This window comes from Ipomoea nil, unplaced genomic scaffold (genome assembly GCF_001879475.1).
Source record: "Ipomoea nil cultivar Tokyo-kokei standard unplaced genomic scaffold, Asagao_1.1 scaffold0804, whole genome shotgun sequence".
NCBI classification, from domain to species: Eukaryota; Viridiplantae; Streptophyta; class Magnoliopsida; order Solanales; family Convolvulaceae; genus Ipomoea; species Ipomoea nil.
Genome location: NW_017617232.1, coordinates 1,518,770 through 1,662,948, shown reverse-complemented (window position 1 = coordinate 1,662,948; position 144,179 = coordinate 1,518,770). Strand labels below are relative to the sequence as shown.

The window sequence follows — 144,179 nt, the reverse complement described above, 5'->3', positions numbered from 1 at the left end:
GAGGTTGGAGCCATCAGGCCCGATACGAACAGGATTAGTCTCGTCTCCTTTCGTGTACAATAACGCACCATTGGAGAAAAACCAGTTTACCGAGGAGGGATGGTAGGTATCTAGAGGGTGCAGGTATAAAATCGGAGAATATTCCCTAAACAACGCTTCGATTTGGCTAAGGTTTGGCATGGCCGACGAGGAGAATGCTACGTTGTTGTTTTTCAGACATGCAAATGTTCCCACGTTTCCACTGAAACTCCCAAGAAATGTTCCTACCTTGAATCCGGCCAGAAATCTTATCAGAGAAAACTAGATATCTTACCATCTAAATTAATAGTTAAATTTATGTAAATTTAATATTTATAAGTTAAATATGTGACCTGTACATATAATATATAGGAATAAGGGTCAAATAGGCCATTCAACTGCACGAGATAATGCAATTAGGCTACTGAACTTAAAAAATCAACAATTAGGTCCCTAAACTAACCAATTTCAAACAATTCTTTCAATTTCAAAGGTTTCCAACAGGTCAACATGTCATCTTTTGGAAGATTGTTTAAAATTGGTTAGTTTAGGGACCCAATTGTTAATTTTTTAAGTTCAGTAGCCTAATTAAATTATTGTGTACAATTGAATGGCCTATTTGATCCTTATTCTTAATATATATAAATAAAATGGAGTGAGGGGTGGGGGCAAACTTCCCTCACTGTTCCCACTGTGACTCCGTCAATGCCTACCTTTACACCTTTTGCCTGTGTGCCTCTATTGATAGGCCTCAGAGTGTAGAGATTGAAACCATTTGGGTCATTATTTGATGTGCCTCGTCCCCAGACCCAATCTTCAGGCTCACACGGGTCGGTGAAGGCGGAGAACACGCACCGGATTCTATCGCCGGAGGGTTTTTCCGGCGAGGTGGTGACGACATGGCCAACGGCACTGTAACCCTGCGGTGGAACTGGTAGCCAAACGTAGGCAGGGCCGGATTGGGTGATGGGCAAAGAGTCACTGCTCCATACAAGAGTGTAATCGGTTGGGGGCTTTAGGATTTGGCCATTGTTGTCTTTTCCGACGAGAACCCAACCGGAGAGGGGTTGGTTGTTGGGTTGGGCATAAGAACCGAGCATGCAAAATCCATCTGGGATTGAAGAAGGCTCAAAAATGGTTGCCCCAACATTGTTAGGCCCTCCTTCATAGCTCCTCCATATTTTCTTCAAATTTGAAATTTGGCACACTTGTAGTCCACCTAGATCAATATAACCACTCCCAAAGCCACCACCTATATATATGTATATGTGCTTCAAGTTTTTAATATAATAATAATATATATTTGACCAAAACAAATTATATATATAATAACTAAAAGGCTAAAATAACATTGTACTCCTTATCATATGTTGACCATGATCTATGCGGTTGTATGAATGAACCATGATCTAATATAGCGGCGTTACTGTGAACCAATGATGTAACACGTTATAAATATGTATATTGTCAAATAAATCATAATAAAATTAAAATGATACTTTAATATCGTTATAATGAACCTATTGTACGTATAAAATGAATTCAAATTGAATAGAGTATATATATTAATGTATATTGTCAAAAACTGATGGGTCAAAATTCAATTGTTATATACATATCGTAAACCTTGTCCAAATTATATACATATATATATATATATATATATATATATATATATATATATATATATATATATATATGTATATTTATTTATTTATTTATTTATTTATATTTATTAACTGCATGTACATAATTTGAAAATTATTTTGGACTAAAATTCACAATGTCAGGTGGACCCTGGCCCATGATATAACCTATTAAGTGTTTGTAGTTAACCTATTATGTGCATTCAGTTAATAAATTATAGAAAAATACTTGGTGGATTTTTATTTTATACTCCCAACTTTTATTCACATATTATTGATGTAGACACTTTTTCTGTGGATCCACATGATGAAAATAACAAATTCTTGTTTGCCACCTCAGGGAGTAAAAGTAAGGGAGTAATTTGGGAGTACATATGCATAGTAGAACTCTAAAATTATATGCATATAAATAAATTGGAGGCTTATAATTTGTTAACTACAAATATATAATATGTTAATGACATATTATGTACTTGTAGTTAACATAATCTGTTAATTACAGACACATAATCTGTTAATTACAAACACGTAATCTAAATGTCATTTTATATTAAAATACACAATGTAAGGTGGACCTTCATTTTATATTAAAATACACTAAATTGACATCCCTACCTGCACCTGCGAATGCGCTATCAGATGTTATCAGGAGGTTGGAGAATTTCAGCAGCTTAGGTGAAGATCCCACTCTTCCTGCTCATATTCGAGCAGTTCTGTTAGAGAAAGGCATGGCAGCAGCGGTGGATAATGCAATGGTTAGGCATACTGTGAGGGGGCGTCTGATTGCTAAGCTGAAGAAGATGAATGCAGTAATTTGAATCTCGTATTCTATATGTCTCATCTGATCTGCTAGTAGTAAGTAGTAAGAATGAATAATATCAATAGCACTATGTCCAGATGATCATATATGTCTGTCTATATGGGTGCACAAGCCTTATGTAGTACTGGCTTGTTTTTTGATTTTGCAATCTCAACTTTTGTTTGTCTAAGTATCTCTTCGTTTAAATCTACTATACCATTATATATGTGGCTTTATATCTACTTGAATTTTTTTTTTTGAGTGGCTATTTTCAACCTTTTCCATTTTCTATTTAATTCTACTACATAAATCATGACTCACTACGGGTAAAGGAGCACTTACCTTAAATTATTTATAAAAAAAAAAAAATTGTTTAATTGTTAAGTAAAAAAAAAAGGGCTTTGGTGCAGCTGCCCCCGCCTCAACAGTTGCTCTGTCCCTACACAGAAGTGTATAATTTGGTGTTGAGTCTAGATCTAAGATGGATTTATGGGGTGTAGGATCTAGTCTAAATGTGTAAATGAGCAGAGCAGCTCACGAGCCAATTTGTCAAAGCTTGGCTCAAGTTTGATCAACTTTGAGTTCGGCTCAAACTCGAACCGAGCTCGAGCTTAAATGTTTTAGGCTCGTGGCTCGTTGAGCTGCTCACGAGCTATATATATATATATATATATATATATATATCGGCTCAAACTCGAACCGAGCTCGAGCTCAAATGTTTTAGGCTCGTGGCTTGTTGAGCTGCTCACGAGCTATATATATATATATATATATATATATATATATATATATATATATATATATATATATATATATATATATATATATATATATATATATATATATATATTTATTTATTTATTTATTTATTTATTTATAGTCAAGCAACTCGATCAAAGCTTAGCTCGAGCTCAAGCCGAACTCGAACCTACTTATTGTTTATTGAGTTCGAGCTTGGCTTGACTCCTTTACACTTCTAATCTAATCCGATTAATAAGAAAATCTTGAATTATTAAAAAGAAATAAAACATAAAAAAAAAAAAAAATGACTTACCCCACTCCTTCCCCCGCCCTAACATGTTGCAGTGCGTGTAGTGTACTAATTTACGCTTACATACAAAGTTGTGCTCATAGTCAAATTATACCGTGAACCTGGATGTACAATGCAATTATGCGCCCTAAGAGTTTATGTGTATTAAGTATTATATTAAGAGTTTATGTGTATTATATATTATATTAAGTTACATGTATTATGTTAAAAATTTATATGTATTCCACTATACAATTATGTACATATATATAAAATAGAAGAATTTTAAGGTGCACAATGCATTGTGCACCCTAGTGTACGATATAGCAATGGGCGCTCACATCCTTTGCATGATATATACACGTTATCATGCCAACACTTCAAAGCTACTATGCGTCTTTGATGATGTCACCAAACCAAACACCGCTGCTACATTATGTCACGATTCATGGAAATGGATTGGAATTATATTGATTTTTTTAAAAACTATTTATTTAGGTACTTTTCGTATCCAAATATCCTTGTATTTAACAAAATTAAAATTGTTTTTTTTTTTGGGTGATACAAGACCCGTTGACAACAGGAAAAGACGTGTTACCAAACTCTAGCGGCGCTAGTCCCAAAAGCGTCTGCCGCGAGCAAAGAATGAATCTAAGTTGGAGGGCGATAACAAGTCCGGTCCAAATATTTTATAGGCTCGGGACGAAATTTTTAAAAAGGGCCCCATATGAAAAACTAATCTTAAAATTTAAATTTAATAATACTAAAAAAAAAATGATAATATTAAATAACATGAAATAAGATTAGAAAATTTTCAACAATTTTTTAAATACAAAAATAATCATGACAATAAATTTCTACGTGTTTTACTTGATATAAAATCATCTTAATTGCATCAAAGATTAATATTCTTTTAGCATATCCTTCTCAATACATAAAATAAATTAAAATAAAACAAATCTTCATATAATAAAACTAATAAACTCACAATTTCATTATACATATGAATCCTAATAAATATAATTAAAAGACAAACAAAATTTCTAATTCTCTTAAACAACAATACGGGTATAATTAGAAATTTAAGATCCCTAAACAACAACACAACAATTAACCCAATAAATTTACAATTTCATTATACATATGAATCCTAATAAATATCTTATGGCTTATGGGCCCCTCTCTAGAGATGGGCCTGGGCAGGTGCCTAGCCTGCCCACCCCTCTGGCCCGGCCCGGGGCGGCAAGTCCAACCAAGTAGTACCACATTCTGCAATCTGTCCCATGTTGGCCAGGTGATCAGCACACCTGTTCCCCCTCATGCAGAGTATGTTGGAAAACTATCAACATCTTTTTCTCCTCTCATCACAGCCACAACCGATTCGAAGTCAAGCTCAAAGATCACCCTTCTTAAACCCCTATCTTTTGTCAGTCGTAGACCCTCCCTTAGACCCCATAGTTCAACGACAAAGCTGTTAGAAACCCCAATATTCGTAATAAATCCAAAAAACCGCTCATAAATTTTGTGTTAATAGATGACAAAAAATGATCATGCTACAATTCTATTAAGATTAAAAGTGAATGTTTTGAAAAAAAAAAATGAACTAAAAATGAACTGACAGTTATAAATTTAAAACTAAAAATAGATCGAATTAATACTCTTCTTTTATTGGTCCACCCATCAGGATTCAAGAGTGAAAAAAAATCACTTAAATATCTATCTACTATACTAATAAGAGCCCAAGAGAGTTAGGCCTATAATAGGTAGAAAAAATGGCGGTCAAATTTTTTAATCAAATGTCCTTGTTTAGCAATCATCAGTTAGCTCTTCAATATTAATATATATTTAATATTTTATGCCCCAATTTTTATTTGCTCTCTCTTTTATGTCCCGTATTTGGTTTCAACCATACCTATACAATTATTTTATTGACAATTATAATCAATCTTGACTATATTATCTTGCATTTGTAAACTTAGAATTGCCCAATTAAATAGGCAAATTTAACATTCAATTATCTATGCTGAACAATTCCAATATAATCTTGCCTTGATATACTTTAAAGTACTTATTTAAAAAAAAAAATTATTGAGTATTATCTCAATCACGTAATGCGCGTAAAAAACTAGTCATTCAATAACAAGGTAAATATTCCGGGATAAATTTATAAATTTAGAAGTGTTGCTATGCATTTTAAATAGTAGACTGCGTGTAATCCAAATATTATTTAATATATGTTTAGAGCTCGTATATTATTTAGTATTATGTAGACAGTTTAGAGCTCGTATACTAACGAGAAAACATTTCTATATTCTAATTTTTCAATTTTTATTACCTGTTTTGTTTATTTTTTTTTTTTGGTGAATTACCTGTTTTGTTTATAAAACTTGTTTACTAACACTTATTTTTTAAAATTTATTTCTTTAGATTAATGTTATAAAATAAGCACAAGTTTAATTTTGAGTGATTATTAGATTTTATATTTTAAGATTTGTTTGGTTTAAATTGAATAAATATAATTTTTACTTTTAAGTCTAATATATGTAAGATTTATATATTTAATATCATATATGTATATAACATAACTAAAAATATGGAAAAGATAGTTGATCTTGAATGCAAGTGATTACCTAAAGGTTCATACTTAATTTTAGTTAAATAAACAATCTGGATTAGCAAGTGTATCTGGGTCAGAAGGATTAACAAAACAAAAGCGAGATAAAGAGAGAGAACCAGACACGCAGAATTGTTTGTGCAGTTCAGAGCTAAACTCTTACGTCTATAGGACAACTCACGTCAGCCCAATCTACTAGATGATCACCAATGACTTACAAGGAGTATTACACAACCATACACACTACGGTTCCACTCAACTACTCCAGTACAACCTTCATCACCTATAAACTGGGTACGTGCATGCCAGAATCAACAAGCAACCAATTTGCAGAGATGCATCCAACACCTTCGAGTCACACTGACAAGATAAGCCAAGAGTTATAGAAAACCAGGAAGAGAACTTGATAACCAAACTATACGAATTAATACTTTATTTTCTTTACCATAGTAGGAAACCCAAGAACCATTTATATAGATAGAAAATGTAACTTCAATGTATGAAGAAGTGCAGCTTGAAAGTCCTCGAAATAAGCAGCTCCATACGATTTAAAATCGCCTGAAAAGTGTGTCTGAAAAACCAAACTCTGTTAGAAGAATTTTCGCTCACTCTGGATTGCGTCCTGACTGTGATCCAGAGTACCTTGAGGTAGAACCTGACTTACGTCCAGAACCTAATATAGTCTAATAAAAATAAACTATGTTTTGACGAATAATTAAGCCAATATAAGCGAGTCAAATGTGTATCATTTGTACACTTACAAAATATATCTGAATTAATGACCTATTAAATTCACCTAAAATTTAGTTTAGATAATATTGATATTTTTTTAGTTAATATTTAAAATATTTTTCGATATATTCATTTGAATGACATGTAAATAAATATATAATTTTTACTTTGAATTTTAATATATACAAAATTTCAATATCTGATATTCGGATAAAACTTATATTACGATATAATATAAAAAAAATATTTATCTGAACCAATAATCAATTGAGGTCAATCAAAATCTAAAACTTGGTATAGTGTTCAATTTTTAATTTTGATAATGTAAATAATGTCTAACTCTAAGCATAAGCAAATAAGTTATGTTTAAATAAGTAATGTAAAGTAGAAAAGATAGAAGATGATGATAATAGATAAGTAAAATAAGATGATAATAAATGTAATCATAGTAATAAATATATATGAACAGATACTACAATATAATAGAACTAGTAGCATTCAAAAAAAAATAGTAATAAATATATAAGTAGAGCTAGATAAGGGTGAGAATGAGGTTATAGTGACATATAGTTAAATAAATGATAGATGATTCTGTTTTGTATTCAAAATGAAAAATTGTACTAGTAAACATATTTTTTGTTTCCTTTCTCCAATTCTCCAGAAAATTGAAACAGTTTTTCAGAAAATTAGATAATTTTCCAATTAGTAAACACGGTAAACGAGCTCTAAACCTTTAATTTTCAAGCCATGAAAACTAATGAAGGCCGCCATTACAGACAACTTGGGGTAAAATTCCCTCACATTCATTGCTCCACACCCTTGACTTATAAATCACAGTAGTCAACAACCCATTAAGTTAGAAGACTATGCCCACAAGCGGGATATTATGCTAGGTGCGCACGGTTCCAATTCATAATTTCTATACTGTAGATTCATAATTAAAAACTATATATTCATAAAATCTATACTGTAGATTCATAATTTCTAAACCGTAGATTCATAATTTAAATACAGTAGATTCATAATTTCTATACTGCATATTCATAATATATGTACTGTAGATTCATAATTTCTGTACTGTAGATTCATAATTTCTAAATTGTATAGTTATCAAATTATGAACATATAGTTATGTGATTTGTGAATACAGAGTTCAACAATTAGGAATATGAACATCGAAAATTATGAACATAGAGTTCTGTAATTGTGAATATAGAGTTCAATAATTATGAATGTGAAGTTCAAAAATTATGAATATATAACTTTATAATTATGAACATATAGTTCAGTAATTATGAACATAGAACAATGTGCATCATGCATGGCGCACCCACTTGCACAACATAATTTGTGCCCACAAAGAACTCACCACATGGGTGTAATAATTCCCATACTGCGATGTCATTGCCCAATCTTATGTCCTTGCCATTGCAAACAACTTAACATTATTAGACCTTGAATACCAGATTAGTGGTTGCACTAAATATCAGCCAACACAACAACATATTGCCATTAACATAAGCATGTACAAGGTTTCATTAATGATACCAAATATTTTTGGTCACCACAATCTTTGCAGTTAAGTGAAGCTAGCTATTTACCACTTGATGATCATGGAGTCCATGGAGAATTCACCAACGAACGATTCTTGACGACGAAAGTTAATTAGCGTATCACTATTGAACAAAAGGGTACCTAGATATGTAATAGTCCCTAGCACGCGAAACGCCATCTCTAGCTAGGACGCCTTCGAGATCTCCCATAATTCTCGCCAACCATATTTCTAAGTTTCTCTGGATTTCCCTGAAGTTGTTTCTAATTGAGTCGAAGGACCGCTTTGTAGATAGTTTAGCTTGGCTGTCAATTTCATCTCCATAACAACCCTTCCCGGTTTCAGTTTGTAGCATCAACAGCATCTGACCTGTTTCCGATGCACACTTCTTCAGCCTTAATGCTTCAAGCAAAAACTCCGTTTGTCTTTGTGATCGAAATTCTGAACTCAATGTCGGTTCAGAAGGATCACTAGCCTGCTGTGAAACCGAACAACCTAGTCAAAAACATCATACCTAGAAGCCTAGCACGCATAACATTAAGTGCGAGATTTGGGTATGGAACCCTTACCATTCTTCTGCACAGATCATCAATTTGCCCCGAAAGTGCTTGATATCTCTTAGCCTGTTTTCGCATCAAAGACGGTACCTTCGATAGATCTGTCTTACCAATTCTTTCGAGAATTAGCAACTCCTGTTCAAGAAGTTTCAGTTTTGACGAAACTCCAGTTGATTCCCCGTCTACTTTCCAAGGCGCCTCCCTTCTGCACAAGAAATATTAGCGGCCATTGCATCAGTTCATCACAAAAGACAACTTTAGTTTTATGCAGACCGTTAACAAGAGACGTAATTTACCTCGCTACAAAATGTTTTAAATGATACAACGATTCATGAGAATCGTACTTCATATCCTGCAAAAAACATATTGGGGCAATATAAGTTAGATGTACTCTGTATTAGGGATAGAAGACGACTAATTAACGCCAAACCCAAAGCTAATTTAAAAGGGAACAAAGTGGGATATGCTTTTAGTTCAAGACAAAAATATGATTTACTCTATACATCAGAAAAGGCTAAAAAAAGAAGATAAGACTAAGACAACATGTAGCTAAGTTCTAAAAACACGAAGGGTATGAAAAATACTATACCTATCCACTATAGAGTAATGACTATTAAAACAGATCAACCCGAGATCTTACGTGGATGTCAATTAAAACAGCTTATCTTGACGGAGCCATGACGTAAATAGATACGTAGTACATTACATCTACACGTGATCCCCGAAGTTAGAATAAACCAGATTATATGCTCAACTGCAAATACCCATTGTCACTAGTCCTCGAGAATTCATTTCCTTAGCTTAGGCTTATAGATAGATATGGTACCACAGATGTTTAAGGAGGCGCAGGAAGAAAGTTGCTTAACAACAACATTTGTTTCGAGGCTGTGGTCCAGGCAAGAGTACAAGAATTATGTGTTTTTTTCAGATAAAAGTAGAATCACTCCATCAGTATCCACCAAGAAGATCACCAATACTTTTAAATCTCGGATAATGTGGACAAAGATTGAAGCAAGATGACACAGAACAAGACAAATAGATGATTATCTCTATGCACTAAATCACAGGTTTCATTAATAATTACTGAACTAAAAATTCAATCAGTGAAAAAAAAAGCATAAAGTATAATATGTTCCACTGAAAATCACAGGTGCAGAAGGGCATCCTTTTACTGCTCACAAAAGCATGACTTTTGACAGAATCAGAAAAATTCTTAATTTTAATCTTTGCCTTTAACTTGAACAGTAAACCTTAAACACCCAACCAAAAAAAGAAAATGGAAACAAAAGCAAGTGAAAGAAAACCTTAAAATTTGAAAAAAGAGAACATAGGATAAGAAAGAACAGTAAGGGACAAGCTCAACAGTAGTAAGAAGACCAATTTAGCATAATTGAACATATGTCAACCATAACTCCAAGTAGTTAACACCAAATTGCAAATAAAGATGAAATTTTTATACCTGCCAAGGACTAGCTCTTTCAGGCCAAAACTTGGAAGCAGAATTCAAGAACTCAGGATTGAACCCAATGCTTTCCAATCCTTCAGAAACCCCTCCAAGTTTCCCAAACCTCAACCCCATCTCAGAATGGGGATCCCCATCCCCATTCTCACAAGAAGCAAAAGAGGAGGGAGGGCTCCTTCCACTGCAGCTACTCATGAAATTGAGCATCTCATCTCTCTCACTGATCTCCCTCTTCATCTCCTCCAAATTCTCCTTCAACTCAGCCTCAGATTTCTCCAGCTCCTCCACTCTCCCTCTCAGCCTGGCAATCTCCTCATCCCCCTCTTCAATCTGCTGCAGAAGCCTCCTCTCCTCTTGCTGCCAAGCGTGGCGGTGGCTGGCGAAGATCTCCACCACCCGGGCATTAGCCTTGGAGTCCTCTTTCCTCCTCCAGAGCAGCTGTTTCAGCTCCTCCTCTGTGTCTATGAGCTGGAAGGTGAGCTCCTTGTTGTGGGTCTGGAGTCTTGAGACCAGAGAGATTGCCTGTCTGGGTAAGTGCCCAAGAAAGAGTGTGAAGCTTAGGCCTAAGTATGATGAGAAGAGCTTCTCAAAGAGTGGTTGAGGGTGTTGGTGTTCTTGATCTTGAACCGCCATTACCGAGGCCATCTTGAGGTGGATGGGTTTTGTGGTCGCCTTTTCTGTGATTTTGGGGTTTGGAGAAGTTCGATAAAGTTCACTTCTTAATTCAGCTTTGCCGCTGTGCAACAGTAACAGTAAGGAAGCACATGTTCTGGGCCTCTGCCTTCTGCCCACTAACATGTACAACAATTCTTATATGAGTTAATACCTAATATAGTCATTCACGAAAAATTATATTGTGCACGTAGTGCATAATTGATTATGCACCGCATATCGAAACGATATCATTTTATTTAATAAAATTGTTTTGTGCCATTTTGCACCGTCCACAAAAAATAACTATATTCTTCAGTTTCATTTTGTATACACTGCAATTTTAGTTCAACACAACTACAGTTTTATTTCGATATAACTACATTTTCATTCAATATTTATACACTCAAATATGTGAAAATGTTATTTAATTTTATTTTATAGTTTCATTAAAATAGAAATCATTTTGATAATATAAAAAAATACATGAGACACTATCAAGTGTCATTTCTTTATGAATGAGGCTCAAACCTTAGACGTTTCACATAAGGAAGCAACCAAATACCAGTGAACCACAAGCCACTTAGTATGTTTAATTTAATCTTTAACTTTGATGTTTTACACAATTTAGTCTTTTATTAAAAAAATTTTAGTTAACCGTTAGAAAGTGAATCCTAATCGTAATTTTTCATCCTTCATCCCAGGATGATTCCTTCTTTTTCCCCTTAATATCCACGCAGAAATCCAAATGATTCATCTTCTTCCTCTTATTTATTTATTTATTTATATATTTAGGGTTGAATTGAAGTTGATTTGGGACGAAGATCTTCATTTCTGCGTGGAGCTTAATAAGAAGGAGAAGGAATCATGGGATGAAGGATGAGAAATTACCATTAGGACCATGTTTCTAACAGTCAACTAACATAATTTTTAACAAAATGATTAAATTGTGTAAAATCATCAAAGTCGATGACTAAATTGAGCACAAAAAGTCATTTAGGACTAAATTGAGTAAAACCACTATAATTGATGACTATATCGTGTATTAACTCATTGTTATATTATGGACCAGAGTTAAACCTTAATTAAAAAATTACATTTTTATAATTAACACATTTGGAACATAAGTCAATATTTTTATCCTAAACAAATTGAAAACACATAATATAATAATTACATACATTAACATGATAATTACATAGTACAATCACATAAATTGTTAATTGATGGTATAAAATATGTTAACTGTAGGCACATGAGATACTAGTTAACATGTTATGTGTCCGCAATTAACATATTCTGTAACTGTAATTGACAATTTATTTGTTACTAATTATCATATTTTGTTTATAGATACACAAACAATTATCTGCAATTACAAAATGTATCAACTATAAGTACACAAATTATAAATACACAATTTGAAAATTATTTTTTGACTAGGTTCTATAGTATAGGGTAAACCTTAGTCAATCGTATAATCTGCCCATGTACTGTACAATTTTTTTGACAGTTATCGTTCTTGAATTATACCCGTACTGGCCAATATAAGTACATCCATTTTTTTACCCTTTAATTATTTTGAAGTTTTTTTTTTTTTTTTTTTTTTGAGGAATAATTATTTTGAAGTTATAATTTTAATTTATACCTTACCTTACCAAAGATATCATATTTAATTGTGCAATTTGAATACCAAATATCTCAAGGGTAGCAAACATAGAGACTAATCCAAATTGATCTCGTGCACACCTTTATAATTTATTTATTACTTGCTGTTGGGCGGTAGCCGGTAAGGGACAAACTAAGTCCAACACCATATAATCAATTGATCAAGGGATTGCTGGATCGAGGCCGGTAAGGGGCAAGTTCAGTACTAATGTACTATATAATTAAGGGATTGTTGAGTAGAGGTCGATAAAGGGCCAGGTCCAACACCATGTAACCTTTTGAAAATGTAATGACGGTCTATAAGAAAATAAAATTATAGTTTTTGGTGTAGTAGCAAATATTTGATCCTAACATACACTTGGAAACATAATTGAACATTTGCCATTACAATTATATTAATCGTAGGAGAATTGTTGGACAGAGGCCTAAACGATTAAATCCAGTATCTTGTCTTTTAAAAATGTGACAATATAATAAAATTAAATTTCATTTTTATTACGAGTTATAATTTTTGATGTAATGATAAACACTTAAGTAAATAAGATGTACTATTTGGATCTATCTTCTGATGAGAGTGGCAAGTAAGCCAATTATCAAACCTGACATGGTGACACTTCCCAACCATGTGCCATACTAACTTCAAGTGAGCTGGCCACTCAGTCCAACCCACCATACATGCTCTTCTACATGGTTATGTTATAGCTATTTGTAATTAACTAGTAATTCACCTGCGCGATGCACGGGAAAAATTTATGTTATTATAAATATAAATAAAAAAATAGATAAAATAAAAATATTTTAAATTGTTTAATATAATAATATTTTTGAGCTTCCATTGGTCAAGTATTTATTTTTTTTATAGAATATAAAATTATAATTAAAATTTTGTATGGTTAATATAATCTCTATTCTCTAATTATGTACATATTCAAATAAATTTATAGAGAGAATTTACATAATTACATTGATTTATTCTTAATTGTATTTCATCTATATTATAATTTTCACAATACGAATAATAACTAAGATAATTACATTTAGAAAGCAAATTTCAAATTTTGTATGAGTAAATTTAAACTCTAATTGAACACATTTTTTTATATGGTTATATAATATATTCTTTATGCACATGGCATTCCATAAACTCAAATGTAATTTTATAAGTCCAAGACCACTTTTTGTACGTGGAGATAATTCAAATATATTTTTTTTCTTTTAAAAGTCCTAAGTTTAGACATCCAGAAAAACATTAAAGACCCATACGATATATACATTTATATATATTTAAATTTTTATTTATGGCTTAAATGATTTTTTTTTTATTCTGAAGTCCAATAATTGACTCACGGTCCACAACATTTGCTTTCTTCATCCCTTCTCGCTTCTGCCATTTCTTTGAAGTATTTGAGATGGAGAAAAATTATATGTAGAGGCTTGCATTAATTGCATTGTTTCAGATATCGAATAGGCTTTCATCGAAAATTTAATTAATATTGTAATCCCAAGAACCACCATAAATAACAAAAGCATATCAAATAGACTTTCATTGTAAAGCCAGAGATTTAATTAATATTGCATCGTTTCATATTTTCTATTAATCGGGAATCGGAATCCTTAATCCTAATATCATAACATTTAATAACTCCATTAATTCAATAAATGTAATCATTTGTTATGGGCGAGAAAAAAAAATAGCTATTTTATTTTTCAAATGTTGTGCTTTTTTTTTTCTTTTTTTTTTTTTTTTTTTTAGTAAAAGATGTTGTGGCTAATTTAATTTATAGCTAGTAATAATAATAATGTTGGTAATTAATTGTAAAATTAATTACTTCCCAACCATATAGCTTTATTATATGTAAGATAAATTTTGATATATAATGTGATTAAGATGTGGTAGGGAATTAGATTTTTAAAATTAATTAATGTAAATTTTTCGCTTGTCATAACGAATATTTAGAAATATATATAAGGTCGTTAAAGTCAAAAGTTCTTAAAAGACAAAAATATATGAGATTTATATAGGAATGACTACTTAAGATTTCAAACATGGCTACTATAAAATTTAATTAATATTTGGTGGTGTGGAGTTGTAAATATTATTTTAAGTTTTATCAGAATTTTATTAAATTTATTAATCAAGAATGTTGTTTTCTAAAGAATTAATCTTTTAGGTTTTGTTGTTTTTTCAAAAGAACTAATTTTTCGGATTCTATTGTTTAGGTTAATATTTTGAGGTTAGTGTTTCAGAATATATCAAAGTATCATTCGATATCTTAGCATATATCAATGCAAGATTATCAATTTTTTCATAAAAGTAAATATTTCAAGAATGCATAACTATGACATGTGACATAATTTTTCATAAAATTAACTAGTGCAATAGTAGTTTTAAAGGGAAACACCCTCATTGAATAGTATCCAAACATAAATTTTTTTTGCAACACAAAACTCTATTAATTGGCGTGATCCATGCTTCCTCTTGTTGACACTTCCACCAGAAATGAATTCTTGATTTAATCTAGTCCCCCGGTGTGCTTCACTGCAATTTTAGTGTCTTGTCGCAGTACATCCTCAAAAACAGAACCAAATTAATCCTCCTTCCCCAAAAAGACAATGATAATAGGCATAGTTTCTCATATGTGTTGAATATATACTGTAAATTAGGTATACCGTTTCATCAATGCCCAATGCGTGATTCTAATTAATTGACCAAAGTTAATGTTTAAAATTAACTAGTGCAATAGCAGTTTCAAAGGGAAACACCCTGGCCTCACTGAATAGTATCCAAACATAATTTTTTTTGCAACACAAAACTCTATTAATTGGCGTGATCCATGCTTCCTCTTGTTGACACTTCCACCAGAAATGAATTCTTGATTTAGTCTAGTCCCCTGGTGTGCTTCACTGCAATTTTAGTGTCTTGTCGCAGTACATCCTCAAAAACAGAACCAAATTAATCCTCCTTCCCCAAAAAGACAATGGTAATAGGCATAGTTTCTCATATGTGTTGAATATATACTGTAAATTAGGTATACCGTTTCATCAATGCCCAATGCGTGATTCTAATTAATTGACCAAAGTTCATGTTTAAAATTAACTAGTGCAATAGCAGTTTCAAAGGGAAACACCCTGGCCTCACTGAATAGTATCCAAACATAATTTTTTTTGCAACACAAAACTCTATTAATTGGCGTGATCCATGCTTCCTCTTGTTGACACTTCCACCAGAAATGAATTCTTGATTTAATCTAGTCCCCTGGTGTGCTTCACTGCAATTTTAGTGTCTTGTCGCAGTACATCCTCAAAAACGGAACCAAATTAATCCTCCTTCCCCAAAAAGGCAATGATAATAGGCATAGTTTCTCATCTGTGTTGAATATATACTGTAAATTAGGTATACTGTTTCATCAATGCCCAATGCGTGATTCTAATTAATTGATCAAAGTTCATGTTTAAAATTTATATTGTATTTTTTTAATACACTCTAACATATTCATAGTATATGTTTAACAATTATTATCACAGTTTCTCATCATATGTGTTAAATATATACTGTAAATTAGGTGTACCGTTTCATCAATGTCAATGCGTGATTCTAATTAATTGACCAAAGTTCGTGTTAAATTTTATATTGTATTTAGTATATGTTTAACAATTATTAAAAAAAAAAAAACAATTATAACAATTTTGATTAGGATGGGGTTCGAACCTCAGACATTCCTTATGAAAATCAATGAATAAGTTAAGAATAATAAATAGTTAACAGAATATTTTATTAATACAGTTTAAAATAATGGAGTGCAATGACATTTAAGAAAAGTAAATGACATATACAAAAAGATAATAGAGGGTACGTAAAGTAAGAAAAATAATATCAACCATTCATTTCAACAAACAATTACACCAACATTTTTTAGTTCCCCTTAGACGTATAACCTTTTTAGCTCTTATTAGGTTTGTAAATAATAAAACAAGAGATATTTACTAGTTGCCCAGCTGGGAACTCATATGAGTTCAGTGTAGTGTAGTTGAAAATTAGAGGAGTTTAATTACTCTTCTAATTGACTAGAGAGAATATTGTTTTCTTATGATTGAGCATAGAAGTTGATATCTCTTTTGGTTAATCAGAGAAGTTGATATCTCTTATTAACTCAAGAAGTCAAATATCTTCTGATACTAGTTTTATTATATTTATCTAATATAATAAATTTATTTTCCTGATCAATAATACAAATATCATAGTTGTGAATAATTTAAATATTTCATTTAAAGTATGATATAATTATGGGAGTATTGGTAACAAAAAATAATCCAAATGATCTTCAACGAGAATAGCCCTTCAGTGGGCTTGGGAGAGAAATGCCAGGAAGATTTTGATCCGAAGTGACGCTAAGGACGTGGTCGAATGAATTAATGGTGAGGACACCCTTCTAGGCCCCACCAAGGACATTGTGAGTGCTTGCAAGGAGTGGATTGGCAAAGACTAAGAGGTGAAGATCTCTCATCGCCCCCGTGAGGAAAATTGTGTGGCTGACACCCTGGCCAATGAGGCAGTTAAACGGGGTTGCGAGTGGATTGAGTTCGAGAGACCTCCGGGATGTATTCTAGAGAGTTTGGAGTTTGATCGGAGAGTTACTAAGTGTTTCACTCCGTTGTAAGAACTGGGGCTACCTGGTTCTGGTCCCCCACCCCCCACCGCACCCTTCCCCTTTTTTCTAAAAAAAAAATAAAAAATTGATCTTCAACGAAATACAATACAAAAGAATGATCATGAGTGAAGCCTTTCAAGTAGCATTTATTATCCACTTGTTGCCTCCAGCATGGAAAGACTTCAAGAACTACCTGGAGGCTAGAGCACAAGCAGAAAGAGATGAATCTATAGTAGTTGATCCTCCGGCTCAGAATTGAGGAGGACAATAGGAAAAGTGATGGGAAAATTCCCATCTCTAATGGTGCTGAGGCCTACATTGTGGGATAAGGTAAAAGCTCTATGAAGGACAAGTAAAAACATGTGTGCCAAAAGCAATTCCATGAAAAATGCTTTAATCGTAGGCCACAAGCTGTTAATTGATTGCAGGGCACCAAGATGAAAAAAAATAATTCTCAAGCTATAATGTGGTGGAAGGCAATTAGAAAGAGTCTAAAATCATCCTCTTAGTTGTGATTTCCAAGGTAAGAATGATTGGGTCCAGCCCGAAGGAGTGGTTCATCAACACTGGTGTAACTCGACACATATGTTCTAACTGTGATATGTTTACTATCTTTAACTCCTTTAAGACGACTAATGGTGATAAGGTATGGATAAGGAATTAATGTGTGGGCAAAGTGATTATCAAGATGACCTCTAAGAAAGACTTGACTCTGAATAATTTTTTGTATGTGCCAAAAGTGTCGAAGAACTTGGTTTTTGATTTGTTGCTAAACAGCCTTCTCAATAGTTTTTAAGTAAGACAAATTAGTTTTGTCTAAGAGTGGAATGTATGTAGGCATAGGATATATATAAGCCCTATTTGGTAACATAGTTAGCTTATCAGTCAAATTTGACTTGTTTGGCCATTATTAACTGTTTGACTTGGAGAAACAGTCAATATGCGTGTTTGAGTAATTAGTTTTTTTGTAACAACTTATTGCTCCAAAATGCTAAAATTCAAAAAGTTGCTCAAATCAGCTTTTTTCGATTAACTTTTTAAGAAAATCATTTTGCATGTAATCATCTATCAACTAACAACTAATTTATCAAACATCTTTCTACAATTAGCTAATGTTCAACTAGTCAAACCCACTAACCCAATAAGCTAACAGTTATTTACCAAACACCCCATAATTGATGGGTTTTTCAAGCTCAATGTATCAAGTATTAATAAAGTTTCTTATGCTTACTTGCTTTAGTCTTCCAATTTGTGACATGGTAGATTGTATCATGTTAATTTTAATTCTATACGTAGATTAATTAACTTGGATGATGCATATTCATATATACATTCCAAATTGATTTTAATCACAAATGTGAGATCTATGTTGAGGCAAAACTAACGAGATTTCCTTTATCAATTGAAAGGAAAATGGGACCACTAGAATAAATCCATAGTGTTGTATGTGATTCTAAATCAATACAAATGGTAATAAATATTTTATTACATTTATCAATGATAACACATATATTACTGTATATTTGCTTAAGAGCAAATACGAAGCCATTGACCTTATAACATTATTCTTCATAAGAAAACGAGATTACTTGAATTAATCCATAGCATTGCATACGATTTTAAATCAATACAAATGTAATAAATATTTTATTATCTTTATCGATGATAACACATGATATTATTGTGTGTATTTGCTTAATAAAAAAGTTGAAGCCTTTGTTAAATTCATTCCGAATAAAGTAAAAACTAACTTAATTGTAAACTTTAACATGTCAACTAGTTAATGACACATTAAAATTAAACACTAAACCTGCTATTTTTATATTCAATTTCATGTTGTGTTAATGGATCATATAAAACTTGTTAATTAGGTCTAATCACGATAGTAAGTAAAATTAAAAGTAATTCTAAATATAATAAAACAAATGGACTAAATAGACAAACTTATTAGAAAATGTAATAGCAACCCCAACATTAAAAAACTTGCTTGGGGTTTTTTGTTAGCAAAGGGGCCGGGAAAAATTGAAGAAGAAAAAAAAGAGAAGAAATTAAAGGATGAGCGCTAGTTGGTGACCACCCTCAACGTACTCACTGGATAACGTTAGCGCTGGGTTTATTTTTTATTTTTTTTAAAAGAGTTTTAAAAGCGATAATTTAAAAAAATGCAAAAGCTCCTCCACCTTTTTCTCTCATACACCTTCTCTTTTATATATTATAAAACATAGGAAAATGGCACTTTTTACCCCTGAGTTATATACTTATAGCACTTTTTCCCCCTCAATTATTTAGGTAAGCACATTAGCCCCCTTAATTATTCTAAAAGTGGTGCTTTTTCCCCCTGATATATTAAATTGACATTTATACCCTTAAAGTAAACATTTTATTTATTTTACTACAACAAATTATTGCGTATACATAGGGATGACCACAATTCGATTTGAATTGAACGGATACTAAAGCAATCGAATTAATAGTTTACGGTTATAATTCAGATCTAGAACCCAATATTTAAATGTCAATTTATTAAAATTATGTATCAAAAAAATTGAATCTTGAACCGTGAACCGGCGGTTCCGGATCTGATTCGCGGTTTTGAACCGTCTTTATTTTAAAATTTTATTTTTTATTTTAAAATAGTCTAAATTCAACAATAAATGTATTTTATTTTTTCAGTTCGGAACATGAACCGTCCGTTCCGGTTCACGATTTTAATAAACTCTAAATATCGAATTTCGATTCTAAATTGTAATTGGAATATTTCGGTTTGGTTGCTATAGTGTTTGTTTAGTTTGAACCAAATTAAGGTCATAATTTGTTGGAGAAAAAAATAAATTAAATATTTAGTTTAAGGGTAAATATGTCCATTTAACATTTCAGGGGGGAAAACAGCCACTTCAATAGTTTAGGGGGAAAAAATGCTATAGGTATATAACTCAGGGGGAAAAAGTGTCATTTTCCCTAAAAAATATGACAAAAACTTTGAAATAACTCAGGGTGTGTTTGGTTGGTGGGTTTTGTCCATAGGAATGGGTATAAAAGTGATTGTTGTTGTTTGGTTGATAGGTTTTTAGAACACTACTATGGGTTTCAAATATCCCATCAATTGAAAAACCCATACCCAAATACAATAAGGGTTTCATTCTCTTATTCATTTTCAAGCACTACTATTAGTAACCATTCCCTTTCCACCCTATTACCAAACATGTTAAATACTTTGACCAAAACCCATTACCATTACCAAGTATTTGATACCCATTCCGATTCCGATTCCTATGTGCGAACCAAACACACCCTCAATGGTTATGATTGTTCTAATAAGTAAAGTGAAAAGAGAGATATTACAATGTAATAGAACAGTAACATTCAAAAAAAGTAAAGTGAAAAGAGGTGTTATATTGAGATTTTTTTTTTAAAGGTGTTATATTGAGATTTTGACTAGACATTGTGAATATAATCGTCTAGTCAAATGAAAAGACCCTAAAACTTGATCAAACATTAATGCTGCATTAATACACTCCCAAAAGTTGGTAGCGATAGATACCTCTTCCCTAGATTAATTGTTTGTGTCAACTAGCCAGCTTGATTGGTGTGATTGGTTATGCACTTTTATCCCTTAAAAGAGATTGTAAATTCAAATTCACTCTCATATAAAAAAACCAATCTCACTAATACTTTATTCCTTAATTGGATTCATCCAGTCGAACAAAAATTAATTTGAATATAGTACTAACTTAATTGAGTCAATTTAGGATACCTTATGATCTGACAAAAAAATTTGTTTGTAACGGGGGAGATAATAATTTGGAACAAGGATCTATGGACGACATAAGAACACTACGTCGTACCCCACTTGGTCTGTGTAATAACATTCATTGAGGAGAGAACCACTTTGACAATTTGGGTGTGTGGGACTCTTTAATTTGTAGTTTGCAATAAATGTGAATATTGGTCGCAGATACCACCTAATATTTACACCATCCAAGAATGCGGATAAGCTCGGTCTTATTGGGTGCATTGATATACAAACATTTGACAAATTTGTAGGTCACATTCATCACATCTTTCAATTAAACTTTTCTGTTAACCACTTTGGTTAACGTGAGTAGCCGTGTACTCTCATCCTTTAAGAAAGATTGGGAGTTTAAATTCCTTCAATTCTCGTATGGAAAAATCAATCTGGCCAACACTATACTCCTTAATTAGGCCAGCTCGGTGAGAACGGAATTAGCCTAAGTATGGTACATGCGGTGTCTCCTACAGTTAGGGTTTGCTCGAGACATCTCGTGGTTTGACCAACAATTAAACTTTTCTATTAAATCTTTTCGACAAGAACAATAAGGAGAAGAGACTAGATCTCTTGTAAAAATTGTCACATAATAATATTTGATATTAAATCTTCAAATTTTAAAAATTTAAATATAATTATTACAGTGTATAAATGTTTGAATTTTTTTAAATTAACCTATTAATTAATGCAGAAGGACAATAATTTTTCAGATTGCTGAAATTTTTATTATGACCAATAAATTGTTTAATATTGGTTAAGTATACCCATCTCGCACTCTGCTTTCAGTGGTACACTGCTACATATATATACACGAGAGAATTTAATGTAAGCACATGCATGCCACGCAACTGACAATAATGCTTATTTCCATTTTTCGATTTGGACCACTCTGGTTTTGATCCTTACACTTTCAACTCCATCTGCTCCAACTAAAGGAAAATGCTATTTGTTGAGCTATTCAGTTATCGTGATTTATATTCTCTCAAATACTCTATCGGGTCGAGGTGTGGGGGACTGGTGCCCTTGGAATTACATACAAGCGTTGAATATATTGGACATAATAATGGGCTCACCGAAAGCATCATCATCTCCACCAATGCCAATAATTGTTGCAGTTCTGGAATGCAGATTAACAACTAACAGAAGGCTAATTGCTTGAAGAGAGATGCGAAGAAAAATGGAATGTATTCATCATCTTTCAATAAGAGGAAGATGGAAGGTTTATATACAGAAGGGGAGGAGATGAGAAACAACTAAACTGCTTGTAACAAACTTTAACTAATATAACAGAATGGGAAAATAACTGTTGCTTGTACTGCTATGCTGACTGCTTGTACTGCCTTTGATGTGTGTAAGTGACTCCTGATAGCCCTCCTCAAGCTGGATTGTATAGATTAAACAATCCTAGTTTGGAGACATAGTTGAAGAAGGAATTAGGACAGTGAGCTTTGGTGAGAACATCTGCCAACTGATTCTCAGAAGCTATGTGAAACAATTTGATCACCCCATTGTGTAGTTTCTCTCTCACAAGATGGCAGTCAATCTCTATATGCTTTGTTCTTTCATGGTAGACAGGGTTCTCAGCAATAGCCATGGCAGATTTGCTGTCACAGTAAATGGCAGCTGGAACACTGAAGTGGAGACCAAACTCTGCTAACAGGTAGATCAGCCATTGCACTTCACAAGTAGTTGCTGCCAAGGCCCTATATTCTGCTTCTGAAGATGATCTAGATATGGTGAGCTGCTTCTTGGACTTCCAAGATATCAAGGCTTCACCAAGAAAGACACAGAAACCAGTGACAGACTTCCTGGAATCAACACAAGCACCCCAGTCTAAGTCAGAAAAGGCCTTCAACTGAAGATCTGAGGAGGCTGGGAAGAACAAGCCTTGACCTGGAGCATTTTTAAGATATCTCAAGACCCTGTGGGCTGCTTGCAAGTGTAGGTGTGTAGGTTTATCCAAGAACTGGGATAATTGTTGTGTAGCAAAGCTGATGTCAGGCCTTGTAATGTTTAAGTATAGAAGTTTCCCAATCAGTCTTCTATACTGAGTATTGTCTTCAAGGGGATCACCCTCATACATACTTAGCTTGTTTGATGGAATTGTGGGGCTATGAACAGGTTTGGAGTCCAGAAAACCTGTTTCCTCCAATAATTCTAATGCATACTTTCTCTGAGACACTGTAATTCCCTTCCTTTGCCTAGCAATCTCAAGGCCTAAGAAGTATCTTAAGGGACCAAGGTCCTTGATCTGAAATTGGTCATTAAGCTGTGTTTTGATCTGCATGATTAAGCTCATGGCAAGACTGGCCACTACTATATCATCAACATAAACTAGTAAGGCCACAAAAGATGATCCCTCTCCTCTAGTAAAAAGGGAATTGTCAGGAATGGACTGCTTAAACCCCATACTTAATAAGGCATGACACAGCTTGATGTTCCACTGCCTACTTGCCTGTTTAAGACCATATAAGGATTTAATCAACCTGCAAACTTGACCATCCTTGCCTTTTTCATATCCAGGAAGAGGTATCATGTATACTTCTTCTTCTAGATCTCCATCAAGAAAAGCATTGTTCACATCCATTTGGTGAAGATGCCAATTCTTAGATGCTGCAACAACCAATAAAGTCCTAATGGTGGTCATCTTGGCCACTGGACTAAAGGTATCAAAGTAGTCAATACCAGGGGTTTGTGTGTAACCTTTTGCCACAAGTCTTGCTTTGTACCTCTCAATGGTCCCATCTGCTTTGTGTTTGATTTTATATACCCATCTGTACCCAATAGGTTTCTTGGATGATGGTAGGTCCACCATCTGCCAGGTATTGTTGCTTTGCAGAGCAGTAATTTCACTTCCCATAGCCTTTCTCCAACATTCATGCTTGACTGCTTCCTTATAGGTTTTTGGTTCTGTGTGACAATCAATATTCATAATAAAGGATTGAAAAGATGTTGAAAGTTTGGTGTAGTTTACCACTGTAGAGATGTGATGAGGAGAGGTCCTTATTATGGAGCTGTGACACACATAATCTCCCAAGTAGGTGGGAAGATGTTTCTGCCTGGTGGACCTCCTAATTATTGGTTGTGGAGGACCTTCTGATGGAGGATTAGCTGTCTGATCAGGTTCATCTGGATCAGGTGATTGTTCAATGGCATCATGGAGAGAGGAGTCATGAATTGGTTCATGACTGTTGTCTATAGGAGGGTGGCTCTGTGGCTCATCAGAGGAGCTTGTTGAAATGTCAGTAGGAAGAATGATCTGAGAAAATTGTTGTTCTGAGTTAGCAGTATGTTGAAAAGGAAATGTGTCTTCATAAAATATCACATCCCTAGATAGGAGGAACATCTTTGAGTGTCGATCATATAGCTTATAACCCTTTGTACCATTAACATAACCAAGAAATATGCATTTCTTAGCCCTAGCATCAAACTTTGATTTGGGACCAACTGTAGCAGCATAGGCCAAACAACCAAACACCTTTAAGTGTTGATAATTTGGAGTTTTGCTAAGCAGAATCTGATAAGGAATTTGATGACTGATGGCAGCAGATGGTATCCTATTTATGATATAAGCTGCATGCAATATACATTCTCCCCAAAAATATTCAGGCAGGTTTGCTTAAAACCTTAGTGCTCTAGCCATGGATAGAAGATGTCCATGTTTTCTTTCCACCCTACTATTCTGTTGAGGGGTATGGGTGCAGGATGTTTGGTGCATTATCCCTTGTTGGTTGAAGAAATCAGACATATTAAACTCAAGACCATTGTCTGATCTTATGCATTTGACATGACTTCCAAACCGAGTCTCAACCATTTTGCAGAATGGTATAATAAGACTTCTTACTTCAGATTTCTTCTTCATTAGGTGAATCCATATTGCCCTACTGTGGTCATCCACTATAGTTAGAAAATAGTTATGACCATAGATGGTAGCAGTTTTATAGGGACCTCAAATGTCCATGTGCAATAGATCAAAGCAAGCTTTTGAGACAGAATTACTGGGCTGAAAGGAAAGTCTCTTCTGTTTTGCAAAATGACAACAGTCACAAATCAAATTCTTATTCACTTGGATTGATGAATCCAACTCATGCAACATTTGAAGTTTAGAATATGAGGCATTCCCTAACCTAGCATGCCACAAAGTACATTTATTCAACTTGGAAACAAAGCTATTTACAAAACTAGAACCAACAGGAGAAATCAAATTATATAGCCCATTCTTGAGTTCAGCCAATCCAATCATCTTGCCATGGATAGAACCCTGTATTATACACTGATTAGTGTGTAACTTCATGGTGCAGTTGGAACTTTTAATAAGAGCTCCCACAGAAATTAGGTTGTATTGAAATCCAGGCACATAAAGGGCATCATACAGAATAAATTCATCAGACAGGTACACAGATCCAATATAGGTAATGGCTACTTGATGTCCATTTGGTAGGCTAACATGCATATCTTGCACCCTTCTTTGATTTGTCAATAGACTCAAACTACACACAACATGATGAGTTGCACCACTATCTAATATCCAATCATTACTCCTGAAATCTGTTGAATTAGGAGAAGGATCTGTACCTTCAGTTTGAGTTCCTGGCATCAAGTTTGCAGAGTTGATGTTGGCATGTGCCTCATGAGGATATTGATCAAGAGGTGTATTCAAGGACCCCTTTTCTCCACATGCTTTCTGTACCTGAATGAACTCCAAAAACCTTTTAAAATCATTTTGTGTGAAAGATATACCTTCATCAGACTGCTGAGCTGCTAAGGGCCTTTGAGTATTGGTTCACAGACCCTTGGCTTCTTGACTTTGGTTTCCAACCGGGTGGATACCCATGTTTTTTTATAACATTTATCCTCTGTGTGTCCTGTGAAACCACAAAAGGTACATATGGGCTTCTTGTTGCCTCCTATAAACTTCTTGAAGTTTTGCTGATTACCAGTGCCTGCCCTAGTCATCAGAACATTTCCAGTAGTACCAAAATCTCCTGTTTGATATAGTTGGCTGGCAATTCCAGAGGTGCCAATGTGAAATTGCCTCTCCTGCTGTGCTATCATGGAGTATGCATCACACACATCCGGCAAAGGCCTCATCAACATGATCTGATTTCTTGCACCGGTATACCTATCATGTAATCCAATGAGAAAGATGGACAACTTATCCTTTTCAGTTTTCTCATTCAATTCATCAATTTTCTTTCCACAATTGCATTTAGTAATGCATTCACATCTTACAGATGGCCTGAGAATCTGAAGTTCATCCCACAATAGTTTCTGTTGAGTAAAATACTCGTTCAGGGAATTGTCACCTTGCTTTGTCTGATATATTTCACATTTGATTTCTGTGATTCTAAAAGGATCTTGTTGGCTGAATCTGCGTTTGAGATCTCTCCATATCCCATATGCAGTGTCAATCCAGAGGACACTGCGTCCAATTGTTGGTGAAAGAGATCGAACGATCCACGAGACCACCATATCATTACAACGCTCCCATACATCAAACTTCTGGTTATCTTTTGGAGGCTTGATGATGGATCCATCCACAAACTTGAGTTTGTTCTTACACGATAATGCCATTGTCATGGCCCTTGCCCAGGGGTGGTAATTAGGACCATCCAATGGCGTAGAAACCAGAACTAATGCTGGATTCTCGTTTGTATGTAGGAAATAGGGGTTCGACTGAGATTGAGGGTCGAAGGTTACCTCTGCTGCATTCAGTCCAGTTAATGGAGTGGATTGAGCCGGGACTTCCACTTGCCGGAGCCCCTGCCGTACTGTCAGCCGGAGTCGTCCTTGCCCCAATCGAAGGCCTTGTTGTTGTCATTTCAGATATGCTTCAAGACTGCCTTCCTAGAGCTCTGATACCATGTTGCAGTTCTGGAATGCAGATTAACAACTAACAGAAGGCTAATTGCTTGAAGAGAGATGCGAAGAAAAATGGAATGTATTCATCATCTTTCAATAGAGGAAGATGGAAGGTTTATATACAGAAGGGGAGGAGATGAGAAACAACTAAACTGCTTGTAACAAACTTTAACTAATATAACAGAATGAGAAAATAACTGTTGCTTGTACTGCCTTTGATGTGTGTAAGTGACTCCTGATAATAAAATTCATAATTCATGGACTATTCATATATATAGTCAACTAGCTCCTTATTGTTTAAAACAAAATTATGGGGTGTTTGGAGTAAAAAGCTCTCAATTCAAACGTTGTTATTTAACATTTTTGGGTCTAGTGAAAAAAATTGATTTAAAGTGCTTAAAGTTGCGAGATAGTTAAATAGGAGTATTTTTGCTAAGTTGCCTATTGAGAAAAAAAGAGATCGATAGCAAATAATAAAAACAAAACTGTAAAAATGCCCCTCTATAATATGCCAATTATCAATGTCACCCCTGAATTATGAGTGGTGTAAATGTTGCCCTTCAATTATCAAAACGGTGCACATATAGCCTCCCCGTAACGGACATGTGGTTCCCCGTTAGTGTACGACACCGTTAAGTCGGAGTAAATATGTAATTTAGTTGTTTTTTCCCTCCCTCGATTCAAAGTACCAGCGATGGACAGCGGAGGGGAACCACAGGTCCGTTACGGGAGGGGCTTTATGTGCACCATTTTGATAATTGAGGGGCAACATTTACACCACTCATAATTTAGTGGTGACATTGATAATTGGCATATTATAGAGGGGCATTTTTTACAATTTTTCCAAACAAAGAAGAAGAGTTTCTGTTGTTCGACCAAGAGCTTACGTAGAAGGAAAGAGATTTTTTTTTTATTTTTTTTAATTGTAATGATAAAACCCTAATAGTACCGTATAGCGGGTCGCCCCTGCCCTACCAACCCACTCAAAGAACTTGGTTTGAGTTTGAACTATTGAGGCAAATGTTGTTGTTTTGCTCGAACACCTGTCAAATTCTAGTAACATATGAGACATACACAATATATATTACCTAATAATTATTTTGAAGGTGCTTAGGACGGTGGAATGCCCTAAACATGCACCCTCCCAAGGGAGGTAAGTTTATATATAACGGATGAATTTGATCATATTTATGAAGTATATTGCAATGGCCCTAGCTTTGTTCTTGAAATAAAAGAAGAAAAGCAATTGTAAGGTTGGCTTATATAACTAAATATAGTATACACTACATACTCCTTTAGATCAGAGTTGAAATGATTAACATATATGGTGTATGTTGGCATTATTTTTCCGTTAGGGTCAGGTTGTGAGAAGTGAGAGAGAATTGCATGAAAGGGGAGATGTTGTCATGCAAAAGAGGATAAAACGTAGCAATAATAGGGAAAGGAAAAGAGGGCACAATTCCCCATAGATTGGAATTATAAGAGAAGATATATATATAGGACGACAGGATTTGGTATCTCAAAATCTTCAAAATTTTGGAATGGCACTACCTGGCCGGGAATTGCTGCAGGTAAGGTAAGAAGCTAAGGTCAGATCAGTGCTTTTCACAATTAACAACCCGTTTGGTTGGATGTAATTTCGTTGTAGTTGCATTGTAATTCGTTTCTTTCCTCAATTACGTTGTTTGGTTGGTCTCTCCATTCACCGAATTGCAATTCATGACACCCCCTATGAGTTGTAATTCAGTGGTGGAATGAGAGAATATATTGTTGTGAAGACAATTTTACCCTTTTATTATTCTCATCCATTCCCTCATTTATTATTACATAAGGGCACATTTCAGTCATTATATCACTTATTTCCTTTTAATTAATTTCCTGTAATCCTATTCATGCATACCAAACACTGTAATTTGAATTCCTACTTTATTCCCACCTTATTTTTTCCTCATCGAATTGCAATTTCTTTCTCCCTTAATTCATTCCTTCCAACCAAACGCTCCGTTAGGGAATGGACTCGTGGCCGGGGATTTCTGGAATTGTTTTATACACAATTAATTAAGTTGAAGATTGAGTATGAAAAAGAAATCCCCTATTATGTATACTTTATTGCTTAATGAGCACATCCAAATAAAATGTATGGAATGGAATATAATTTAAGCTCAAATAAGTCGTGCATTATTACTGAAACAATAATTAAAGGGTGTGAGACGGATCAATATGAAAATGTCATACTTATACTAAAAAATATAATACTAATTAGGAATAAAGTGTTTGTTACTTATAATAAAGGAAAATGTAATATTTTGTTAAAAAAATGTAATACAATGTAAAAGTATTACATTTTTCCTTATAAGTATTGTTGGTAAATGTTTGTTACCTAGCTAGGGAAAATGTAATACTTTTGAGTAAAAATATAATACTTTTAAATAAAAATGTAAAAGTATTACAATTTTCTTCAAAAGTATTACATTTTTTCATATAAGTAATGAATATTTTATTCCTTTAGAGGTGGCCACTGCACGGGCCAGTTTAGAACCGAACCAGCCCCAAATTAGCCTAGAAAAAGCGGGGTCTAGGTTTCGTCGGGCCTAGCTCAGATCGGAACCGGCTAGTAAAGGGCCGCTTCAAGTCCTATTAAAAGAAGCCTGGGGTCCAGCTCGAAATTGGCCCAGGACTGAGTCCAGGCATAGTAAAGGTCCGTAATCGGCCCATGTACGAATTAACACGGACTTTGGCACGAATGTGTTTGAATTAATAATTAAAGTGTTTTTTTTTTTTATTAGATAATGCTTTTTTCTATACAAGATCTATATATCATTTACTTGAAACCTTACATTTACTTGTTAATGCTCAATATTGCACTCATATTCAAAATTTATGTGTTCAATACAGAGATCAAACTGATCAAAATTTGAGTGATTTTGTTGAACCAATTAGAAAAATGTATTAAATGACTTAAATACAATAAAAAAAAAATTGATTTTAAAATATTGTGTGCACATGGTTTAAAGATTTTTTTTTTTTTTATATACACCTACTCAATGAAATTTTATATGTAAATTGCTCTATATCATGAGGTAATAACTACTTTGTATAATAGCAATCAAATTAGTGACACTAGCATAATTACAATTATGTGGTTTTGATTCTTCTAAATTATTGATGATGATATGTATAAATCTTATGGTCCGTTTACTAACAGAAAACTGTTCTCTGTTTTCTATTTTATAATTTTTTTTTTTTAGTTTTCATTCTCCGTTTTCCATTTAGAAAACTTGTTTGCTAACACTTATTTTTTTTAGATTAACATTATAAAATTAACATAAGTTTAATTTCAAGTGATTTTTAGATCTTATATTTAAAATATTTTTAAATATGTTTGGTTTAAATGGAATATTTTTTTTTTAACTTTTAAGTCTAATATATGTAAGATTTTTACATTTGATAACTGAACAAAATATATATATCTGTATATAGCATAATAACTAAAAAATATATCTGAACCAATAACCTATTAAGTTCACCTAAAATTTAGTTTAGATAATATTATTATTTTTTTGAGCTAATATTTAAAATATTTTTTGGATATATTCATTTGAATGACATGTATATGAATATATAACTTTTACTTTGAATTCTAATATATGTGAGATTTCAATATCCGATATCTGGACCGAACTTGTATTACGATGTAACATAATTAAAATTATTCGAACTAATAATCTATTGACTTCAATCAAAATCTAAAACATTATATAGAGTTTAATTCTTAATTTTGATATATAAATCATGTCTAACTTTAAAGTGTAAGCAAATAAGTTATGTTTAAACAAGTAAAGTAAGTAGAAAAGATAGAAGATAGTGATAAGTGAAATAAGATGATAATGAATGTAATCATAGTAAGGAGGTTATAGTGACATATAACTAAATAGATGATAGATGATTCTGTTTTCCATTTAGAAAACAGTTTTTATGAGTGTTCCAGTTTTCTAGAAAATTGGAAAATTATTTTCAATTTTCAAAATGAAATATTGTGCTAGTAAACATGTTTTCTGTTTTCTATTTTCTAATTTCTAGAAATTTCCAGTTAGTAAATAACCCCTTAATGATTATATATATATAAATAAATAAATAAATAAATAAATATATATATATATATATATATATATATATATATATATATATATATATATATATATATATATATATATATTTGCATTATTTGAATCAAAAAGTTGAAGTACCCTCAATTAGATATAACTTTGATTTTTAACTATTATGTTAGTGGATCAATTCTTTTTTTTTTTAAAGTATAGTTATTTTATATCAAAATAATAACAATAAAAATTTCGAGCATAGTCCAAGATTGGCTCACGAGAGACACAGGCCCAGGCCTGGGACCAGCCCGAGGTAAACCCGGCACTAAACCAGCCCATGTAATTCAAGGCCTGTACCTCAGTCCGTGCTAGTCTAGGCCCAGAATCGGCTCAAGCCTGGACTTTGGCCACCTCTATATATTCCTTGTTATTATTACATTTTCCCGTATAAGTATTACATTTTTATGTTGACCTGACCCTTCTCATGGACAAGGATCCGTGAGACAGTCCCATACAAGTTTTTGATATAATTAAATACTCACACTTTAAAAAGTTTTAAAAATGAGTGACTCTCCTGTGAGACGGGTTGGGTCAAGATGGAAATGTGATACTCATATTGAAAAATGTAATACAGTACTAATCAAGAATAAAGTGTTTGTTACTTATAAAGAAAAGTGTAATACTTTTGAGAAAAAAATGTAATAATTTTAAATTAAAATGTAAAAGTATTGCATTTTTCCTCAAAAATATTACACTACTTCCTCTTATAAGTAACAAGCACTTTGTTTTTTATTAGTACGTATTACATTTTCTGATTGTGTTAGCTGTTTGACTTGTCAAACAAGTTAAAGTTGTTCAATCAAGTTAGACTTTGATTGATAAGTTAAGTCATTTTCCAAACACCCCATGATGGTGGTGGTGGTGATTGATGAGGATTATTCCCTATCCGTCTATACGTATGTATTCCGGTCGGATCTGGACCCATTCCTTGATTGGGGCCTGACCCGATCATTGCCGACTTGGTACGCTTACCTTCCCGACCATCTTCCTTGCCGAGCTTTACTTTAGGCGACCATTCGCAGGCACTATAGTATTCCATGTGTCCCGACTTAATCAGGTCGGGACCGACCTACTTACCTAATACTATTGGCAGAACGCAGTGGCGGTGCACCCAATAAACCAAAGAATATTAGGAGACGTGGTCAAGCCACCTTGGACCCCAGACTGAGCCCGTGCATGGGTACCACAGGCTGTACATGCTGTGAGACTGGAGCTTGTTCCCTCTTCTTCCCTATATAAATACCGCATTAATTGCTATAGGGGAGGACTTTTGGCTATTCCTACACGCTAACTATTGGCTCAAGAATCTCTGATCCACTATCAAGTATTCTGAGCTTCATAATTTAAACCATCAAGCAAACTAGGCGAAGAGACCGTAGCCGAAACCAACCCTAGCACCATATTACGTAATATACGCCAATATTTAGTACTTCAATGATGTGATGATTATAAAAACTATATTTACCAAATCGTGTGCCACATTATCTCTCAGCAATTTTAATTAGAAAATTATGTTCTAAATGCACTTCATCTTCTTCTTTAAAAAAAAAAAAAAAAAAAAATTATTGAGTGTGAGTAAGTATTTGAAGGTTTTTAAAATTTGATAAATTGTTGTTTTGACACAGTTTGATACGGAGTAGTTTATTTGAGGCAAATTATTTTTTGGACCCGAGTTCAAAATACACAATTTACATACTAAATGTTCACAATTTTGTAAATTGTGAACATCTAGTGTGTAAATTGTGAACATTATAAATGTAAAATTATGTATTTTGAACACGGGTACACCTTGCAATGTGGACCCTGGTCCATTGTATAACAACTCATTTTTTGATCTTTGTATCAAAATTTATTTAGCATATTATGATAGAAAAATTTTATATAAAAGGAAACTAAGCTTTTAATATGTTGTCATATTTAATTACACTTTTTGTTGATATAGGGAAATGATCAAATGAGAATAGGGTCCTCCTGTAAAAAGTGATGATTGATCTTAGTCATTCATCAGGGTTTATCAATGGTAGAAGGTTTTAGTAAAAAAAAAAATACAAGGTCAATTTTATAATTATTGAAAAATTTTAAGAGCGCGATTCATTTTATAATTATTACAAACTTGAACATTTAGTAATGGTGTGATCTTAACCTTTGATTTATCAAGATGAAAGGAGTGGATGTGTCAATATTTTTTACAGAGAGAAGTGTTCTCGTAAATTAATTAATTAATAATTAATATAATTTGTCATTGACCTTGTGGTCTAGTGGCACGAAGTGGCTCTACTAAGTGGAAGGTCATGTATTTGGTATTAACTCTGTGTGCTTCATACTACATTGTAATTTATAACCGAGTCAGTACTATACTAAAAAAAAAAAAATAATTAATATAATTAATTACGCGTTATTCCTTTTAATCAAGAGTAAATATCCAAAATGGTCCCTCGACTATAGCTAAATTCACAAATTGGTCCTCGACTTTCAATTTCAACCAATTAAGTCCTTAACTTTGTAATTTTGACACGATTTGGTCCTCCATCTATTTGACCGTTTGTTGACCGTGATCGACGATCTACAGAAGAACCTTCAGCTCTCATCGGAGCACGTGGAGGCCTCCAGGATGACGTTGCACTGGTTCGGAAACACGTCGTCTTCTTCGCTCTAGTACGAACTCAACTACATTGAATCCAAAGGGAGGATGAAGAAAGGCGATCGGATTTGGTAGATTGCTTTCAACAGTGGATTCAAATGTAACAGTGCGGTCTGGAAATACAATCAGAACCTTAAAAAATTGACGATGGACCATGAAATTTCATAATATCCTCAAAAATCACAGTCAACAAATGGTCAAATAGACAGAGGATCAAATTGTGTTAAAATTACAAAGTTAAAGACTTAATTGGTTGAAATTGAAAGTTGAGGACCAATTTGTGAATTTAGTTATAGTCGAAGGACCATTTTGAGTATTTACTCTTTAATCAATTATGACCCGCAAAGTATGTTGTCTCCTCTTCTTTCCGACAAAGGATTGAAGTTCCAGAACATAAAACACAACACAATTACGCAATGTCTAGGCTGTCTGTTCACATGTGTTAAGTGATGGAATAATATCCATATATTATTATTATCATTATTATTATTATTATTATTATTATTATTATTATTATTATTATGATATTAGTCAAAGAAGAAGTCCAGTAAAAAAGTAAGAAAAATTACGGGAAGTTACAAATTTGCATGCAACTGCACAGAAAGAAACTTATATAAAAGCTCCGGAATCAGACAAAGGATCCCAAGTTCATTTTCAGTTCTATACAATCTTTCTTCTATCTAGTTTTCTTACCCTTTCACTCCATAGCATGATTGCCTTTGTACATATACCTCCAATATATATAATGGATTTTGGTTTGGCTTAACTTAAAAGGCTCGTGATTTTTATCGTTATGATTTTCATGTTAAATATTTTTGTGTCCTGATTACTTATTTATTGCTTGCAAACATCATAAATCACTATCTTTTACTTAAATGAAAAAATCTATTTTCTCCATCAGTTAATGTGAGGTTAAAATTAATCAACTTAAATATCTCACATTATTGCAAGATTGGAATTGCCAACTTGACAATTCTTTGGTTTGATGGATACATCTCAATAATTCCATTAACAACTAAACCATACCAAATACAATTCATTAATAATTACCAATGCTAAAAAAAAAAAAAAAATCATTATCGAAAGTTTTGTTTTATGTACAAGATACGTCATTCATGCCAATATTTTCTTTTTAAAAAATAAAAGTGACAGTTTCATGTATTATGTAAACGCTTAAAGTATAGGATTTATTTTACTAGTGTTTGCATTCTAATTTTGTACGAAACCTTGATGACCAAACTATCGAAATAAAAACAAAAAACAAAAAAACAAAAAATCATTTGGGCATTGACTCGTTCTATGTTTATAATTACTGAACTATATGTTCATAATTATAAAACTATATATATATATATATATATATATATATATATATATATATATATATATATATATATATACTTTTTGAACTTCATATTCATAATTATTGAACTCTATGTTCATAATTAATGAATTGTATGTTCATAATTATAAAGCTATATATTCATAATTTTTGAACTTCATATTTACAATTATTGAATCTCTATATTCATAATTACAGAACTATATGTTCATAATTATGTTCACAAATCTATGTTCACAATTATAAAACTATATGCTCATAATTTTTGAACTATATATTCATAATTATGAACCGTTTTAACACAGTTCCACAGCATAATTTGCGGTCATTCTATATATTCCAAATCTTCTTGAAGAAACCTTCTATTGTCGCTAGCTCTCTCCTTTTGAAAAATCAAACACATAATTTACATATTTTTAAAAAAAAAAAAAAAAAGATGTTATAGAAAAAGACAAAATTTCTTATAAGATCGTCTCACGAATCTTCAACCCTGAAATTAGTTGAGTTTTTCATAAATATTACAATTCTCTCCATAAATAACTTTCAACATATAATATTACAATTTGATTCAAATGTATTACAATTTTAATCAAAAGTATCACATTTTTCCTCATAAGTATTGCACTTTCTCTCATAAGTAACAATTGTTAATTCATCCCTGATTAGTATTATACTTTTTTCTCATAAGTATTAAGTAACTGTTGAACATATAAATATTACATTTTAATCTTAAGTATTACATTTTTTCCTCAAAAATATTACATTTTCTCTTCTAAGTAACAATCAATTTATTCCTGATTAGTATTACATTTTATAGCATAAGTATTATATTTTCATCTTGACCTGACCCTCTCACGAATCCTAAGTCCATCTACCTCCAACCCAAAACACCAAATAATTTTACACCAAAAGAATATTTTCAGTATATTCTTACACAAGATTTTATTCCAACACTAAAATAATTTATATTATTATAAATTAAAAATTTATATTAATACTTTACTTATTTTAATGTAAAATATAATTTTAATGCAAATAATATTTTTATTCTACAAATTTAATTTTGTTAAAATTAGATTTTATATAGTTTAATTTTTATTAATCTATATCTAATATTAGATTTGTTTTGATCGTCTTAATCAATGAGATTTTCAAATGATATAAATTATTTTTAATAATATAAAATTTATGTTTTAAGTATTTAATAAAATATATAAATACATGAAAATAAAATAAATGATACAAAAAGAATTAACAAATAAAAGCAAAACATGAATAAATAGTATTGCGTCATGTTTGGCGCACCACTGTTGAGTGTTGAACACAAAAAAAAAAAAAAAAAAAAAAAAAAAAAAAAAAAAAAAAAAAAACAATTTTGGTGTTCCGTTAAAGTCAAAATGCGCCAATTTTTTTGGCAAAATAGTCTTTTGCCGTCTCTTTGGAGATGAGCTAATGAGATTCAACCACCAAAAAAAAATCATGCAATATTATTCCTTTCTCTATCCATTGGAAAATTCAAATATGTATAACTATTAAACAAAAAATCCAAATCAAACACTATATATAAACCACTTTTGAGAAGTAGTGTTTATGCCCCACAAAACTATACAATTCAACAACATATATACATCAAAGTGTTCTTCAACTTCCCCTTTAATTTCTTCCAATCCTCAACAACAAACCAACGTAACCTCCATTCATAGCATTTCTGTGTTTTCCAGTTGTTGTCTTGTTGATCACGTTAATGAGTCATAACGGGGCGGTTAAACTGTCCGGGACGCTGCTAAGGCAGCTCCGACCGTCGATTTTCTCCATGTCATCGTCCTACGGGATCGGCGCCGGCAGAGGAATCGGAGTCCTGAGGGTTCCGACGCCGGAGATTCGGTACTGGAGCACGGTGGCAAGCGAAGAGAAGAAATCAACACAGCCGCCGGCGGGTGACGGTGAGGGAAAGGCCGTTGATAATAATAAGGTTGTGGTTAGCAGTTACTGGGGGTTGACTCCACCTAAGGTTTCTAAGGCAGATGGGTCTCCATGGAGGTGGAATTGCTTTAGGGTATGTAATTAAACTTTTTTTTTTTGGTCACTTTCATAGTTTACTAATAATTAAGCTTTAATTTATGCTTAATTTGTGGATGTGAAATTGAAATTTGAATGTGGACATGCAGCCATGGGAGACGTACACGGCAGATGTTTCAATAGATGTGAAGAAGCACCATGTAGCTTCCACTTTCATGGACAAATTTGCTTATTGGACAGTCCAAACTCTCAAGTACCCCACCTACCTCTTCTTCCAGGTAATATTAATATTCCGCAAATGCCCAATCATTGCATTAATAAAAAAAATATATAACTAAGGAGAGTAACACAACCAAAATAACTAATTAAGATATAGTTTGAATCTCAATTTTTTTAGTTTGCTCATCAACTATGAGTAATTTAGACTAGTTTATCACTTTGTGAAGTTGTGATCCTTTACTGGTTAGGGTCATAAGGCAGGTTTCTTCCGCAGACACCCTCAGTCGGATACGTTTTTAGTTTGAGCTGATCAACTATGAGTAATCTAGACTAATTTTACCACCTTGCAGTCTTTTGTTGGTTAGAGTCACAAGGCAAGGTTTACCTAGTGCACAACCTAGGATACTATGCCTTTTTTGGCTTGAGTTGCTCAAGCAATCTGGTGAGCTGTCGTAGGCTTCCAAATTAAAACCTTACAAACGTAGTAGCGGGAGTAAGGATCGATCCCACGAGGAGTAACTAGTTTAACTTCTGTGCTCAAATTAAAGGTGGGGGGTTTGCAATATATCGAGAGTAAAGATAAAACAAAAGAGAATTTAAATAAACAAGAAATTTAATTGAACGAATAAAGCAATGAAAATAATATATCGAAAACACTTATAATAGGAGACCTTGGTTAGTAAAGATCCACCACCGGAATTTAACACTGATCATTGATTAATAAAGTAATTAATATGCAATTGAATATTTGTCGTGAAATTATTTCATTTCCGTTTTCCCTTAGTTGTAGGTAACTAAAGCACACGCGGTTTAATTACCCCTAACTACTAAATAACCTAAGACAAGCGCTATAGATTTAATTTAATAGCAGCAATAGGAATTAGGAAAACCGACAAACTAAATAGCACAAGCACAAGCGGTTGCATTTAATTTAGGAAAATATTCTCCCCGAGTCCAATTATCACTAAGCCGTCAATAATTAACCTCAGTTGCTACTGAATATTAGAATAATTTGTAGCACAACATTATCTAATATAGCAAATAATTATATCAAATAAATAACTAGTAGGCCTCCCTAGCAATTAAATGATACAACTATTCAAATAACTTAGAAGAATATTTAATACTCAAAATGCATAAAAACATATATATAATAAAGTTAAATAAATAACCTTACAGCGTTATGAACTCCGGGGCTTCAATTCACTAAACCAACTAGAAATTAGCCATAAATGGACATTGATAACAACTTCAACGAATACTATATAGGAGGGAAGAATGAACATTTTACAATAGGAAACTTCTTCTATTTATAGTATTCTAAAAATAACCTAAGCTATTCTCTACCACACAATTACTAATTTTCCTCCGCACCAAAGTCAGCTTCCACCATTTGCTTCGCATGAATTGAATATTTCTTCCAAAACAATATTTACCATCATTTTGCATGCATCTCCGTTGGACCAAACTACATTTGACATTAATATATATATTAAAATGCATATATGTACGTACGTAGTCTATATATTAGTGCATTCTATATTATATATATTAAATATATATATATGTTTAGTTTGTGCGCAATATATATATATATATATATATATATATATATATATATATATATATATATATATTAGTATGTATTATATATATACTATATATTATATATATTATATATTATATTATATATTATATATAAAAAGAACTAATTATTAGATAATATTAAATAACCAATGCAAAATTATTATAAAGATGTACCTAAAATATGAGTGTAAAATGTGCATATCACAATCTAGGTTGGTTAAGGTCACAAGGTCGGATTTACCAATTGCACACTCTCGTATACTTTTTTGGTTTGAACTGACCAGCTATGAGTAATCTAGACAGGTTTACTGCCTTGTGGTCCTTTGCTAGTTACAGTCACAAGCAAGGTTTATTCCATACACATTCTCGAATAGTAACTACAAGTTTCCCTTGTCACCCTGGGAAAATAAATACCTAAAGCAACTCCAATATAATCATGCTATTAACTTGATTAGTAATGTTAATTTGATTGAACAGAGACGACACATGTGCCACGCCCTGTTGCTGGAGACGGTGGCGGCGGTGCCGGGGATGGTAGGCGGAATGCTGCTGCACTGCAAGTCGCTGCGGCGGTTCGAGCACAGCGGCGGGTGGATCAAAGCCCTCCTGGAAGAAGCGGAGAACGAGCGGATGCACCTCATGACATTCATCGAGCTTTCTAATCCCCAATGGTACGAGCGCGCCCTCGTCTTCACCGTGCAGGGCCTCTTCTTCAACGCCTATTTCTTCACCTACTTGGCCTCCCCCAAGCTCGCCCACCGCATCACCGGATACCTCGAAGAGGAGGCCGTCAACTCCTACACTGAGTTTCTCAACGACATAGAGAACGGCAAGTTCGACAACTCTCCGGCGCCGGCGATCGCCATCGATTATTGGAGGTTGCCGCCGGATGCTAGGCTCAAAGACGTCATCACTGTGATTAGGGCGGATGAAGCACATCACCGTGACCTTAATCACTTTGCCTCGGTAAGTAATTTAGGATCATTTCATTTAATTTATTAGTTTTTCTAATCATGTTTCTTCATTATTTAATTATCTTTTTATAGCTAAATAATATAGCACACTGCCGGTTTTTGGAACCGGAAATTAACTGTTGAGTGTTGATCGGATTGGGTGAGTTCAGCCCATGCTCGATTCGAGACTTGGCGTTATGGCTTACCATGGAGGGATGTGGTTAAATGGTTAATGTTAACCTACTTATCACCAATTGATTTTAAGTGGGATAAAACAACTAGATACCCAAAGAATGTGATTAATTAAGCGTGAATGACTTTTGGACGGGTGACCCCCCGAAGTAGTGTTGCATTTAGCTAAATGAATCATAATATATTTTTTTATAGAGAAAATTACATTTTTTTTTATCTTCAGTTATAACTGTGGTACTTACTTAGTCTCTGAGTTAAATGTGCTATCTTTAACCTCAAAGTTTTTTGTAAAGTGATGATTTTAGTCCCTCGAAAACTATTACTGACCAATACGTCACTTAATAAAGTGACGCGTTTGACCCTTTTAATTTAAAGACTAAACTCCCACTTTATGCATAACTTAAGAGTTAAAATGATCATGCATGTAACATAGAGATAAAGCGTGTACCACATGTGTATAACTAGAGCACTAAAAATGTAATTTTTTCTATTTTTTAAATCAAAATTCAATTTATTTCAAGTAAATAATTTTGATGCATATTATGTGCCACATTATTACTAAAACATTGGTAATGTTTTTTTCTTTTCAATAATTAATTGATATATTTTGTCTTCATATTTACAGGATATACAATGCCAAGGGCATGAGCTGAAGGAGTACCCTGCTCCAATTGGGTATCATTAGATTAACCTTCGGAAAGGGTTATTAACATAATTAAATTATTAAAATGTTATCTGTCATGTATGTTATTCATTGTAAATGTTGGCCTTTAATTATTATTATTTTTTTTTGAAAGTTACTGGCTCTATTACATTGTAGTATCTGTTCATAAACTTTCTCAACCTATTGAAACACAAAGAACCAATAACGCCTCCACTGAAACTTGAACTCGTAATCTTCCAAATGGAAGTCCAACCCGGGTACCATTAGACCACATAGTACGAAATAAATTATATATGCAGTTGAATATTGTGCATTATGTAGTTGAATATTGAATATTTATTTTGTCTCATTGTATTTATTTTATTTATTATATTTATTATTTATCAAATCAACTCTTTTTTATTCACTTATTTTCTTTAATATTATCTTATCATTTTTTAGTGTTTAATAATAATTTAAATATAATTTCTAAATATATAAATTTTTAGTCCTCTAATTATGATGACATAGTTGACTTAGTTCCTCAATTAGTGAGGTCATCACATCTAATTCTTTAATTATCATCTTGCCTTTTTAATCCCTTTTTAGGGTTCTAGGAAATTGGCAGTTGTAGAGAAAGTAACTAAGGCTCTGTTTCGCAGAGCTTATTTAAGAGCTTATAGCTTATTTTAAGCTACTAATAAGCTATAAGCTCTGTTTGGCGGAGCTTATTTAAGAGCTTATAGCTTATTTTAAGCTACTAATAAGCTATAAGTTCTGTTTGGTAATGTTCCCAAAATAAGCTCCTAATTTAAAATAAGAGCTTATTTTAGAACGCTACTTTAGGTAGCGTTTCAAAATAAGCTCCTAGCTTCCTAACTTTTTTCCCATCTTTATCCTTATTACTAGTTTTTTTACGCGCTTTGCGCGAATGAGATAATGCCCAATAATTATTTTTAAATAAGTATTTCAAAGTATATCAATGCAATATTATATAGGAGATGTTCATGCAAAGGTAAATAAATGTTGAATTTATTTATTTAAATCGGTAATTTAAAGTATATAAATGCAAGATAATATATGAGAAGTTATAATTGTCACTAAAATAAATGTTTGCAACTTTGTAATAATGTTAGTCTAAATACTTATTCTTGAAGCGATAGTCTAAATAAATACTACTTTTGATTTAAATTTCTATAACTCTTCTTAATTCTCTTTTGGGTAGCATTGTTATTGTTTTCATCTTCAGTACATGTCCTTTTTTTTTATTGATAGTGTGTCATGTGCAATTAGGTTACTGGTAGCAGCATAGAGAGATTCATCATGCAATGAGATTATAGTGTGGGAAGTTTTAGATTTGTCTTGCTGTGTATATGACTGTGATTTTAGTTGTAATATGAACTCTTTAGCGTACAAACACCTATTGATATTTAGTAGTGGTAGTTTTTTCCCTACATGTTTCATGTGTTGTGAGATGTGTGTCGTAGGTTATCATGTGAAAGTATTGAACAAAATATTAAGAATTTGTATTATAACTTTGATATTTAATTACAAGATAATGTAAACAAGAAGACAATGAACAATGTAGTGAATATAATAAATTAATAAATTTGAAGGTAAGGAATCTTTGTATTGTAGAAAATAAAGATAATATAACTAATGAAATTATATTTCTTTTAAATTTTTTTATAATGAATAATTTTTTTTTTTAAAATACAACATTATAAACATCTAATTCTAAATTAATTAAATGCATATGTATTATTTTTTATTGTAGCTACTAATTTATTTAATTAATAAGAGTAATAAAGTGTAGTACATACTTTTCTTCAATAATAATAAAATCAATGATTTTTTTAAAAAAATTTCCATTCCTTGTTGAGACAAATTGTTTTGAGAGTTTGTCCATGAAAATTGATACAATTGCTATCAATAGAGGATGATAATAAATAATTCAAAATATATGGTTACAATAGATATTAATATAATGATATAGTAAAAATTAACTTACAAATTTATTTAGAAGTTTTCATGCATTGATAAAATTTTGATGTGTAAACTTGTTCAATTGGTGCTAGTAGGATGTTAACATTGTCAATTATTTGAAAAATGATCCTACCATTTTAGAGTTCATGTGTAATTGTATTTATGATCAACAACTTTGTAGTTAGGCCGTGTAGGTATGACAATGATGTAAAAACAATTTTGTCTGATAAAAAAAATAATAGTATAATATTTGTAAAGTAAGTACAATTGTACCATTATAAAAAAATACAAAAAATATTAATACCATAATGACCTAAATCATTCTAATAATGCAAAAGCATAATTCAAATATTAAATTTTGTTCTAAATAATCAGAAGAAGATTAATTAAACCAAAAAAAAAAAAAAAAAAAACTTAACCTAAATTTTTTTTTTATATAAAAAAATCAAGAAAACCAAATGATTTTAAAGTAGTTCCTGATTTATAATCTTTGATGCTCAACTTTGAATGCTATGTATTTAGTCTTGCGAATTATTTGACCAAAGTTTATGTTAAATTTTATATTATATATTTTGTTAATACATTTTAACATATTCATAATATATGTTTAACAATTATGCCAACTATACTTGGGATGAGGTTCGAACCTAAGACCTTATATAAATTAAGAGTATGTTAAGAATAATAAATAGCTAACGGAATATCCGTTACTAAAGTTTAAATTAACGGAATTTAGGGTTATTTAAGGGAAGAAAATAATATAACAGAGGGTAAATAAGGAAAATCATTAAAAGATACTAAAATCAAAATACTATGAACCATTCATTTTAAGAAACAATTAGTACCGACATTTTTTTTGTTCCAGTTAAGGGCCTAACATTATTCGTTCTTATTAGAATTGTAGATTTTAAAGAAATAACTTAATTTACCCTTCCCAATTAAAACCCTTTTCTCTTCTCCTTTTATCCGCAACTTTCACGGCAAAAATTATTATTATTATTATTATTATTATTATTATTATTATTATTATTATTATTATTATTATTATTATGAGATTTGCAACAATATTGCTACTTCATTATGAGATGCTAGATCATGATTATGCTTAGCTTTATTTCAAAATGTTATTTTTTTAAAAGACAAAATGTTAAATTTTAATATGTAAACAAACTAATTTAAATTTTATGAAGATGTCCTTTTTAGTCTTTTTACATTTATCAGCTTATCAAAAAGCTAATTTTACCAAACATTTTCAATCATAACAGCTAGCTTAACAGCTCTTCAGTTTTCAGCTCCGAGCTTAAAGCTTTTCGGCTTTCAGCCCCTTTTCAACTTTCAGCTCCTAGATTATAGCTTTTCAGCTATGTTTGCCAAACAGAGCCTAGCTTATTTAGGAGCTTATAGCTTATTTTAAGCTACTAATAAGCTATAAGCTCTGTTTGGTAATGTTCCCAAAATAAGCTCCTAGCTTAAAATAAGGCTCTGTTTGGCAGAGCTTATTTAGGAGCTTATAGCTTATTTTAAGCTACTAATAAGCTATAAGCTCTGTTTGATAATGTTCCCAAAATAAGCTCCTAGCTTAAAATAAGGCTCTGTTTGGCAACGCTAAGCTAGGAGCTTATAGCTTATTTTAAGCTACTAATAAACTATAAGCTCTGTTTGGTAATGTTCCCAAAATAAGCTCCTAGCTTAAAATAAGAGCTTATTTTGAAACGCTACTTTAGATAGCGTTTCAAAATAAGCTACTAGCTTCCTAACTTTTTTTCCATCTTTACCCTTATTATTTTAAAGTAATAACATATTTTAACCTTATGAATTAAAACCCTTTCTCTTCCCCTATCACAACTTTCACGTCAATCCCTTCATCTTTAGCTTATTATTATTATTATTATTATTATTATTATTATTATTATTAAATTAGCAATATGGCTTCAACCAATGACAATATTGCTACTTCATTATGGAATGCTAGATCATGATCATGCTAATAGTTTTATTTTAAAAAATGTTTACTTTTTTTGAAAGACGAAATGTTAAATTTTAATATGTAAACAAACTAATTTAAATTTTATAAAAATGTCATTTTTAGTCTTTTTACATTTATCAGCTTATCAAAAAGCTAATTTTACCAAACACTTTCAATCATAACAGCTAGCTTAACAGCTCTTCAATTTTCAGCTCCGAGCTTATAGCTTTTCAGCTTTCAGCTCCTTTTCAGCTATCAGCTCCTAGCTTATAGCTTTTCAGCTAGGTTTGCCAAACAGAGCCAAGAGCTTATTTTGGAACGCTACTTTAGGTAGCGTTTCAAAATAAGCTCCTAGCTTCCTAACTTTTTTTTCATCTTTATCCTTATTATTTTAAAGAAATGACAGCATTTACTCTTCCCAATTAAAACTTTTTTCTCTTCTCATTTAAATTATCCGCAACTTTCACCACAATTATTATTATTATTATTATTATTATTATTATTATTATTATTATTATTATTATTATTATTATTATTATTATTATTATTATTATTATTATTATTAGATTTGTAACAATATTGCTACTTCATTATGAGATGCTAGATCATGATTATGCTAATAGTTTTATTTCAAAATGTTAATTTTTTTTAAAGACAAAATGTTAAATTTTAATATGTAAACAAACTAATTTAAATTTTATGAAGATGTCCTTTTTAGTCTTTTTACATTTATCAACTTATCAAAAAAGTTAATTTTACCAAACTCTATCAATCATAACAGCTAGCTTAACAGCTCTTTAGTTTTCAGCTCCGAGCTTATAGCTTTTCAGCTTTCAGCTCCTTTTCAGCTTTCAGCTCCTAGCTTATAGCTTTTCAGCTAGGTTTGCCAAACAGAGCCTGAGTCTAAAGGAAAAAGTTTCAAAGTCAAGAATCCAAAAGTCCCCCCTAATAGAATTCAATTTCTTCTATTTATATTTTTTGAAATATGTTGTGTCATAAGGTCCTCTCATGTTGTGATGACGCCTTGTAATAGCCTTGATCATATCGCAGGAACTTCATATCACGAGCTCCCTCACGTCGTGATGGACAGTTGTGACAGTAGAATACTTTTTTCAGAATATTGCATCACGTCTTTTTGTCACGCCGTGATGAAGCCTCGTGATAGCAGACAATGCCTCACATATGATTCCCACACAAGACCATGATAGCAGAGAATGAATTTCTAAATTTGTTCATCATGAACTACATTATGCATGTGACACTCCAATGTGACGACGTTATTTTGACTTCCATCATATTTACTCCTTTTTTTCTCCAATTTAATTTGCATTTGAAATTGTCCTTTTTACCTTCAAAATACAATATTGTTCTCAATTAGCTCCTTCCACATATTTTATTCAATAATTGGTCACTTAACACATTTAAAACAATACAAAGCCAAAATGACCAAGTAATACACTAGACAAGTAGTACAATTAAGTACCTATTACGATGACAGATTTAAAATCAAATTTAAGTTATCATATGTGTTTCAAAAATCTTTGTGTTTTTTGCATCTTGCCTGCATCAAGATTCAATCTTTATCATCTTCTTGACTAAGCCAAGTATTCTTGGTTGAAAATCTTATTTATTTTCTTGATTCTTTGTTAAGAGTCCTACATTAAAAATATAAGAAAGAACATATGGGTTTACAAAGTCATGAGTTAGACTATTTAACTTGATTGAGTTCAATATTTTAGGGTGGTTTGGCCCATGTGCATTATAGCTTTTTGACCCAATTTTAGAATGACGTTGTCATCTATGCTACCAACAGTAACCCAATTGCAAATAACATAGTACCAACAAAAAGGAAGAGGATAAATAGTGAAGATGAAGACAATGCCAAGGTTACTCAAAAGAGAATTAAGAATACTTACAAAAATTAAATTCAAAAGTAATATTTATTTAGACTATCATTTTTCTTTTTGAAGAAGTAAACTTAATTCATTCGATCATTCTCAAGAATAGAAACAAAATAATGGGGTGGTGAATCCAACCACTCCCCAGGACTTGACACATAAACGACATCCCGTGCTATAGCGTGGGCCGCACGATTCGCAGATCGTTTGACACAACTGAAGTTAACCCCGTTAATCATAGAGGCAACTTGTTTCACATCATCTACTAAAAAGCCAAAAGCAGGAAAAAAAAAAAAAAAAAAAAAAAACTCCGAGCACAAAGCAAAATAACATAACTGTGAGTCTGTCTCAACATCTACCTCACCCATGCCAGTGTTTTGCATCCATACCAGTGCTTCCCGAATACAATAAATCTCAGCTTCTGCAACAGAAAACTGCCCTTGCACCGGATAGTTATGCTGTGCATCCGGATGCCAAAACGACGTCGTTTTATAAAAAATTCAGGTTCGATTCCCAGCAACAACATTATATTGTTCATTCATTCTGGAATTTTAGTTCATAGATTATGGAATTATAGTTCATTGATTATGAAATTATAGTTCATCGATTATGGAATTGTAGTTCATCGATTTTGAAATTTTAGTTTATAGATTATGAAATTTTAGTTCATTCATTCTGGAATTTTTAGTTCATAGATTAGATTATGGAATTATAGTTCATCGATTATGGAATTATAGTTCATCGATTATGGAATTTTAATTCATATGTTGTTGCTGGGAATCGAACCTGATTTTTTTTTTTTTAAGGGGAGACACGTGTTTTATTAAAACGACGTCGTTTTTGCATCCGTATGCACCATGTATGGTGCATATGGATGCACAGCATAATTTGCCCCTTGCACCCGTAGACTCTTAGCAGCCATAAAAAGCCCCTCATCATCACGCAACACCCAGCCTAACCCCATGATATTATGGCCAGAATCCATTGCAGCATCTGTATTTAACTTCAATCTTCCCGTAACCGGCCGTAACCACATGTTCGCCCCCAACTGCTATTCCTGCCCCTGCACACCATCGTCCCTCACAGCCAACCAATTCCCCCAGAATGCTAATGTATTGCGCAAAACAGCCCCTTTATTAAACTGCACACCACGCCAAACAGCATCATTCCTACTCCCCCAAAGCCCCCAACAAAGCATCACATATTTACATTGTAATTCACCCGTTAGAGTAGATAGATGTGCAAAGAACCAATCTTGAAAATTACCTTGATCAGTATCCAAAGCCGGCAGATTAATTTCATCCCATATTGCACGGGCAAACAAACAATCACGGAACAAGTGCGCAGCCGTCTCCTCGACCGCACCACACATATGGCACTAAACTGTACACGCTACTCGCTTAGTTAGCAAAGCATCCCGAGTTGGCAAGATCGCCATTGCTAACTGCCATGCAAAGACACGGACCTTCGGTGGAACCTGTAGATTCCAAATCAAACGCCAAGGTTTATCAGCTGGTAGCTCACCCGCAAGCATCCTATAACAAGATTTAACAGTATACAGGCCCTTAGAATCCCCTTTCCATACCCATGCATCACTAGGACTACGAGAACTTACCGGCAAATTGAGGATACATTCAGACTCCCTCCCATCAAACAAGTCCATAAAACATTCACGATCCCACCCAGTTCCTGCTCCATTCATCAACGAACTGACCGGTGCATTAGATATTGACTCATGCAACGGTCTTCTTACATAAGGATCCTCAGCCGTGACTAGCCATGGATAACCCCCTATGGTGGTTGTTCGGCCATTGCCTATACTCCGCCTAGCCCACTGTTTTATTGCATCCTTCGCCTCAACAATTCCACGCCAAACATATGATGGATTGTGGCCTACCACAGCATCCCAAAAGGACGTAGTGGGATAGTACCTACACTTATAAACATATGATGGATTGTGGCCTATCATTTTTAGATCAAGTATTTATACTATCAATTTTACAAAATTGCGAACATTTATTTTAGTGACAATTATAATGAATTTCCTATATTATCTTGCATTCATATACTTTGAGTTGCATATTTAAATAAACAAATTCTACATTCAATTACCTATGTATGAACTTCTCATATATAATCTTGCATTGATATACCTTTAAATATTTATTTAAATATGAACATTGGGCATTAACTCATTCGCGCAATGCGCGTGTAAATCTAGTACTCTTATAATGGACCTACTTTGCTCAAGAGTTGCAGGAAGGGGTACATAACGGCAAATTATGCCCTGGAAACGTGTTCACCATGAATGGTGAACACGGGTTCAAACGGCGCCGTTTTTACGTAAAAAAAAAAAAAAAAAAAAAAAAAAAAAAAATCGCTAATGTGGTGTTAACGGCGCGCGTTTGGTCAGATTATGAATTTTCTGTTATGAGATTATGAATGTACTGTAAATTCATAATCTCATAACAGAAAATTTATAATCTCATAACAGAAATTTCATAATCTCATAACAGAAAATTCATAATTTATGAATGTTGAAGAAGCTTGCGCTACAGAGGAGCAGCCATAGTTTCGGACGGGAATGTGTAGGCATGGTTCCAAAGTGAATGTGCAACCATGGATTCATAATTTATGAATGTCCGAAATCATTGCTCACCTCAAATTAAAGTGAAACCGCGAAATGTGAAAATGAAGAAGAAAAGTCACGCGATTAATTAAGAAAAAAAATAAAATAAAATAACGGTTCACTAACACCGTTGGGACCGTGTTCACCATGGATGGTGAACACGGTTCCATTGCATAACGATTGGTACATAACTCTTTGCACAATGAATCCATCCGTATTCGGTATACTTGGGAGCTAGCTCTAGCTCCAAGATGATGTTGCTAGTGCCTAGTAGAGTCAAACTCTCACCTTCCACTTGAAGTGGTGACTTAAGAGTTAAGATCATGTGATCTACCACTTGAGTTAGTCCCGAGGTGCTACATTTAATTTTTATACATGTTACAATTCAATTTATTGACAAGAACATAATATGTTAATTGAAAATATATATCTAAATGTTATTTTGTACCAGAGTCCACAATGCAAGATGTAACATAATCCATGATATAATTTATCGGTATGATTAGCTATGGTGTTAATGATCAACCATTATTGTGTGGACTATACTATCAAATAATGTATATTTACACAAATAATATATTTTTATTATATTAAAAATGTACATTATATTTTTTTAAAAAAAGTACATTATTTGATAATTGAAAGTACATTATTTTATATAATGTACATTCAATACACGAATAATGTACTTTTAGGATATTAAAAATATATTTTTTGTTATGATTCGTGCAGCATTATGTGAACCATGATCCACACAATAATTTGCCGACAATGATTCGCAACAACATTAGGGCTTTAGCTTGGACAAACTTTGTTCTTTGTATATGGTTTGGAATTTGAGGACAATTTATATCGTAAACCAAGTTTATATAATATTGTGAAATCTAGATCAAAACGATGTCGTTTTGATCTTTAAATTTGAATAAATTTTTAATTTTTCCCCGTTTTTCATGTTTCTACACAATTAATAATATATTCCAGGTACAGAATTCATATTCTTAAGGTACAGAATTTCACAACACATGACACATACACATGTTATATATTTACTTATTTTCAAATCTGATTTAGATAGATAATTTATTTTCCATATGCTCGAATTCAAAACACAAGACATAAATGCATAATATAAGACACAATATGTTGTGTGTTACACAACCAGTAATATATTCTAGGTAGAGAATTCATACTCTTAAAGTATAAAAATTCATAACACAAAACACAAAAACTTATAACACAAGACATATACACATGTTATGTATTTACTTATTTTCAAATCTAATTTAAGTAGAGAACTTATGTTTTATAGACCCCAAATTTCACAATACAAGATATAAATTCATAATATAATTGATACTTTTAATGTACAAAATTTCATAACATATGACACTGCTTTATAGAAGAAGGAAAAAAAACAAAAAGAAAAACTATAACATGAATGAAACAATCAATCCGTCACCATCAAAAGTAAATCAAAAATGACGTCCGGTAAAACTAGGATCTATAGTGCGTTATGGTCCCTTATCCACAATATAAGGATGCAAATTTGAGTTTATCATATTTTCTTCATAGTTTCAAGCACAAAAAAAACAAAAACAAAAAAAAAAAACAAAAAAAAACAAAAAACAAAAAACAAAAAACAAAAAAACAAAAAAAAAAAAAACAAAAAAATAGTACAATTTGTTCTCCTCCTTTCTCCTCCCATTAGAGATGCAAGTGATACTAAAAGAAAGTGTAATAAAGATTTTAAGATGAAAGGGCAACATCAAGTAGGTGAGTAATTTGAGTAAAATGGCAGGAAAACATGAAGAATCTACGCTAACTTTTCAATGTTTGTTGTACCAATAAACTTGCATAAATCCTTTGGTGCATAGCACCCTAAAAAATATTACATTTCCAGTTTCCCTTCCCCCCGATGCATTTGAATCAAATAACCCAAGTTTTTTAGCATAAATTGTTCAAGAAATAAACTGGGAATTATTCATCAGAATCCAAATTCAAACCAATTCAATTCCTTCTCCCCTGATGGAATCAATCACAGCTTTGACCTTTCCATGATATCTCTGATCCTTTTTGAAGAAAACAGAAACAGCAGGAATGCCTTTGACCCGCAGTCGCTCCCCCAGCAGCTTGCCTATTTTTGCAGCAGCAGCAACATCCCGGGTGTTTTCTTTCGCTTCTATCATCCCCAACCTCAAGCTCTTCTCTTGTGTGCTGGCAGCTGTGGCAACTGTTGCACTTGGTGTGTGGACTACTTGAGCATTCACATACTTGTTCGTGAAGTGCATCCTCAAGACATAAGGTTTGAGGAACTTTGTGACTCTTTCTGGTCTAACTGGTGGAGGAATAACCATTTCTGATTTACACGACACACACAAAAAAACATTAAATTCAGCTTGCGCATAACTATAATGAAGAAGAAGACTTATTATTGGGTGACAATCATGCCAAGACTTCAAGGTTTAGCTCAGTGTATATAGTTTTACTTGGTTTTCAATTTTGGGCTCAATATAAGCATTAAGAACTAGAGTGAATTTCATACATCCAATTCTGATGCATAAAATGGTATACAGCATCAGAATTCAGAAGGAACAGGAACATCATGTAAGACAACAATCCTTTCAAATAGCAATCTCTAGCACGTAGTAAACCACAAAAAATGCATTAAAAATATGAAGAATTGAAGATCCTTTAGGAAGAATAAAGCATCACAAAGATCTATTCTTCCAAGAAGACAAAGTGAACATTTCAAGGTTTGGGAGTGGGGGTTGAAATAAAGCTTCAGTATTATGTCGAGTAAATTTCAGATTTGGCCCTAGAACTCTAGAAGCTTTAAGCTTAGTTTGGTTTTGGTCCAAGTCTCAATTTAGTAAATAATGATGAATAGTTTTGGTTTCAATTTGGACATCAGACAAATCTCTTTGGCCAAATTGGATATAATTCCATCGACATGCACATGGGCAAGGATATTATAGGAATAATCAGCAGAGGGAAATAATGGTGCAAAATATCAGACATAAGAAAATGAGACTGTTCTATAAATAATGGGGGGGAAGAAAAGCAACAATAAATTCAAACCAAACTTAACTAGTAAGGATGAAATAAGAGAATGAACTACAAAGACTATCAGTATGAGTAAATTAAACTCTAAAAGACTGAAATTGAGAGGTTAGAGAGGACTCACCGAGTGGCCGAGAGCCCTGAGCGAAGGCGAGACTCAAGAGGACCGGAGTCAGAGTCGTATTCCGGCGGAGAGGCGGAGCCGCGGAGAGAGTGCGAGAGGTGAGAGGCGGAGATTGGAGAAGGCGAGAGAGTGATGGGTGATATACTGAGATGAGTGAGATCTGAGAGACAAAGAATGGAGAAGAGAAGGGAATCGCGAGAGAGAAAGGGGCAGAGGGGAAGTAGCGACTACTCCGACTAGCGAGAGAGAAAGGAGGCGGAAGGATACACAACACTCTATGGACCATAAAAATATATTTTCTCTGAATACAAAATACATTTATTATGATAATAGCCCGAAATGGATGATGATTATTATACTAGTAATTGAATAAAAATATTTTAAATTAGGTAATATAAATTCTAATTATAAGTATGTAGTTTTGGATAATTTAAAAGGACTTAATTGAATAAAAAATATTAAGATTATTAAATAACTAATTATGCTAATAGATATTGTAAAAGAATATGGTGGTAGAATATAGACTAATTAATTTTGAAAATTGATATACGCTAATATTACACGGAATTTATTTATCCAATTCATAAATGCGTCAATTCAATAAAAAATATTTTTAAATATGATAATAACTATTTTAATTATAAGTATGTAGTACCAAATAATTTTAAATGAGTCAATTGAATAAAAGATAATTACAAAATAAAATTAAAAAAAAAAAAAAAAAAAAAAAAGCCACGGGCTGCACAGCAGAAAATGTTTAAATTCCAAAACTAATAATGTTATAAAGAACAAAGATAATAAAATTTTAAAATAACTATTTATTAAATAAAATTTTAATAGAGTTTAATAGTGTTGTTACTTTAGGGGTTATAAATACAACTTTATTGAAAAGTTATGAGTGTATATTGTAATGATAAAAAATTACGGACTAAAATCGCTAGTAAGAAACAATTGAGAGATTAAAATTACATTAATCATAGCAAAATTATGATGGTTCGATTCAGTTAGAAAATAGGCTATTGACATATTTAGTTACAAGAGAATTTTCTCAACAGGAATTAGTCATTGTCACTAACAGTGGAAATCTGAGTACACCCAAAAAAATTAATAACCCAAAGAGGATCTTTAGCAGGAGAATTCACTGGCAGGAGGGTAATCATCAAATCGGGAGATGTAAATATAAATCAAAAGTCCAATACATGTGACACCGGGACATACCCCTGATTACACCGGGGCAGGAGGGTAATCATACCATAGCACAAGCTTTCCCTGTATTTGACATTAGTATACTCATATCCATCTACATCATCTTTATAGAGAGAACATTATATTCAGCTTTACCTGCAGCATAGACAACCAATTTTATTACATTGATTTGTTTTTCCTTAGTAAATAAATGATGAATTCCTAACATATTTATGCTGAATATAAAATTTCTTAAATTAAAATCTTACCTTGTTCATCCAGAGCCACATACAAGCAGTGATAAATCATCCGCAAGGCTTCACCAACATGTTGATATGGAAGACCTATTCAAATAATTGATGACATATCCAGATTTAGAGAAAACATAAAACAAGATAGGAAAATATACAGATAAAAGGATCATAAGACAGCCCGGCTTGGTTTCGCTTAACCACGGAGTTTTTTGGTTATCTGGTTACCATATCCTTCGTAAACATCCCCCCGTGGTAAGCCAAGCGCCATGTCTTGAATCGAGCTGAACTTGACCGACGCCCAACACTAGGAATACCTACCGGATGTGAATCTTCAAAATCAAAGCTTAACCATATGCCTTTAGGCAAGTTTTTTCTTAACTTGATCAACCTCGTTGCCATCCCGGCTACTGCTTAAACTCAGCACAACCCGTGATTGTGGATACAAACTATAGACAAGATGGAGTAGAGTACTCATTCAGATTCTGAAGGAAAAGATTCCAGTATTTTTTGGAGCAGGCTAGACCCCGCTGCCTTCTGTACTCCCTTCTCAGCCATCATCTTTCTCACATTCTCTACGTCATCCCATCTTCCCTCGGTGGCATATATATTCGATAAGAGTACATAAGGCCCGACGTCATCTGGCATCAATTTTATCATCTGCCTAGCTATGATCTCCCCCAGCTCGGTATTTGAGTGGGTCCTGCAAGCGGATAGTAAAGCTCCCCAGAGTGCAGGGCCTGACTCCATAGGCATCTTCCCGATAAGCTCCTCAGAATCATTCATCAACCCAGCCCGCCCAAGGAGATCAACCATGCAACCGTAATGTTCAACCTTAGGTTCAATCTTGTAGACTCTCTGCATTAACCCGAAGAACCACCAGCCCTCCAGTATCATCCCGGAATGAGTACATGCACTCAAAACACACACAAAAGTAGCATCATTTGGCATCACTCCGTTCCTTTCCATCTCTAAGAATATTTCAACAGCTCTCTCGCCCTTCCCATGTGCCCCGTAACCCATTATCATAGAATTCCATGATACAACACTTTTCTCTGGCATCTCATCAAAGACACGTTTAGCCAAATCCACCGCTCCACATTTTGCATACATTGTTAACACAGCGGTTGAGAGCAAAACATCAGGTTTTATTCTCTCGGTGTATTCGATATAGGAATGAACCCATTCACCTCTGTCTAGCCTCCCCAAGTGTGCACATGCCGTCAAGACACTCATTAAGGTAGCCTCATTTGGTTTAACATCTCCTTCTTGCATCATTCTATCGAACAATCTCAAACACTCATTACAATCTTTTGTCCGCACATAAAGTGCCATCATACTATTCCAAGAAACAACATTACGGTAATCCATTTGATCAAACAGTGCCTGAGCAGCAATGACATCTCCAAATTGAGAATACCCATCGATCAAACAATTCCAAGAAACAATATCTCTGGAAGGCATCTTCTCGAACAACTGCTTTGCGGTCTCCATATCCCCAATCCCCGCGTAGGCGGAAATCATTGTATTCCAACTAAAAACATCTCTTGCAGGCATACTATCAAACACCCGGTGGGCAAATTTCACTTCCCCATTTTTAACATAACCGTCAACCATAGTATTCCAAGTCACTAAATCTGATTCGGGACTCATATCAAACACCTTCCTTGCGTCCCCAATCCTACCACAAACCGCATACATGTGAATCATAGTATTCCTAACATATAAATCCAATTCAAACCCACATTTTACAACATTGGCGTGAACCTTCTGGCCCTCTCTCAGCAAACCCATATCGGCGCAAGCCTTTACTAACGTCGGAAACGTATAATTATTCTGAACGATTCCCTTTTCAACCATTTGATGATAATAAAACGCTAAAGCCTTTTCGGGCTCATCAAAATTCACGTAACCTCTCATAATCGTATTACATAGGAAAGCATCAGGCTCTTCAAGATAGGAAAAGAGCTTCACAGCGTGAGGGAGTGTGAGTTTCGAAGAGCAAAGCTTTTTCACCAACCGGCCGGAGGCCATTGGGTGCTGAAAGTTTCCAGAAACAACGAGCTGGGCATGAACTTGGTCGACCTGTTGCAGCGTGGGGTTGATTTTGTCCAATGTGAGCAAGATGGGGTGACTACGCCGTAACGTGTGAACGCCTTGGTCGTTTGGGTCAGAAACCTCGCCGCCATTATCAGACCAGAGCTTCGGAGTTGGCTTTGAGAGGTTTTTCTGAATTTGGATGAATTTGGTGATGTTGAGAGAATTTAGGGTAGCTTTGAGTCTAACGTTCATGTTTTCAGTTTCAGTGACTGTGTAACTTCTTGTGTATCAAAATGATTATGGAATACAGTCATGTTGGTTTTCATAATCATCAATAAACACTTTATTCTTGATTAATATTACATTTTTAGTATCTGTATTACATTTTCATTTGACTCAACCTGTTTCACTGATAAGGGCCCATAAGACGATTTCACACAAAATTTTGTCATATATAAATTAGTTCTTCCACCTTATTTTATGTCCTAACTTTAAATGCTATCCGATTTAGTTTTGTTTTTTGAAACAAGAGTCAAATTGGCTACTGAACGTAACGCATAAGTGTAATCAGGCCACCTAACCTAAAAAACGTTCAATTAGCCCACTTAACAATGCAAATGTCTCCAATTTCACCGCATAGCCGGTTTTCCCTTCTTGTTTCCGGTGGAGCGATGACATGGCAGTTGACATGGCATTAGTACCCCAATTTTATTTTGTTTCTTTCAGCGTGTAAACAAAACGACAGTCTGCCCTTCCTTGTCCGAAAGCAACCCCTAATTCTCTCGTAAGCCATCCCTAATTCATTCGTAAGCAGTCCCCAAATTGACAACAATACCCAAATCGAAGAGGTTGAAGTGTAGAAGTTGGTTCGTTGTTTGAAGAGATTGAAGGTTGTCACTGCGCTTTTTCAATTTCTGGAGTTGAGGTATGTTTTTCTGAGTTATTTTATAGTTGGGTGTTGGATTTTTCGTTGTTTTTTTTTTTTTTTTTGTGTTTTTGTTTGAAGAGAAAGAGTTCTTTTATAGTTTTTGTGAAAAACATGCGACTTTATACTGTTTGTATAGTGAAATCCCGACATGTTTGCTTTGATTTAGTTTTGTTGTTGTACTATGTGGTCCATCCTTGTCATTGTCTGCAATCTTTAATGGAGTCTAAAGACTAAAAGGCATTTGTGTGGTCCCTAAATTCTAAGAATACAGTACAATAATGTTATTGTTTTTCAATGGATATTGAGTCAGACTTGTGTCCCTAAATTCTTAGAATACAGTAGATGCTTTGATAATGTTTTTAATAGAATATTGAGTTAGACTTGTGGTCCCTAAACCCTAAGAATATTGTAGATAATTGCTTGCATTGTTGCTTTCAATATTGAGTCATAATGTGGTTTCTAAACCCTAAAAAAATATGAGGAAGTGGCTGCATTCTGTAATTGAGTCAGACTTGTAATGAATAAATAGTTTCATTCAATTGCTCTTTGAAATGCTGAGAATGGATTGCTTGTTGTTAGGTTCCCTAGTGATGGGCACTGTTGAACTAATAATACACCATGGGGGGAAAGGATTCAAAAGTGCAGTACATGAATGGGGATGTTTGGCATGTTGATATAGACCCTGATTTTCTTTCATACCCACACTTAGTGAAATTCATAAAGGAAGGGCAGTATGGAAAAATAGAGACACTATACTATAAAGCAGTGCATGAGCCAATGGAGAAACTAAGAGTTTTGTGGAATGATGCAACTGTGTTAGATCTCAATGCATTAGCAATTAGATTTAAGTCATGTGATATATATGTGGATCATGGAATAGATGATGCTGATTTAATTCCAAGTTACTTGTTACCTGGTGTGATGGGAATGATGAGGTTAATGAGGGATTATGAGGGAAACTACAATGATGGTGAAGGGAATGGTAAAGATGAAGGGGAAGAATATGATACTAATGAAGGAGGCAATGAAGGTGATGAAGAAGATAATGATTTTGGGGGTGAAGATAATGATTCTGAGTGTGAATATACAGATTCTCAGGGTGAGGACAATGAATATTCTGATGTTGAGAATGATATTGGAGGAGTTACACAAGAGGATGTTGCTGACATTAATGTGAACTTGCGGTATGAAGGGGAAGATGAGCCTACTGTTAAGGGAAAGGGAAAGGAGGTTAAGGGCAAGGTTAAGACTACCAAGGCTAAGGATAATGAAGCTAAGAAAACTGAGAAAGATGCATGCAGTGATGACTACTATTATGACTCAGCAGACCCACCCACTCAAGAGTCAGAAGAAGAAGTAGTTACACAACATATGACCCCTCCATCTAAGAAATTTAGCCCCTAAACCAAGACCAATGACTGGTAGGCCCAAGAAGAAAAGAACCAGAGAACCTACAGAACCCCGAGTTGGGAAAATTTCAAGGCAAGGACGAGTAATGACATGTTCTATTTGTAAACAAAAGGGACATCAAAAGAAAGTTTGTCCTGCAAATAATTCTATGCCATCCACTACTTCAGCCACAGTCACTGCCACTACCACTGCCTCTATTGCTTCCTCATAGTATATGCCAGCCACAGCCACTGCTTCAGCCACAGCCACTGCCTCTGTTGCTACAACTTCTGCTTATGCATCATCTACTAGGAGAAGTAAATTGCCTGTGAGGAGATCTGGTGGCTTTGGTGTATACATCAACCCAAATACTGGAACACAAATCTTAAATGTAAGTTAATGCATGGTTCTTAAATTCATGGTTATAAATAGCATGATTAATGTATTCACCTTTTTTTCATTTTGTAGCCTGGAAGAAAAGGACAACAAGTGCTATCAGTTGGAGGGAAAACAAGTGCGAAAGCTGCCAAGAAGAAACAGTAGTGGAAACTTGGAGTGAAACATGAATTTTTTTGTCTATGAAGTGTGGAAACTTGTATTGACTAACTTGTGAATGGCCTAATTTTTTGTAACTGGCTTATGGCATAGTATTTTGCAAACTGCCTGGGAATATTATGGCTTAATGGTTTTAACTCTGTAGACTGCCAGTGGCTTATTATGGCTTCTGTTTAACTCTTTAGGATTTAACACTATAAAATCAGTATTTAACTCTATAAAATCAGTATGGTTTATGCTGACATATTATGGCTTCTATTTAACATTTGAGTTGATGGCTTATGGTTAATGCTTTCACATTTCAGTTGATTATAGTTTCAGATTATGTCTTGATGTTTATCATTTGAGTTGATGGCTTTTTTGTAACTGGCTTGTGGCCTATGGTTAATGCTTTCACATTTGAGTTGATTATAGTTTCAGATTATGTCTTGATGTTTATCATTTGAGTTGATGGCTTTTATGAGTTGAGTTGATGTTTATCACTGGTTTCAGTTGTAAGCATTCATAAAGCATTGAACACAACCATTCAAAAACAAGTGAATAATATTGTAAGCATTCAAATACACTTGGAACACACCCATTCATAAACTAGTGAACCATTCATATCCATCTACAGAATACAACTAAGTCCAGAATTGCAGCTAAAATAACTACAACTCCAACACTACATAAACCTAACATTAAACCATACAATTGCAACTAAAACAACTAAAACTCCAACACATACAACTTTAACCATTTTTACAGTACCACTTTTCTTCGTGGCTTCTTCAATCCTCCCTAATCTGCTTTGGACCACCACAACTTCATCTCTTACACTTTCAACAATCCTTTTTAACTCCATTAAATCCATTTTGGTAGATTCATACTCCATAGCTCCCATTCCTTGCATCAAATCCTCAACATAAAGGAAAAATCCACATCCATTGCCCTGAAAACACACGCAACACCCTAATGCAAACTGAAAAAAGAATTAACAAACAACAAATATAAGAAATCTAACCTTCCAATTTTGACAGCCAAAAAATTTTCTTCCACTATCCCGAGCTGTGCATAATGGGGCTTTCAATCCACATTTACAGTACAAACATGGCTCATATTGAAAAGTATAATTGCGAGAAGGTATTTTTGGAGAACTTGAAGAAGACCTAGAATTCGAATAAGCCATTATAGACCTGGCATGCGACTAGGGTTTCTTCTTCATTGAGCTATTGCTGCCTCACCCTCTGGAGATTTCAAACACTGGATTTGGGTTATATACACGCTGGATAGGTAAGAAATACAAGGAGGAGTGATGTTAATGCCATGTCAACTGCCTTGTCATCGCTCCACCGGAAACAAGAAGGGAAAACCGGCTATGCAGTGAAATTGGAGACATTTGCGTTGTTAAGTGGGCTAATTGAACGTTTTTTAGGTTGGGTGGCCTGATTGCACTTATGCGTTACGTTCAATGGTCAATTTGACCCTTATTCCTTGTTTTTTTAATACTATTGACTCTATTACATTACAATTAGTATTTGTTCTATACTTTCTTTATATGTTGACTATTGCAGTCTAAATAGTCAATACCCCACCACTAGAGTTCGATCCTGTGACATTCCCTCAATAAGAGCCATTTAAAGTCTAAAGACAAAATTGAGTATTAGCTCATTTGAATATGTATTACTCATACAGTTAAATGTGCTTTTAATTTGGTATCCCGAGCATACCCTAACTTTAGGAGAAATTTCTAAGCTCGTACCATACTTAGACTAAGCCCCATCGCATCGGGTCAGCCTAATTAAAAGGCAAAGTGCTGGTCAGAATGTTATGCTGTGTAACCGTGTGCACCATGCAAGGTGCGCACGGTTTCAATTCATAATTTCTATATTGTAGATTCATAATTTCCATACTGTAGGTTCATAAAATCTATACTGTAGATTCATAATTTCTAAACTGTAGATTCATAATTTAAATATAGTAGATTCATAATTTAAATACAGTAGATTCATAATTTCTATACAGTAGATTCATAATTTCTATACTGCAGATTCATAATTTCTGTATTGTAGATTCATAATTTCTGTATTGTAGATTCATAATTTCTAAACTGTATAGTTATCAAATTATGAACATATAGTTCTGTGATTTGTGAATACAGTAGTTATCAAATTATGAACATATAGTTCTGTGATTTGTGAATACAGAGTTCAACAATTGAGAATATGAACATCGAAAATTATGAACATATAGTTCTGTGATTTGTGAATACAAAGTTCAACAATTGAGAATATGAACATAGAAAATTATGAACATATAGCTCTATAATTATGAACAGATATTTATAAAATTATGAACATATAGCTCTATCACATGTTCACAAATCTAATCACTACAAGAAATTTCACATTTAGTGACAACAGAAGTTGTCACCGAAACTATCAATTTTGGTCACTATTGAAATTAGTGACCAATTTTTGAAGTCGTCACCTGTCGTCACTATATCTTCCGTCACTATTGTAGTAGTAACGACTTTTGAAAAGTTGTCACAATTACTTAGTACTTTTGTGACAATATTTACTTACACTGAAAGTAGTATTTGAGTGATAACGATAGTTGTCACAATAAATGTATAATTTAAGACCAAATATGTTATTACAAAAAATTGATTTAGTGACAATTAAATTTGTTGCAATTAAATATTTTATTGTGACAACACTTTAGTCACAATAGCTGTACTTATTTGTGAGAATTGTTCTTGACGCAAAAATGATTATCAGTGACCAAAAGAGTTGTATCAATAATTACTTTGTTGTGACCATTACTTGGTCACAATTCTTTTTCCAAATAATACTAGCCAAATACACAAAATATAAAATTATTTATTTCAAAATCTTGTCATAATTAAATGTTTTAATTTAATTATTATTTGGAATAAAATAATTCATTCAACAAATGTTACTCATCAAATTAAAATATATATATATATATATATATATATATATATATATATATATATATATAAAGACATCAATGTCTAACAAATATACTTTGTAAGAAATGAATTCAAATAAAAATGTTTTAAAATAAAATGTCTTGATTATTCTTCAATTGAGGTAGTTTATGGAGATGCATTGCTTAGCATATTTTGAAGCCCTTGATTGCTTGCTAAGTGTGCAAAAAATTGTTTGATTTCAGCACCTTGTTTCTCTAAAGCTGCTTGTGCGATTTCTTTAAATTTTGCAATTTCTTCTTCTAAATTATTTTCACGCTTCTTTGAAGCTTCTATTTCTGCTTGAAAAGAATTTCTCTTCGACTTTTGAAGTTACCCCCTTAAAACATAAATCACGTGCATTGCTTAACTTTTTTTTTTTAAACCAAATCAAAATGCTCAACAAGTGGTAGAGGTGCAGCTCAAATCTTTTCTTTATTCTTCTCTCCCTCTTCCTGAAGTTTATCATGCAATTAAGATAAATATTAATAATTGAGTAAAAATTAATTTAAGGTCACAGCAGAAAATATATATACTTTTTTATATATATATGTAATATACGGTAGTTAATATATATATTATGTACTGCACATATCTATATTATATATTTTGTTTTATTTTTTTATTTATATATTTTTTATAAAAACAGGTAATAATATATAAATAAAAAAATAAAACAAAATATATAATATAGATATGTGCAGTACATAATATATATATATATATATATATATATATATATATATATATATATATATACACACACACACACACATATGTCATTCAATAATAATAAATTAAATAATTTTATATACAAAATAAATACGAAAGTATATATATGTGTAAGTAGAGAACATATAATAAACTAAGCATTACATTCATTTTTTTAGCATAATACATGTTCAATACTAAAAAATTATATATTTCAACTATTATGATATAATTTATCTTGATATGATTCAGACAACAAAAATCAACCAACCAAAATTAATTCATTAAAAAAAAAAAAAAAAAAAAAAAAAAAAACAAAGATGGGCAAAGTAAGATAAAGGACAACCACTTACTTGAAACAAATTCTTCCCAAATCTTTTTAATCTTTTAATAATGCTCTAAGTTCTCCACCGATCTTTAGGCCTGCGTAGATTGTTTCAACTCTTGAGAAGAATAGGAGAAGAATTTCTTCTTCTTTTTATTTTTTAGAATTTCAAAAATGAAGAGATGGGAAGAAGAGAGGAATTTTTTTTTCTTTTGCTAGTAGAATTGGCCAAGGTAGAAAAAAAAGAAGGAAGAGAATATCTATATTGATCATCATCCAACCCCCAATCCGTTATGATGTGCATCCGGATGCCAAAACGACGTCGTTTTATTAAAAAACGCGCCAGCAACAACATTATATTGTTCATTCATTCTGGAAGTTTAGTTCATAGATTATGGAATTATAGTTCATTGATTATGGAATTATAGTTCATCGATTATGGAATTGTAGTTCATCGATTCTGAAATTTTAGTTTATAGATTATGGAATTTTAGGGGGGTGTATTCAATCCAGACTTTTAAAGAGTTTTAATGACTTTTAACGACTTTCAAAGTTTGGTGGTATTCAATTTAGACTTTTAAAGACTCTTTAAAAGTCTACCTGTATTCGATTCATACTTTTCAGAAGTCTTTAAAAGTATACAGGTATTCGTTTCAGACTTTTATTGAGTCTTTAAAAGTCTACTGGTATTCAAATATTTATCAACTTTCATAGACTTTATCATAATAGGATTTCTGTAGACTTTTTCTTCATTAATATAAATAGATGAAATCCGACCCTCCAACCTCAAACTTTTCAATTTTCTCTACAGACTTTTTTTCCTCTATCAACCAGACAACTTTTTCATCAAATTGTCGGTACGTGTATACGTTGTAATTTTTTTTTTTTATATATTTATGCAACTTTGTTTGCTGCGAACAGCAGCAAGAATTTCTTGCTGCTGTTCGCAGCAAGCAAATTTGCTTGCTGCGTGTTCGCAGCAGCAAACATGCTGCGAGCAGCAGCAGGGGGCTGCTGTTCGCAGCAGATTTTACGCTTATCTGCTGCGAACAGCAGCATCTCTGCTGCTGTTCGCAGCATAAATATTCTATAATTTTTTTGTAATGAATTGAATTAATATACTCAAATTTTTACAATTTTTTTTATAATTAATATAATTTTATGTTATTATATGTTCATTAATTATTAATATTTGTATTTGTGTTAAGTTGAATTATTTGAGGTTCTTATTTATTTGATAGTAATGGGGGATCAAGAAAGGAGTAAAGGTAAAAGTAAAGTTAATGGAAATTATGCATTATGGGCACCTGAGGAGAGTAATGAGTTGTTACAACTTATGGTTGATGCGATAAAAAATGGATGGCGTGATAGTAGTGGGGGTTTAAGCAAGTTAACTGTGGAGAAGAGGATACTTCCGGCTCTTAATGAAAAGCTTGGTTGTCAAAGATCGTATGCACAATACCAAAGCAGATTGAAATGGTTCAAGCATCGTTTTAACAATTTTTCTGAGCTTATGCGTCATAATTCTGGATTTGGTTGGGATCCAATCACAAAGAGGTTTACTGCTAGCGATGAGGTGTGGGAAGATTATTTTAAGGTGAGATTTTTATATCGTTTAATTAACATAGATGTTTCTTAAATTTTATATTTTAAATAATTTATTAACTATTTTATTTTCCTTTTCTAGTCTCATCCTACTCATAAAAATCTACGGACAGATACGATTGCTGACTATGACGATTTAGCATTTGTATTTGGAAGTAGTACTGCTGTAGGAAAAAACTCTATCGGATTGGGTGATGAAACTGATGCAAGAATCTATAGTGTTGAAGAAGATAATCAGTGTAGAATTGATCAACTACACTTTGATTTTGCTAACGATGGTACACAAAATGATATACAAGTAGATTCTCAAGATCCACGATTATCACAATATACTTCATCAGCACCTCAAGAGATAAATGTGGAAGCAACTTCAACAAAGTATTATAAGAGAAAAAGGAATAGAACTGAATATGAAGGAAATAGTAGTTCAACAGAGGAAACAAATCGATCTAATGTGTTAGATAAATTATCTAATACTCTTGATTCGATTGCGGCTGATATCCATATTTTGGTGCAAAAAAGGGTAAAAGAAAGTGGTTGTTGGGATGCTATTAAGGAACTCCCTGACTTGGATAGTGATACTTGTTTCAAGGTTTTGGAATGGCTGAACACCAAATCAAAGAAAGATACATTTATAAATATGTCACCCCAAGATCGCTATAAGTAGATAATGTTCAAATTGTCCAAATGAGAGTTCATAGTATTATTATTATTAGTACTATTATTAGTTTCATAAATTTTGTTCCATGCATTAACAATATTTGTGTTGGATTTTTTACATGAAGTTTGATAGAATTATTGTTAGTATTACTATTTTTTTTTTACTATAAATTCTTTTCTTTACTTTTTTTTTTAAAAAAAAAATATTTTTTATTGTTTCATATAAATACTTTTGTTTGTAGGTACTATTTAATACCATTTAGGTGATTGATATATAATGTCAAGCTCTAGTATTGATAGCAATGACGACTTTGAGATGGTTGATGTGGAGGAAGAACAAGTAGATGAAGAAATTGAAGAAGTAGAGTTTTATGAAATCATTCAACGTTTATCGGAAATAATTTCTATGATTATACAAGTATTAAAAGAGGTTATTATTGATAATAATGGTGAACGAATTGAACATCCACTAGCTCGACGACCGATTACTTCACGTGGATACACTTACATACAAAACGTATTGGCTGAAGATTCTGATAACTTTCGGCAAGTATACAGAATGTATCCAAATGTGTTTTTAAAGTTATGTCATATTATAAGAGAGAAAACACTTCTAAAGGATACAAGATACATTACTGTTGAAGAAATGGTTGTAACATTTTTACTAACAGTTGGCCAGAACTCTAGATATTGCCATACTCGTGAAACATTTTATCGGTCACACTTTGCTACAAGTAAGAATTTTAACAAAGTTTTAAAGGCTCTTAACACAATAGCACCTGAGATGATGGTCAAACCTAGTTTCACAGTGCCTACACGAATAAGAGAAAGTACAAGATTTTACCCATACTTTAAGGTAAGCAATAAATCACCCTATTTGATTAATTATTGTTCTATTTTTTATGCGTGTCATAGATATTCTTATAAATGTGAATATGAAATCATATTTATGTGTTGAATTTACTTTAGGATTGTGTTGGAGCTATTGATGGCACACATATTCCAGCAATGGTAACTGGGCGTGATGTAAGCAGTTATCGTAATCGTCATGGAATAATTTCACAAAATGTATTGGCTGCTTGTAACTTTGATTTAGAATTCATATATGTTCTTAGCGGGTGGGAGGGTTCAGCACATGATTCAAAATTGCTAAGTGACAGTTTATCAAGGAGGAATGGCCTTAAAGTACCACAAGGTCAGTTTAGTTTAGTTTTTTTTTTTTTTAAATAATATTAAATAACTTTACATATTGGATAATTAATATTTTAAATGTGTGTAGGTAAATACTTTTTAGTGGATTGTGGATTTCCAAACCGACAGCAATTTTTAGCTCCATATCGAGGTGTACGTTATCATCTTCAAGATTTTTTCGGACAAGGTCGTGACCCTGAAAATGATGTTGAGTTATTCAATCTACGACATTCTTCTTTGAGGAATGTAATTGAGAGGATATTTGGTATATTCAAATCGAGATTTACGATCTTCAAGTTAGCACCTCCATTCCCTTATAAGACTCAAGCAGAACTTGTACTAGCTTGTGCCGGGCTTCATAATTTTCTTCGCAAGGAGTGTCGTAGCGATGAGTTTCCAATTGAGCTAAATGATGATGAATCTCCTTCACCTTTACCGACGAATGATGTAGATAATTTTGAACATCTGTTTGAAATTCAAGAGCAACAACGAGAGCATGCCAATGAATGGAGGGCTAAAATAGCTTTGGATATGTGGAGAGACACCCAACAAGGTGAAAACAATTCCAATCAAAGATAATTGTACTAACAAGATGAATATTTTAATTTGTACTTTTTGATTTTAGACATTTTGATAATTATATTACTCAATATTAGTTGTTTCATTAGTACAAGAAATATTTTTGTTGGTTATATTTAGTGAAAATAGATTATATTAATTGATTAATCTATTTTCTTTATGTATAATATAATCTATTTTTGTGACAATCAATATTTATTTTTTATTTTTTTGCAATGCATTAATTTATTTATGGTTTATATAAATATATTTTTGTAAGAAAATTATAAATATAATGTATTAGTAGAAGTTATGGAATGTTTGTAAGGGTGTATTCAATTTAGAATTTTAATGACTTTTGTAGACTTTTTAATATGAAAAAGTTTTTAAAAGTCTATAAATGTTTGTCTTATGGATTTTTAAAGACTCTTACAAAGTTGATGAAAGTTTAAAAGATTCTAGGAAAGTCTACGAAATCTCTACAAAAGTCATTTAAAATCCATCACTTTAAAAGTCTTTGAAACTCTTTAAAAGTCTTGATTGAATACACCCCCCTTAGTTCATTCATTCTAGAATTTTTGTTCATAGGTTAGATTATGGAATTATAGTTTATCGATTATGGAATTATAGTTTATCGATTATGGAATTTTAGTTCATATGTTGTTGCTGGGAATCGAACCTGATTTTTTTTTTTTAAGGGCAGACACGCGTTTTATTAAAACGACGTCGTTTTTGCATCCGTATGCACCATGCATGGTGCATACGAATGCACAGCATAATTTGCCATCCAACCCTAGTCAACTTAGTAATTAATTGAAAGAATAATTTTAGTTAATTACCTAAAAATTTCTATCATATAAAAGCAAACAATATATATCTATTAAAGGTAATTACAACCAAAATATATAACAAGTGAAATTTTTCCTCTCGCCCTTTCGCGAGTTTCTCCCTCTCCGCTTTTTGTGAGCCGTTTCGCCTTTTTTTCTCTTATGGATTCCGACAGCACTATGAGATCGATGGCAACGTTGACTATTGCTGATCTAGAAGATGATGAAGACATTCAGCAAGTTGGCAATATTGTTTTGAATCATCCCGAGGAAGTTAACGAGTTTTTTGCGGTTGGTCGCCTTGTGACCAATAAACCCATAAAATTCGTGTTTTTCAGAGATACTATGGCAGCGTTGTGGTGCCCAGTGATGGGCGTGAACGTTAAAGAGCTCCAACCAAGAAGGTATCTTTTTCGTTTTTATCATGAAAGCGATATATCACGGATTGTTGATGATGGACCCTGGACGTTTGAGCAAAGCCTTCTAATACTCAAACGTATCTCTCCAAGCGAAGATCCGGAACAAGTCCCGCTGGAGTCTGCTGAGTTTTGGATTCAAGTCCATGGCTTACCGTCCGGATTTCGATCTGAAGCGGTCTTACAGGCCATTGGTAATTATATCGGTCGTGTAACCACAATGGATGAATGAAACTTCGATGGATCTATGCGTACTTTTTTCCGCATCCGAGTTGAGTTTGAAGTCTCTAAACCTCTGAGAAAAGGTACGCGTCTAAAGAAGGACAATGGTGAATGGATCAAAGTTGAATTCCGTTATGAACGGCTTCCCACTTTCTGCTTTATTTGTGGGTTGATCGGTCATGGCGATAAGCATTGTTCGAAACGGGTGCAAGGTTGGTCGGGTAATATTGAGAAGCCCTACGGGCCAGAGCTTCGTGCAGGCAGTAGGAGGAATGCGCCGTCAGCTGGAGAGAAATGGGTACCGCCGGAATCTCACGCGGAGCGTAGTCAGTGGAAGTCGCCGGCGATGAGTACGGATTTAGATATGAAAGGTAAGACATCGCATGATTTGGTTAATGATTCTATTACCATACTGACGCATGGCAATCAAGCAGATTTTGGGCATGGTAATGTCTCTACAAGTAAGGAAAGTTTGGTCAATAATGATGTTACAACATCTCACGTGAGTGTGAAGAATACAATAACCGTTATGGAGCAAAAAAGACGTCGTACTGATTCTGCTTCTCACGATCAAACAGTTGGCAGTAGTCCTATGGAAGTTGAAGGCTCTAGTTCAAAAAACTTGTTATTGGCCGGAACTGGTATCGACCAGTTCCGCCCATCTCAATGACCTCCCTATGTTGGAACTGTCGAGGGCTTGGCGACCCACGTACAGTTCGTGAAATTTTGGCCTTAGAGTCTAAGGTCAAGCCACATTTTATTTTTTTAATGGAGACTAAGGTGCGCCGTGAACATGCTGAGCAGTTGAAAATGAAACTTAATTACGATGGTCTTTTTTACGTTGATGGAGGAGGAGTTCGAGGAGGTCTTGCTTTATTATGGCGAGATAGAGGAGTAGCTAATCTTATAAGCTACTCGAAAAACCATATAGATATCCAAGTGAATCTGCCCGGTAGTGAACCTTGGAGACTTACATATTATTATGGCTTCCCGGAGCGTAATCGTCGCCAACAATCTTGGAATTTGCTTCGGTCTCTTAAACAGAAGTCCGACCTGCCGTGGTTGGTTGCTGGAGACTTCAATGACCTTGCATCCCCTGATGAGAAACGTGGCCTACATCCACATCCCCCAGCTCTCATTGAAGGCTTTAACCAGATGTTAGACGATTGTGGTTTGTTTGACCTCGGTATGAGGGGTAGGAAGTTCACCTGGGAAAAAGGTAGAGGAACCGAAAACTGGCTGGAGGAGCGTCTTGACAGGGCGGTGGCTGGAGCTGACTGGTGCAGTATGTTCCCTAATGTATCAGTGCGTAACCATGACACTATAACTTCTGATCATACTGCCATTCATATTGAAATTTTTGGCCCTCGCATGGTTAAGCAAAGACGTGATTTTCTCTTTGAGAACGCTTGGTTGAAGGAGGCAGGTTGCAAACAAGTGGTTTTGGAGTCCTGGAATTTTTCTCGGGGTGATACAGTGCCGTGTCGACTCTCTCATTGTGGAATCTCTCTTCGTACATGGGGAGGAAATTTCGCAAAAAGAACAGAGAAGGAGATATCTCATATCCAGGCAAGACTGAACATGCTCCGTAGCAGAATTGATGGGGCTTCTCTTCTAGAGGTACGTGAATTGGATGGCAGACTACGAGATTTGAACGATCAATTGAACATCTACTGGCGTCAAAGAGCAAAACAACATTGGTTGATTGGAGGGGATAGAAATACTAAATATTTCCACCTATATGCCTCTGCCAGAAGAAGGAAAAATCTCATTTTGAAGCTCCAGGATGAATCGCAAAGTTGGGTGGATGGGGATCAACTTTTGCCTCTTGCCACTAGATATTTCCAGAATATTTTCACCTCTAAAGGGGTGGACTTTGGCAGCAATCTGGACGGGTTCAATGCTACAATTTCATTAGAGGATAATCAACGTCTCTTGAGACCGTTTCAATCAGATGATGTCCGAGAAGCTTTATTCTCTATGGCTCCAGATAAGTCCCCGGGACCTGACGGATTTAGCCCGGCATTCTTCCAGCATTTTTGGAATGAGATAGGGGAGGATGTCTCACGATTCGTACTGGATTGTATCTCTGCTGACGAATTTCTGATTGGGTTTAATGATGCAATTATTACGTTGATTCCAAAAAAATCAACTCCCACATCTATGGTGGACTTACGCCCAATTGCATTATGCAATGTTTTGTATAAGATTCTCTCCAAAATGTTGGCAAACAGACTCAAGGAAGTACTTGACAAGGTAATTTCTATATCTCAAAGTGCTTTCCTTCCCGGTCGCTTGATTACAGATAATGTACTAATTGCTTCTGAGGTAATTCACTACTTAAACCGGAAGAGGCAAGGTAATCATGGCTGGTGTGCATTGAAGTTGGATATGGCAAAGGCGTACGATAAAATGGAATGGACATTTCTACGGGAGATGATGTCTCGTATGGGTTTTGACCAACGTTGGATTAATCTAATTCTCCGGTGTGTGAATACATCAAGGTACAAAGTGAATGTTAACGGTGATCTTTCGGATTTTATTATACCTACTTGTGGGCTGCGTCAGGGGGACCCATTGTCCCCATATCTTTTTATTCTTTGTGCCGAGGCTTTGTCTCACTTGATCTCCAGAGCTGTAACTAGAGGAATGGTGTCACCGTGTATAGTGGCTAGAGGAGTTCCCGGACTATCACATTTGTTCTTTGCAGATGATAGTCTGCTTTTTCTGAAAGCTACGGTGCAGGAAGCGGCGGCTATAAAGGGGTGCCTGATTAGTTATGAGCGGATGTCAGGTCAGTCTGTAAACTTTAATAAATCATGTATAGTGTTCAGTCGCAATACAGCTGCAAATCTAAGGATAGCAGTGGCTGGAACATTAAATGTGATTCAATCAGACAATATTGGCAAGTATCTTGGTTTGCCAATGGGAGTGGGAAGAAATAAGAAAGAAGTGTTTAGCTATATTGAGGCAAAATTAATCCATCGGTTGAGTGGTTGGAACAAGAAGATATTATCAAAAGCGAGTAAGGAGATTTTACTGAAAAGTGTGGCTCAAGCGCTTCCCACTTATTCAATGAGTATATATTTTCTACCGGTTACACTCTGTGAGCGGATTGAAAGAATTATGAACAAGTTTTGGTGGACAAACACTGGTAACAGTGGCGGTGGTATAAGGTGGATGGCGTGGCAACGTATGTGCTCTCCAAAGTCGCTTGGTGGGATTGGCTTCAAGAATTTGAGCAGATTTAATATAGCTTTGTTAGCTAAGCAGGGGTGGAGATTATTGACACAACCACATTCCTTGGCTGCTCGTCTATATAAAGCAAGGTACTACCCGCATTCCGGTTTTTTAGAAGCTAGTATTGGTGCTAATCCCTCTTATTGTTGGAGATCGATACTTGCGGGACAGCAGTTGTTGAAGCAGGGAAGTTATAAGCGGATTGGCAATGGAAGAGATACTAATGTTTGGAACCAACCTTGGCTACCTAATCAGGAGGATCCATTTATTCGGTCTCCAATTCTAAATAATGATGTCAACATGAAGGTTTGCTCCTTAATTGATTCTGCTACCCAAGATTGGAACACACAGCTGGTTATTAATATGTTTGAGCAAAGGGACGCTGAGTTAATTCTCAAAATTCCTGTGGCTACTGAATTTGACGATACATGGTGTTGGAGGGGAGACATAAGGGGTTTGTACTCGGTTAAAAATGGTTATCGCATGTTAACTCCTTTGCATGGTCAGGAAGGTACGGATTCTGCAGTTTGGCGCAATCTTTGGCGGCTGAAAATTCCTCCAAATATAAAGAATTTTGTGTGGCGTATCTTGCATGGTGTACTCCCTACGATGATGGCCATTAATAGTCGGGGAGTGGAGGTTGATGTTAGTTGTGTACTGTGCAGACTCCAACCGGAAACTATACGCCATTTATGTTGTGAGTGTACTGTTCTTGTTCCTTTGTGGTATGATTTAGTGAACACACCCCTCCCAAACATGGATGATGAATTTTCTGCTTGGTTATGTAAATGTCTTATCCATGATGATAAGCTGAAGGTTCTAAAATCTATTGCATTCTGGTGGTGCGTATGGCATGAAAGAAATGAGGTGGTTTGGAGACAGAAAGTTTGGCAGCCTGCACTTATTCGGTTAGCGCATCAGCGTACTATGAATGATTGGAATTTGATGAAGGAAATGGTTACTGGTAGCAATACTCATTCCTCTAACATTGTGGCAGTACATGGACCTACAGAAAATACGGTTAGAGTGTATGTGGATGCTGCTGTCTTCCCGGTAACGCATGAAGCTTGCTTTGGCGTGTTTCTTCAATCTGCAGATGGGGAGTACATTGCGGCTAAAAACGGCCCTATTCAGTGCATGGATGATATTCATTTAGCTGAAGCAGTTGCAGTGAAGGAGGCATTGTCATGGGTCAAAGAGAAGGGTTTCATGCATGCTAAGGTTTATTCGGATTGTGAGAATATTTGTAATTTGGTTAAGGTTTCTCTACCGGATTGTACGTATGCAGGTTGTGTTCTCGAGGAATGCCGATTACTTCAACGACACTTTACTAATGTGTCTATTCAGTTTATCTCTAGATCAGTGAATAAAGTTGCCCATGCTTTAGCTAGGGCGGCTCGTTCTCAATCTGGTCTCATTGTTTGGACTTCTTCTATTCCGAGTTGTATTGAACATCTGATTTAATGCAGTGTTTCTTTTGATTTTCAAAAAAAAACAACCAAAATATATATTTATTTATATATCTAATATTATCCTACCTTATATATATATATACTACACACCATAGACACACGTATATATATATGTAGTTAACTATTCTTCCCAATATATATATATATTACTTACATACAAATAATATATGTACTACTAGACCTGACAATTATGGACACGACCCGTTAACACGATACGAAACCGGACACGAAAATAACGGGTTAGTGTTTAGCCTTAACATGTCCGGGGTCGTTAACGGGTTGACCCGTTAAGGACCCGTTATGTTTCGTGTCTTAACGGGTCAACTTGTTAAACCTATTAAGAACCTGTTTAACCCGTTAACACGAACCCGTTTATCAAACCTGTTTATAACCCGCTAAGAATCATTTTTGTCATTATGTAAGAACCATTGTCATTATTGAGATTACAAAAGATATTATGAACATGACTAAGGATGAATTTATTACATTAGGCCAAGATCATACACCAATTATTGTTGTTCAAGTGTTCAACAATTTGAAATTTGAATTTTGATTGTGTTCAATTTTATTCTAAAAACTTGTATGGACTCCTTTAATTATGATTTTTGAAAGTTATTTTATCATGTTATGAATTCAATACTTTTTAGTTTGTTTGATGAATTGAACGGTAGGTTTTATTTTTTATTTTTTATTTTATAGAACTTTAAATTTTAGTTTTCTTAAATATATTAATAGAAATAACAGGTTTAAACGGATTTCGTGTCGTATCGTGTCGACACGACTTGAAACCTGTTAACAAAACGTGTCTATCGTGTAAACCCGCTTAACCCGTTAAAAAATCATGTTCGTGTTCGTATTAAAAATTTGAACCCGTTAACCATAACGTGTCGTGTCCGTGTTTAGCCTTATCGTGTTCGTGTCGTTATCGTGTCGACCCGTTAACAAACCCGTATACACGAATTGCCAGGTCTATGTACTACACATATAATACATAAGTATATAAAATGTACATATATAATTATATTACCCAAAATGATATGTACACAATTTATATTAAAATAATTATTTTGTATTTCAAAATATTACCCACATATTTATAATCAAACATTATAATTATACATACTTTATTTTGTATTTATTTATAACAATAATCATAGGATAAGGATAATGTGATTTTAATTTTTTTTTTAACACTTGATTAGAAAAGATATGAATGATCAATCGTAAAAATAAGAATTTAGAAGGGCTAAAAAAATCGGATATCACATTTACCATTCAAGGCTCTAATTTGGAAGATATATAATAATGATGTTATGGTATTGCATATGCCTAATTTGGATGCTGCAATTGTTGAAGTAAGCTCATCAAACGTTCATACCATGAGTACCGAAGAAGATGAAATTGATAGTGATTGAGATGCTTTTATTAATGATGATGATGAGATTCCAACATCTGAAAATGAGGAAGGTGGTGATGATGATGATGATGATTGAGTAGTATATGAATCTGTATTTATAACTTTTGAATTCTTTACTTTTTTTATATTTTGAGTTTGAAGTTTTCAAAAAAAAAAAATGTATTTTGAGTTTGAATGGTTAATTTTAATAAATCTTTTTGAAATATATTGTTGGTACTAAACATATACATGTTTATTTTCAAAAAAAAATGATATGACAAATTAGTAAAATAAGTATAGTGAACTTATCTGTCACATAAGAACGTTTAAAAATGAGTGATTATAAAATGTATTTTCACAAATCGTACAAATCAATTGTATTTTTATTGACAAAAAAAGTTGTCACGAATATTATCAACAAGAGTGACCAACAACTATTTGTCACAAAAAGTACAAACATTTGTGTCAACATTATTTTTTGTCACAATTACATTCGTTCCCGCCATAATTATAATGTCGCCAAAACAAACATACATTTAGTGACAACAAATAGTGACAACGCATGTTACGACACAATTATTCTAGTAATAGTGACAACTTATTCGTAACAAATACTTACTCGTCACAATTACCATATTATCTATGACCAAAAAAAAGTTATCACAATTACACCACACAATAGTGTCGAATTATTTTTTTGGTCACAAAAAGGGTATTATTTGTGACTAAATTATGAAGTGTCACAAAAAATTTGTCACTAAATGTCTTTATTCTTGTAGTGAATACTGTAGGTTCATAATTTCTATACTGTAGATTCATAATTTATAAACTGTGCGGTTGCGAAGAGAGAATGGAATGTTTGGGAATCCGCCTAACGCCGTTAACGTCAATAAACAATGAATTTTTTTTTAAGAAACGAGAGTGCACGGCTACTCACACCAACCAATCTGGTTACAAAGTAAAATTTATTAACTCTTAGTTAGTACAATTAGCTTGTAATTTTACTCAAAGTTTTTATAATCATTTAAATTTTTAGTCTAAGTGCTTATGTTTGTCAAATGGTTGTCGAAAATGCAGACTACTAGAAATGTGGTCAGAAATGTTATGATCGTTATTTTTTAATAAGTCAGAACAATACCGTAGTATATGTGAGACTGTCCAAAAAATGGAAGCAGCATTTGCTCACTTTAGTGTACATCTTAGTAGTCCTAACTAGGATGATATTCGCAATAATGACGATACGCAGCCCCCCTTCGATCAGTCCGATGATAATACACTATCCCTCCACTCTGGTTTAATCAATATTAGATAGTACATTATTTGAATATTTGGAAAATGTATTTTGGATGCTGAAATAATTGCTACAAAATCTTATTACTTATTAGCATGCACGTTTAGCTAATATTTTGACAAATGTATTTTTGATGGTGAAACAATTGCTACACCTTGATTTAAATGATTGACTAATGTTTGATTTCCTTAAATTGTTAATTGTATTGTAGAATTTAATATTGTGGTGCTGGATTGTAATAGGTCTAATTCATTTGATATTTGTAGAATTTTAAATTTTTTTTTTTTGTTAGTAAATCTTACTGACCACCTAGTGGTCGGTAATTCAATTTTTTTAATTTTTTCTTTGTAAATCTTACCGACCACTGGTGGATGGTAATTCCGATCAATTACCGACCACCAGTAATATGAAATATGCTCTCTTTAACCGACAACTAGTAGTTCCGATGTCCTAAAAAAGAAGCCGGTATTTCCGACCACCTTGACTAGTTATCGGTAATAGAGAGGGCTTTTTTTCCAAATTCATAAAGTGGTCGGTAAGTTGGTCGGAAATTGCATTTCTGACCGGAAATCACCCTTTTCCGAGCAGTGAAAGAACCTAGTACCGGTTGCAAATGGCCATCAAATTAAATAATATAGGTACTATATATAACACAGACGAAACTTTATCACCAAAAAGCATACGAAAAATCTAAAGATGACCTTCATAGGTGAAAAGTCATAGATTTTTGGGAAAAGGGTCAAATAGACCCTCAAACTATTGCTCAAAAGTCAATTAGGCCCTCCAACTTTGTTAAGAGGCAATTACACCCCTGAACAATGTATTTTGATGCAATGAAGCCCAAATGCAGGTAAATGACCTGCTATCCTAGGTCATTACAAATCCGGCGACATTCCGACATATTTTCAGGCAAAAAAAGTGACCGGCGACCGGTCGCCGGTCACGGAGACCCCTCCCGGAGAAGGCCACCACTGTGGTGGCCTTCTCAACCGGAGAAGGCAACCCAGACAGTGGCCTTCTCAACCGGAGAAGGCAACCCAGATCTGGGTTGCCTTCTCCAGTCGAGAAGGCCACCAGTGTGGTAGCCTTCTCGCCGGAGAAGGCACCCAGATTTGGGTTGCCTTCTCCGGTCGAGAAGGCTACCAGTGGTGGCCTTCTCCACCGGAGAAGGCAACCCAAATCTGGGTGCCTTCTCCGGCGAGAAGGCCACCACTGTGGTGGCCTTCTCAACCGGAGAAGGCAACCCAGATTTGGGTTGCCTTCTCCGGCGGGTGGCCTTCTCCGGGAGGGCTCCGTGACCGGCGACCATCGCCGGTCACTTTTTTGCCTGAAAATATGTCGGAATGTCGCCGGATTTGTAATGATCTGGGATAGCAGGTCATTTACCTGCATTTGGGCTTCATTGCATCAAAATACATTGTTCAGGGGTGTAATTGCCTCTTAAAAAAGTTGGATGGCCTAATTGACTTTTGAGCAATAGTTTGAGGGTCTATTTGACCCTTTTCCCTAGATTTTTTAACATATAATTATTTAATTAGTACATAGGTTAAACAAAATGAAGAACAACACAATTACGAGAGCGAGAACCCATTTGTTCTCTTCTCCCATGGAAAAAATCCCATGCAAAATTAGAAAGGCGACCGCCACGAGCACCCATGACCATCCGCCATTTTCATCTTCATCCCCCAAGCTATGAGCTCGAGCACTTGTATTACCATGCCGCCATCGATAAGAAGATCCATAACACATACTCAAATACACAATAAGTATCAAAATTAGAGGGCCAAGAAGCATTTTTGTTACCATGTATGTGGTCAAAATTAGTGCAAGAGGTAATATGATTGTTTGGGTAGTGTAATATATCAAAAGGCAAGCTAGAAGAGGGATGAAAAGTACAAATGTAAAGGTTGTGTCTTGTGCTTCAAGGACTAATGATAAATTTCTCATTAGGGTTTGGCCAAGAAGGAGTAACCCTAAAATGAGTACTAGGAGAAGAGGGATTATTGGGGATGGCCCTTTGGCCATCTTTAAAAGAATGATTCTGGAATTGATTGATGGTTTATATTCCAGGTAACATAGAATATATGAGTTCAAAATAGTGGATATATCAATGTAGTGTAAGAAGGGGGTTAGGTACAAAAAAAGTTATTTTAAATTATTTTTAAAGTTTATTGGTTGATTTAAGTTTTGTTTTTGTTCACCAACCCCTCTTGTTTGCTACTGCTAGTTTTACTTTCCAATTATTTTACATTTGATTCTTAAGTGTACAAATTTTAGATTATGTCACTGACTTTTAATTGTGACACATTTTCAATCTTCAATCCTCAAAATTTGTCCACATTAAACTCTAATAATGGTCAAGCACTTTGTGCACAGATGGCACTCAGGTTGGACTCTTATATGGGAGGTTGTGAGTTCGAGTCTTAGTAGAGGCATTATTGGCTCTTTGTGCTTCAGTAGGTTGAGAAAGTAGTTATGAACAGATATTACAATGTAATAGAGAAAAAAAAAATTCTAATAATAGGGTTACGTTTAAGATAGATAATGTACACCGTCAATTTATTTTGTGATGAATGTTGATAAATTAATAATGTATGTTAATATATTTTAATGTATGTTAATATATTTTATAGAATCAACCGTGAAATTAATGAATTACTTCTACATATATGTAACATCACAAATTAACTGACATCCAGATTATACGGGTCTCTTCCAATTTAATTAAAAGTATCGGGTTACTTTCTTAAAATCCGAACAAGATTTGTCTTGGTGATTCCGCAAACCAATTTGTAACAGAAAAGGCAGCAAGAGAAACACATTATCTTGGAGCTGCAGTTTAAGTGCATGAATCCACGGGCAAGTTTATTGTCTGCCCCACAATTTCTAGAAAAACCCACTCATGCTAATTGGGTTCTTTAAGACATTTCTATATTTGGGTAATTAGATTTTAACCACTAATCCCATATCTTAAAGTAGAAAAAAAAAACTGGGATTATAAGCAAGAGATCAATGAGTAACTTGAAATAACAGTCAGTTTTTGCTTCTAGCTAATAGGAGAACTAGATTAAGAAATTGGCATTTGAATACTTTGCTTTTGGATTTGTATTATTGTTCAAAAAATTCACTTTCACTAGCTTTTCCTAGTTTGTTTTTGTTGAAAAATAAATGGTTGTGTAAACATTTCTCATTCCTTGATTCTTTATCTTGTTTCCGCTTAACTGGCGAGTGGTTGTTATTTTCCACTCGCCAAGCCTTTGAATTTTTCAAATTCAACATTTCTATAAGAAACACCTTTTAAGTCTGTATCATACTCAATTATTTTCTCATACTAATTCCTATTTGCACTGAGATAGCCCAATTAAGAGACAGTGCTAACCATACTTACTTTTTTTTTTTTATATGAGAAGGAATTTTGAACTTCCAACCTCTCTACAGGCTTTTTCTAGTTTTATCAATTTTTTTCCATACGAAAGGGGGTTTTAAACTCCCCACCAAATAGTGTTGCCTGAATAGAAAGGCAAATTATACCATAGATCAGGTGCAACCCTGTCCAAAATGACATTAAAATTATGTGTTGCAGTTAACAAGTTAACTGAAGGTACATAATTTATTAACACCATGCACATAATATGTTAACTACATATGCATAATAATATGTTAATTGTAGTAAGCACATAATTAGTTAATTGAAGGTGCAAGTTAATTGCATATACATAATTTGAATGTCGCTTTGGATCCGAGTCCACCGTCCATAATATAACAATTGGAATAGACACCATTTTTAGTATGTCATGCAAGACTTATTGCACATCAGTGAGAGGGAAGGGAGTACATTACACAGTTATCTGTCAGAAGCATTTATTAGACAATCTCCCATTACAAGTTTATTCAGCCACTAAAAGTCCCAAAACACAAGTTCTTAAATTTCATGGAGGACATAAGTTTAAGGTATGTTTGTGACCTCGTATTCGTGTGAAACCTTGAGAGGCGATTCCTTAGACACAGGCCTATCTTCTGACCAAAGCTCCAAGTTAACTGTCCCACAACCCCAATGCACCATGCACTTGTATACTTGACCCACGTTGAATCGGTTCACTAGAGCCAAACCGAGGCATTTGTCCACAAACATCCATTCACCTGCACAATATATAATGTTAGCAAGGATATTCAAACGTGGCAGCCCAGATGCTATTCGAGAATTTCTAATGAAGGCAATTCTTTTCAGGTGAATGTTCAAATACTTGGAAGCTTGAAGGATTTGGAGATTGAAAAAACAAGAAACACTCACCGTTTGGGAGAAGATCCCCTTGAAAGATTTGCTCACCAGATTCTGGCCGCACTTCATGCTTGGACCCATTAACGGATGTAAAGGACACATATGACTCGGTTGGGTGCAACAGCGTAAACGTTGGATGTACACGCAAGCATACGAGCCTACAAATTAACAACATGTTCGGTTCACGGAATGAATTTTAAAGGAATATGAATGCTATTCCATGAGGAATGGAATAGAACAGGAATTGTATTATACTGTTTGGTTCGCTGAAGGAATAGACTTTAGGAATGTTATTCCAGTGTTCAGCTGGTTTAAGGATTAGAAATGGAATGTGTTTAAAAGACATAAATACCCCTATAATAATAATGCAGAATCATAATAATGTTCGGTTTAGTGCTCCAGTTTAAGTAATGCAGCATGATATCATTAAGGGCAAACCTCGAAAATCCTCCAGAACCAGCTCCAACTTTAGAAGAAACAATGGCAGAGTCAATCCGTAAAACCTTAGGGGTGTCTTTTGGCAAAGATATCTGTCGCTCGAGGACTAATCCACCCCCAATATCTCCTTGTAACATAAGAGATTTGACTTCTCCTTCCTGCTCTAGATCCCTTCTGTAAAAGTTGTCATACTTTCAGACAGTTTCAGTTGATAATAAAGAGAAGAAAACATGGTCATAAACATAATAATGCATACTTTGCAACACTCAGTATAAGTTAAAAAGCGTTATGGCAAAACTAAATTAACTCAAAGAAAGACAGTCCGTCCTGCATAATTTTATATTAGCAGATTAGGCTATCATACTTCTTATGACAAATAAAATTTTATAAAGGCTTCTGAACTTACTGTTTGACAGAATACTCTTCTGTACATCCAGCAGATCTGTACTCGAGGCCACTATATTCTTCGTACCCATGTATATCTACTTTGCTGTGAAGCCACTGAGTTCCTGCCAGAGCCAAAAACGAAATTGAAGTATAAAAAAATTTCAAGCACATGTCACCTTTTTGAAATCATAAAAGAAGTTTCCCTAAGAATTTAATGTCTATTCCTTGCCTCCTAAGTTCATGGAACTATAAATGCAAGTAGCCAAGTAATTACTTTAAATTTCTAAATTACTAGTTTACTACAAAATTTAGGTAGAAAGGTTTGTTATAACAAAGGAAGTGACTTTGTTGGGCGGAGGCTGGTGAAGGGCCAAGTCCAGCACCAGGTGGCTAGGGTGTTGGGTGGAGGCCTGAAGGGCCAAGTCCAGTACCCTGCCTCTCGAAAATGTGACAGTATAAGGAAATAAAGTTGCGCATTCGCTACTAGCTATAGTTTTTGACGTAGTGGTAAGTGTTTGATCTAACAAGTGATATCAGAGTTGTGACATGGGTTTGAGTCCCAACAAGGGTAGGCCGCTGAAGGGCTAAGTCCAACACAACTAGCTATAACCGTATAATTTTTTAGAAACATTTAAGAAAATATCCAAGTGAAAGCATGAATTACCAGAAGGAAGATGGTGCATGGATATTATTCTACCACCAATCCACGGAACCACTTTAAGCTCCCAATCCCCACTTTTCAGTACAACTGGTGTTTTGGAACGTTCTGCTCCCTCGTGCCCAGAGGCACTATCCACATCCGGTATACGTTTAGCATTCTCTGCAAACAACAATGGGTTTAAAACCAACAATTTTGAAATAAGGCACACTTCTAACGAGATGCTACAATGAAGATTTTAAAATTAACAAAATGATTCATGAACGAAAGTGATTTGGAAATTTGAACAACAGTCCTACCCATTCTAATCTTGTAGTTATTTTCACTTGCTAATACCAAACTCGACACTTCATTCTCTGATGGTATTGTTATTTGTATAGTCTCTCCATCAGTACCCCATGCATCAAGCTGAAACAATGACACACAGGAAAGAAACATAAAGGTAATTCAAAATTGAGCATTTTCTTTTAACTACAAACCAGAATTATCTGGCTAGAGGGTAAATCATACCATAGCACCTTTACCGAGCAATAGCTTTACATGTAAGCGGCGCTTTGGCCTTTTCCACAATCCTTCGGTTTTGGCTACCTTCAAGGTAACAACCGAAGACTGACGTTCAGCAATATAGGTTGTCAACAGGTAACTGCCATTAGTATAATCATATCCATCTCCATCATCTTCATAGAGAGAACCTTCAGCTTTACCTGAACCATAGACAACCAACTTGATTACGTTGCTTTTTTAATTTTTCTGGAATAGTGTGAACAACCTTACCAGCTTCTCTTTTTACATAAATAAATTATGAGTTCCTAACATTTTTTTTTTGGTCAGGCCTGAGGTGTCCTAAGCAGGACCTAACTGTAGGAGGCACCTTTAAGCCCATACCAATACCATACTCTGACTAATCCCCATTCACACCGGCCCGGCCCAATTAAGGGGCAAAGTGCTAGCCAGATTGGTTTTTCCATACGAGAGGAGATTCGAACTCCAGACCTCTCTTAAGGGATGAGAGTGCACGGCCACTCACACCAACCAAGCTGGTTAGTTCCTAACATATTTATATATCTTTAATATTAAATACTATATATGCCTCAAATTAAAAAAGTACCCTGTTCGTCCAGAGCCACAAGCAGTGTTAAATCATCCGTAAGGTTAGCTTCACCAACATGTTGATACGGGAGACCTGTTGGAATAATTGATCCACCTTGAAGGTATAACACCGGCAAATCCTAGCATTTCCAGATTTAGAGAAAACACAAAATCAAGATAGGACGATATACAGATAAAAGGATCATTAGAAAGCCAATTAGGTTTCCAGGAATGCCTACTGGATGTGAGTCTTCAAAATCAAAGCTTAACCATATGCCTTTAGGCAGCTTTTTCTGAACTTGATCCACGTCCTTGTCTTGCTGGCTACTGCTTAAAGTCAGCACAATGTTATTGTGGATATAAACTATAGACAAGATAAACATTCCAAAAATATACGGTAAAATAGAAAAGCTATACTAGGAATATTTTAGCATTCTCGTTTCACTCATATTTGTTAAAATTTAGGAACCAATTTAAAATACTAATTGTACAAAGGAGAAGGAAAACCTTGCATAAACAAGAAGTGGTCCCAGCATGAACGAGTTCTCAAGTTTTCTCAACTCGGGATCTTTCAAATCTGCACAAGAAATTGGAAAATTTTTTACTATATAAATAAACTACAAAAGGAGCTGATAAAATGAAAGTCTAAGCTGTGAAGCTCAATTTCAGATTACTTAATAGGTACAAAATTAAAGCATTTAGTAGTCTCACTTAATATACTCTGTAGCTTATACAAATCTAAACAATCTCTATGGATCTTAAAGAAATCTGAAAAAATGAAAGCCAGTTTGATGTTTAAAAATTGCAAAAGTGTTCCTTCAAAGAAGTAGAATAGTTTTTATGCCAATATATCAACAAGAAAATAAGTTTTCAATTTTGATATTAAGAGAGCATACCGGCAAAAAATGTGGGAGTAGCCACAGGAGTGCCTCTTGTATGTGCCATATAAAAGAGAGTGTATATGTGTGGTAAAAGACGGTATCGCCTGATCAATGCAAGGCGGCAAACTTCCTCACACTGTCCAGAAATGAATTCGAATATTAAATAAGATACATAATACAAAGGTGGAACATCAATTAGGGTTAGAGGAGGTAAATTTAACTTCTAATAAGTTCCATTCCTATAAACTTCTTCGGGAGGTTCAACATTACATAAACAGTCCGTTAATCATCAGACAGGATTAGCAACAGTTCTTGTACACTTGTCATAATGCTGTTGTACTATATAGCCAAAGAAGCAGGGTATGCATGTTAATAATAGTAAGCTATAAACGAGACACTATTTATTTATTGCTTGATTCACCAAAAATATCTCATTTCTGGGATCTAAAGTCAACACGGCTCATGATTTATTAATCTAACAAATTCAAGTACTATGTTCATGTATATAAATTTCCAACCTACTAAAATTATACCAGTATACTAGCAAGTAAAGAATACATTGACAAAATAAGAGAAAACATATGGGTTTATAAGGCCATGGGTTAGACTAGCTAATTGATTGAATTCAGTCTTTAGTGTGGTTTGACCCATGTACATTATAGCCCAGTTGAGTACCATTGGCCCAATCTTAAATTATATAACATAGTATCAAAGCTTGTTCAGTCCACTTTGGTGGAGTCTAGAGCTTTTGTTTCAAGGGGAGGGTAGTCTAGAGCTTTTGTTTCAAGGGGAGGGTAGTCTAGAGCTTTTGTTTCAAGGGGAGGGTAGTCTAGAGCTTTTGTTTCAAGTGGAGGGTCCAACCCTGGACCTTGGGTTAGACCGTCTTTTTTTTTTTTTTTTTTTTTTAAATGCTACTGACTCTATTACATTTATAGCCCAGTTGAGTAACATTGGCCCAATCTTAAATTATATAACATAGTATCAAAGCTTGTTTGGTCCACTTTTCAAGGGGAGGGTCCAACCTTGGACATATTTTCTCAACCTAATGAAACACAAAGAGTCAACAACACCTCCACTGAGGTTTGATCTCATGACCTCCTACATGAGAGAGGCCACTACATGCCATCTGAGCACATTAGTATGGTTTGTCCCAATCTTAGATTATAGCATACACAAAATGTGTGAATTACATGAAGGAAACATGGCAAGAAGGACATGAAACAGCGCATGCCAATATGATAAGTATAGATTTTCCTGTACTATCAGGTATATGAATTCTATTATAGCATACTAACTGTTAAGCATATACTCAGATGTTCTGAAAATTTCCTCAATCAGTTGGAAATTCCAAATCATTTGGTTGAAAAAGAATATTTATAGCATGAAAAGATCGAGTGACTACTCATCAGGCAAACATACCTCTTCTCCAAAGGACCAAGGCTCATGATCTTTAGTGCCAGTTTCAGAATGCCCACGACAAAATGGAAACAAGGTACCAATGCCCATCCACCTTCCAAACAGCTTCGGAGTTGCATCACCAACAAACCCTCCAATATCTGGTCCTGATAGTGGTTGACCACTGAGGCCCTGAAGAAAAAATTCCCCTCCATCACTAACTGATTGTATCGTGTAACTGTTAAAGCTGAATTTCACTCAGGTATATAATCTTGATAATGCATTCTTCTTATTTGGTCATTTAACTGCAAACTGGACCTTGACAGTATCAATTCAATTTTTTTTTTTTTTTTTTTTTTGACATTGACAGTTATAACATAAAGTTTCGTGAACTAAATGCTATGGCCATTCTGAAGTTCTTATCCATGGAAAATCAGTTTATTTTCAAACTAGAAGATAAGCACATAGAACTACCGGAAAGCTCAAAATAATAATTTCATCCTTTTCAGTTACTCACTAGTTGGAGAACCATGGAAATACTCATATGGAGGTGCTCCCATGTGGAGAGGTTATCTCCTGTCCATGTCGCAGCATGCTTTTGGCTACCAATAAATCCTGCTCGTGTCAGAACAAAGGGTCGTTTATTTCTATTAGCTAGCTTCATCCCCTCAAATGTTGACCTCGCCATCAGCATGCCATAGACCTGAAAAAGACACCAATTTTAGTTGATGAGCTAAACTAAACCTACATCAATGTATTAATTCGCATGCTCATATATGTATGTATAATAAAAAATTGGAACCAGAAAACAAGGAGTTTAGAAATAGTTACAGTACATTGTGATAATACAAGTGATTTTGTAAACCTCCAAATTCATCATCTCCTCTATGAATGTTGGTCTCGGGCATTGTCTTTGTTACAGTCTGCAGCAGAAAAGTTTCAGAAAAAGAATATAGCTGTAAAATATATGAAAATTTATTATGAATCCCTTCAGTCAACCTTAAAAATAGCTGGCTCATTCATATCATTCCATATTCCATCCACACCATTAGAAACGAAATCTTTAACTACACCAGCCCACCATGACCGGGCTTTTGATTGTGTGAAGTCGGGGAATACACAAGGTCCAGGCCACACATCACCTAATCATGCAAATAAAGGTGATAACCCAGAAACTGTAAATATTGAAGAGAAGATATTACCCTAATGAAGATTTAGGTGTACAGAAGTAAAAACTGCTTACCAACATAAGGCTTGCCATCAGCGGTTTGAACCCAGACATCTTTTTCAGATCCGCTGTCATAGACAAAAAAACCCTTTTCAAATTTCATCCCTGGATCAATCATCCAGATAGCTTTGAAACCGCTTTGATGAAGATCTTCCACAAGGGATTTTGGATCGGGAAAACGCTCCTGAGAAAATTTAATGTATTTGTGAATTTCATGTTCAACAAGAGTTACAACAGAACAAGTGAATGATATGAACAGATTAAACATATTATATTAAATGACAAAGAGTCAAATAGTAGAATATGTCTGACTTACAAACTCTGTTACTCTGTGAATTGCATATTTATCCCTTCAATGATGATGAATACCAGACCAAACCCAAGAAGAAAAACGTTGAGTCGAAGAAAGGTATCCAACCATTGACTTGTAAAACTAATTTTAATACATTAATACATTATATAACCAGATGGCGTATTCTTCCTTTAAGTAAAATATGTAGGCACAAGGAAGAGGTTACCAAAAGATTAGGTATCAGACTAATGCATTGTAACTTTAAGAGGATAGTACATAATGTAACTAATCTTTTATAAAGCACCAAAGGAACCATATTTTATGATATCTCATAGCAAAGTAACCTGTTTTATCCTTAAACTTACTAAAATATAACATATATTTAACCATAAAGAAAGAAAACAACATAGAACAGCTCCTCTAGCTGGTGAGCATAAATGTAATAAGTGAAAGAACACACCATGGACAAATACGAACAAAATGACAGAAAATTAACGAAGCAGTTGAATTGTGGTGGACTAGTACATACAACCGAGCTTGCTGTGATTGCAGTCAAGTACAAGGTACATTATTAGACAACTTATTTGGCCAGTAAAGAAACAACATACCTTATTAAATGTAAAACATCGAAAACCATCCATGTAGTCTATGTCCATCCATATGACATCACAAGGAATTTTTTTCTCCCGAAATGTCCTTGCTATCTGTGTGCAGTAAAGAGCCAGGAATCAAAGAAGCTGATTTAAAAGTAATCCATAATTATGATTCAGGGAACATCATTAGGCCATTGATTAATCTTTCACCCTGTAAGGATAAATCAATGGTGGCATAAATTTTCGATACAATGAATACCTCTAGGCATGTTAGGGGAACCCTGATCAAAACTTTTCATTCTCAATATCACACAATTACTAGCAAAACTGCAGAAGGGTAGACATCGTGGTAGGAATGAAGAAAAAAGTGGGAGCTACTGGAAGAGGAATGAAACATTTATAACATCTGAACTTGTAAATAACTTCATTTGACCTCTATGTGACCAACAAAATGTGCACATTCACAACAGGAGAGTTACAAGAAAATATGAAGAACAGCAGAGTGACCAACCTCACGAACTCGGGTGTCAGGCACGTAGCTCCAACGAGACTGATGATAACCCAACGACCACTTTGGTGGCATAAAAACAGTCCCTGGATGCAAAACACAAGTGAACAGATAAATGATGATTAATGAGGAAAAAGGCCAAAATTTGTTGTGGGAGAGATAAATTAATAGAACAAGGACAGAATCTTTGCATTAGCATACTCTTAATTTTAATTTTAATTTTAATTGGGAGAATAACATAAACCATTTTCAAGTCCAAGAATTGCAAGTGTCATATGGCACAAGCATATTACCAATCGCATGAGACAAAGTCATAAGAACATCTGTTGGAGAAGCAAAGGGGCCAAATGTAATAACAGGATATGATGTTGGTGCAATAAACTTTATATTGGATTCTGTTCTCAAGTCAATCTGCATAAATAAATATAAAGAAATTAACCGAACTTTCCATCGTATAGAACAAGAATAAATACACATACCTCACAGCGCAGCGCAGTATCGGCCAGAATACCTATTGCCTCTCCACTGGGAAGAATAGCCAGCACCCAAGGGTGTGATTCGTACAATGAGGTAGTTCCAGTACCATAACCATAAGCATCAGTATTCCAGGTAAATACCTTCATATAATACCAGTAAAATTAGCAAATCCAAAGAGCACTAACATATCTATAAAAAAAAGCATTTAGCACTCACCCTTTTACCCGTTCTTTCAAGCTGGCCACTAACTTCTCCCGTACCATAGAACGAAGTACCTAGTGGAAGCTATAGATCGGATTCCAATTCAACTTCATTAGAAACGTTCAACATAGGGTACATTAAACACTTAAGTGTTGCCATATATGCTATCTGTCAAGATCTAGATGTAATATAATACCTCAATATTAACAATTTGTTGCCCCATTGCACACTCAAAAGTAGGAATATAAGATGGAACTTTGTGAACACTCATAAGCGGTGTCTCCCTTGCTTTCTGGTTGACAAAAGAAAAACTTGGATTTGCTGCATTCCTATCATCAGCAGAGCAATCGAAACGGAAGACTCCTTCCTCTAAAATAGGCTCAAAAATCATATTCCCGGTTCTCACATCTGAAGTTGCAGATATCCCTTGAATCCCAGCCATCTTAGTATCCACTAAATTCACACCACTCAACCTTTTACCCGTACTTCTCTTCCTAAATAAGCAACTGTATCAGTACTTCTCCCAGACCGTGATCATGGCCCCACTCATAAATGGCGGTAAGGTAACAGTACAAATCACACCCAACAACAAGGAAGTAAACGCAAATAGTCACACTTAAGCTCAATCCATGCTTTAATTTCATGAAAATCCAAAACAAAAAACAAAAGAAGCACCATATGCAATCATAGAACAGAAAAAAGAGATTAAAAAACCCCACAAAAGACTCAATATTCAACCAAATGCAATGATCTCCGCCAATAAAAAAGATACCCATTTACCAAGAATGATTTTAGAGCTCACTTAGACCAAAAGATAATAATAAAACTCGAGAAATATGGTGAGGTGAACCCAGAACAGAAATCACCTGATTGAATGGTAAACGAAAGTTGAAGTTTTGGCGATGAGTAGAGAATTACAGTGCAAGAATCTCAGCTTCTTGGGAGACCCATTTAAAGAAAAATCGGAGTGAGAAATGATCTGAGGGTGCCTATATAATGAAGAGAAAGCTTCACCACCTGCCACCGCTTTTATGCTCTCAGTAAGCACTGATGCAACCATCTGGCTCCTGATCCACCACTTCTACTGCTGCAGTTATTTTACTTAAAATAAACATTTTAAAATTAAATATCCAAATAAATAGTGGAAGAAAAGAATATTCAGAGATTTAGCATATGTTATTCATAGTTGATGGCTTAAACCAAAAAAAAAAAAAAAAATTCAATAGATAACCTTATCGTTATTCAGTTAATACCAACTTGATCGGGATTGTCCTATGAATTTTTTTTATATACACAACTTACAAAATTCTTACATGTTTTTAGATAATTGATACTTTCTCATCAATTAAATTATTTGATAAATATCAACCATTATGTAGTGTGATGTACTTATTATTTTAAATTGGATTTGCTTTTTTTAGTTTTAAGGAATCACATTTAAGTCAAAATTTGAACTAAAAAAAAAAAAAAAAAAAAAAAAGATAATACAATAATTAAACCTCCTTGAAGTTTTTAAATTTTTAATAATTATTATATTGTCCTCGTATCCCATTAATGATAATCTGATGAGAAATGTGACACGTGAGGGAAAACTTTTTAACAAGTTTCGAAAACGCCAAGAATGCATACTCAGCTTGCTGTCCTTGTTTTCGCCTTCGCAGTGATTCTTTTCTCCTGTGAGTACAAGCATATCTTTAAGATGAGATACTCCGTATTTCTTAAATCTTAGACTAACATTATTCATGCAACTCTCTCCTCACTTTTTAAAAGACTTAATACCCAAAATAGTCTCTCGACTATGTCGTAATTACCAATTTGGTTCTCGACTATCATTTTTACTCAATTAAGTCTTCAACTATACAATTTTTACCCAATTTAGACCTTTGTCAATTTGACTGTTTGTTGACTGTCAAAAGTGGAAATAAAGTTGTAATTTTACAAGTTTTCTCCTTCCTCCTCATTTAGCAGCGCCAACCATGTAGCAATAAGCTCCGGTTGGGTTCTAAACCTGTCAGTATCGAAGTAGTGGTTATGCATCGGATAGCCCATGAATTTAATTTCCAACGATTTTTTGACGATCGAAATCTGATCGGAGTGTATTGCTGCATGGTTTGGCGCTGCTAAATGGAGAGGAAGGAGAAATCTTTTAAAATTATAATTTTATCCCGACTTTTGACAGTCAACAAACAGTCAAATTAATACAGGGGACTAAATTGGGTAAGAATTGTATAGTTGAGGACTTAATTGAGTAAAAGTTACATAGTTGAGGACTTAATTGGGTAAGAATAGTAGTTGACGACCAAATTGGTAATTATGGCATAATCGAGGGACCATTTTGGGTATTAACTCTTTTTAAAATGAGTCACACTTCCACATCATCTAATTTACAAATTATTTACAAAGTACTATTCACACTACATCCCTACAATTCCAACCAACTTTTTAAAGTGGGTCCCAATTTCACATCATTTTAAAAAATTAATATCTTTTTCTCAATCAATATTATTTTCTCATCAACATTATTAAATTATATCAATATATAAATTACATTAAATATTAAAAATAATAAAAATGAAAATCTAAAAACATACGGAGTATTTAAATAATTACTTTTAAATATTAAAAATAGTTATACAGAAAATCTAAAAACGTAATTTTTAAAAATGATTTAAAAATTTATTCGTAATATATATATATATATATATATATATATATATATATATATATATATATATAACCGATTTTGTGTTATTAATTTGAATTACGATTTAAATTGTAAAACTAAACCTCAAATGAACCTTACAAATTCGAACTAATTGGAATCACTACAATTAAGCCAAGTACAAATTTGAAGACGTTGAAATAACTAAAATTAAACAAATTACAAATCCGAAGACACTGAAATCATTAAAAGTTAAGAAACTACAACTAACCGATTCCACTTAAAGCAAATATATTTATTCATTTATTTCATCCCCACCAAACCGATTTCATATCTCCTCGATCAAGTATTCTTGTAGTCGATGGTTTGTTGGCCTATTGTGAATCCTTGCATGATTTCGAATATAATCCTCATTTCAAATGAAGTGGCTAGGACTATTTTCAGGTATAGATACATTACAATTCACACTTTCATTCGTATAATTAAAATCAATAGCATATGAATCTCGCTCATCCTCTACGATCATATTGTGAATGATTATGCATGCTCTCATAATTTGTCCAAGTGTTTCTTTGGAACCCATGCGTGCCGGGTAAGAAATGATAACAAATCGTGCTTTGAACACCCCAAAGGCTCTTTCTATATCTTTTCTTGCACCTTCTTGTTTCTTTGCAAATAATTTATGTTTTGCACTTTGAGGTAAGGGGATTGACTTCACAAAGGTTGCCCAACTTGGATATATTCCATCTGCCAAGTAATAGCCCAAATTGTAATGGTTACCATTAACAACGAAATTTACCTGAGGTGTTTTACCTTCCAAGACCTCGTGGAAGATTGGGGATCGGTCCAACACATTGATATTATTTAATGTACCCGAGACCAAAGAAAGCATGTCATATCCACAGATCTGCAGAAGCAACAGCTTCAAGTATAATGGTCGGATAGTCGTGATCTCCTCTGACATATTGTCCATGCCATGCGGTTGGACAATTTTTCCATTCCCAGTGCATGCAATTGATACTCCCTAGCATATCCTCTAACATATTGTCCATGCCAGGCGGTTGGACAATTTTTCCATTCCCAGTGCATGCAATTGATACTCCCTAGCATACCTGGGAAGCCCCTTTGTTCTCCAATTTGCATCAGCCTTTGTACGTCTACAATAGTTGGCCTTCTCTGGTACTCTTCCCCAAACACATCATTGATAACTTGAACAAATCTCTTCATACACATCATTGCAGTGGTCTCACCCATTCGTATATACTCATCAACAACATCTGTAGAACTCTCATACGCTAACATACGCATTGCCGCAGTAGCGGCGAAAAACTCCTTCTATCGGTAGAATCTATAGTGATTTGAAAATATTGGTCATAATTTGTAACACCTTCAACTATGCGAAGAAATAAGTTTTTTCGCATTCGAAACCTTTGCCGAAATAAATTGTTGGTGTACGCTGGGCTATTAAAGAAGTAGTCATTATATAATCATTGATCAGCTTCTTCACAATTTCTCTCAATAACCCGTCTTGGCCTTCTTCTACGCCGAGAAGATGCAGCCTCATTTTCTATAGCTTCTCGTCATAGGTTTATTAGGTTCAATAGAGTCCGTCTTGGCCTTCTTCTACGCCGAGAAGATGCAGCCTCATTTTCTATAGCTTCTCGTCATAGGTTTATTAGGTTCAATAGAGTATCATCCATGAACCACTGTATGATATTTTGCTCAGAAAAAGGATTATCTGGGTCTTGGGATGAAGAAGACGAGTCAGAGAAGGGTGGGTTTTCAGAATTTTGGGTAGAAAATTCACAATAAAATGAATTAGAATCACCAATTGAGTTCCACTCATCCATCTCATAAAGAATAATGAGATTGGGAGAAGAAGAAAGAATAATGAGATTTAGTAAAATGAGTAATAGAATCGATTCAAGTAACAGGATATATATAAATTTCTTTATATGAAATATCATGATTTTTTGTAAGAAAATTTGCTAGGGAATATAATCATTTTTTTAAAGAAATTTAGGTAGAGAATATAATCATTTTGCATATGACTAAAAATATAATCTTAATATATATGTGTGTGTGTGTGTGTGTGTGTGTGTGTGTGTGTGTGTGTGTGTGTATATATATATATATATATATATATATATATATATATATATATATATATATATATATATATATAGAGTAGGGTTTCAATGAGAACACTTGCTTAGGTGAGAATGTGAGAACAAATCGTGTGCATCCATCTAATTGTCTAGATTAGATTAAGTGTGTACCAATGCGAATTAAATGTGTGCAAACACTTAATCTAATCTAGACCATTAAAAAATATTAAATGGATGCATACGATTTATTCTCACGTTCTCACCTAAACAAGTGTTCTCATATCATCCTATATGTGTGTGTGTGTGTGTGTGTGTGAGTGAGTGAGTGAGAGAGAGAGAGAGAGAGAGAGAGAGAGAGAGAGAGAGAGAGAGAGAGAGAGAGAGATCTAAATATGATCGAACTATACAGAGAATAATTTACGAGAAACTTAACTCGTATAGCGGAAACGGAAGCACTGTGGATCTCCAGTCATGGTTGATATCTTATTGTGTTGCCTCTTGAACGGTAGATCTGCAAAATAGGGTTAGCCGTTTTGTCTCATACTTGACTCAGAACCCTAGATGGTGTATTGGTATTTTCTGAGCAGTATGAGTACCATATAATATTCATGTATCTTGTATGCCATCAATACAAGTTTATATAGGCACATTGGTGGAATACAGACTTAACCTAAAGGTCCAACCCAACCAATTACTTAATGGGTCTAGTCCATTTGCACCACATAAGTAAGACCCATAATATATAATATATAGTATACAGCAAAGTCTTACAGTCTCCCACTTGGTGCAAGTACTAGCACAATTTACATTAAAGAACAAAACACACGAATCATAGTAATATGTCATCTACTGAATAAGTGAGTAATATCTCCTATGATCACATGTATTTTGATTCCCCAACTTGAATCCTTTATAAACAAACCCAATGTTTATTTTTGGTACCTTAAGGGATATTTCTCAAAATAAAATATATATGTGCAACTTACGAGAGAAAATAATCCAAATTGTACAAAAGAGTACAATGCATGATCTCTAATATCCTTAAAAACATGCCTTAAGTAGAGATCTCTTAATGTTAGCATAATGCTAACTCTATTCTATGACTTCTTTATAAGTTAACATAGCACTACCTCTAACGGCTAAGAGCTTGAAGTTGACACGTCTGTCACTCCCACTTATCAAAATAGCCAAAAGGTAGTTTAGTCATAGAAGCATTCTAACAACTTAGACAATAAACGAAAGGTCTAAGTCCATAAATTTGGAATCTTAAACATACACCATAACTTCCCAAATAATCTTAAGGTCCACCTCAAAATGAACTGAACATTATGAGTCTTACTTTTATGTTTCTCAAAATTGTCTTGAGCATTACAAACCAAAATGGCCCAGGATCAATTTTGAAGAAACTAAAGACTCTACTAAATGCTAAAAAATTTATTAAATAACAGTGCACCACAAGTTAAATGTTATTTTACATGTAATCAGCTATCAGTTAACATCTAATTTACCAAACATCTTTCTACACTCAACTAATGTTATCAATTAATCAAACTCACAAACCAAATCAACTAACGACTATCAGCTAACAGCTATTTACCAAACACTCCCTCTAGCATTTTCTTTGTGTTCTTCATGGGGTAGCACCTTTTTTTTTTTCTTTTAATTTTTTCTTTGCGGCCTCTTTACTTGGGCATTGAAGCCTTTTCAATCATATGCCTTATAGCCCTCTAGCTAGCTTGGCCTTAAGGGTCCGTTTGGAAAGTAAGAAAATGACTTCTAGAAAATGGGTCATTTTTCAGAAAATATTTTCATTTCCAAGATTTGGTTGCATTCTGGAAAACTGTTTTGGTGTGTTTGGTTCATTTTTTAGAAAATGAATAGAATTAAATAGTTAAACATTTTGTTTATTTTAGTTAGAACTAGTAATTCACCCGCGCGATGCACGGAAAAAAATTATGTTCCTATAAATATAAATAAAAAATAGATAAACTAAAATATTTTAATTATTTAATATAATAATATTTTTGAGCTTCCATTGGTCAAGTATTTATTATTTTTATAGAATACAAAATTACAATTAAAATTAAAATTAAAATTTTGTATGCTTAATATAATCTCTAATTATGTGCATATTCAAATAAACTTATAGAGATAATTTACATAATTACATTGATTTATTCTTAATTGTATTTCACCTATATTATAATTTTCACAATACAAATAATAACTAAGATAATTACATTTGGAAAGCAAATTTCAAATTTTGTATGTGTAAATTTAAACTCTAATTGAACACATTTTTTATATGATTATATAATATATAGCTATTTTATTTTTCAAAAGTATATTTTTTATATGATTATATAATATATAGCTATTTTATTTTTTAAATGTTGTGCTTTTTTTTTTTTAATAAAGGATGTTGTGGCATTAATTGTAACATTAATTATTTCTCAAACCATATAGCTTTATTATATAAAGGATATAAAATATTTATAATAATATTGAATATAATTTTATTTATTAAAAATTATATTTTAAAAAACTCAATATTCACCGAAGAAACTACCCTAGATATCAATACACAGAAGAAATGTGTATAATTGAGAAGAAAATGGAATCTTGGTATAGAAAATTGTTGAAAAAATTGTGATTTGGGTAGGGCTATTGAGGAGAACAAGAGCTGGAAAAGGCAAGTCCCAGCCAGAAACCAGTGAATATGATTAGAGCTCATGACTCCTCGTCGTATTTTTTTTTTTTTAAGGTTTTCGGTGAAAACCATGCCACTAGTTTCCGCCGGAAATATTGTTGTATCATGACTCATTGCCGGATTTTTTTTTTTAAGGTTTTCGACGGAAACTAGTGGTCTGGTTTCCGCCATAAACAGTGTTGTATGTTTGGCGTCAATTGACTGAATTTTTCAATTGCATCCAAACATGGAAAACCCAGAAAATGATTTTCAAAAATCATTTTCTGGGTTTCCAAACACAGCCTAAATTCTCTGTAGAAAGCCCTTTTTAGCTAACCTCCGCAAAGCTCCTTACAATAAACAATTGTTAAAACATGGACCAAGATTAATATCGTATTGTAAACATGATTCAAAACTTATGTGTCTGTAGTTAATATATTTTGTACTTGCAGTTAACCATTTCTGCACGTGTAAACAAATTGAAGACACATAACATGGTAATTACAAACATACTCATAAATTATTAACTGCAGGTACATAATGTGTTAATTGCAAACACATAATCTGTTAGTTAACATGTTATGTGTTTGCAGCTAACATATTTTGTACATATTGTTAACAGTTTATGTGTTTGTAATTATTATTTTATGTGTATGTAATTATCATGTGATGTGCCTTCAATATGTTTACAAGTACAAAAACGGTTAATTGCATATACACAATGTATAAACTGCATGTACAGAATGTATGAATTATTTAAATTAGAAAAAATTGTTTGCAAATTGTAATGCCATCTAATAGGATGATGTCTTGATATATAAAAAATTAATATTTTCTTGAAAAAAAAAAACATATAAATATTATATTAAAATTAAGATGCTTAACAAATACAGCCAGCCAGCCAGCCAATTTGAAAAATATAGTTAGATCACCAATTTAACTCATAATAGATAATAAAAAAAAAAATTGAAAACCATAATAGATAAAATTGTTTAAAGAGTAATGTTACCTTGTCTCATAATATTACTTCTTAACATGACACTATTTACCAGGACTATGTGGTCTAATGGTATCCGGGTTGGACTTCTATTTGGAAGGTTGTGAGTTCGAGCCTCAGTGGAGGCGTTATTAGCTCTTTGTGTTTCAGTAGGTTGAGAAAGTATATGACCAGATACTACAATGTAATAAGAGGTCTGTCAATTAAGAGGAAATTTCAAACAGAAAAATGAATTCTCGATCAATAATATGAAGTTTACGTGCTTTCAAGATGTGGCGTAACGTACCATTTGAGATTTAATTTCTTCTCAACGTAGTTTATAAAATGACATGTCTTAAAGATTTAAATAAAGTTAATGGTGTTCAAAATAATTATTTTTGGTATACTTACCATACCAAGGATAATTAAAAAATTCGTGATCATATGTCATATAAATTTTTGTGAAAAATAATAATATAAATAAATGCAATGAGTACTTATTGTTTGTACAAAATTGAATAGGGTGATCTCAAACAGAAAAATGAATTCTCGATCAATAATATGAAGTTTACGTGCTTTCAAGATGTGGCGTAACGTACCATTTGAGATTTAATTTCTTCTCAACGTAGTTTATAAAATGACATGTCTTAGAGATTTAAATAAAGTTAATGGTGTTCAAAATAATTATTTTTGGTATACTTACCATACCAAGGATAATTAAAAAATTCGTGATCATATGTCATATAAATTTTTGTGAAAAATAATAATATAAATAAATGCAATGAGTACTTATTGTTTGTACAAAATTGAATAGGGTGATCTCCTAAATATCATTGAACTTTCATGTGGAATGAAAGCGTGCTGGAAAAAATATCAAAGCATCCGTGCCCCCATGCAGGATCGAACTACAGACCTTCAGTTTACAAGACTGACGCTCTACCACTGAGCTATAGGGGCCAATTTGTTCTAATGCTGTTACATAAAACTTTTAATATTTTTATTAATAACTTTTTTTGTGGATTGTCCATCTGTTTATCGATTGGCGTGCATTTTAATCAAAAAATATTTAGTGTTTAAGGGAATTTCAGAGTTTTACTTTTATCACTTTATTGTAGGATTTTGTTTAACTTGTCCAATCAATTATATGTAAGAATTGAAGCATGACATATTAGCTGCATTGAACCAAAAATATCTAGTCTGCATAATATAAATTTAGTTAGGAAATTTTCCAGTGAGGATATTAAGAGGGCTATTTTTGGGATGCATCCTAACAAGAGTCTGGGTTTTGATGGTTTTAATCCTCGATTTTTCAAGCCTATTGGATATCATTGGACGGGGTGAGTCTAGTTTAGTTTTGCAATGAGTTTTTTGAGTTTGGCAAGCTCCCAAAAGGCTTAAATACGTCCAAATTGTGTTGATTCTCAAAAAGCAAAATCCGGAGACTGTGGTTGACCTTAAACCGCTTGCCCTTCGTACTGTGGCCTATAAAACTAAGGCTCTGGCTAACAAGCTAAAAATTCTTCTGCATAATATTATCTCAGACAATCAAAGTGCATTTGTTCTAGATAGGCTTATTATTGATGATATTATGATTGCATTTGAGATACTTTTTGAAAATGAAAACTCAACGGAGAGAAGGGTATGCAACCTTAAAACTTGATATGAGTAAAGCCTATGACAGAATTGAATGACATTTACTTCAGAGTATTATGCTTTTTCCACCACATTATTATCTGTATTGTGTAAGTGAAAGTGGAAAGTGATTGCCGCTAGCTCTGAATTCAAGGTGATGCGTTGCGGCCAAGGAAAACAATGAAGCAATGAAGGATTACAAGCCACTTTTATATAGGCCGTCTAGAAAATAGGAGATCGGGATAATATTTTGTTTTGTTTTTTGTTTTGTTTTTTTTTTTTGTTTTTTTTTTTATATTATGTTTAGTTTATATGTTCAATAATCTATACTATACATAAAAACAAAATCCTCCATTTGAACTTCTTGTCCAAAACATAGTATTAAGATTTATGTAATAGTGTAAAATAGTGTAATACAATTCCTAATAGAATATATTGTTTCATACTTTTCTATTTGTATTATAATTCTACATTAAAATTTCTATTCTAATATTATAAACTAGTGTAATACAATCCCTAACAAAATATAATATAATACAGACCTTTGCGCCAGTCAACTGGCAGTGGCTTTAAAAAAGCTTTCAAGTCATATGACTTTAAGGGTCTTTTTGGAAACCCGGAAAATGACTTCTGGAAAATGACTTCTGGAAAATGAGTCATTTTCCAGAAGTCATTTTTCTTTCCTATGTTTGGCTGCACAATGGAAAACTGTCTTTTGGTGTTTGGTTCATTTTTCAGAAAATGATGGAAAACTGTCTTTTGGTGTTTGGTTCATTTTTCAGAAAATGAACAGAATGGCACACTTATTTTTATTAAACATTTTAATTATTATATACCGAATAATATATTTTTATTTTTGTTTGTAGAATATAAACAATTTTTATTACAAATTATATGCAACATAAATTTTGATTGTATTTAATTCTAATGTCATTACTCTCTATTTTTCTAGTACTAAAACTATTGTCACAATATGACAATTTGAGATCACCATTACATGTTAGAAACATCATAAACGCATAAGTAATCAAGTGTTGAAAATTAAAATCCACAAAGTGTTAGGGTCCAATATAACAAGTACTAAGATCCAACAAAAAAGACATATATAATTTAATCCGTAGAAGAAATAAATTTCTCAATCCATTTCCTCTTCAAACTTGCATTCTTCGCATTGAAAATTCGCGCCTGAACCTCATTTGTCATCAAGTATTCAAATACCTTACATAGGTCATCCTCATGAAAGTCATCACCTATGCTCATCACATCCACAAACAACTGATTTTCATCACTACCGGTATTCAAAGATTTAATTGCCGTGGCGATGCTACCGAGCTGTTCAGCAATTTCATCCACCTTCAAGTCAAGTGTCTTTCGCTTCCGACCGGATCTTTGAGACGACGCAGTTGATGCAGATGTTTTTCCCTTACTAATTTCTTCATCAATGTTATCAGGCAGGGTTTCATCAATGTTATCAGGCAATATCTCATCATGATGACCATCTAAATTAACATCTGCACAACAATAACAAAGTATAATCAAGTACACAACAATAAGAAATGTTCAACAACTAATAATATTCATTAACAAAGCATACTTAAATACATAACAATAAGAAACTAGACACTAATTCCTAATAATAAAGTCATTCCAGATTTGTTCTGCCATCTCATCCCTTTTTGTATTCCATTGTCTAGCTTCTTGTCTTTCTTCTGTTTGGGTATGAGTTAAGGGTAACAAGTTATCGTCATCAACATCAACTGTTGCTTGATTCAACTCATCATTAGGATCAACACCCATAATATGGTTATGAATTATACAACAAGCTAAAACTATATCCACTTGTGTCTGGTAATCCCAAAAAGGTTCAGCATCTAACACACGGAACCGTTTCTTCAAAATTCCAAACACTCTCTCAATAGATGTACGTAAAGACGAATGACGAAGATTGAAAAGTTCTTTCTTATTCTCGGGACGATGAGCACTAAACTCTTTCAAATGGTATCTAACGCCACGGTATGGAGTAAGTATTCCATTCCGTATGCCATATCCAGCATCACCTTCACGGTTTGGCATAAAAAAATACAAACAAAAAAAATTGTAACTGGTTTCGAAACCAATTAATAAAACCATTCACTGGTTTCTGATCGGAAACCAGTGTTAACACTCCAGTGTTAACACTGGTTTCCGGTTGGAACGCACTGGTTTCCTTTGACTTTTTCATTTTCAACCTTCCTAAACACCAAAAACCGAAGTCATTTTCCGGGTTTCCAAACAGACCCTAAAATAAAAAGAAAAATTTCACCTACACTTGAAAGTGGGTGAAATTACAAGAATAATTTCAGTTACAAATTTTTCATGTTAAGAAATTTCATTATGGAAAGGGAAAATGACACTTTTTTCCCCTTAGTTATATATTTATAGTTTCCTTTGTACATCTATACTCTATACTATATATAATAACAAAATCTTCGAATTTTAACTTCCCGCTCAATTCCTAAAAATCTCTCTTCCCAATAAAATATATTGATTTCTACTTTCCCATTCGTACAATAATTCTGGGTAACAATTCTATTCTAAAATAGTGTAATACAATTCCATTTGTACATCTATACTATTTATAATAACAAAATCCTTGAATTTTAACTTTCCGCCCAATTCCTAAAAAATCTCTCTTCCCAATAAAATATATTGATTTCTACTTTCCCATTCGTACAATAATTCTAGGTAACAATTCTATTCTAAAATTTTGTAATACAATTTCCTTTGTACATCTATACTCTATACTATATATAATAACAAAATCTTCAAATTTTAACTTCCCGCCCAATTCCTAAAAAATCTCTCTTACCAATAAAATATATTGATTTCTAATTTTCCATTCGTACAATAATTCTGGGTAACAATTATATTATAAAATAGTGTAATACAATTCCCATTGTACATCTATCTATACTATATATAATAACAAAATCCTCGAATTTTAACTTCACGCCCAATTTTTAAAAAATCTCTCTTCCCAATAAAATATATTGATTTCTACTTTTCCATTCGTACAATAATTCTGGGTAACAATTCTATTCTAAAATAGTGTAATACAATTCCCTTTGTACATCTATACTATATATAATAACAAAATCCTCGAATTTTAACTTCCCGCCCAATTCCTAAAAAATCTATCTTCCCAATAAAATGTATTGATTTCTACTTTTCCATTCGTACAATAATTCTGGGTAACAATTCTCTTCTAAAATTTTAAAATAGTGTAATACAATTCCCTTTGTACATCTATACTATCTATACTATATATAATAACAAAATCCTCAAATTTTAACTTCCCGCCCAATTCCTAAAAAATCTCTCTTCCCAATAAAATATATTGATTTCTACTTTTCCATTCGTACAATAATTCTGGGTAACAATTATATTCTAAAATAGTGTAATACAATTCCCTTTGTACATCTATACTATATATAATAACAAAATCCTCGAATTTTAACTTCCCGCCCAATTCCTAAAAAATCTCTCTTCCCAATAAAATATATTGATTTTTTACTTTCCCATTCGTACAATAATTCTGGGTTAAAGTTGTGATGTGTCAAAAGTCCGGCAAGGCATAACTTTTGACTCGGTTGTCCGTTTTGGACAAATGTTTTTTTGAAATCGCGTATTTTTTCGAGATCTATCCACCGCAAACTGCCGTAGGCGGTTTGTCCCACCAATTTCTAAAAAAAAACTTTATTAAATAGTTTCTAAGAAAAAACTATGAGAATTTTATGTTTATTAATGAATTTTTAAATTTTTTAATTAAAAAATTAGCTCGTGCATTATTTGATAATCTCTCTTTATAATTGGTCAAATTATTTAATTATGGTAAATTAGGGAATAATTAATGATGGTAATAGAAATCCTAGAAAAATATTAGAATTGAAGAATATTTAAGTATTGTTATATTATTATTGTGACTCACGAAATACAATACAAGACTATTTAATTATGGTTATATTATTATTGTGTGCCTCACGATCATTATATACTAACAAAACTTGAAAAGAAACTAATAATAATAATAATAATAATAATAATCCTTTATATAATAAAGCTATATGGTTTGGGAAATAATTAATGTTACAATTAATGCCACAACATCCTTTATTATAAAATAAAATTAAAAAAAGCACAACATTTAAAAAATAAAATAGCTATATATTATATAATCATATAAAAAATATACTTTTGAAAAATAAAATAGCTATATATTATATAATCATAAATGTGTTCAATTAGAGTTTAAATTTACACATACAAAATTTGAAATTTGCTTTCCAAATGTAATTATCTTAGTTATTATTTGTATTGTGAAAATTATAATATAGATAAAACACAATTAAGAATAAATCAATGTAATTATGTAAATTATCTCTATAAGTTTATTTGAATATGCACATAATTAGAGATTATATTAACCATACCAAATTATAATTTTAATTTTAATTTTAATTGTAATTTTGTATTCTATAAAAATAATAAATACTTGACCAATGGAAGCTCAAAAATATTATTATATTAAATAATATAAAATTTTTAGTTTTTCTATTTTTTATTTATATTTATAATAACATAATTTTTTTTCATGCATCGCGCGGGTGAATTACTAATAATAATAATAATAATAATAATAATAATAATATAATATAAGTGGTAAAAATAAAAGTAATTAAGTGTTAATAATGATAGTAAGAATATTAACGTAAGAATTATAACATAAATAAATCTTAATAATTAATAACTATAGTCTAGGATTAAATTTGGAATTGTTAGGAAAGATAAGCGACCTCTGGTGAAATTAACTCTTTATCGATTTAAATATTCTTAATATATTACAACAATTCCATTTCGTGCATCACACGGGTGAAAATACTAGTATAATATAATACAGACCTTTGCGCCAGTCAACTGGCAGTGGCTTTAAAAAAGCTTTCAAGTCACATGACTTTAAAAAAATTTAAAATAAAAAGAAAAATTTCACCTAAACTTGAAAGTGGGTGAAATTACAAGAATAATTTCAGTTAAAAAATTTTCATGTTAAGAAATTTCATTATGGAAAGGGAAAATGACACTTTTTCCCACTTAGTTATATATTTATAGCACTTTTCCCTCTTGAATTATTCAAATGGTTGTTTTTTCCTCTAAAATTTTAAACGAACATATTTACCCTTAAAATAAATATTTCATTTATTTTTCTTCTCCAACAAATTATGACCACAATTTGGTTCAAACCAAAGAGATACTATAGCAACCAAACCGAAATATTCTAATTACAATTTAGAATCGAAACTTGATATTTAGAGTTTATTAAAATCGTGAATCGGGACGGCCGGTTCATGTTCCGAACTGAAAAATATAAAATACATTTATTGTTGAATTTAGACTATTTTTAATTAAAAATAAAATTTTAAAATAAAGACGGTTCAAATCCAAATTGATTCATAATTTTAATAAACTGAAATTCAAATATTGGGTTCTGGATCTGAATCATAACCAAAAAATTTTAATTTGTTTATTTTAAGGGTAGAAATGTCAATTTAATATATCAAGGAGAAAACCGCCACTTTTAAAATAATTAAGGGGACTAATATGCATATATAAATAATTCATGAGAAAAAAATACTATAAATATATAATTCAAGGAGAAAAAGTGTCATTTTAAGGAAATATTTTTCAATAAAAATGTAGAAAAAATAAATAAATAAAACAATCTGAATTGACTCTAGTACCAAATACCACCTTCTCAGTTCCCGCCAGTCCGCCACACTAGCATTCTACTGAATCATCTCTCTCTCTCTCTAGGGTTTTTGCTGAGAATAGGAAAAATGGCTCCATCAACACGGATTTTCGGCGAGGCCTGCCGCGTCCTGATGGCAGCGGCGAAGAGTTCGACCTCATCCACTCCCCCGGCCACTGCCGCCGCTCAGAAAAAGGGGATTCTAAAATCGGTGCCGGTTTCCCCTGCTCTCGGGAAGTTCCTGGGTGCCTCCGAAGCCTCTCGCACTGACGCCGTCAAGAAAGTCTGGGAACATATCAAAGCCCATAACCTTCAGGTCCTCTCTCTCTCCCTCTCTCAATATATGCACACTTGCAGCTCATAAGAACAAATGTGTAATTGATTAATAATAATTTTTAGCTGTGGCCTTCGAATTGGACCAGAAATATATGTGTATGTGATTGCTGGAATTATTGTACATTGTTCTTGTATAGGATATTTGTGTTGTCCTTCATCAATTGCAACTTTGATTAGTATATAAAATTATAAATGTACAAATGGCCTTTTGTAGAGTTCATGTTTTATCCATATATTTAAGCGATTCCAATGTAGTTGTTATGAACTAACCCATAGCACCTTCTGAAACATGGAAAATTTATCATTTTTGTAAGTTCTAAAAAATCTGAACCTATTTAGCCATCCGCATAAGAAAGCTAAAACTTTCAATAAATGACTTATTTTATATTTTATCAAATTCTATTCGTATGTTACTCTTTGTTGCTCAGTTTGCTTATGTTGTAGTTAAACTGAGAAGGATTTAACAATTAGTGAACCCTTGACAAATACACAATTGAAGAAAAATAGGAAGTAAAATGAGTGCAAAACCAAGTGAGAGCTAAATAGTGCCTGCAGTATATTTAGTTTGCACAGTAGACTTAAGTATGGTGTTTTTCACATCTGCTCTTAGTATGCCTTGGGAGAATGCAACTTGCAAGCCGCCAAACAAGTGGTTTCTATTTTTAAACGTTCCTTCTACTCATTCTATGCTTTACATTTGAACTCCTTTTGTGTAGAAAATATTTAGTTGCATAAATTTGTGCATAGAATGGCTTTTTAAAGTAGTTGGTTAACTATGTAGAAAATATTTAGTTGCATAAATTTGTGCATAGAATGGCTTTTTAAAGTTGGTTAACTATAGGTGTCAACTTCTTCTCTGTATTCTTCATGCACCAGTAGTATACAGTTTTATGTCTTTTATCATAACAATACTCTAAAACTGTCTAACGGTTCTATCGTTGTTTTTCTTGGGTAAGTGGGTTCATTTGTGTGTGAATGAATTCAGTAATTCAATAACCTTTTCTAGCAGTACTTCAATTGCAGTACTGATTGAATTCTGCTAAATATACAATATATCTCATATCTGTCTTCATCTTTGTTGGAGTTTGTAATTTCTTTCCATGAATTAGTTCAACTGTTTAGCATTTCCAAGATCAAGTTCTCTTCTGATAGATAAATTTGTAACTTGGCAATTTACAGAACCCCACCAACAAGAAAGAGATAAATTGTGATGAGAAGTTGAAGGCTATATTCAATGGAAGAGACAAGGTTGGGTTTCTGGAGATTGCCAAGCTGCTCTCCCAGCATTTTCAAAAGGCAGCTTAAGTTGTTACATGCGATTGTGTAAACATTAGATGGTAATTCTTGATGATTAACTCCTATATTTGATTTGAAGTGGCAATTTCACCTTTACCTTTCTCCTTTCTACAATCCGGGTCTAATCAATTTGGACTTCATTTTGTATGATGAATTTGCTTTTCTTTAATGACAAAAAGATTAGGTTTTTAGGGTTGTTAACTTGATTTGCTAAGGGAATCTGGCAAGGAAATAGTTATTGACCACCATGACCTAGCTTATTCTTTTCTTTTTTTTCTTTGTTAAATTTTGGCTCAATGGAGAGTAAGCACTATTGCTTTTTCTTTTTGAGTATTAACTTGAACAACTCATTAAGTGAAAATTTAAGCATCTGTGGAGTAACTAGAGAAATTTTGAATTTTCTAAAAAATTGAAAGAAAAAATTCTTTTTGTCCAAGATCTTTTTTTTTTTTTTATAAAATTAAAAAATGAAAATAAAAAATTAGAAAACTTTCCATTTTTCCTTCACAAAAAAAAACAAAAAATTTGAAAAGCATTTTTTTTCTTGTTTTTTTTTTTTAAAAAAAAAAATTCAAACCCGGAAGTATATAAAATTGTATCTATAACCACTACAATATAGGTGAACACACCACCCCCACCCCCCCCCCCCCCCCCCCCCCAAAAAAAAAAAAAAAAAAAAAAAAAACCACAACAATATAACTATTTGGGTCACACTTGTGTGTGGCGGGTCGGGTTAATATGAAAAAATATAATATTAATTAGGAATAAGTGCTCTTAAAGGAAAACGTAATAACAAATGTAATGTTTTTATATTTTTTTTATATAAAAGTATTACTTTTTTTCATAAAAAAATATTATGTTTTCCTTATAAGTAATGTTGGCAAGTGTTTGTTACTTATAAATGAAAATGTAATACTTTTACATCAAAATACAAAATTATTACATTTCCTCATATAAGTATTAAACATTTTATTCTTGCTTTAGTATTACATTTGCTAGTATAAATATTACATTTCATATTGTCCCGACCCGTCTCACAAGTTTTTGCCTAACTATTTAGTCTCCATTAAGGCTATATATTATCTGTCACTTGTTTATTACTCCCGCTGTTTTATTTTGTCTTGTCTTGTTTACTATTCAGTGGTCAAACAAACTATTTTTCCTTTACTTATTTTTTTATTAGTTTTTAATTATTTATAAATTTAAAATTTTGTGTTTTATAGTACTTTTAATGTAATTTCTAAATATATTAATTTTATATACTAATACTAAATTAATATTATGAAAATTTGAATTCATACTAACTTTAGTTAAGTCTGGTTAACCGAGTCAGATACATAAAATGGGACGGATGGTCGGATGGATTACAACATAACCTACTTAGGATACTTAGGTTATCATTATTGAAAAAGATCGTTGATTTTGAATACAAGTGTTTCTTATAAGTTCTACTTAATTTTAAAAGACAACTTTACTTATCTTTAATTAGAATTGTTTTTTTTTTCATATAAAGAACAATAAAAAACAAAAGATAAGTGTAGAAAATAGAACTAGGGACACAACAATTGGTAACGCAGTTCAGAGCTAAAACTCCTACGTCTGCGGGGCAACTCACGTCAGCCCAATCCACTAGATGTTAACCAAGATTACAAGAGTTTGTATGACATAATCACATACATAAAGGCCACAGCCAAATACACCAATATAATCTTCAACTCATCTGCGGTGGAAACGCATACGTGCATGCCAAGATCAAACTTCAACTTCCAACTCGCTGAATGCAACTCAAGATATACAACTTCATGGAGAATATATTTTCAGTCCAAGATATATAAAGACAGGAATACGGTCTAAAACAGCCTTACATAAAATATAACCTAAGTTTTGACAAATAATTTTAGTAAATTAAATTAGGGTAAAAATGTATATCATTTGTACACTCACAATTATCTCTGGAATACTTTTTCACTTTCAAAAATGCATCTCACTTTCACATTATCAAATTTGCAATTCATTCACTATTTTACTTACATCCCTGCAATATTCTCTTCCTTTTAAAAGTGACACACTATCACATCACAATATATAATAAAATAACAAAATAATTAAAAATAAATAAATAAAGTACAAAAAGGCTACCATGCAACAACCTTTTATGTACTTAGGGCATCCCTAATGGAGGTTTTTAGCAGTGCTACAAACTTATGGAGTGATTTTTCACAAATGGGGATGCTTGTTTTTCATTGTTTGATTCTCTTGCAAAGACCTTGGTTTTTGCTGGAGAAAAAAAAAAAGGGTAAGTAGCACGCTTGGAGCGCACCGCACGCCCCAACGAGCGCGTGTTTCTCACGTGCCCAGTGGAATGCTTGGTCGCTAACTGGTGGCCACTCTAAACCCACGACCCTTTTTTTTTAAATATAAATATTATCAAATTCTTTGTTTTTCTTTTCTGTTTCTCTTTCCTTTTTTCTCTCTCCTCTCTCTCCTACTTGGCTTTCTAAAAGCTAACAAAAAAACCTTCACTATTGAGGATGCTCTTAGTATCGCCATCTATAGATTTTGGGTAGGTTTTTGAGAAAAGCATGCTTAGGTGGGGAAGGGTGAGGAGAGAGAGAGAGAAAAAAAAAAAAAAAGAAAAAAAAAAACCTTCCTGCAAGACATTGGTTGTTGGCAGACTTGTGGGACTCAAAAATTCTCTTATTTTCTCTTCCTGGTCGCATGCAACGCAACTTAGCGCCTAGTTGGGCGCGTGCTATGTTAAAGACGCTATTCAATTTTATTTTATTTTTATAATTCTTTTTACATTTTATTTTCAGCTTTGTTTTATTTTATTTTCTTTTTCTCTCCCCTCCCATCTTATCTTTATTAATCACACATGCAGAAACTCCTCAAAAATCACAATTGTTAAAGATGCTCAACATCTCGCATAGATTTTGAGGAGTTTCTGCAACTGTAACTAGGAAAGAGAAGATGGGCGCCCGACTGGAAGAAAGGGAAAAAAAAAACTTGAAAAATAAAATTTGAAAAAAAAAAAGAAAGAAAAGTTCTTCGCATTAACGCGCCCGACTGGGCATTCTTAGTGCGCCTGGAGCTTCTTTATTTTTCTAGTGGGTCCACTATTCTGGCAAAAACCAAGGATTTCCTTCTAACGAGAAACTCAAAACCATATATTATTGGAGGAGTGAAGTATGGATTTCAATATTTCATAATTTATTTTTCTTATTATTATTATTATTATTATTATTATTATTATTATTATATTATTATTATTATTATTATTATTATTATATTTTGAAATCAAATTTGTAACATTATTTTTTCACTTCCTAGTCTCTCATTTAATGGTTTCTTCAACTCCAAAAAGTACTTCAATAACCTTCGTATAATTTGTTAGAAATTTGGTTTTACATGTCTGAAGATAATAGTCAAGTATTATTTTGTTTATACTGAGTCTCAAGTTCTTTATGCGAGACTAACATTTCTAACAAGTCATACAGGGTTATTAAAAACCTTGAAATAAGAACTGAGATGAGGAAAATAATGCAGCAAAATTAGTTTAAATACAATAAGAAGAATAGTATGTGAAATTTCTACTTTAACCCTCTAATATTAGAAAGTTTTTGAATTTTCTATCAAGTTAAAGACGAAATGTCGGAAGAACAAACTCAAAACTTTGGTCAAAATTGAGAAGTTAAAAATGAATATTGTCATACCTGAAGGACTGTAGATAGTAGATACGGAGTATATAGTAAGGAGTAGTTGGCAATATAAAGCTGTACTGAAAAAAAAAAAAAAAAATCAACGCCCAAAAGCAAACCTACTTCAGAAGTCAGAACTGCTCGTTGCTTGCCTCAACCACAGACCACATCTCCGTTACTCGTCTGCTCCAGCGGATCTACCCATAATTTGACGACGCCAGCCACCAGCGACCACCGCCTCATCGGCGAAGCCACTGCCAACCGCTGCCAATTTGCCAAATTCCCCAGGTATCTTATTATTTTCCTCAGAAACCTAGTTTTATCTTCCTTTCTGTGAACGGGTAAAGTTTATTAAAATAGTTGCTTGGAAATGGAAGAATAAAAAAAATGAAAGAATTTAAAATCCCACTAATAATGAGCGTTGTTGTTGTTGTTGTTGTTGTTTTGTAGTTAATTTGCAGTCTCACAATATGCGAATATCCCACTGATAATTAGTGTGTTATTTGTAGAATCAATTTAGTTAATTTGTAGTCTCGCTATATGACAATATCCCACTGTAATTCTGTAAATGTATGTCTAATGTCTGTGTATATTTGCGGTGATTTTATTGTGTAATGGTTAATTTCAATCTCTCTTCTTTTTCATCTTCTTCTTCTTTTCTGGTCTATATTTGATGAACACAGTTGGTTGGTCCTATCTCTTTAATTTCATAGTAAATGATCTCAATTTGGGTATAAAGATGGTCAATAAGTTGATTTAACAGTTTTGTGATAATGTTCTTGCCTTCTGGATTTTCTTGTTGTTTCTTTTGGATTTAGACATTGATCTGAATTTCAAGAAAAAGTTATAAGTGGATTATTTTTTGTTACTGGAACAAGATGGAATAGGTTCGCTTCTGAATAGCTTTTAAATTCTCTTTTGGGGCTTTAAATTCCTTTTTCCCTTGTGAAGTACCTAAAATAGAATATTATTAGAATAATATGATTTGACATAATCAGAAATTGGAGCTGCTTAGATCAAGAGAAAGCATTTTCTTTCCTGATTTCTAAATAGATTTATAGATTATGAATTCATTCTTGTTTTTCAAGTAATTAGGTAGTGGAATATATGGTTTGATCAGTTCCTAGTCTTGTCTCTTATTCTTGCATTTGAAAGGTTCATACCTTGTAAAAGTAAGATGCTAATATGGTCTATTTAGCTCAGGTGTACCATGTGATAACTAAGAGAGAATGCCAGAGTTTGAACAAAACTCACAGTCAATTGTGCTGGGGAAAAAAAATCTAATTAGCTTTAATTTTTCGCCCCCACTCAACATTTTTTCTTGCTCTGCCATTGCCTAGCCATTATAGCTCTTCAACCTAGAAGCTACTGCTGTTGGTTGTGACAGTGTAGCTGATAATACATGATGTTTAATCATTTTAATAGACTGCAAGAGAACAACATCCGGATCAATATTTCCGAGCAGCCTGAGATACTTTACTGCCCATGGAGAATTAACTGGTTGCTTTGGCTTGGAATCCTTATTTTACAAAAACTTAGCTAATTGAAGTTCAGTTTTGTTGCAACAAACATGCTGAGCAATAAATTACTTTCCCAATGCTAGGATCAAGACAGTAATAATTGTGAAAAGATGTAGGATAACCTATAAAAAGATGTTGTATAGATGATTAACAATGGGAAACAGAGACAACCAAAACCATAATTAGGTGGCTTGTGATAGAGCAGTAGAAAAGTCAGGCTAGTTTCAACAATGTGTGGATTATGGCATTCGACTTTGCCATTTTGCATGCAATCAGATAAACTTCAATAGAAATTAACTGCAAAAAAAAAAAAAAAAAAAAAAAAAAAAAAAAAAAAAAAAAAAAAAGAGAGAGAGAGGAGAGAGAAAAATTATGAATTTTTGAAAATTATAGTGGTCAAATGGCATTTATGATTTAACTATCTTTGTACATTTCAAAGTAATCTAGTATGTTTTGTAAGTTAGATTTTTAAATGAAATCTACACATTTTAAAATCTGTTTTCTAATTTCATTCCCTTTGTGTTAAAGGCTTAAGAAAACTCAGTGCATCCTAAATTACAAGCTGCGGAGTAGGTATTGTACCAGTAGAGGGAAAGAAAAATCCTCTCACACATCACTATGTCTTCGAACAACCCATCTCAACTACTTCCATCTGGTATCTTTCCTTGTGCTTATTTTTTATTTTATTGTTTTTTAAAATTGTCAGCTAGATTTTAATTTTTGAAAGTATTTTTAAATTTTTTATTTGCAGAGCTAATTGACCGCTGCATTGGGTCCAAAATCTGGGTCATAATGAAAGGGGATAAGGAGCTTGTTGGAACCCTTAGAGGATTTGATGTTTATGTTAACATGGTCCTGGAAGATGTCACTGAATAGTACGTTCCTCTGTTAAAATTTGGGTTTTACTTCAATTTAAATGTTTTTGCATTTTTCAATTATTTTGTCTGAAGCCAATAATTAAAATAGGAATCAGTAAGAGATAATTAAATTTTATTTGCATTTTGTTTTGTTGTTGTGATGATGATTATGTTTTTGGGTGGTTTATTTTATGTTTGAGATATTCCAATTATAAATGTTTACTGATTGAACTCTGATTGATGTGCCAATCAGAAGTATGAGTAAAGTTTGCCTCTTAGAGGGGAAATTTTATTTTGAAAACGTAAGGTGAGTGCTTAATTTAAGAATATTTCCTGAGTTTTTAATTAGAAAATGGCCCATGTTAATTTTCAAGCCTCTGAAAAGTATGAAGCTCGTCGTGCTCATTTTATAGCCTTAGTGGTACATGTGCTAGCACTCCACAAAATGCCTGTCTTTATTGTTTGATGTACTAATGCCAATGGCTAGAATTTCATTTCAAGTTTAGTGGTGTAGTCTCCAAAAGTGGTCACCTGTTATCTGTTGAGCGGATCAAGCCCTTGAAGCTTCTATTGATAAAGGGTTATGGTTGTGTTCGTTTTCCTACTTACCCAATGTGATGTGCCTTGCGCCCTTGCACACTAGATCTGTCTTGAACTCCTTGTTCCTCATGTAAAATACAGAAAGAATCAAAGAATCTTAGCCGTGTACCCATTAAAAAGAAACAATCTTAGCTCATGTTTGAGTTTGACAGCATTGGATGTCAATTGTGTCCAATCAGATGAATCAGGATAGTGGGCGGATTATATGTCTGGCTTTTAGGATGTGATTCGGTGGAAAAAGAATTATGGAGCATAATGTACATTCCAGGGTTTTATCCAAAATTCAGATCATAGCCTATGATTTGAAAGAAAGAGAAAAAAAAAGACAATACTTTGAAGAAGCTCAATTCATTAAAGTGGAGAATCGAACTTGTGTTGACTAAGGGATAGACATTCACATTTGCCTGAAATGTATCTACACTCTCATACTAAGTCACCCAAACTCAACTTCAGTTCTTTAAGGTTATGCCATTTGCTACCTTTCTGTTTTAGCACGTGACACTTGGATCTTTTGGTCAAAATGAAGGAAATTTAGGGACTTGCTTCAACTCAATTTTATGTTATTGGTGGCACAGTGTGAAATACCACTATCTCTCAGGTAGAAAACTGAAACTAATATCTTAATCTCATATTGCTGGGAAACTTTGTTTATTTGGATTTCCTAAGATTAGTTAATAAACAAGGGCAGCTTCACATCCAAAGCATATAATAATCTCTTCTATTAGTTGAACACTCAAAGCTTTTTACTTAATATAGTCTCTCATTGTTTTACTCGAAGAAAAAGATGCAGGGAGCTTACAAGCAAGCCGTTTCTATGTATGTATGTATGTATGCGTGTGTATAGTCCTTGCACACATACCCCCCTTTCATTTTATTTGGCAAATTAGCCACATTAATATGTTAAAAGTATTTGAAACAGTATCAGAATTTGGTCCATCTGCCATTGAGCTCAAGAGATTTTCACTTTGAAGCAACCATTTGTTACTCTTGTTTTCATATTAAATGCTTGTCATGTGAAATTCTGAACATTAGGCTAGAGTTTTGAACATCATAGTTCATTTATCTTTTTTATTAACCATGTTAAGCTGTCTATTGTCCATACTTAAACTGTTAAACATAATTGATCCCTTATAGATTTCTTTGTTCAATACTAACTGAACCTTACATTGCAGCGAGATCACCTCTGAAGGACGGCGAATTACAAAGCTTGATCAGATCTTGCTCAATGGAAACAACATTGCCATTGTGAGTAATAATATTGATTTAGCCATTAACATGATAATGCCTTTCATTCTTTAGGTATCATTATGCCTTTTGTGCGTGACAAGTTCTAAAACCACTTGTCTACCTCTTTGTGAAATGCAGCTTGTTCCGGGAGGCTCACCCGATACAGAATGAGATTCGTATTTGACTGCAGCCTAAGAAGTTGGTGGATATAAGAACCAATCTATTTTGTGTTTGTAGGCTTACTAACTGTCACTGATTAACTACAATTGTTGTTAGACCATGAACTTGATGAACTACAATTTTTTGTGACTGCCAATATGTCCAGTACTCTGTATTTGTTAAATGATTTTAAATTTGCTCATGCATGGGTTATGAATTATGATTTATGAGAAAATTGATGTCATTGAAGAACAACATCCATAAGGTAGCTGTTTAGGAATGCTATGAAGATGAGGAACAACAACTGAGCAATAAGCAGGTTCATGAGTCATGGAAGAGAAGAGCAGGCAAGGCACTAAAGAGAAAGACGGCAAAAATGGTTGTTGAAGAAGAAGAAATCAATTTCGTCGTCTTTCTCTTTTTCCTTGGCTGTTCTTCAATGACATCAATTTTCTCATCTAGTAGCAGATCCTCTTCCTCTGTTGCTTCCTTTTCCACATCTGTCTGCACCTTCAAATGGACTTAACAGAAATATTAACGGAGGACTATTTGTGATAAAAAATAAAAGTGTTTTGATCAAATTGAAAGTCAAGGACTAAAATGAGTATTATCTCAATAGTCAAAGGACCATTTATGGTATTAACTCTTTCAAATATGATCATTATGTTATAAACAAAACATTATACAGTTATAACAGATACAAAATATGTAATAATGTCCATAATAATGTTTTGTTTATAAGACTTCCTCTTGGACATTATTTGACATGATCTTGCCTTGTAAAAACTTGTTAGGAAAATTATGTGGGAAAAACCTAGACAAAAGAGGATAAAGTATATATTTAAATATATTCATGCCTCGTTAAAAACTTTACTAGGAAAATCACATCGAAAAAACCTAATTGAAGAAAAGAGTACATCATGATATATATTATATTGTTGCCTCATTAAAAACCCAGTAGGAAAAATTTAGTTAGGGAAAAAGAGTACAACCATAAACCTTCAAGGCATAATCTTCATGATTTTGGGGTTTGTCTATTTAAGTATTTATATGCAACTTTGCCATATTGACATTACTATATCATACTCATGCCAAAAAAATCTCATGTGTGCAATGGTACACATTGTTGTGTGCATACAATAAAATTCCACGTGCAACTGTTAACGCTGATATGTGCAACAAGGTATACTTGTGTGTGTAACAACACAATTCTGTGTGCAACAGTATACAATTATGTGAACTTGCTTATTCAAGACAGCAACGAGTCTAGAAAAATACGCATCCATAACCTCATCAACCAAGAATAAGCAAAATGCCAAGCAAATTAATTAAAATCCCACAAAACTTGGGATTAGTTAGCAATTAACATTCCTAATTTACCCCTAACCTTAATTAATCACCCAAAATCGTGCAAAAAAAAAAAAAAAAAAAACAGGGATAAAATTTTTAAAAATCTTTTATTTTAAGCCAGTGGTCTTCATATTTTAGTAGATTGGATTTGTCCACATGGACTCATGGAAAGAGGTGGACTCATATGATCATTAGAGCATCCACATCAATTGGGGAGAATGAGAGGATAATGTAAGAGTGATTAGGAGAGAGAATGTGGGAGGGGGAGAAAAAAAAATTGATTTAAAAAAAAAATAAAAATAAAGGCTTGTCAGGCGCGTGTAGTGCACGCGCCCGTGTAGCCTTGGCTGTGTGCAAACGCGCACAACATCTGTCTGTTTCTTTTTTTTTTTTTTTTTTTTTTTTTGACATTATTTTGTAATTTGCAGGACAAATATCTCCTCAAATAACTCCACCCCACATTTGCTATTAACCCCGCCCAAGATAATTGTTCTGACATTAACCCCATATTATCCACTAGTGTGGATGCTCTTAGTGTACACATACACACACACACACACATACATATTGACTATGTTTGGCAAATCTAGCTGAAAAGCTATAAGCTAGAGGCTGAAAAATGAAGAGTTGTTAAACTAGCTGATTATGCAAAGTGTTGGGTAAAATTAGTTTTTTGGATAAGCTAATAAGATTAAGAGCCTGTTTGACAAAGCTTATTTAAGAGCTTATAGCTTATTTTAAGCTACTAATAAGCTATAAGCTCTGTTTGGTAATGTTACCAAAATAAGCTCGTAGCCTAAAACAAGAGCTTATTTTGGAACGTTATTTTAGGTAGCGTTTCAAAATAAACTAGTAGCTTCCTAATTTTTTTCTTCATCTTTGTCCTTATTATTTTAAAAAATGACATATTTTACCCTTCTCAATTAAAATCATTTTCTCTTCTCCTTTATCCGCAATTATTATTATTATTATTATTATTATTATTATTATTATTATTATTATTATTATTATTATTATTATTATTATTATTATTATTGATGGGGTGTGAACCTCGTGGACTCGGGGCCCAAGAAGAAAAGAGATCAAGCCCAGAAGAAGAAGAAAAAGCCCAAGGGGAATGGCCAAGTCCAGAAGAGGAAAAGCCCAAAAGAGATACGAGCCAAACCGAGGAGTCGGCTCGACCCGGAAGTCGGCACAAGTAGAAGGTCGGCCTAAACTAGTCGTTAACCTATTTACTACCCTATTATTACCCCACTTATTACCACTAGTTAATTACCTAATTATTATTATTATTATCCATAACCCCCACTTAAACCCATACTCACTACCCAAATTAAGCCATCATAAAGCCTACTAATTACCCTCCAACGGACACTTTTGGAGGAGCTAGCTATAAGAAGGAGGGGAAGACAAGAAGAAAGAGGCCAATCATTCATCCACACATGGGAGGACTCTCCCAAGCACTATTCCTACACACTAGAAGTCCACATATCACTCTTTCACAACTACTCTCCCAAGAAGGCTTCACTCCACAATATACAAAGAAGACTCCATCACTCTTCCACGCATGAAGAAGACTCCATATGAGAAGACTCCACCACCATCCCACCAAGAAGCATACTCCATCTCTCGGTATCAAAGATTGCTTTATTCTTACACCATATCTCTATATACAAAATAGCCATACAACTTGTGCAAAAACACCTACAAAATACATAGTGGAGTTAGGCTTGGCACCGCCCAAAAAGGCCTGTGGTTTTCCTTTCGATTTCCACGTACAAAAAGCATTAAGTTATATTTGTTCTACTTATTTTTCTATAAGCCGCATGTGAAAGGTGAATCCACCGATCAAGGTTGTGTTGGACCTCCCTGGGCCCAAAAACCCAAAAACCATTATTATTATTATTATTATTATTATTATTATTATTATTACTATTATTACTATTATTATTATTATTATTATTATTATTATTATTATTATTATTAGGAGATTGACAACAATATTGCTACTTCATTATGTGATGCTAGATCATGATTATGCTAATAATTTTATTTTAAAATGTTATTTTTTTTAAAACAAAATGTTAATTTTAATATGTAAACAAACTAATTTAAATTTTATGAAGATGTCATTTTTTTTATTTTTTATTTTTTTTTTACATTTATCAACTTATCAAAAAGCTAATTTTACCAAACACTTTCAAGCATAACAACTAGCTTAATAGCTCTTCAGTTTTCAGCTCCTAGCTTATAGTTTGTTAGCTTTCAGCCTCATTTAAACTTTCAGCTAAGTTTGCCAAACATAGCCTAAAAAGGACATGTTCATAAAATTTAAATAGTTTTAAAATTTAAATAAGATTGTTTATATATTACGGAGTAAATTTTAACATTTTAAACTGTAGAGATTTATAGAATCTTATAAAACATTATAAAACTCATATGATTGTCTAGAATTTAGAATAGATTTTAGAGATATAATCATAGTTATACGATGAAGTAAATATCCACCGTCTGTTGAGGAGGTGTAATAAGTATAAATAATCTCATGAGGCTCATTTTGTAACAATCCAAGTGGTTAAGTATGAGGAACAAGAAGAATGCTTGTTGATATCAACTTGTTAAAAATATAGTATCTACTAAAAAGAATAGTTGTGTGCTATTATGAAAACAGATACACGTCATCCTAATACTAAGAAATAATATGTAAAGGTTGCTAGACATTTTCCCAAAAAAATAATATCCAAATCATATGCACATGATGCTAACAACTATCTAATATATTGGATCAAAGTGAATTATGATCATGAATTGCTTAAGAATCCTTTTGGATATCATTATCAGTGATGGATGACAGCTACATTTTTTAGAATTAATAATAATAGTTGCAGGATACAATAATTATATACATAAGAAGAGTTACAATAGAATATGGACAGATAGAGTCTTAAACTCCCCCATAAAGTCCTCAATTCCTTTCAAATGCAGGGTAAGCTAACCTGTAGCTTGTCATTGGCAAAATTTTAGGTATTTGTATTCTTTATCTTATTTTTAACTCATGTCTTGTTAACAAAATGTGACACATTTTCATTAATTAAAAGTGGAATTAAGTTAATTTGTAACTCTATAGCCCACAAAATGAATAAAAATTGACAATTGACCATCAAAAATACAAAATGACATAATATGGCCGATCCTATCCATAGGTTCATACTTATATTATTGATGACAAAGGCCACATCCAAAGATAGACCATGATTCAAAAATTTTATCTCTTTAATTTTGTTTGTACAAATAAAATTAATATGTAAAAAATATATTACTAAAAGTTCTAATTGATATGCTTTAATTAACATTCATATAGATATTTTTTTTATTCTTTTAAATAAATCTATAATAAGTATATAAAGTCATTACTTTAGGTACATAAATAACTTATTATTGCAACATAAGTCGTATAAAAGTGTACACCATCTTTCAACTCTTTAAATCACTTTCTCACATAAGGTTTATTTACATCATCACATTCTAAAAGCTAGTATTTTGTCATCATAGGTGATATCTCCAAATGATATTGGTTTATATTAAGGTGGACAATTCGATTCGATTTTCTCAAATTAATCCGAATCAAATTGTACTAAACCGAACTAGTAATATATTGAAAATTGAACTATTCAGGATTCTTGTAAATCGAATGGTTCGATTAAAAACCAAACTGAACCGAACAGTTTGGTGAAAACCAACAAAAGCACAACTTGAGTCATTGAGAATACAAAAGCTACAACCTGATAAACACACATGTGCACTGGTATTTGACTTAGAGTGTATTTAAAAACAAAAACAACAAAAACACAACTTCAATACATGCTCAATGTAATATAGCTGTGGCCCCACAAATGAGAGGTCTCATATTCGGATCCTAGTGTGTGGGTATTGACTCTTTATGTTTCAGTAAGTTGAGAACAATTGAAACATACACTATGCATCCATATAACAACTGAGGTGCAATGAGCCACATATTAAAGTAGTAATCAATCACAAAATGCATTACCCCCCCTCCCATGAGCCATAAATTATCACAAAATGCATTACCCCCCTCCCATGAGCCATAAATTTTGAATTGATAAAATATGTATGAATAGATAGGTAAAATTGAAGACAAAATTTAAACTTACCAAAAAAAAAAAAAAAAACACAACAACAATAAATACCTTTTTTAATAATTAAAAAAAAAAAAAAAAAACCAAAAGTGCACATAATCTAAACCAAAATAATCTCACCCATACGATGGACCGAGCAAGACATAAGCACAAAATAATTTCACATTTTTTGTTATACACCTTGTGTTGTTCTTATATTTGAAAGTTAGGGTGTGTTTTGGAAACCTGGAAATCATTTTCCAAAGTTTCTAGTGTTTGGATGCGTCTGGAAAATAAAGTCAACAGAGACTTTAGAAAATATGCTTGTTTTGGAGGAAAATGACTTCTCCTTTTGTTTTGGGAAGTCATTTTCCAACTTTTATGCCAACATCATACCATTACCATTATCACCATCAACACCATACCACCACCACCTCACTACCACGGTACCACCACCACCAATATAAGACCATACTATCACCACTACCACCATCACCACCACCACCACCAGTACACTACCACACTACCACCACCGCCGTCACTGTCGCCACCACCACTGCCACCACACCACCACTGTCACACCACCACCAATTATTATTATTATTATTATTATTATTATTATTATTATTATTATTATTATTATTATTATTATAATATAACAAATAACACCACGTACTACCACTACACCACCACCATCACTATTATACCACTTATTATTATTATTATTATTATTATTGTTGTTGTTGTTGTTTTTGTTGTTGTTGACTTTGGTGAGTTGTTTTAATATCTTATTAGTTATTTTATTATCATATTTAAAATTGTTATTATATTATTATTATATTATTATATATTATTATGCATGTTGTAATATTCTAAATAAAATAATTAAAATGTTTAATTATACAATTCTATTCATTTTTTAGAAAATAATCCAAACACACTAAGATAGTTATTCAGAATGCAACCAAACACTGGGGAGGAAAATATTTTTTAAAAAATCACTCATTTTTCAAAAAATATTTTCTAGAAACCATTTTTATGCTTTTCAAACGAATCCTTAGTTGAAATTGTAAGGGCGTAGGAAAAATAATAGATAAATTAAAATATTTTTTTTTTTTCGAAAGTTACTGGCTCTATTACATTGTAGTATCACTGAAACACAAAGAACCAATAACGCCTCCACTGAGGCTCGAACTTATAATCTTCCAAATGGAAGTCCAACCCGGATACCATTGGACCACATAGTCCTGGTAAATAAATTAAAATATAATTGTAGGATAATATCAACTTTTAAAATGGAAAATGGATTGATATGAATAGCCTTTGACCTTAGGAGAAGGTCAAATTATGAATAGAGAACAATAAGAAAAGGTTGAGAAATGAGAAGTACGCGCTCAGACACGGAATCGGGATGTACGCATCTAATGACGCGTGGAACCGAAAAATACTCGTAAACTTATATACGAAGCTACAATATAATATACCGTCTATACATATCCACTCTTGACATCTTTCATTTCATTCCAAATCGCGACTTCACAAAGAGAATCTCTGTAAGTTGATGGATCTGAATTTATATATGTTTGTGTATATGATGTTGAATCCGTAATTTAGATGAGTTCTTTGTTGAAAATCTGTATAGTTTGTTAGAGTTCATGAATTCTTGAGATTGTATTTGTGAATTTAGGGGTTTTTTTTGGGGGGGAGTTGTGATCAGATAAGAGATCTGAGGCGCTTTTTAATGCTTATTGATCCTCCATTGTTGATTGATCAGTTTCTATGGTAGACCTTTTGAATTGTAATTTTCTTGTTGACCCAGCGGCTATGAATTGATTAGCCTAAATTCCTTTGTATGTCCCTATGTAATCATGTGAAACAGTAGTATATTGTTTGGTTGATTTTCTATGTTCTTGTTGGCTATCTCAATTCTATGTTTGAGAGTTTGACGCTTCATAAATATTTAGCAATTCTCATCTTAGGGTAAACTATACACTGCTGGAAATGTCTAGCTTTGAATTTGAGTTTGGCTATTTAAAATAGAACAAACAGAGGAAGTGCATTGTATTTGATTTGAAGAGAACATTTTAAGCTCAATCACCTGAAATATCATTCTCTTATTGTCTAACTGGTTTCTTGTTCATCGGATAGGTACAAGTTGTTTTGTTAACTAAGAGAAATGGGGGGCGGAAAGGATAAGCATGACGAGTCTGATAAGGGGCTGTTTTCTCATCTCGCTCATCATGGTGGTCATTATCCTCCAGCACCTGGTGCATACCCTCCTCAACAAGGGTATCCACCTGCAGGATATCCTCCTCAGGCATATCCACCTTCTGGATATCCACCTTCTGGATATCCACAAGGAGGGTATCCCCCTCAAGCCTATCCCCCTCAAGCCTATCCCCCTTCAGGTTACCCTGTCCCTGGCCCATCTGCACCACACAAGTCAGGTACACTTATTGAATATCTTTTCTTCTTTCTTTATCCCCCAAAGTGGGGAAGACCTTGTTGAAACCAGCCAAGTACCTTGTGGTCTAATGACATTACTGTTACCATTTCAATCGGGTAGACATAGGTTGGAGTTTGAAAGGTTAAATTGTAGTAACCAAAAAGCAAACTTGTTACCATTTCAATCGGAAAGACATAGGTTCGAGTTTGAAAGGTTAAATTGTAGTAACCAAAAAACAAACTTGTTACCATTTCAATTGGAAAGACATAGGTTCGAGTTTGAAAGGTTAAATTGTAGTAACCAAAAAACGAACTTGTTGAAACCACGCCCCTCTCATTTTCACTTTGGCTTTTGCTTGCTGTTGCCAGAAGTTCAATTTTGCTACTTTTTGTTTTCATAAATAAACTAAAACTTTGATGGAAAACTTTGTTGGAGGCATTGAATGATAAAAAAAAAAAAAAAATACTCGTCCATTGATGCATAAAGTACCTGACAAGGCTAGCCACAATTCACAAGCACTTTGATATGCCCCGTGGCCTAGCAGTAGTGAATGAACACAATAAAAAATGCATTACGTCTTGCAACAAATTGAAAGTGCTGTGTGTAGTTTCCTTTGTGTTGGTGTGGCTTTTGTGCTGAATTTTTTCTTTCAATTAGGGCATCATGGACCTGGTATGGGGACAGTGCTAGCTGGAGGTGCCGTGGCTGCAGCAGCTGCTTATGGTGCTCATCACTTGAGCCACGGTAGTGGTTCTCATGTACCACATGGCGTTGGACATGGTGTTGGTCACTACGGCCATGGAAAGATGAAGCACGGGAAGTTCAAGCAAGGAAAATATGGCAAGCATGGCAAGCACGGAAAGTTCAAACGCGGCAAGCATGGAGGGATGTTCGGCGGTGGGAAGTTCAAGAAGTGGAAGTGATCCATTCTTGACCTCTATGCAAAACATATGCCAAGACCTTTAAGACTGCTAATGCTTTTAATTTAGTTCCTATGAATAAATTATACTATGGTACATATTTAATGCTCTATAGGTAACAGAAAACTCAGCTTTTGTGGCTGTGATGGAATCCATAGCTTTCATGGTTAATGTGACATCATTGTTAGTGTTTTACACTTTCTTCTCCATTGCTTTTCTGCTTTGTATGGGGGAAAAAAATATCCGAGTAGAGATGGAAAAATATTTACATTTTTCATTAAAAAATATCGTAAAATTTGCATGCTTTCTATAATACAAATTTCACAAACTTTAAAGCATAATTTGCATATCTATGGTCTTTGCTTCTAAATAGTGTTTTTCTCCAATCGTTATGCTGTGGAACCGTGTTTATCTTGTCAGATAATCACGATTCTATGTTTATAATTATTGAACTATATGTTCATAATTATAAAAGTATATATTCATAATATCATAATTACTGAATTATATGTTCATAATTATAAAATTATATATTAATAATTTTTAAATTTTATATTCACATTTATTGAATTTCTATATATATAATTATAGAATTATATGTTCATAATTATATTCACAACTCTATGCTCATAATTATGCATACAACTCTATTTTTATAATTATAGAAATATATGTTCATAATTATAAACAATTTTGGAACTGTGTTCACCTTGTAAGGTGGGCACGGTTTCACGATATAATTTGCCATTTTCAATAGTTATGTTGTGGAAACGTGTTCACCATGTATATTATGGTGAACACAGAGGTAGATCCATAATTTCTATACTTTAAATTCATATTTTTTTTTTTTTTTTGAAAACGTGAATTCATAATTTTGTTTTTCATTTGTTGTTAACGGGATAAATTCATAATTTCTAAGCTGTAAATTCATAATTTCTATACTGTAGATTCATAATATCTATACTGTAGATTCATAATTTCTATACTGTAAACTCATAATTTCTATACTGTAGATTCATAATTTCTATACTGTAGATTCATAATTTCTATACTGTAGATTCATAATTCCTATCTGTAAATTTATAATTTCTGTATTGTAGATTTATAATATCTGTAACGAAAAATAAAATTATGAATCTACGTTTTTAAATTTTTTTTTTTTTTTTTATAAATTTACAGTATAAAAATTATGGATCTACTTTTGTGTTCACCATGCGCATGGTGAACACGTTTCCGCAGCATAATTAGCGTAAGGTAATGGGGTGATCGGTTGGGTATGCTTATTTACTGAAACGGCTAAATACTATTTGGCATCCGAAATCAAGAATGGAACTCATTACACTAGAAAATGATTATTATCTAGTTAAGTTTGGATCTATCATGGACTTGAATTTGCTAAGTATGGGGGGCTTGGATGGTATTAGAACACTATCTCATTGTTATAAAATGGTACTCGAATTTTGATCCAAAGACAGAGAAGGTGATAATATGGGTTAGATTTTTTGAACTTTTTTTATAATATTACGATCAAACATTCTTATTTCGAATTGGAGAGAAGACTGGGAGACCAATCATGATTGATGGTGCCACAAGCCACTGTTAGCACGGTTCATGTTTACCTCAAAATAGTGTATGAACTTGTTGTGGGGACATTCTTGTCAACAGGAATCCGATGTCATAAATGTTAGTTTTGACCTTTTTGAAATGTCTTTGAGCTGACCTTGTTGTAGGGGATTGTGGCCAAATAAATGGTTTGCTCCATTAACATGGGTGGGTGGGGATCAAACCCTTAACCTCATGTTTAAGGGATAAGGTGCTGAACCACCACGCCAACCATGTTGATTACTATAGTGTCATTTTAATTAACTACAGTTTCACTTGAAATTATACCTTGTACCGCATACTCTGTATCATCATATACACACTGTAGTTTCATTTGACAAACACTACAGTATCATTTTAACTACACAGTTTCATTAACATTATACCCAACAACATGGCACCACCTACTCAGTTTCATTCTATACACCATGCAGTTTTATTACACAAACACTATAGTATCATTTTAACTACACTACAGTTTTACTTGAAATTATACCTAACAATATTTGACACTACATACTCTGTATTATTATATACACCCTGCAGTTTCATTTGATAAATATTCCAATATCATTTTAATTACTCCGCAATTTCATTTAACATTATACCCAACAACATGTGACACTGTATACTAAGTTTCAATATATATACCGTGCAATTTCGTTTGACAAACATTACAGTTTCATTTAACATTATACCCAACATGTGACACACCTATTTAGTTTTATTCTATACACCTTGTAGTTTCATTAAATAGAGACTATAGTATCATTTTAACTATAATACAATTTCATTTGAAATTATACACATAATATTTGTTCAGGTATTACAATCATCTTATATGTGTTGGAATGTTACCTCACAGCATTTTTTGTTTGAAATCATGACTGTATTTTATTTATTTATTTTTTATTTTTTGAAGGGAAATCATGACTGTATTTATTTTCAAATGGTTGTAAAACTTAAGATGAATTTAAGCTTAAGCATAACAGATATTGTAAGTTTTAAGTTTTTTGCATGCTATATAACAATGTTATCACCTTTTATTAAGTTTTTTGACTAGCTGCAATGGTGTTGGAATGAAAAGAACTGGTGCGGTGAAACTCATAGCTTGTTGTTGCGGTGAAACTCCTAGACGGTAAGACATGGTGTTGTAAAAAAATAATGAAGTTAAAACTGTGCTTTTCCCTTTTATATTACCAAAAAAAACACGTCACAAACATGCCATTAGACTGATAAAACGATCATCGTCTTATCTTATTTAATAAACTAAAGACATTTAAAAACATGATTCACACTACTCTATAGACCTAGTCCACGGTATAACAATTGTTATAACCGTGTGCCAACAAACGTTACCTATAATTTCATAGGAGGGTTAAAACCTACTCAAACTGTTTCATCACATCCATGAAATAATAAATAACGAAAACAAATTGGGCTTAGAAAAAGAAATTCATACAAAATTCTCAAGCTATTCTGACGAACCCTAGGCCCTAACCAGCCTAAAATCAAAATTCGATTCCCTTCCCTGTGACGCGTCCCTCAATTGGTGGGACGGGACCTTTTACGGCTAAAACACTTCACTTTGCTCAAATAATTTAGGGTTTCTAAGCAAGGAGATCGGAGGAGAGAAAAATGTCGGATCAGAGGTTGACGCGTATTGCAATCGTCAGCTCCGACAAGTGCAAGCCCAAGAAGTGCCGTCAGGAATGCAAGAAGAGCTGCCCCGTTGTAAAAACCGGTAATTCACTATATTCATGTGTCTCAAATATATTTTATGATAATCTGTTCGTTTAAAAAAAAAAATTATCTGCAGATTTTGATTCGTTATATTTACAGTTGTGAACTCCTTTTCCTTCTAAGAGATGCATCCGCGGATAGTAATTCAGATGAATCTTGATAAGATTATTGACTAGAGTGTAATTGGAGGTCTTGTTTTAACGATTGGGTGATAAAGTTCATATTTTTATTGTGTTTTCATCTCTTACTATTTTTCCCTTTGTTGTGCATCATGTAACTATGCCGCATGTATCACAAATATTGTGAATTTTTGTTAATATTATTGATTAGGTTGTAATTGAAGGTTTGATTTAAACAGTTCAGTGATGAAGTTTGAATTTGTATTGCTCTTTTCTCTGTTATCTATTTTCCATTGTTAATGCCTCATAGTATGAGTTTGTGACATCTAGCAACATCTGATGAGTTGTTACACTGGCAATATATTCCACTATCTTTTTTAGTTTTTACTAAAGAGCGTCAGCCCCTTTGAGGTCACTTTTTGTATATTATCTGTTCTTGGAAGAATGGTCTTTCTATTCTTTTTCTTTCATTCAGGTCCAAATTAATTTGATTAAATTGGTTATGCATGCAAAAACATAGTCACAAAGAACCTAGACAAATGGGGTTGGAAAGTGTTTAAGATTACACACCTTTTTCAGGAGTTTCTATCAGTTTCCAGTGAAGCTTTAGTTGCTTGCATTGATTTTGAAGTAAAAAATTGTCATTGCATGCAATTTACCTTCTCAAAATCCACTTTTCTAGTTATGTTATGTTTTTAAAGGGATGCTGAATCTTATATTCTACTGTCTGATATTTCATATGTGATGGTTCTGTGATTTTTATTTTTATTTTTATTTTATTTTTAATTAAGAAACTTGATATACCACAATATCCATAGGCCTTTACTGGACTAGGACTAACCAATTCTTACAAGCAATGCTTTGTTATTGTAGGCAAACTTTGTATTGAGGTTGCTCCTGCATCCAAGATTGCTTTCATCTCAGAGGAGTTGTGCATTGGATGCGGTATTTGTGTTAAGGTTTGTAGACTCCAAACATTCATAAGAGTATTTTTTATCCTCCTATGGACTTTTAATGCAATTATCTGATATTCCGATTACTTTTATCCTTAAAAAAAAAACAGAAATGCCCATTTGAAGCAATTCAGATTATAAATCTGCCAAAGGACTTGAACAAGGATACTACCCATCGTTATGGTCCTAATACGTTCAAATTGCACAGGTTAGTTGTTAAACTTCTAGTTCGTCAAGCAATTACCACTAATTCTCTGCTTAAACTAATTGGAAATATTTATCACAGATTGCCAGTTCCAAGACCCGGACAAGTTCTTGGCTTGGTTGGAACAAATGGTATTGGCAAATCAACTGCGCTTAAAGTTTTGGCTGGGAAACTAAAACCGAATTTAGGGCGCTTCAATGTAATACATTTGGATCTCGTCATTTTGCGTAACATTTGTTTAAGGTATATAGAAGGCTTACTATTCTGTGTTTATTTCTTGCAGAACCCTCCAGATTGGCAGGAGATATTGACTTACTTCCGAGGTTCTGAATTACAGAATTACTTCACTCGTATTTTGGAAGACAATCTAAAGGTGAGTTCTGTTTGTGGTGCTTTTATGATGTGCTTAATTGACTGCATTCTTGATGATTTATGATGATACCAATCTTGATGGTTCACAAACATTTGCAGTATATACTTTGTCTTTTCTGCGCATATGTAAAGGATATACATTTTTTAAAGAATTTGAAGTTTTATGTTTACTTTTAGTGGCAATCTGACAAAAGCAATGTTTAGTATGAAAACTTTTACTTGCCTTATTTACAGTCCTTTACTTATGATGCATTTTTTTTTCTTTAATAGGCTATTATCAAACCTCAATATGTTGACCATATTCCAAAAGCTGTCCAAGGAAATGTGGGTCAAGTCCTTGATCAAAAGGATGAGAGAGATGTCAAAGCAGAACTTTGTCTCGATCTTGAATTGAATAAGGTTTTGGACCGTAATGTAGGAGATTTGTCTGGTGGAGAGCTTCAACGATTCGCTATTGCTGTTGTTGCTATACAAAATGCAGAAATTTACATGTTTGATGAACCATCAAGCTACCTTGATGTGAAGCAGAGACTCAAAGCTGCTCAAGTTGTCAGATCTTTGCTCCGACCCAACAGGTTCTACTCTGTCCTTTCTTCCTTTTCCTGTCAAGTATTCAAGCACTCCATTTACATATATTTGAGTTTTTGAATTTCATCAAAATTGTTTTTAATACTGCCACAGCTATGTAATTGTCGTGGAGCATGATTTGAGTGTTCTTGATTATCTGTCGGATTTCATCTGCTGCCTATATGGGAAGCCTGGGGCATATGGTGTTGTAACCCTTCCATTCTCTGTTAGAGAAGGAATTAACATATTCTTGGCAGGGTTTGTGCCAACAGAAAATCTTCGATTCCGTGACGAATCTCTTACTTTTAAGGTATTGTTTCTTTTGCTAATTAATTAATTCATTCTTGCCAGCAACATCATCTAATTCTTCTTTCATTTGCCCCCAGGTCGCTGAGACCCCACAGGAGAGTGCAGAGGAAATTGAAACATATGCACGGTATAAATACCCTACCATGACAAAGACACAGGGTAATTTCAAACTGAAGGTTGTTGAAGGTGAATTTACCGACTCTCAGATCATTGTAATGCTTGGTGAGAATGGAACTGGGAAGACAACATTTATCCGCATGCTGGTATGTTTCTTTGGGATTTCTCCGAATTCTAAATTGCTAAAACCCTGTATAGAATTTTCCAACTTTGTGAGTTCCCCTTCTTTAAACTCTTCTTGAAACAACAGGCTGGGTTGCTGAAGCCTGACAGTGTTGAAAGCTCTGATGCGGAGATTCCTGAGTTTAATGTCTCCTACAAGCCACAAAAAATTAGCCCCAAATCTCAATCTACTGTGAGACATTTGCTACATCAGAAAATACGTGATTCTTATACCCATCCTCAGTTTAACTCAGATGTTATGAAGCCTCTGCAAATCGAGCAATTGATGGATCAAGAAGTCGTGAACTTATCTGGTGGAGAGTTGCAAAGAGTTGCCTTGGTTTTGTGTCTTGGGAAGGTAAATCCTCTCTAGTCTACTACGGGTGGTATACTTGATTACTTGTCATATTCAGTTTATGCAATTTATTGGGTTTTCGATCTCATTTGTGAGCTGAACTCTCTGCAGCCTGCCGATATCTATTTAATTGATGAACCGAGCGCATATCTAGATTCTGAGCAGCGTATCGTCGCTTCGAAAGTTATAAAGAGGTTTATTCTTCATGCAAAGAAGACCGCGTTTGTGGTGGAACATGACTTCATAATGGCAACCTACTTGGCCGATAGAGTCATCGTGTATGAAGGGATGCCATCGGTGGATTGTATAGCAAATTCACCACAGTCATTGTTGACCGGAATGAACCTATTCTTATCTGTAAGCCTTTCCCTATTTATATCTCGGTTTTTGTTTGGTTTCCTTCCTTCCTAACCCATACGAAAACAAATAACTCTCTGGGGGGGAGTTGACCTTTCTTGGATCTATTTCTTATGATTATGATTCTTGTACATTGCTCGATTTTCACAGCACCTGGATATTACGTTTAGACGGGATCCAACTAATTATCGCCCAAGAATCAACAAACTGGAGTCAACCAAGGACAGGGAGCAAAAGGCAGCAGGATCATACTATTACCTGGATGATTAAATGTAACTTTTAACACATGCCTCTTTTTACTGGCACCTTTGTTGAAGATGAAATGGTCTTTTGTGTCCTCTGATTGTTATAGGTTTAAAGTTTTATTTAGTTTAGTACAATCACCGGGGGCCCTTATGCGAAGAGAAGAGTAACGATTCAAAATCGCCTTTTCTGGGCCATTTTGTGCAAGTAATTTTGGGTAAGTTCTGCTTGTATTATTTTTACCTGACACAAAGAATGCCTTACACATACACAGTGTTGGTTAGCAAATTTTTGTTTGTTTTTATTTTTTATTTTTAGAATATATTGGATGGATGGTTTTCTTTATCCCCTAAAATATGCAATCAAATACGTCTCTGTATGATTTTGCCATTTCGTGAACAAGCTGTTGGAGACATTTTTGTTCATGAGTTATGACTATTTTACCAAGTCTGACGGCGGTTTGATCTCAACAACAATAAGTCAATAATGTATATTTGGTATATAAATAATATATTTTTAGTATTTTAAAAATGTATAGCATGGTTCACATAATAATTTGCTGCAATAAATGGAACCAGGATCGGTGCAAGTTCAAATGGTTTTAAAATTTTAATTTATCATGGTCCAAAATGATGTCGTTGAATTTTTGAGCTAGAATAATATTCCCTGGTTAAAATAATGTACATTATATGTTAGAATAAAATATATTATATTTAGAATAATGTACATTATGTGTTAGAATAATGTATATTATGAGTTAGAATAATGTACATTATGTGTTAGAATAATGTATATTATGAGCTAGAATAATGAAACTTCTAAGGTAAGATAACATATATTATTTATTAGAATAATGTACATTATGTGTTAGAATAATGTATATTATGAATTAGAATAATGAAACTTCTAAGGTAAGATAATGTATACGGAGTATTATTTATTAGAATAATGTACATTATGAGTTATAAAAATATATATTTAGCGATCGCTTATTAAAAAATTGCATGAAACGATGTCATTTTCTAACCGTGATTTACACAACCGCAAATTATGCTGTGCAACCGAATGCACCATGCGCATGGTGCATACAATGCAAAATGACGTCGTTTTGGTTAAAAAACGCGCGTCCCACTTAAAAAAAAATCAGATTCAATTCTCGGCAATAGCAATTTTTATATATCCATAAATTCATAACTATATATCCATAAATTCAAAACTATATATCCACAAATTCATAACTATATAGTATGTATCCACAGTGAATGAATGAAGTAAAAATCCACAATGAATAACCTAAATATCCACAATGATTGAACTAAATATGCACAATGAATGAACTAAATATCCAGAAATTCATAACTATATATCCACAGTGAATGAATGAAGTAAATATCTACAATGAATGAACTAAATATCCACAATGAATGAACTAAATATCCATAAATTCATAACTATATATCCAGAAATTCATAACTATATATCCACAATAATGCTATTGCCAAGAATCGAACTTGATTTTTTTTTTTTTAAATGGGACACGCGTTTTTAGTCAAAACGACGTCGTTTTGCATCGTATGCCCCATGCACATGGTGCATTCAGTTGCACAGCATAACTATTGCCACTCTTGGACAATAATTCTGGGAGGTTAAGATTAGTTTAACTAATCTAGAAAATCTAATGTATCAAAAACAAAATCTATAGAGATCAGAGGGCGAACACAAACGAAAAAAAAAAAAAAAAAACTAAAATCTGTACAGCTAGTCAGCTACTGATATTAGCAATTTAGCATAAAGAAATATACAGGAGCACAACGTCATGATTATATCCCGAAGCTCTCAGATCTCTGTTAGTTTCAGTTAGCAGAGCAGAGAGAGTTGAGAACTGCCACTGCCCTCATTTCAGGCACACTCCCACAGCTATCCCATCGACATTTGAGGTATTTTCTTCGTCGTTTTCCTTAACTTCTATTATTTTGTTGAATATAGGTAGTGCTTGTTGAGTTTGGATAGGGTTATTAGCTAGGGTTGATTGTTGAATGATTGAAAATCCCTATATTTGCAACTTTAAATTCCTGGAAAATTTCACAAGTATTTGCTGCTTAGCAGAGCAGGAGGCTCCATTAATCTAGGATTTGAATTGTGTTTGGGTGGTTCACATTTGAATTGTGTCAATTGTAATTCTAATCTTCTAAACAATCAAGTTTGGAAGATATATGACCCGTTTGGTAAAATAGTTAGTCTATAGGCCAATTTTGATTTATTTGACAATTATTAACTTTTTGATTTGGTTAAAAAATCAATATTTAGTTTTTTGTAACTCTAAAATGCTAAAATTCAAAAAGCTGCTCAAAGCAACTTTTTCAATTAGCTTTTTGAGAAAGGAAATTATACCAAACCTATCAACTACCAGCTAATTTATCAAACACCTTACTACAATCAGCTAATGTTATCAACTAGTTATACCCTCTAATTAACCCAATCAGCTAATAGCTAACAGCCATTACCAAACAGTGCATGAATTTTTCACACATTAACCCAGTTTTGATCCACCCTATGCAATCTGTAGTTAACTTGAGTGGATTGAAAACCATTTGCTTTGGTAGCGGATTTTAAGAAGTTAGATTTGCATCCAATCTACTAGTGGTGGATTTCCGCTAAGTGGATCCACATTCCATCCACTTTAGATGCGGATTGGATGGGAGCGGATTTGGAGATCCTTGCTCACCTATTGCATTGTAACATTTCCCTTGAAAATAAATAACAATAAAATATTATTTAGCTGTTCTTGTTTACTTTTGAGAAATTATGGTCCAATTTCAATTTATCAGTTTTAAATTGAGAAGAATTAAGAAAATGGCAATAGAAGAATACCCAAATTTACTCAGATTCTAATGTTTTATAAATGTATTTGATAATTTACTTACATTTTGTGTGTGTGTGTGGCATTAACTCAGATATTATGGCAGAAGATATGATAATAGCACTTTACTGGGGAGGGGATATAATTCATGGTGACCAGCGGGGTGTACGTTATTCAACGAATGTGGTAGATTGGCTTATAGTCGACCAAGATATTGGTTACAATGGTTTGCTTTCCAAGGTTCAAAAGGTGATGGCAACCGACCCTAGTCAAACAAGATTGAAGTTGAAGTGTAGATACCCCATTGTTGCTGACAGCTCTGAGTATGTGGTGCTCGAATTCAATAGCCAGAGAAGGTGGGAAAGAATACTTCAAACATTCAGTGCACTTCAAGGAAGAACGGGGTTGATTGAGATTTTTGTGGAAATCGAGTATACCACCTCCTGCAACTAGCTAGTAATCGGCATTTGGCAGAAGGGACAATGAGTAGGGTGTAGCTGAGACCTCCTGTAAAGAGCACTCCAGTTCCAACTGTGGGATGAGAAGGTAACATTCATGGCACTTCCTCACCTGCTGTATGGTGTCTGGCATTCTAGTCTACTGCACCAAAGTCTACCACTAACTCAGATCTCCACCATGAATAGAGTGGGATGTTTTTGCTGACCATTCTGCGTCGTGGTTATTGTGATTTCTGTGGTTTGTTTTGAGTTTGGTACTTTCTTGTTTCTAGTCATGTAATGTTGTTTGTTTGATTCAGCCTAATATGTTGTGCTGGAGACTAATCCTCGTTTGCACTGGGCTGGTCCAATTAAGGTGTAAAGTGCTGATTAGATTGGTTTTTTCAGACGAGAGGGGGTTTCAACTCCCGACTGTTTTTAAAGGATGAGAGTGCACGACCACTCACGCTAACCAAGCTGGTCATGTGATGGAAAAAATTAATTTGGGGTGTGAATGAATTAGCCCAAGATAACAATAAAAATGGATAAATGATTAATATAAATTGAATGCTTGAAATAGGATAAAGAACTTGTCATATTTGATCAAGATTACTTTGAGATTACAAGATTGAAGTGTAAGAATGAGGCCTAAGGTGTCCCCACAAGACAAAAATATGTCTATTTATACAATAAGTCCAATGACTCTTTTCGTAATGTCCCGAGCTATTCGGACGCTCCCTACAGGCAAATTGAATCCAACACTTTCCTGGGATTAATTTAATATGCTGCCAAGAATTAGGTTCATTCCCTCTTGGGATTGATTTAATCTGCTATCCTGAAACAGATTGAACAAAACTGAGACTAGCAGGATTGGATCCATGAACAACCCTTAGTTAGTCTCTTCTATCCCAATCCTACATCAATAAGACTATAAGCAGCAGGCTTTGCTAACTTTTTACTCTGAACCATATCTCTCAATTCCACAGCTTCTTTCCAGCTCCCAGTAGCAACATACATATTTGATAAGGAGACATAGTAACCCACATTCTCAGGTTTTAAAGAAAAGAGTATATTTGCCACCTTTTTCCCCAGCTCGAGATTGCCATGATAGTTGCACGCACTTAGCAGAGCCCCCCAGATGCCTGATTCGGGTTGGCTTAGCATGTCCTCGACAAAATTATAAGCCTCCTGCAGCCTTCCTGATCGGCCTAGCATATCGACTATGCAGACGTGATGATCAGTGGTAGGCTGCACACCGAAACTAGTTAACATATGGTCGTAATACCAGCAGCCTTGATCAACAAGGCCTGAATGACTGCAAGCTGTTAACAGGTTAACGAATGTGGCTTTCGTTGGGCTCATTCCAGACTCGATGAGTTCAGTGAATACTTCAATTGCTTTCTGACCATTGCTGTGTAACCCATAAGCAGCAATCACAGAATTCCAAGCTGCAATAGATTTCTCAGGTGATTTCTGGAAAACTTGAAGAGCAATGTCTAGCCTGCCACAGCTGCTATACATATCAACAAGAGCAGAAGAGATGACAGAATTTTTAAAGTATCCGGACCTGAGGACATGCCCATGGATCTGCTTTCCATGCCGGATTATTCCAAGTTGCGTGCAAAGTGAGAGAATGGTAGCAAGACTGATCTCGTCTGGTTCAAATTCGAAAGTATGGAATAGTGCTAGTGCTTCTTTGGCTTTGTTATTCTGAGCTAAAGCAGATATCATGCAATTCCACGTGCACAAATTACGATCATGGCAAAGGTTAAAAACCAAGCTTGCACTCGTAGTGTCAGCCAATCTTGCATACATAGTAATTAAGACATTTTGCACACGGATATCTTTACCTGATGAGGTCTTAAGAGCTAGACCATGAATCAATTTTCCCTCATTTACCAATTGAAGGTATCCACAAGCTGATATGGCATTGACTAGAGTAATTGAATCATGGTTGACACGCGATATTTGCCTCATCAAGTTGAATGCCTCTAAAGCCATCCCAAAGTGGTTGTTCTGTGTGCATCCAGAAATCACAGCATTCCAACTATCAACATCAGCAGTAAATGAAATTTCCTCCAGTGATTTGAAAGAAGCTACTAAATCTCCACAATGAATATACATGTACATCAAAGAATTTACTGCAAGAATGTTACTTTCATATCCCAATTTTACATGCCAGCAATGTATTGATTTCCCGAATTGAAGAAACTGAGGGGAGTCACAAGAAGAGAGAATCCCAAGAAGAGTCGGTAAGCTACAGCTTAAATGCTGGTCTTGAAGGTTCTTAAATAAAGCCTGAGCTTCTCTATTGCACCCGTTTTGGGAATACCCAGAGATCATAGTATTCCAAGTGACTAAATCCTTAACTGGCATAGTTCTGAGTAAGTGCTCAGCTTTCTTGGCATTGTTTCCACTTAAATACATGTTTAGAAGAGAGTTCATCACGGATAAACTAGATTCCATCCCTCTTCTAATGATGTAACCATGAACTGCTTTTCCTTCTCTTAGTAACATGAAGTCCGAAGCCATTGAAATAATGGAGACCAGAGTTGTTGCTTCAGGCTTCATAGATCCTATGAACTGCATTATATGCAGAAGATTAAATGATTCAATAACCTCGTCATTCAAAGCCAGCCCATTAATCATTGAATTCCATGTAATCACGTCCTTACACTCCATCTCCTTGAAGACATATTTTGCAGCATCGACTTCTCCATATTGAGAATAGAATGAAATGAGAGAGTTAGCCACAGAAATATGGCCTCTCTCTGCATAGCCAAGCTTAATAACCAATCCATGAATTGCTAGGCCACTTGTGAGCTCCTCTAAACAAGCAGATGCTGCAATAGCACACGAAAGGCTCACACTATCTACTTGTTCTGAAATAGAAACCATCTGCTTGAAATACAACAAGGACTTCATAGGGTGACCATTATATAAACACCCACTAATGATCGAGTTCCAAGAAACCGTATCTTTAAACTCCATTTCTCTGAAAACATTCTCTGATGAGCACAAATCATTACATTTTGCATAGACGTCAAGAAGAGCATTGCTCAAAAAGGAATCTGAAAGTGTTCCTGCTTTCACACACAAAGCGTGAACTCCCATACCTGCTCTCAAATCTTTCATATTGCACAAGGCTGAAAGAAGAATAACAAGACTGGTAGAATCAAACTCATTCCCTACTTGAACCATTTCAAGAAAGAAATTCACTACGGCCTCAAATAGATTATTCTCAATGCAAGCAGTCATGATAGCATTCCAAACAATCACATCCTTATCAAGAACTTCACTAAACAGAGCCATTGAGGAGCTAAAACTCCCACCCCTTGAGTATATCATAAGCAGAGAAGTAACCGTGGGTAGATGGCCAAGAGCACCAAGTTTGATCACCAAGGCATGTGCTATTTTGGCATTGATAAAACTTGGCTTCTCTCTAACAAGCCTAATGAGTTCAAGCACATGACTTATGTTGGAAACTTGGGGATACTGAGCAACCCTTTGTGACATTTTGTCAAATGCTTGGCAGGCAGAGGCATGCAGAAGTACAGGTGACGAACAACGGAAAATGGTAGGAAGAGGGTTGATGGATAAAAGGGCATTTGTCAAAATGGATTTTTGGGAAAAATAACAAGAATTGTGTTGAAAGGGAGAGAGAAATCGAGAGATTTTTCTTGGTGGTGCAATTCTTGCAAGGGAAAAAATAGATGCCACTTTGAAGAGCTTTCTCATAAGAGTAAATTTATAGATTGCCCATTTGATGAACACGATGAAGCCACTGAGACTCTGAGAGCTCAGAGCCGGAAGCAAGATACAATACAATATGTCCAATTTTACCCGGGTGTTTGCAATATTTGAACTGACCTTTATGCCTTTATTATAATCTTTATTTATAAAATTGACATCTCTTATTTTCACAACTAGTATTTGCACTCGTGCGATGCACGGAATGAATATGTTGTAATATATTAAGAATATATGAATCGATATATAATTATTTAAATTAGTACATCAAATATTATATAGTGCAATTAAATATATGGTTTGGATCGTTTATATATTTTGATGTTATCATTGCTTAAATTTGTGCAAATAATTGCTCAAATTAATAGCTAATGTCTAGATGTACGCATACGGTGCTATAACTTTGAAGATTTTATTTATCATTATTTTGTATTTTCATAAATTAGGCAAATGTGCTCGTTATCTAACAACTCAGTTATAGAAATGAATTGGTATCCTTATTCATTTGTATCGAAGATATATTTTTTTGTCTAGATCTATACCAATTTTTTTCATTTAAAAAAAAAAGTTAATATCATCGATTATATTTACACATTATTGAAACCTCTTTGTAGACGACATTGGTAGTGACAACACAAGCTTGTTTATCTTCGTCTAGAGCTAACACCTTCAATTCATCAGGACGGGTTACTTGGGTTAAAATATATATAATGGTAGAATATTATATAACTATATGTTCATAATTATGTTCACAGCACTATGTTCATAATTATAGAACTATATGTTCATAATTTTTGAACTATATATTCATAATTATGAACAATTTTTTAACTGTGTTTATCTTGCAAGGTGGACACAGATCCACAGCATAATTTGTCAGGTCCAATAGTACTAAAAAAAAAAAAAAAAAAAAAAAAAACCTTTGGGCTTCTCAATTCTTGCCCACATTGATGGAAAAGCAATTATATGTTTGTAAATACCCCTCTCATATAGAGGAGTTTAAGAGCCCCTCTTTTCAAACATTTTCAATGTGGGATCGAAATGATCCCACATCATTTACAAAGGGGAGCCACCTTTATCTTCTTCCTATTTTTTATTGATTTTAATTTTATTTTGTATATAGTTTTGTTTGAATTATTATTATTATTATTATTATTATTATTATTATTATTATTATTATTATTATTATTATTATTGTTGTTGTTGTTGTTGTTGTTGTTGTTGTTGTTGTTGTTGTTATTTTAATTTTAATTTTAATTTTATTTTATTATTATTACATTATTACATAAAATTTTTATTATACTTGTGAACAATAATATTATCAATTATTATAAAATACAATACCATACATAATATTACCAATTAATAGATTTTATTTAATTTTCATTAAACATTTACTTACCAAATAAGCTTTACTACAAAAGTTTGGGTGGAAAAATGAAATAAGATGATTTTGTTTTGTTTTGTTTTGTTTTTTTGAAAAGGGATGATTTTGTTTTTATTTTATAATATATATATATATATATATATATATATATATATATATATATATATATATATATATATATATATATATATATATATAAAATAGATTAATTATTACCCTAATACTTAATTTATAATTCTGACTTTAAAATTCTCATTATTATTATTAACATTAACATTTGATTAGTTTTATAAAAAAAATGTAAATTTTAAATTTTGTATGAATAAATTTAAACTCGAGAAAATTTCAATTTTGGTCCACTGACTATTGGGGTTGTGTTAATTGCAACACTTGACTTTCAAAAATGTTTATTTAGTACCTTGACTATGCAATTTCTATCAATTTTGGTCACGTCGGCCAAATTGCCGGCCAAATCTCATCGGAAAAATTTAATAGGTCAATTTATGAGGGTATTTTAGTAATTTTACTCCTCTTTTTTCTTCTCCAATAATATTTCCATTTTCCGGCGATTTCTGATCATCACTAGTTTCAGCTTCATTCCTTCCGGCGAATCTTGAAACATCGCAATCCGTCGAAAAGATACCCGAAGAGAAAAACTGTTTGTCTCCACCTAGAACCGGCATCGCCACTCCCATCTTCACCCTGCTCTCGTACTACCTCCCATAAGTCTGTCCCAGAACCCCGTTAACTTCCCCGCTCAGCGACTCGAACTTGAAGCTCAGATCCAAATGCGCGAAGCAGTCTTCTCCGGTGATCCCGTAATTATGGACCCGCGAATCCCACGGCGTTGGCGTCGCACTCTGGCTTTGATCTGGAAGTTCCCCTCCACTGCAATCACCACGGCGTTGGCGTCGCCGGTTCTGGTGATGGACACTCCAGGAGCTCCGGCGGGTTCCCACTTGGCGCCTTCGCCGTCGGCGAGGAAGACTGGGTAGCCGTCGAAGGCCAGGTCGAGGCGGTCGTCTGCGTCGTTCCAGGTGGGGGTGTTCTTGGCGCCGATGAAGAGCTGGTGGTGGTCGAAGATGGTCTCAAGAAGGTCAGAAGAACAACTACTATACGCTGACTCGATGCGGAGGAGTTGCAGCAAATCGGCGAATATCCGTAGTGGTTGTTTTATCCCAGTGTATGATTTGGTGAGGAACATTGATTTTGTAATGGTTGTTTTATGGGATGATTCTACTGACATCCATGACTGCATGATGGAGGCGGATTAGAGAATGGAACTGTTGGCCTGCATTGTGTTATTGGAAGACGATTTGGTGCATTTTTCCAGTCATTTTGGTTTGGGAGTTCTCTGTCCATATCTTGCTTTGCTAGTGATCATATGCTCTCTGCCATTCAAGAGTTGTTCTCAGTGGGTTCCATTCCTTCGGAGAGGAGGAGGTCGACAAGGAAGGCGGTGGCGGCGGAGATGCGGCGACCAATCGTCCAGAGAAGACGATCGGATTAATTAACTGTGGTAGAAAGACGAAATTACCCTTGAAATTAAAGATTAATTGGCTAATTAAATTTTTCCGATGAGATTTCGCCGGCAATTTGGCCGGAGTGACCAAAATTGATAGAAATTGCATAGTCAAGGTACTAAATAAACATTTTTGAAAGTCAAGTGTTGCAATTAACACAACCCCAATAGTCAGTGGACCAAAATTGAAATTTTCTCATTTAAACTCTAATTCGACGCATTTTCTTATATGATTTTATAATTCATTGTATATACACATAATATTTATTAATATGTATATTGGAAAGTTCTATAATATAATTTCATTAATTATAATTTATATTGATAGATTTGTAATTTAAAAAATTACATTTAAAAATGTAAAAAGTAGCATTTAAATTTTGCATGATTATTATAGTGAATAAGTGTATGTATGTATATTTTAAAAATTAAAAATATTCATGTTTTGTTAATTTAATAATTTCATTTCTTTAATTATATTTCATATTTTATTAATTGTAATTTAATGAAATTGCCACAAATATTTCTATGGAAGAAATCTTATATTTCTCAATTTCATTAATTATATTAATTATAATTACCAAATATTGTGGCAATTACCATAATAATCTCATTAATTATATTAATTATATTAAGTATAATATTTGTTCTAATCTTTTCCAATATATAAATACATTACCATAATAATTACACAAAAGAATGAAAGACAAATTATCAGAATAATTACCTTTAATAAAAATAAGGAAATTATATTCAAAACTCCAATATTTGAATACATTACCATAATAATTACACAAAAGAATAAAAGAAAAATTATCAGAATAATTACCTTTAATAAAAATTAATTATATATTAAGGTAAGTATAATTTATTTCATGCCAATAATATTATACATTAAGTATAAAAATATATATGTATATAAACTACCATAATAATTACACCGAAAAAGGTAACAATATATAATTATTAGGCAATAATATTAATAATTAATTATTAAGGCAAGTATAATTTATTTTGTACTAATAATATTATACATTAAGTATATATATACATACACACACACACACACACACACACACACACACACACACACACACACACACACACACACACACACACACACACACACACACATATATATATATATATATATATATATATATATATATATATATATACTTTTAATTTTATATTGATAACCATAGTCTATGTATATACTTTAAGAAAATATTCATTATTAAAATGGAGATATAATTTAAAGAGTAAATTATTAATTTGATTAACTAATGTAATTGTCTTACTAATTGATTCCATGCTACTATGTATAATTCATACATTTGAAAACTTTTTAAATCTAAATACTTATTAATTGTCTTAATAATTAAGATAATTGTTAGTCAATCAATATTCAATAGTACTAAAAGTATTATTTTGAATTTTTATACATAAGATATAATATTATTAAATAGAAATAATTAAAAATAATGTGTCCATATTACAAAAAATTTTATAATAGTTTTTATTACCTAATAGAATTTGTCAATTATTAAACATTGTTTATGGTAATTATTGTCTGACATTTAATACTAATATTATTAGGTAGAATTTTTTTAATTAAGGTATAATATTATTACTGCCAATTTTCTCTCTAGACTCTAGGATAGCATTTTTGTATGTAATTACATTGCGTGGCGAGTTACCAACAAACTCAACAACCAAGTTAAAAGAGTTTCAAGATTAATTATGATTACTGAATCCTAGTGTCCCGGCACAAAATTTTCAAAAAGGATAATATTATTAAATCAAAATTATTAAAAGTAATGTATTCCCAATATAAAATAAATTATACTTGTCTTAATAATTATTTTTTTAATGCTATTGACTCTATTATATTGTATTAATATAAATTTACAATAATCATTTATTAATATAAATTTACAATTATAAATTTGTATAAGGAAAGCATAGAAATTTTTAGTAAAAAAAAAAAAAAAAATCTCTCCATTTTATTTTTCTCTTTCCTCACCCTCACATTCCCACCCTCTTTAGAAAAAGGCAAAATAAGATGACAAATGGCCTCTATCTACAACGTCTTCACCCCGCAATTCGATTTAGTTTTTGCTTGATTGTTGTTTTGCCCTACGAACCACGTAAACCCTTAACGCTGCTTGTTAAAAAAAACATAGAAACTTGAATGACATGTACAAATCTCGAAGTCAACATACCTACTCTAAGTTTCATAAAATCTTACAAAATTATCAAAATTACCGTAGTTATCATCCCCGATCGCATCTCTACGCTCTCCCATAAAAACTAAACCATTAGGGTTACGTTCTGTTACCAAGCCTCTTCTTCCTCAATTTCTTTTTGTTGAAACCCATTCACAGTAGGCTAGAGTTCCTGCTTTTTAATCAGGTAACCACAACACAAAAAATCACAATAAATTGATGAAAACAACCAATCCAACATGCAGAATGCAACACTTTAATCTCAAGGTATTTAAAAAAAATGTCAAAATCAAATAACATATACCCCAAATATACTTACATTTACACCAGTGACTAAACGTACATTTGGGCACACTGTAACAACATATCCTGATATACAAATCCCTAACAAATTGAAATAAAGATGAAAACGTGAACATAGTTTACACCTATCGGAATCATAATATTACCTTGAAATGAACTATGAGATCTGAGCTCCTAGCTTTGCAGGCTGCATTCAGAAATAACCATATAAAACTTAGAAATCAAATGAAATATGAACAGAGAACAATATAGAGTGCAAATGAAAGTATATTTGTATTTATAGGTGGAAAATACTAATTCAAAAGGAAAGTATAATAATTTGTAATTAAGGTAATAACATTATTATTATTATTATTATTATTATTATTATTATTATTATATTATTATTATTATTATTATTATTATTATTATTATTATTATTATTATTATTATTATTATTATTATTATTATTATTATTATTATTATTATTATTATTATTATTATTATTATTATTATTATTATTATTATTATTATTATTGTTATTACTAGTATTTGCACCCGTGCGATGCACGGAATAGATTTGTTGTAATATATTAATAATATATGAATCGATATATAATTATTTAAATTAGAACATCAAATCTATATATCTATATATATCTATATATATATATATATATATATATATATATATATATATATATATATATATATATATATATATATATATATATATATATATATATATATATATATATATATATATATATATATATATATATATATATATATATATATATATATAAGTAAAATCCTCCAAACCAATTTTCCCCCCAAAACTTAGGGTCATTTATGTAAATTCATATATATTCTGTTTATGGAAATAATAATTATAGATATAAAAAAAATAAATATATTCATTTATATATACGTGTGATATTATACATATATATTAGATGTATATATTGGTATTAATAATATATAAATTAGGTAGTAAAATAATAATTAAATATAGTAAATATTCCGTGTGATATATATATAGACATTATATACATTATACAATTAATATTTAATTTAATCTATATATACTAATAATAATAATAATTTTATTACCTTACTTACTTTACTTTTTATATTTTTTTTAAATAAATTATTATACTTTCCTTTCGAATTACTATTTTCACCTATAAATACAAATTTATAGACTTTGGCATTCATTCATCTTCCCTCACACTATTGGTTGTTCATGATTTTCAATATATTCCTACGTTTTCTTCAATCCTAGCAAAACTCATTCACTTAATCTCTACTTCAGGTAATTGTTTCTACTCTCCAAATTCTTTTGTTTAAATCTAAGTTTGTTGAGATTGATGATGATGATCAATGAATAATATGCTTCGCTTATTATCATTATTCGATTTATTTGATTCACAGGTTTCTTATCAAGGTGGTTAGGATGCTATTAAGGTTGATAGAAAGTTTGCCTTCGAGGGTAAGATTTTATATTCACCAAAATTATTATTTTCCCCGAGTATTGTATGTGTTGATATTATATGATATATGTTATTCATGTGAACACAAGTACATTTATCGATAAATGGTAATATTGTGAGTGGTGATTCTCGAAATATCGAAGTATTGTATTAATACTGGATTATGGACTATAATTATATTTTGGACAAATCATGTGGAGAAAATTGTATTTTTTTTTGAAAAATGTATTTGGAGAAAATTACATATTCTGGAGAAAATTGTATTTTGTGGAGAAAGTATTTATTTGTGGAGAAATAATGAAATTTTGAGAAAATAATATATTGTGTGGTGTCCAAGTAAGAGTGAGTACTGTTTACTTGACTATTTACTACTCATTGGGCTTGGAATCACATGAGAGTGTATCACATAAGTTATGATTCAGTTTCCAAATTGTTTGAGTGGTAGTAGGTAGGAAAACCTAACTAATTTGATCATATATTACCCAGTGGCTTGAAATCTTCTGGGTGTGCATATAGGTTTTAGTCCAGTTTCAAAAAGTGGATTTCAAAAAATTTGGTTACTTCTCCATAAATAACTATTTATTCTCCATACAAGAAAATGTATAACTCCACATGTA

At 33.1% G+C, this 144,179-nt stretch overlaps 14 protein-coding genes, 1 long non-coding RNA gene, 1 other non-coding gene and 1 pseudogene across 26 annotated transcripts in view; 9 read left to right on the top strand and 8 right to left on the bottom strand.

Moving 5' to 3' along the window:
- LOC109177271 overlaps positions 1-1,286 on the bottom strand; it is a 1,343-nt gene extending 57 nt beyond the window's left edge. Inside the window, exons 1-2 of the mRNA XM_019326582.1 lie at positions 732-1,286; positions 1-267 (exon numbers count right to left, since the gene is read on the bottom strand). The exon at positions 1-267 is cut by the window's left edge and continues 57 nt beyond it. Coding sequence (XP_019182127.1) covers positions 1-267; positions 732-1,118 — 654 coding nt within the window. The 5' untranslated portion in view covers positions 1,119-1,286. The remainder of the gene's footprint in view (positions 268-731) is intronic.
- Positions 1,287-8,325: 7,039 nt separating this feature from the next.
- LOC109177219 lies at positions 8,326-11,222 on the bottom strand. The gene is made up of 4 exons (XM_019326533.1): positions 10,408-11,222; positions 9,245-9,300; positions 8,961-9,153; positions 8,326-8,869 (listed from the first exon to the last, which is right to left on the bottom strand). Exons 1-4 carry the CDS (start codon positions 11,206-11,208, stop codon positions 8,516-8,518), a joined length of 1,404 nt encoding a protein of 467 aa, XP_019182078.1. The 5' UTR covers positions 11,209-11,222; the 3' UTR covers positions 8,326-8,515.
- A 21,962-nt stretch (positions 11,223-33,184) lies between these two features.
- Positions 33,185-71,085, bottom strand: LOC109177353 (50S ribosomal protein L18-like). Of its 4 annotated transcripts, XM_019326691.1 has the most exons (4): positions 52,447-52,699; positions 51,246-51,618; positions 41,072-41,081; positions 33,185-33,196 (listed from the first exon to the last, which is right to left on the bottom strand). In XM_019326691.1, the coding sequence occupies exon 2, from the start codon at positions 51,614-51,616 to the stop codon at positions 51,260-51,262; it is 357 nt and encodes a 118-aa protein (XP_019182236.1). In that variant the 5' UTR covers positions 51,617-51,618; positions 52,447-52,699; the 3' UTR covers positions 33,185-33,196; positions 41,072-41,081; positions 51,246-51,259. The 4 variants fall into 4 exon arrangements, with proteins under 4 accessions (XP_019182236.1, XP_019182238.1, XP_019182237.1 ...); XM_019326693.1 differs by lacking the exons at positions 33,185-33,196; positions 41,072-41,081; positions 52,447-52,699 and adding exons at positions 69,581-69,585; positions 71,075-71,085 and having other exon boundaries at positions 51,037-51,619; XM_019326692.1 differs by lacking the exons at positions 33,185-33,196; positions 41,072-41,081 and having other exon boundaries at positions 51,037-51,619; positions 52,435-52,700.
- On the top strand, positions 36,772-40,902 carry LOC109177352 (ubiquinol oxidase 3, mitochondrial-like). 2 transcript variants are annotated; one of them, XM_019326689.1, is made up of 6 exons: positions 36,772-36,826; positions 36,865-37,001; positions 37,050-37,226; positions 37,339-37,467; positions 39,473-39,961; positions 40,766-40,902. In XM_019326689.1, the coding sequence occupies exons 2-6, from the start codon at positions 36,915-36,917 to the stop codon at positions 40,823-40,825; spliced, it is 942 nt and encodes a 313-aa protein (XP_019182234.1). In that variant the 5' UTR covers positions 36,772-36,826; positions 36,865-36,914; the 3' UTR covers positions 40,826-40,902. The 2 variants fall into 2 exon arrangements, with proteins under 2 accessions (XP_019182234.1, XP_019182233.1); XM_019326688.1 differs by having other exon boundaries at positions 36,773-36,826; positions 36,865-37,226.
- Positions 53,642-56,215, bottom strand: LOC109177351 (pentatricopeptide repeat-containing protein At1g08070, chloroplastic-like). Its single transcript, XM_019326687.1, has 2 exons — positions 53,901-56,215; positions 53,642-53,787 (listed from the first exon to the last, which is right to left on the bottom strand). The coding sequence occupies exon 1, from the start codon at positions 56,172-56,174 to the stop codon at positions 54,357-54,359; it is 1,818 nt and encodes a 605-aa protein (XP_019182232.1). The 5' UTR covers positions 56,175-56,215; the 3' UTR covers positions 53,642-53,787; positions 53,901-54,356.
- On the top strand, positions 64,045-65,073 carry LOC109177270 (uncharacterized protein At2g29880-like). The gene is made up of 2 exons (XM_019326581.1): positions 64,045-64,398; positions 64,489-65,073. Exons 1-2 carry the CDS (start codon positions 64,045-64,047, stop codon positions 65,071-65,073), a joined length of 939 nt encoding a protein of 312 aa, XP_019182126.1.
- On the top strand, positions 65,344-66,836 carry LOC109177268. Its single transcript, XM_019326580.1, has 3 exons — positions 65,344-65,922; positions 66,036-66,261; positions 66,346-66,836. Exons 1-3 carry the CDS (start codon positions 65,344-65,346, stop codon positions 66,834-66,836), a joined length of 1,296 nt encoding a protein of 431 aa, XP_019182125.1.
- LOC109177267 lies at positions 69,049-72,984 on the top strand. Its single transcript, XM_019326579.1, has one exon. The coding sequence runs from the start codon at positions 69,049-69,051 to the stop codon at positions 72,982-72,984; it is 3,936 nt and encodes a 1,311-aa protein (XP_019182124.1).
- Positions 72,985-79,437: 6,453 nt separating this feature from the next.
- LOC109177350 (alpha-glucosidase 2) lies at positions 79,438-89,187 on the bottom strand. 2 transcript variants are annotated; one of them, XM_019326684.1, is made up of 23 exons: positions 88,972-89,187; positions 88,302-88,599; positions 88,121-88,189; positions 87,907-88,044; positions 87,721-87,838; positions 87,431-87,513; positions 86,935-87,030; positions 86,050-86,218; positions 85,806-85,948; positions 85,643-85,729; positions 85,324-85,509; positions 84,831-84,998; positions 83,427-83,547; positions 83,038-83,107; positions 82,770-82,857; positions 82,550-82,670; positions 81,952-82,145; positions 81,741-81,849; positions 81,448-81,603; positions 80,803-80,905; positions 80,397-80,570; positions 79,971-80,116; positions 79,438-79,819 (listed from the first exon to the last, which is right to left on the bottom strand). In XM_019326684.1, exons 1-23 carry the CDS (start codon positions 89,163-89,165, stop codon positions 79,626-79,628), a joined length of 3,225 nt encoding a protein of 1,074 aa, XP_019182229.1. In that variant the 5' UTR covers positions 89,166-89,187; the 3' UTR covers positions 79,438-79,625. The 2 variants fall into 2 exon arrangements, with proteins under 2 accessions (XP_019182229.1, XP_019182231.1); XM_019326686.1 differs by having other exon boundaries at positions 80,397-80,567.
- Positions 89,188-91,182: 1,995 nt separating this feature from the next.
- On the bottom strand, positions 91,183-100,393 carry LOC109177266 (annotated as a pseudogene).
- On the bottom strand, positions 97,426-97,497 carry TRNAT-UGU. The gene has a single exon. It is a non-coding gene; the product is annotated as a tRNA-Thr (tRNA).
- Positions 100,394-103,959: 3,566 nt separating the features above from the next.
- On the top strand, positions 103,960-105,872 carry LOC109177322 (upstream activation factor subunit UAF30-like). Its single transcript, XM_019326639.1, has 2 exons — positions 103,960-104,270; positions 105,470-105,872. Exons 1-2 carry the CDS (start codon positions 104,043-104,045, stop codon positions 105,593-105,595), a joined length of 354 nt encoding a protein of 117 aa, XP_019182184.1. The 5' UTR covers positions 103,960-104,042; the 3' UTR covers positions 105,596-105,872.
- Positions 105,873-109,361: 3,489 nt separating this feature from the next.
- On the top strand, positions 109,362-113,902 carry LOC109177323 (sm-like protein LSM5). 2 transcript variants are annotated; one of them, XM_019326641.1, is made up of 5 exons: positions 109,362-109,625; positions 111,333-111,459; positions 111,556-111,679; positions 113,434-113,506; positions 113,627-113,902. In XM_019326641.1, exons 2-5 carry the CDS (start codon positions 111,423-111,425, stop codon positions 113,657-113,659), a joined length of 267 nt encoding a protein of 88 aa, XP_019182186.1. In that variant the 5' UTR covers positions 109,362-109,625; positions 111,333-111,422; the 3' UTR covers positions 113,660-113,902. The 2 variants fall into 2 exon arrangements, with proteins under 2 accessions (XP_019182186.1, XP_019182185.1); XM_019326640.1 differs by having other exon boundaries at positions 109,363-109,572.
- A 6,678-nt stretch (positions 113,903-120,580) lies between these two features.
- Positions 120,581-122,706, top strand: LOC109177321 (glycine-rich protein A3-like). 5 transcript variants are annotated; one of them, XM_019326637.1, is made up of 4 exons: positions 120,581-120,686; positions 121,282-121,580; positions 122,237-122,380; positions 122,411-122,706. In XM_019326637.1, the coding sequence occupies exons 2-4, from the start codon at positions 121,310-121,312 to the stop codon at positions 122,500-122,502; spliced, it is 507 nt and encodes a 168-aa protein (XP_019182182.1). In that variant the 5' UTR covers positions 120,581-120,686; positions 121,282-121,309; the 3' UTR covers positions 122,503-122,706. The 5 variants fall into 5 exon arrangements, with proteins under 5 accessions (XP_019182182.1, XP_019182180.1, XP_019182183.1 ...); XM_019326638.1 differs by having other exon boundaries at positions 120,585-120,686; positions 121,278-121,423; positions 121,469-121,580; positions 122,237-122,706; XM_019326636.1 differs by having other exon boundaries at positions 120,586-120,686; positions 121,278-121,580.
- A 2,823-nt stretch (positions 122,707-125,529) lies between these two features.
- Positions 125,530-129,948, top strand: LOC109177320 (ABC transporter E family member 2). Its single transcript, XM_019326633.1, has 11 exons — positions 125,530-125,845; positions 126,837-126,922; positions 127,027-127,124; positions 127,203-127,320; positions 127,405-127,494; positions 127,764-128,068; positions 128,175-128,370; positions 128,447-128,632; positions 128,737-129,006; positions 129,115-129,360; positions 129,511-129,948. The coding sequence occupies exons 1-11, from the start codon at positions 125,740-125,742 to the stop codon at positions 129,628-129,630; spliced, it is 1,821 nt and encodes a 606-aa protein (XP_019182178.1). The 5' UTR covers positions 125,530-125,739; the 3' UTR covers positions 129,631-129,948.
- A 1,324-nt stretch (positions 129,949-131,272) lies between these two features.
- On the top strand, positions 131,273-133,307 carry LOC109177324. The gene is made up of 2 exons (XR_002053567.1): positions 131,273-131,540; positions 132,558-133,307. It is a non-coding gene; the product is annotated as an uncharacterized LOC109177324 (long non-coding RNA).
- Positions 133,308-133,745: 438 nt separating this feature from the next.
- On the bottom strand, positions 133,746-136,764 carry LOC109177319 (pentatricopeptide repeat-containing protein At4g19220, mitochondrial). Its single transcript, XM_019326632.1, has 2 exons — positions 134,751-136,764; positions 133,746-134,615 (listed from the first exon to the last, which is right to left on the bottom strand). The coding sequence occupies exons 1-2, from the start codon at positions 136,636-136,638 to the stop codon at positions 133,804-133,806; spliced, it is 2,700 nt and encodes an 899-aa protein (XP_019182177.1). The 5' UTR covers positions 136,639-136,764; the 3' UTR covers positions 133,746-133,803.
- Positions 136,765-144,179: the final 7,415 nt, after the last annotated feature.

Coding starts and splice junctions, on each gene's coding strand:
- LOC109177320 (XM_019326633.1), top strand. CDS start 125,740: ATGTCGGATCAGAGGTTGACGCGTATTGCAATCGTCAGCTCCGACAAG. Junction 127,321..127,404: donor CGAATTTAGGGCGCTTCAAT/GTAATACATTTG, acceptor TATTTCTTGCAG/AACCCTCCAGATTGGCAGGA. Junction 128,633..128,736: donor CAACATTTATCCGCATGCTG/GTATGTTTCTTT, acceptor TTGAAACAACAG/GCTGGGTTGCTGAAGCCTGA.
- LOC109177353 (XM_019326693.1), bottom strand. CDS start 51,616: ATGGTTATTCCTCCACCAGTTAGACCAGAAAGAGTCACAAAGTTCCTC.
- LOC109177267 (XM_019326579.1), top strand. CDS start 69,049: ATGGAGACTAAGGTGCGCCGTGAACATGCTGAGCAGTTGAAAATGAAA.
- LOC109177321 (XM_019326635.1), top strand. CDS start 121,310: ATGGGGGGCGGAAAGGATAAGCATGACGAGTCTGATAAGGGGCTGTTT. Junction 121,581..122,236: donor ATCTGCACCACACAAGTCAG/GTACACTTATTG, acceptor TCTTTCAATTAG/GGCATCATGGACCTGGTATG.
- LOC109177323 (XM_019326641.1), top strand. CDS start 111,423: ATGTCTTCGAACAACCCATCTCAACTACTTCCATCTG. Junction 111,460..111,555: donor ATCTCAACTACTTCCATCTG/GTATCTTTCCTT, acceptor TTTTATTTGCAG/AGCTAATTGACCGCTGCATT. Junction 113,507..113,626: donor ATGGAAACAACATTGCCATT/GTGAGTAATAAT, acceptor TGTGAAATGCAG/CTTGTTCCGGGAGGCTCACC.
- LOC109177268 (XM_019326580.1), top strand. CDS start 65,344: ATGTCAAGCTCTAGTATTGATAGCAATGACGACTTTGAGATGGTTGAT. Junction 65,923..66,035: donor GATTTTACCCATACTTTAAG/GTAAGCAATAAA, acceptor AATTTACTTTAG/GATTGTGTTGGAGCTATTGA. Junction 66,262..66,345: donor TGGCCTTAAAGTACCACAAG/GTCAGTTTAGTT, acceptor AAATGTGTGTAG/GTAAATACTTTTTAGTGGAT.
- LOC109177351 (XM_019326687.1), bottom strand. CDS start 56,174: ATGAACGTTAGACTCAAAGCTACCCTAAATTCTCTCAACATCACCAAA.
- LOC109177319 (XM_019326632.1), bottom strand. CDS start 136,638: ATGAGAAAGCTCTTCAAAGTGGCATCTATTTTTTCCCTTGCAAGAATT. Junction 134,616..134,750: donor AGCTCTTAAGACCTCATCAG/GTAAAGATATCC, acceptor TATCTGCTTTAG/CTCAGAATAACAAAGCCAAA.
- LOC109177270 (XM_019326581.1), top strand. CDS start 64,045: ATGGGGGATCAAGAAAGGAGTAAAGGTAAAAGTAAAGTTAATGGAAAT. Junction 64,399..64,488: donor TGTGGGAAGATTATTTTAAG/GTGAGATTTTTA, acceptor TTCCTTTTCTAG/TCTCATCCTACTCATAAAAA.
- LOC109177219 (XM_019326533.1), bottom strand. CDS start 11,208: ATGTTAGTGGGCAGAAGGCAGAGGCCCAGAACATGTGCTTCCTTACTG. Junction 9,301..10,407: donor AAAGAGCTAGTCCTTGGCAG/GTATAAAAATTT, acceptor TGTTTTTTGCAG/GATATGAAGTACGATTCTCA. Junction 8,870..8,960: donor ATGATCTGTGCAGAAGAATG/GTAAGGGTTCCA, acceptor TCGGTTTCACAG/CAGGCTAGTGATCCTTCTGA.
- LOC109177350 (XM_019326684.1), bottom strand. CDS start 89,165: ATGGTTGCATCAGTGCTTACTGAGAGCATAAAAGCGGTGGCAGGTGGT. Junction 88,045..88,120: donor TTGAAAGAACGGGTAAAAGG/GTGAGTGCTAAA, acceptor TATTATATGAAG/GTATTTACCTGGAATACTGA. Junction 87,514..87,720: donor GACTTTGTCTCATGCGATTG/GTAATATGCTTG, acceptor TTTTGCATCCAG/GGACTGTTTTTATGCCACCA.
- LOC109177352 (XM_019326688.1), top strand. CDS start 36,915: ATGAGTCATAACGGGGCGGTTAAACTGTCCGGGACGCTGCTAAGGCAG. Junction 37,468..39,472: donor CCACCTACCTCTTCTTCCAG/GTAATATTAATA, acceptor TTGATTGAACAG/AGACGACACATGTGCCACGC. Junction 39,962..40,765: donor ACCTTAATCACTTTGCCTCG/GTAAGTAATTTA, acceptor TCATATTTACAG/GATATACAATGCCAAGGGCA.
- LOC109177322 (XM_019326639.1), top strand. CDS start 104,043: ATGGCTCCATCAACACGGATTTTCGGCGAGGCCTGCCGCGTCCTGATG. Junction 104,271..105,469: donor TCAAAGCCCATAACCTTCAG/GTCCTCTCTCTC, acceptor GGCAATTTACAG/AACCCCACCAACAAGAAAGA.